This window comes from Manacus vitellinus, unplaced genomic scaffold (genome assembly GCF_001715985.3).
Source record: "Manacus vitellinus isolate BGI_N305 unplaced genomic scaffold, ASM171598v3 scaffold_20_pilon, whole genome shotgun sequence".
Taxonomy (NCBI): domain Eukaryota; kingdom Metazoa; phylum Chordata; class Aves; order Passeriformes; family Pipridae; genus Manacus; species Manacus vitellinus.
Genome location: NW_021939471.1, coordinates 1,345,120 through 1,488,377, shown reverse-complemented (window position 1 = coordinate 1,488,377; position 143,258 = coordinate 1,345,120). Strand labels below are relative to the sequence as shown.

The 143,258-nt window shown below is 40.7% G+C and overlaps 3 protein-coding genes across 6 annotated transcripts in view; all 3 read right to left on the bottom strand.

Moving 5' to 3' along the window:
* Positions 1 to 1,054, bottom strand: part of MAP2 (microtubule associated protein 2) — a 220,986-nt gene extending 219,932 nt beyond the window's left edge. For both annotated transcript variants that reach the window (XM_018071768.2, XM_018071773.2), the window contains exons 1-3: positions 1,034 to 1,054; positions 256 to 416; positions 29 to 90 (exon numbers count right to left, since the gene is read on the bottom strand). The gene's annotated coding sequence lies outside the window, so the exon portion shown is untranslated. The remainder of the gene's footprint in view (positions 1 to 28; positions 91 to 255; positions 417 to 1,033) is intronic.
* A 31,630-nt stretch (positions 1,055 to 32,684) lies between these two features.
* On the bottom strand, positions 32,685 to 50,873 carry FRZB (frizzled related protein). Its single transcript, XM_029959572.1, is given in 8 exon segments — positions 32,685 to 33,769; positions 35,762 to 35,825; positions 36,055 to 36,259; positions 38,124 to 38,189; positions 41,871 to 41,918; positions 50,420 to 50,648; positions 50,650 to 50,804; positions 50,807 to 50,873. Coding segments are annotated over 8 exon segments (945 nt in total). The 3' UTR covers positions 32,685 to 33,658.
* Positions 50,874 to 63,239: 12,366 nt separating this feature from the next.
* NCKAP1 (NCK associated protein 1) lies at positions 63,240 to 121,919 on the bottom strand. 3 transcript variants are annotated; one of them, XM_029959614.1, is made up of 32 exons: positions 121,777 to 121,918; positions 110,941 to 110,958; positions 109,674 to 109,784; positions 100,235 to 100,321; positions 99,981 to 100,037; positions 98,755 to 98,897; positions 98,579 to 98,669; positions 95,141 to 95,278; positions 94,404 to 94,452; positions 93,767 to 93,923; positions 92,989 to 93,045; positions 92,368 to 92,464; positions 92,030 to 92,136; positions 90,894 to 91,026; positions 89,540 to 89,621; positions 89,014 to 89,072; positions 88,297 to 88,442; positions 87,642 to 87,774; positions 85,811 to 85,930; positions 85,405 to 85,544; positions 83,520 to 83,651; positions 81,012 to 81,230; positions 80,523 to 80,653; positions 80,011 to 80,108; positions 76,637 to 76,730; positions 75,999 to 76,081; positions 75,453 to 75,533; positions 72,303 to 72,396; positions 70,584 to 70,700; positions 67,144 to 67,253; positions 64,871 to 64,960; positions 63,240 to 64,316 (listed from the first exon to the last, which is right to left on the bottom strand). In XM_029959614.1, exons 1-32 carry the CDS (start codon positions 121,804 to 121,806, stop codon positions 64,200 to 64,202), a joined length of 3,321 nt encoding a protein of 1,106 aa, XP_029815474.1. In that variant the 5' UTR covers positions 121,807 to 121,918; the 3' UTR covers positions 63,240 to 64,199. The 3 variants fall into 3 exon arrangements, with proteins under 3 accessions (XP_029815474.1, XP_029815473.1, XP_029815475.1); XM_029959613.1 differs by having other exon boundaries at positions 64,200 to 64,316; positions 100,235 to 100,327; positions 121,777 to 121,919; XM_029959615.1 differs by lacking the exon at positions 110,941 to 110,958 and having other exon boundaries at positions 64,200 to 64,316; positions 100,235 to 100,327.
* Positions 121,920 to 143,258: the final 21,339 nt, after the last annotated feature.

Genomic DNA, 143,258 nt, shown 5'->3' with positions numbered 1-143,258 from the left:
GTAGAAAACCAGCCCGAAAGCCCCTTACCTGGTTTCGTTTGGGTCTTCCAACGCTGCAAGTCCCAGCTCAGTCTAATTCCTCCTTTTTCTCTGGAGAAAGGGAGCGAATAATGGTGAGATCGGGGAAAAAAAGGGGTTTATGGCACCTCAGACACTGCGCTGCTGCTTACTTACACGCTGGTCTTGTAAGGCTGGGCTATCCAGCCATTTCCTGGAATCTGGCAATGAAAGATATCCCATTACTTTGTCACTTACCAGATTCTCGAATGAACTTTCTTCCTCAGCCCCTCAGAACATCAATTACAGTTTCTGTATTCCAAAGTCATCCCTCCTGCAACGCCACTGATATGATGGGGCTACAGCATTGTCTCATCTCACCTCTTCTAGCCAGTACCACATCGTTTCAGTTCCCTGTGCTGGAGATGAAAGAGTAAAATGGTGCTTTCTTACTTCTTCTATTTCCTAAACAAATTAGTCTGTTGGGTTTGTTTAAAATGCATGTTCAAAAAAGCAGTCTATCAGAATCTTAACCAGCAATTCCAAGTATCTCATGCCTGTATTAACCAAAAAAATGTTTTGAAACAAAGGGGATCCAGTAAAGACAAATATTGCTATTTTTCTTTATATTTGGGCCATAAGTGTTTGACTGGTCAAAACAGATCCAGGATAGCCAAGATCTCACCCTTGCTTCTGTTTCTTCATACAGAGATGGCCATCCCTCAACAACTACTACATTGGATTATATTCCGCATTAATGGCATGTCGATGTTAATGAAGTGACCAGGGAATGCCAAATTATTTTAAGTATTTTTATGTATTTGTAAATCAGGAAACTTTTGTTATAAGGTCTGAAGCTGTGAGCCAAGGCTACAGACATTTCTTCCAGTCGCTTTCCTGAGACCTTCTCAAGCTCTTTGAGAGAACTTCCTACCACTGCTCTTTTCTTGCATTTCACCTGTAAATCAGTGGTGTGCAAAGGGAGCAGGATCTTGCCAAGAGGACAAAGCCATCATGTTCCCCTCTGGTTACTCACCACTGGTGATGTATATCCATCTGGAGGAGATGCTGTCAGAGGAAATGGATTTGCTGCAGCCAGTCTTTCTCTCGGGCTGTCAGGAGGAAAGACAGTGGTTCAGGGCATAAGGAACGTGCACCAGTGTCCCCAGCACCCTGAGGATCAGCAGTGCCTTCCCCTTGCTGTTTTCTGTTTGTGCCTCCCCTTGGAGGCCTATGTGTCCGTGGAAGGACCTTGATGGATCTCTCCCTGCAAGCCCTTCCTCTCACCATGTAGATAATGTGGATGCAGGCTTACATAAAGCCTAATCAGAAGGAGCCCTGAGAGGGAGTGAGCAGTTGAGTTGATCAAGAAGTTACACTTCATCCAAATGGAAGTTAGATTTATTCAAATCTTATGATATTAAGGAAAAAAAAAAAAGGAATGGGGGAAACGACAGACAGCTTATACTTTTGTTGGAAACAAATACTGTGATGGGTATCATGGAAGAGATGAAGAGTTGTCTTAATGGAAAGACACCTGTACAATAAATAGACTGTGCACTGTCCATGTAGATTCCTCGAGATCAGAGGGGTGATGTAACTGACTGGAGAAATGTTCAGAATATTCCATATGCCATGGAGGAATCAATGCCTCTGGCTCAGATGCAGTATGGCAGCAGCCTGTCTGTTCAGCAGCAGTCTGCAGAGAGAGAGAGAGAGAGAGAGAGAGAGAAGGCAAGTCTTGGAAGTTAGTCATTCAGTTCCATCTCTACTTTAAACAATCATCAAAGATGATGAAAAATAAACACAGGAAAAAACAATGTGGCAGTCACCATTTCCCCTGAGATAATTATCTAGTCAAATTACATTATACTTCACATTAAATATTCAACAACAGTGTTGACACTAGACGTTTTTAAGACAGGAAAAATTCTTTTAATTCATGTTAGAGATGTTAAAATGCATGCATGTATTTTTATTAGAAATATTCATGCAGAGATCAAAAAGCATCATCCCACTAAGAGATAGTGGGGAAAGATTTTTTTGTACCAAGGAAAAATAGATTTTTACATCACCTCATAAACCATGAGCTTTATAGTAAAGCTTTGACATGCTGAATTATGGATCTCTATATGGAGGTCGAGTAAGTCAAATGCAGAGGATTTTTTTGCCTGTCTGCTAAAAGAAAAAGGAATGACATTGCCTATAGCCCTCTTTAGAACAGATTCATTTGAAACTGTGTCTGGAAAATATTGTTTTAAAAGGGATTTGTGTCAATACATATTCTCTTTCTATATAGTTAGAGTAGCAATCTGCCACTTCTCTAACAGTTTATTGAGCTGCAGCAGTGGCAACTTAGGTATTTGGCATCACTTCAGGCTGGGGAAGGAAACATTTAATTTCTCAAAAACGCAGTGACTCAAGCCTTGGTGCCAATGTCACAACATTAGCTGAGCAAACAGAGCAGTCAAGGCAAAGTCAGCTCTTATTTATTGATGATGGGAAGAGCTGCAAGCACCAGTGTGCATGATGACACAAAGCAAAGTATGGCTACAGCCCCTTTGCACACTTTTCCCACTGCCATGTTAGCAGTCTGTGGGTATGTTCAACAACTGGTTGAGCAGATTTTCCCCACCTTTCCCCTTGGAAAAACCTAGGCTAAGGTGACCAGGAAAGGCAGCGCTCCTGCCTCGGCATCGCTGAGTTGTTTCCATGGTGTGGAAAACTTCAGGGTCCCTCTAGTGCCCAAAGGAGGCAATAGGGAAGAAAGGTGAACTGAAAAGTGCCTTCAAATGGTTATCAACCACTAAGCAAAGCAAAAGCTTCCACTGAAAATAATATGTACTTATCCCTGGCTTTGCATCACGAACTACGCTCAATTTTTTTTTCTCTTTAAGACAAGAAACTCAACTGTATCTCATCAGCTCATTTCCAGTAACATTTCCATGTAAAAGCCTTCTTTTTTCTGCCTCTCTCCCATTTGATTACATTTACCTGTCAAAGATTATTTGAAGATATTACCTATTTGTAAATGTAAATGCCTCAGGTTGCTACAGGAAAGCTTTAAGCAAAGCTAAGACCTGGCCCAGTGGAAGAACTTGTACCAGAGCTGCCTTTGTAGATTTAGTTATCTTTGGTCTTTTTGTCCAAGAGACTCTAGGTACCCATATGAATTATGATGGCAGAATTAGATTCAGGGAGCTACACTCTAATTTACTAAATGCTTTTGATGTCAAAAGCCAGTCTCTGCATGAGAAGTAGAATAATTTGAAAGCAGAGAGAGGGTACAAAATACTTGTGCCACCAGCTCTTGGGGATACAAGGAGACTAGAATTCCAATAGAGAATGTACTCCAGGGATTGTCTTCATTTTTCACTGCTGTACTTGAAAGTAAAGGACAATGTGCCAGTGTAAAAAATGGACGGTGGAATTCCCTTACATAGTTCATGGTTATGTGCAGAGCCTCTTCCCCTGGCGTTTACCTAACCCAGGTATGTTTTCCTCTCAGCTCTTGAGGCTCTGTGACACCTTGGTTGTGGGGATGATTCCTTTGCTGAAGAGGAGAAACCTGGATGTCAGGCTTGTCACCTAAGAGACATGTCACAGGAGGAATCGTAAATGTACTCAAAAGGAAGCAAGAGGAGCATTGATCCCTGCACAATTCAGCTGTAGAGAGTTCTTTACCTAAACCAGTTTTCACTGCTTTAACCCATTTTGTGGGACATAGAACAACATTTCAGCTGTTAAGTTTCCATCTCCCCAAGAAGGAAAAAAAACAAACAAACTCTAGGAAAATATGTTTTGTTGCTCTTGTTATTTTCTAATTATAACAGAGAATGATGATTCCCAGGAAGTAATAAATGCAAGTTTGAACTTGGGTCGTTTGTTTTGCCCTTTCTAGCATCTCACTACTACAAGCATTGCCTTCTTTATCTCTCTTGAAAATTGTGGGAATAAAACTACTGCACCAGTCAGTCTTATCATGTCTTCTAATGGAAATAAAAGAATGAAAAAAACCCAAACAAAAAAAAAAACCCCAACAATTATCTGCTGCCTACTTACAGGATCAAAGAGAAGATGAACGGAACACAAGTTAAGTTTTAAGTCGTGAAATCTCCTTAGACATTGCATCCGTAGCGAAACCATAGGAAAAAGCTGCTTTTCAAAATAAATATAATGTATGAGTTACTGAATAGTCAAACTGGACAGAATACAAGAGATGTATTATTTTTGAGATTTAATTTCCTGTTCTAGGGGAAAGTCTGAATTTTTTCAACAGTAGCTACTGAGGATTAAAGACCTTACAAAGAATCTATTACGATGCTTGCATGCTTGCAGAGGGAAGCTCATCAGTGCTCTGATGCACTGATAGCTTGTTTTATTAATGTGGAATTTTGATAAGGCTTTTTAATATGCTCCTCTTGTGTTCAAACATGTAAATGCTACTGCTTTTCCAAGCCTGAAGCTTAAACCATCAGCTAAAAACAGATTAGCTTAATCAAGTTAACATCACAATATGGGGCAACATAGTTCGTCTTGGGTTTGGGCTTTGTATTTCTTTCTGCCTTTCTATGAATAAAACACCAATATTACTTCTTAAGAGAGTGGAAACATTACAGACAGAACGAGGCTGTGGCTGGAGGTTAAGCATCAATGTACTTGGGCTCTTCCCCATTACCAAACCTCAAACTCAGCCTCACACTCAGCCTTTGTGTGAACAACACATGCAGTTGTCCAGTCTAGTTTTGAGAATGGCCTCAACCTGATTGATAAGCACACCCATCACATCTTAGTCAGGTTGAAATACTTCCCTGATTTGAGGAAGATGGCCCTGAATGCCTGAAGAGTTCCTGCTGTTTTGCTGTGTTATAAAACTGCTCCTAACCCATGGTCATCATCAGCCCAGGACTTAACAGTTTATCGGTGCTCTAGATGCAGTTACTTAGTCTGAATTACAGGTGGTGTTGCAGGTAAGCACCTGGTCTAATGAACTGATACATTTTCTGCCACCAGCTTCAGATATGCAGCCTGAGCACCTGAATGTTATCTCCTGAAAGCAGAGCTGAACAACCTTCAGGTTTGGTGAAGACCAGCGTCTGTAAACACAGTAGCACAGTCTCTGCTATGCCAACAGGTGGATAAACTTCAGTTAAAACATTCCTCAAAAATGGTTCACTGGATCTTATTAAATCTATCATCACTATAGGAAAGCAGTAGCTCATGCAATGTGATGTGGCAAATCACCACTCAGCCGAGCACTCACACAACCACCTCTGTTAGTTAGTTGACAGAAACCACTTCTTTTTCAATTACAGCTTTGGATTTTATCATTTGAAGAGCCTGTACTCCAACTCAGTTCAAAGAGGAAGGTTAACAGCAGAGCTTGGGGTGCTCATTCCCATGAGGTACCTCAGCCAGTCATCTAAATGAAAAAAAAAAGCCACAAGCAAATGAACATCAAAACAGGGATTAATTCTGCCTTGAATCATGGCTTCTGACAAAGGAGCTGCAAGAACAATATAAAGCATGTTATAATCAAGGAAGCTGATGGGTGGAGAGAGAGGTATTTCAGATGGTTGTGACACCCATAAACATCCATTGTCTGAAGCGACTCCTTGTCATCTCTTGGTATTTTGAAGTGTCTGCAGATGCTTGCGCAGGTTGGGGCGTTGCCATGGATACCGTGGTGTCAGTGCTGAGGCTTTTAGCAAATGGGCTGATCTGTTTGTGTACCTCTGGAGTGAAAAGAAAGAAAAATACCATCATTTGTGTGGCTGCTAGCAAAAAGAGCCTCGCAGTGAAATGCAATGACTCTGCTTAATGGTTTTAAGACTCTCCTCCTCTTGGAAATGATGAAGTGAGAAAGAGAGGGAAGGTAATGAAGCAAAGGAATGAGGAGAGCTGTCAAGTGTTTAGCAAAACCCCTTCTGCATAGCTCAAGGCAAGGTTCTTGCACGCTAACGTCAGCTATATGGTCAAGAAAAAATCAGTACAGAGGTTTAATAATTCAGTTTCCTAATGGTCTGGCACCACTTTCTGCAAGAGACAGGCAAAAGAACAACAACAACAACAAGGATAAAAGGCAAAAAGGAGTGATCAATAGACAACATACCACAGCAGAATAATTCGCTGTAAGTGATACCCTGGGACCAAAGAATGGATATGCATTATGAAACTAATATTTAACCAGTGTACAAGCAGTGCCTTTACCTGGGCACAACTCCACTGCTAAGTGAGAGGCAAAATGGGTTTAGAAGTGACAGGCACACACAGGAAACAAAGTAAAAAATCTGGGCAGTGTTCCAGGTTATTTTCAAATTTAGGCTCTTCTGTTGGTGTTAGAACAACCCCATATATGTGGCACAAGTTCCCATGAGCTGAATTCCCATACATTAATGCACTATCTTATTAAGTCCCACTTGACTATGAGTTTTGGGGGATTTGCCCTCTTTTTCTAGAGGCAGCTCTACAAAAATTAGGCACATCACCGAGTGTTTCACCAAGAGCTTCTCTTGCTTTTGAGTTTAGGGATCAAAAAGCACTAACACTTTCCCAGGAGAGGTTTGTTCCTCACTGCTTATAGAGATGTTAAAGTTAAATAGCTGTTAACAACAAGAAAAAACAACAATGTGGAGTCACCCTTGATGTGCATTTTCTCAGTAGGGCTGTGTCACCGTATATGGACCAGAAATCCAGTGTACAGTATTTTATAGTGAACTCCTCTCTTCTTAACTGATAGGTTTCATTCATATTGTTTTCCTGTCATAAAACACAGGGAAAAAAAGAGTTGACCCCTTGTATGGTCAGCTGTGGGTCCTCCATGAGCTCACATCTATAATGCAAACACCAACAGCAATCTTTGGAGAAAAAGAAGATAAAAAGAAGACCAAAACTGCAATCCTTGCCCTTGCCCTTGTTCTGGCATCACACCAGAGGTGTAGGCGGGAACTTGGTTGCTATGGACCAACATGACCATTTACTCCAAGGAAGCTCTTGAGCACGATGCCATTCCAGCCTTGCTCTGGGGACAGTCTAGCACTGCTCAGCTGTTTGCTCTTATCTTTGTTTCCCATTGCTGACTCACACTGAAGGCAGCTGAACCTCAGGAAAAGCTTTCTCCAGGCTTCCTCTCCACACAAGCCACAGCCATAGCCACCAGAGAGGTGAAGAGTGAGTCCCTACCAGATGCTGCTGGAGGTTTAGAGAAATTTTCTCCTGCATTCAGATGAACTGTTATTAAATTCAAGTGTCGAGCTGAGCACTCACCTCCAGACTATTAATTAATGTTGCTGGAAGCACAGTGCTGTGTCTTTCACACACAGCTGCTGTGGGAACCAAAGACGTGTCCTGGGCAATCGGTGGTATTCATTTGTATGAGGCTGCAGAAATGCAATCCCAGTTTCTGGATATAAAACAAGTCCCTTAGGTAAACTGTCAGGGAAGAGCTGAAAAGTGTCACTGCTGCAGAGACAGATCAATCCATCCATAGCAGCTCTGGCCAGTTCTGCTGTTTACATCGGTAGTGCATCACTTAACCTGACTCCAGTGACCAGGGCTTAACCCTGACAATCACAGCTTTTCCTCTCAGCAACAAGGAGCTCCTTTCCTATCCCACTTCCCTCTTTTGAGGGCCTTCCTTTAGCAATTTCCCCTGAAGGATGCACATTCCTTAAAACTGGTATCTCTGGCCACAGTCTGCAAACAAGCTGGTTCCAGCAAAAGCTGAGCTGGGAACAACCAGAGCTGTGTCAGCTCAAAGGTAACAGCCATGGTCACTAAAAACCTCAGATTTCGGGACCTATAATATACCTGCACGTACATTGACGAGCATCCTTTGGGTCTTGTATTTGAAATGCTTCAGTGCTCACTCTGCTGTGGCTTGGGCTCTTATGGAGTCTTGTAGCTAAGCAACAGCTGGGCAATCCAAATGATGTGGCAAGGGCAAGTTATCCTGTAGGAATGTGTGGTGGCAATTCGAGAGGGAAGTAATACTTTGAAATTGGGTAATATTAATCATGCTGGGAAAACCTCTATGGCCTTCAGTGGGGCTTCAGATCAGAGCCAAAAGAATTCAAAATCAGCCACTGGAGTTAGGACAGTGGGTCTACACTCCCTGTGACAGAGAAACAAACCTAGAAAAATGATCTGCATGGCTGGGGATTCATGGACTTCCACTTGCTGCAGAAAGAAAAGTGGAAGACCATCAGCAAGGTTAACAAAACAGAAATGAGAAAGGTTTTCTAACATTTGAAATAGGAGAAAAGCCTGATGCAACCATAGCTCGTCCTAGGACTGCCACACCTGACTTGTAGGCTAAAGAAGAATCATGACAAAGAGTTAAAAACATCCCTCTACTAACATAAACATTTAGGAGAAAGCTGCCCCTTCCTGGGGTCGTGAGCTGGGGATCAGACTGTAATTCTGTCATTTAGTCCTAGGGGACTTGGCTGGGGAACTTCTACCTTCACCCTTGTCTGAGCCACTCCATAAGCCCCAACTCATACAGACAACATCAGCCCCAATGGTGCTTTCTGGTCTGAGCCAGGCCTTGATCCCAGCCTGGTGAAGCTGTATAAAGACCTGCAAGTACTTTTGTGGCCAAGAAGCTCATGGAAATTCACTTTTTTTTCATCTGCATAGAGCTCTGACGTAGGAGTATGATGCCATTTGGCAGCTTTCCTGCAGCAAAGTACGTGCACCATCAAATATAACTGCAGTACTGAGGTATCCGAACTGCTGCTGCCCAACAGGCAAATATGCTTCTCTTCTAACACCAACTTCACTCTGCTCTTGAAATACACTTACAGGCAACTATCAGTTAAGGCTCATGCCACAGGAAATGGCTGGCTGGGGAGGCACAGCAGAACAGCTCAATCATTAAGATGCCAGGCTGGCATCAAAGGCACACCGAAGTCACCATTGTCCTCCAAAGCTGCTGTGAGGACAAAGACATCAAAGTGTGTCAGGCAGCCTGTGCCCACCTGCTGGGAGCTGTGTCATTTCTAGGTCAATAATAACCTTTCTATCTCCTTTCCAGATGGGCACACCAGGGTCACACAGACACTTGGGAGGAGATGCAGAACCTGCGTTTGCAACCTGACGCCATAGGATCACATATTTTACCACTTGCTAGAATTCTTTTTTGTTCCTTGCACCTTCTCAGCCATGAATTTCATTCCATCATTCTTGCTGTGGAAATCAGAAAAGCTTCCCATTAGAGGTGCCTAAAGCTCGAGTCTGAAGCCGAAATTTAGGCTGGGCAGCTCTCCCTGCTTTCAGTCAGGATTTACACAGGATCTACCAGGGACATGAGCCTCAGGCTATTCTCTGCCTAGCAGGAGGCATCTTTACAGGAACAGATGCAGTTGATATGCAGAACTCACTGGCAGAGGACTTTGTAAAGATGAAAAACCTACCTGGGCTCAGAGAAGGTGGAGATAAATTCAGGAGCACTGGCACCTGCTGAAGGCAGGGGTCAGACCGCTCACTGCCAGGCAGCTCTGAGCAGGGCTTGCCATGAGCAGGACCTCTATAAGTTGTCTCTCTTCTCATGCTCTTTCCCTAAGCATTCGGTACCTTCCATTGTGCTGTATATCTGCTGCTCCAAAAGAGCCACGGTAATTCCTTTGTTAGAAGGAAGACTGTAAAAGAAATTGTGATTTAAACAATGCATCAAGTTTAGCCATATCTCAGAAAGTCTTTTCAACTCATAACCCCCAAGCAGAAATAAAAGGGCATTTCTGCAGGGAATGTTCAAGGCTCTTGGTTCATCACACAAAGCGAACTGACAGCCATAAGGTGTGACATGATCGAATTTTAGAATTATCATATAAGACTCCAAATTTATTTTATTAAAGAGAGCTATAACTAAATTTTTATGCCATTAGATAATACAATTAAATTTTGGCTTGCTTGCAGGTCTTTGTATTTTGCCCCAGATAAAAAGGACTGTATCTACAAATGGATGCCTTCTGAGATTTTCTCCTGCAGGATGTTTAACAGCTACTGACATATGAAATAAATCCTTAAAATCTAAACCAAAAAATTTTAATCTACAGAAGTGAACTGAAGAAAGTTGCAGCTTGATATGGAGACCTACTAAATGTAGGAAAAAAATAATCAACTCCTAAACTTTAGAACCACAGATAAGATCTGGACTGATTTTCTTAGTTCACTGCAAGAACATCTTGTGGAAGCAAAGCACAGTAATATTGAAGATCCATTAGAGGTGAAGTTTTTTACCCAGAATGGCTCAATATTTGTGTCCATATTAACATGTGAACAAACATACAGACTCGACTACAAACACTGGGTTATAAAAATAAACAGTAACCCTGTACAGCTTGCTATTAATATATAATGGTAATAATAATAAAGGAATAAAATGAAGGCTATTTAATTTACTTTTGTAAGAGCCTATGTAAAAACATAGGATGTTTTCAGAGGGAAACATTAACAATTATTACTACTTAGTCACAAAAACCTAAAGACAGAAGCACAGTCACCCTGTAGTTTGCAAATATTAAAGATAAAATCATCAGCTTTGCCTGTATCCTGGAGGGAAAAGAGAGGAAAAAAGGACAAGAAAGGAAAAATAATGTAATGGAAATCAGTTAATTAGGCTTTCAGGTTATGCCTGGACTTCTTTTATGTTTTCCTCTGGATGATGATACTACTTGTAGCCACATTCTCCAGAGTGAAATTTTGGATATGTCCCGGAGAAGAAACACAAGGCTCAAAGCAGTCACAGGTGTTGTGATCTGATTTTTTTTCTACAAAAACAAGAAAATAAGGTGTGTGCTGATGTTTATATGGCAGATTCCTTCTAGACAGTACAGCTTCCTTAGTGCTACCACCAGGGCCAAATTAAATGACCAATTTAATGCAAGTGTTTTCTTGACAAGACTTACTGGTCCTTTCTGACCTCTCCATTAAAGACATAAATGTATCCCAACTGTTGTTTTGGAGAAGACCAAGCACATAGTTAAAACCTGCAGATTTGGGATAAGAAAAATGCCCAAAATGTAAACTGTCATGGTGCTTGAGCCAATTCCACAGCAGCATGGGCATCTGTGCAGGAAAACAGCTGGAAGTCCTAGTCTTCCAAGGTGGTTCAGGCTAAGCCATCTCTCAGCTGGCTCAGAGCCCCAAGTCTGCCGGTGAGATTTAAGTTTTTGTACTATAGAAGTGCTTTTGAGCATTTTGTCCTAAAAAAACCACTAACTTTTCCCATATCTTTCAGGACAGAAAAAAAAGTGCATTTCATTAGGTAAGAATGAGTTCCTGTTACTCACGTTCAACCTTCAGGGTGGCATGTGCTAGGCAATAGAGGAATGAGTTACTTAAGACAGCTTGCCTTGATTTCTCAGATTGCTACTGAAATCCATGATGATATAAGGTGATTCCAGGCTCAGACAAATTTCAATTTCTCAGTGAAGCTCTACCTTCAATTTCCTTCATTAAATGTATATATATATACACACACATATATTAAAAAATGAATCCTACTCCAAGTGCCTAGTAAAATTGATTAAATAGCTCCCACTGGCTTCCTTGGGCACTGGTTCAAAGTATTAGTCTGATTATTATTATGGCTCAAATTCAGCATGGTTGTTAAATACGTATCTAACTGAAAGCACCTGAACAGTCCCATTATGATGATTCGTGGATTTAAAAATAGAAGTATGTTTAAATGCTCTCTTGAACTCAGATCTAAATTAAATCAATACATGCCATGGCTCTTACTCATGAAATATTAAGGGAAGATACATAATTTATTGTGCTCTGTGTATGCATGTATACTTAGTACTGATTATTCTGTAATAGACCTATAAATAATTTAAACTATAAAGCATCCATTTTGGGGGGAGGGGGGAAGAAATCTTCATTAAACCCCACACAATACACTTTTTGGTGATGTGGGGATTAATTGTCTTCCTTTACACTGTAGACGCCTGCATAATAATTCTGTTCTCACAGAATAATTCTCTGTGTTCAAAAGCCCTTTTCCAGAGGGGAAAAGAGAAATCACAGCTTCTCCTACAGCCATGGGAGGAGATCCTGCGAGCCAGTGGCTGGGCAGGACAGAGGGCTGTGCTGACCTCTGCTGACGGACAAGGCTGCAGCGAGCACCTGAGCCAGGGTGCCTGAAGCACTGCCAGGACTCGGGACTACCCCTCACTAGCAAAGCCGAGCTCACTGCATTTAACGGGGCATTCAGCTGGGCAGGAAAACAGGGAGCCCATGGTTCTAAGCCCACCTTATTTATTAACTACCACGGATAACTCTCATTACTACTATTATTACTATTATTTTATAAGCCGCTTTTTTTTTTCAGTTCTGTTTTTTTGTTTACTGCTGGCATCATGCTCTCTGTGGCCTTTCAGTAATACATAAATGGCTCACAGACAGCAGCATTCAAGGGCACGTTTCACTATATTTATGCAAGGAAGTGCATTTCTACTTTGCCGTGCACATCAGGGAGTACGTAATCAACCTGCTTGAACTCAGCATGTGTTTAAAAGCATTGCTTGGCTGGGAGATGTGGGTGGCACATTTAGCACCACTGTCACGTGGATGGTTTTTAAAAGCTTTGCTGCCTTTTTTCACAATATGACCTTTCCCTACCCATTCCTGGGATGGGTGTTGCCTCCAATGGAGCAGGCTGGCCACAGCAATTCAGACACCTCTGTGCTCTGCCTGGGACTTCCCATGTCCCAGCCCCAGTGAAGTGGGAGATGGGGCGAGAAATGGGAGGAAAAACATCTTGGCTTTGTGCAGCAGAGCAACGCAGTGACAAACTGATCCCTTTGAGGCAGGCTCCCCACCTCTGGAGCCAAGTCAGGCAGCTCACACATCCTCTCACATGTCCCCAGACACTCTGTCAGAGGGAATTGGCTCTAAAGATGACACAAGGGACCATGTCCATTCAGTGCTGCCAGGTTTGCCAGTGGGGATGCCGCAACACAACAAGGAAACCCTGCTGCTTTCTCCATCTCATTCCAGGTTTCATTTGCTGCAGGGAATTGAGTGAGGTAACACAACCACCACCAGGTAACAGCAGGGAATACTCACTGCTTCCCAGACTGTGTGTACGCATAAGCCAGCTCTGGATAAGCAAGTATCAATGCCCTTTTCTTCACCTGGCCTTCCGCAATTACTGAAATAATCAAAATAAACTTCTTGAGGCCGGGCTTAACTTACCAGCTTTGTCACAGGCAAAGCTCACAGCATGGAAGTCTCCAGCAGGAGAACATATGCAGGATGCAGTTCTTCCAGCTGAGTTGAGCCCAGTGTCCATCTCACTGCAGAAGAGCAGAAAATGTCCTCAGTGATGTTAGGGATCTTACCAAGCTCTAAGCACCCACATGGGATTTAAGCTGTGACTTCACCCTTGAGCAGCTCCTGTGACCCACCTTTTACCTTTCTTGTGGTGAATGTGGTGTCTAGCCCAGTTTGCTTTATCTGTTTTCTTTATGCCTTTAAGTGTGAGGGCAACAAAACAAGATAAAAATCTTAATTGTGCCCTAGTTTTGAGTTCAAGCTAATACAACTGCAACTTCACGTGACTTCTGGCAGATCATGGTGAAGTAGGCAAAAATCACTTGAAGAGTTTTAATGAAAACCACAAAAAAATTTTTATGTTGCAGTGGATTTGATCGAAACATTCCAGTGGTAGCAGCACGGAATTTCAAATAAATATTTGAAACTGGTGGTTGTGTACACCAAACTATTCCCACCAGAGAGTTAATGCTTCACCCATGACTTCTCCATGCCAATCATTTACTAAGCATGCGACTATGAACACCTGGTAGAGAACAAGCCTCCCAGGGAGCTGCTTAGAAAACCCCTCTGGAAAGTCATTGGGAATGAGTCCGTGCCACCTGAAAGTCAGGAGGCACATACCCACAGGCAGGAGCTGTGCTGTGCTCCTGCATGAGGCCATGTCACCCACATGCTCAGAGCCCAGCAGTCAACTGGATAAAAACCTGGACAACTAGGAACCAACCTGAGGTTGCTCTGTATGCAGATGGATGTGCTATTACCGAACACCCTGCAAAATCAGAGCTGTGAAACCTTTGCCTTTTCAATTTTTCCCCTAAAGAAGTTATTTTTAAGCGCTGCCAGGAGTTATGTTAGTTCTCTAAAAATAAAATGCCCTTGTCCTGTGCAGCTGCAGAGGCTTAGAGACAGGTGGCGCTATGTGAACGCGAATTTGGCTTTTAAATAGCTACATGAAATATTTAACATGACATTTCCTTACATACGAAGTGCATCTGAGCAGCGTCAGTATTTTAATTACTTCTTACACATCATAAATAATAAATTAGAAATAAAAATCAGGAAGACAATTTATAGGGATGTTGCAAGACAGAAAAGCGGATATTCTCTGTGATTCAGCTCTCTGGGAAAAACTCCCTTGGAGTTGCAAGTGTCCCCCCATTAGCCAAAAGCTGCAGGACGAGAGCAAGAGGAGGCAGTTGCAGGTAACACATGGAAGTCAGTTAATTTCCAGTTTCCTGGGTCCCAAAACACCACCTGCAGAGTCTGGTTTCTAATAGCAAAGCTGCTTTAATAAATGTAGTAAATATTTAAACGGCACTGGCAAGCGCAGTAACAGCAAAGGTAAATTTCCATTTGACCCAAGCACTGCTCTGGTCCTGGCTGGGGGTGGTCAGCTGGCAAGGCAGCCTTTGGAGGAGAAGACATCCTCAAAGCATGGGGGAAAAGGGTAGAATCACATGAATACAGTGAAATGCATTGAGTGAAAAGGGCATCCAAAGCACATCTGTGAGCACACTGGGGCAGTGGAGCTTGCAGAGACCCACAAAAATGCAAAATTTATAGAGTAACAAAAAGCACAACATTTTCTTTGAACAAGGATCATCCTCTTCACTCCTAATTGAGAATGTCCAAGGTCAGACTGGATGGGGCTTTGAGCAACCTAGTCTGGTGGAAGGTGACCCTGCCCATGCCAGGGGTTGGAATGAGATGATACTTAAGGTCCCTTCCAACCTACACCTACACTCATAAACCAGATATTAAAAGAGCAGATGTGGTCATGTGAAGGTACCTTGTTTTTTTCATGTTAGTGCTAGTAACATCAGTGATTGCCTTCAAACTGCTGGACCAATTTGACATTTGGGACTCCTCCAGAAAGCGCGTTGTGGGGAGAATGCCCCCCAAAGAGAAAAGGGAAACAAGGGAGCACGAGGGCTGAGAGAACATCAAGAACTAAGCCACGAGATTTTGTAAAATGTGATTCTTCATACTGTGAGCATGAGATGTTTGTTTCATCCTCCACACGTGTGGATTAAATCAATACAAACATCTTTTGTCCACGGGTGATTTAGAGAAACTAATACACTTGAAGGGTGGGAAGCTCAGCTTTTAAGGCTAAGAAACCCAGAGGAGACAAAGTAGCAGTGTCAGAAGGTGTTCACAAGCAACCACCTCTCTTGCTCCAACTTTTGAAGCAAACCCTCTGACCATCCCCAACTCCTGCACTTTGATTCCCATGGCAGAGCAGCCTCAAAGCACAAAAACTGGGCTGCTCTGGGATCAAACTAAACTGGTGGTAAACGTGCATCTTCATCTCCTCACAGCATTCAACAGTGAAGTAAAGGAGCTCCTAGAGAGTTTTGCTTGCAGAACTGAACTGGGAGCCATCTTTATGACATTCATTGCATTATTAAATATGCTAGATCTGAGCCACATTTAATAACACACTTGTTCCAAGCAGAGGCAGGTAATCTCCCGCTATCGGCTCAACCCTCAAAATATTTGTACTCCAGCTGTGACGTTTATATGGGCTAAACAGTAATTAGAAAGTTTAATAAGCACCCAGTAAAGCTTCCTGAGCTGTTCTGCATTTCCTCACTCAGGTCAAATAAAATCTGTTGTCCTGTCTTCTAAAAGGGGTGTGACATTTCCAAAAACTCAGTAAGCTGTCAGGAAGACTACAGTGGGCAGAAATGCTAACTGCTTTGGGGAGGAAAAAACACTTTCCAAAGCTTACTCTTTTTTTAGTACTGAAGAGGCTTCGAGAAGCATTAAGGAGTTTTGAGAAGTCTTTTTACAAAAGACACCTTTAAAGGCATGGCAAAAAAGAAATCCTGTTGGAGATGGAGCTTGCAGCCGTGCATCCCTCGTGGGATGATCCTCACCTTGGGGTGATGCAGAGCTCTGAGCTGTATCTTCCTCACATTCCGTTCCTGACATCCTTCACAGCGCAGGAATTAAAGCAAGGGAGTCACATCAAGAAGAGATGTACATCCACCCCTTGGAGTCCTGTCGAACTTTACCAAAAAACAACCAAACGAACTCCACCAAACCCCAAGAAATAAATATTTCAACATTTCAATGAAAACAGAGCAAGTACCTGCTATTTCAAGTTAAGGAAACAATCTTGCACTAGAACAAACAAGAAAATTAGCATTTGTACACACAGACTTATGTATCTGTTGGCTGTAGATAAGCTGCAGTGGGGCTGGAAGTTTCCCTAAACCATCTTTCTGGGCAACAGGGAAGCATAAGCTTGCAGAGGAAAGCAGGGACATTTTCTGAGTTGTGAGAATGACATCAGGAAAAGGGATCCATAGCACATCACCAAGGCAGGGGGGAGGAGGGGGCATTCTTGGAAAGGGACAAAATAGCTGTAAAGCTGTAGTGCTCTGAATTTTATAGTAGGCAGGAACTGAAGGTCTGTTTTCCCACGTTTAGGAGATCCATAAACAAGGAAGACTGGAGCATTAGCACAGTGCAGACAGAGCACTTGAGAGAGAATTGGGTTTAGGTAGTTACAGGAAATACATTGAAAGCTACAACAAACTTATTACTCACGTATTGTAACATAATTGTACCTATATCTCTTCATTTAGATCCATCACTTTAAATTGTAGATGTAGCTACAGGTAAACAAGTAAATAAAATTTCACCCTAACATCAGATTTTTAGAAGCAAATATTTCAAGCAAAATTCTGAACACTTCTGCTCAGTATACTTCTTTTTTTGTGTTTATATCTGTTTTATGCTTTGAGGGTGAAGCTGTTCCAGCATCTCAATGCAGAATTCATCTGGAAAATGCTGGAGTGAAGTCATGTACTGTTTTTTCTCATCTTCTTTAGCTCCTGTTATTTACCTGCATCATTTCATCTTAAGTTATAAGTATTAATGAGCCCATTGTATCTTCTATCTCCACTTCAATAGCCAAAATTCCAAACAATGGTTCCATTAAAAAAAAAAAAAAAGGCACTGGATAAATAAGGAAAGCTGTAGATCTTCAGCTCAGTGTCAAGCTCCTCCTGCTGGGTGTCATTCCTCAGTACTGAGGGAAAAGTCCAATAAAGCTCAGTTGGCTCCTGCTGCTGCCCTTGAGCCATCACACTGTTGTCTCGGGCTGTATTTTAGGATAAAGCAGGAAGAGGAACACACGTGTTGCTTTTACAACTCCCCTGTGCTTTGAAGGAAATCACTGACATTGAATTATAGTGATGGACCCCATCACCCCACTGCTTTAGATAAACCCAGGTTTGTGTTTGCTGTAGGTTTTGGGTGAGGGGAGACTCAAGGTTTTAATGCAGTGTCAGAAGCTCAAGAAAAGCTCTCTTGTATGTGACTCTTAGCCTAGGAGAAAGTATTTCTTTCAGCTTCACTTGTAATACAAAGATATTGACAAATATATTGTACATTCATTCACTGTTTGTTTCAGATCCAGGTAAACTGCAGCATTTAGATGAGATATAGACTTTGGCAGGCCTCAGAAGATAATAATAACATATACAACAGATGTGAGGAAAACATTTTCATCACGAGGATGGTCAAGTACTGGATCAGAGTGCAGAATGTCCATCCTTGGAGATGTATAAAACTGCAGCAGACAAGCTCCTGAGGAGTCTGATCTAACCAGATTTAGATGACTTCCAGAAGTCCCTTCAAACCCAAATTATTCTAAATTTTTATTCACTTCAGACATTGGTAGAACTTCCCAAAAACCGTAACAGAAAGTTGTAGTCTGTCCAGCCAGTGATCCACAGGCTGCAGACCACCAGCACCTGCAGCTTCAGAGCAGCTGTTGCAGCCACACTGCCAGAGCTGTTCCACTTCTGATGGAAGTGTTACACAACAAACAAGGGCCCTCTTCTTCCAGAAAGTAACTCACAGAATCCCTGTTGTCCTGGTTAGCCAGAAGTTTGTCTCCAGTCAGGTTTCTGTACTGCAGTTCTGCATCTGGTAAGACTGCAGCAGCTCATGGAGCTATTAAGGTCCTGGGAATGAGGAAAGGCCAAAATCATGGAATCACAGTATGCTTTGGGTTGGAAGGGACCTTAAAGATCATCTCTTCCCAACCCCCCTGCCATGGGCAGGGACACTAGACCAGGTTGCTCAGAGCCCCATCCAACCTGGCCTTGGACACCTCCAAATACAGGCTGTAAACTGCGTGTACCTGGGTTTTGAAGCATTCTAAGACACCACCTACACAATCCAAGCCTTTCCTGTATTTTCTTTTAAAAACAATGGAGATGGAGGCATCCTATATATTTAGGTGTAGAGGAATGAAGAAAAGAGGGATGGATGGTTACGAGAAACAGATAGTTACTTAGACATTGCTTAATTCCTCTTATATTTCCTCCAACAAGTTTTTGCAATCTTAAGGGTTTCGCTACAAAATTAAATGACCCATACATAGAATACATAGAATTTCAGTAAGCATGACAAAAAGAACCAAAGGAGGAAAAAAATTGTCCAGGTGCTATTAGCAAGCAACCAGTTTGCTTTACCCTCCCTCTACACCACTGCCTAGAGCAAAGCAGATGTAGAGCCTTTGCTGCAGAGTGATAGATATCCAACACATCTGTAAATCTTGGTTTCTTGCAGGCTTCACTTCCTTAGAGGATGAACTAAGTGCTAGCACTTATTCCTTTACATACCCCAATTCCTGCAAGTAAACAAGCCAAAATCACCCTAGATCTTCTCATGCCCCTAGCAGGATAGTTCTTGCATCTCTATTTGGACATCATCACATAAACACTCTTACTAAACTAAGTAACAGGATAATTAAGCATAAAAGAGGTCAGAACTGCCATTTGAGATACCTCCCCAAGCCTACCTGGTAGAGCAGTTTGTAAAAGAAAATGTGCTTTGTGTCTACAAATTTATGAAGTCATCCTATTTTGATTCTCAAGAGTGGGGTTTCTGTACTGTGTACAAGCTGCCAGTGGGAACATATCTGCATTATTTTTGAAAGAATGAAGGGAATGAAGAAGGAGAAGCTTTTTGGGTTTGGAACTTCCCAATTCATGGAACTGCTTAAAAATCCTTGGCTTCCAGTCAACTCCTGCTCTTGTGGTCAAACCAAGAAAGTGAAATTCAAAGTGTTAACCCATTTCTTACACAAATGTAATGACAACAATAATAGAAATTTAAAAATGAACCTCAAGTTAAAAAAAAATGCCTAACTACATTTTTGTAGTGTTGGTCTTAAACACTGGTCAGCACTTCTGGACTCATAATTCCAATAAGAAAGAATATTTTGTGGTTTGCTCTGTCCCCAGCAGTAATCTGTTAGAAAGGTTACAATGCTAGAGCTTGGTAGGAAACATTTCTGTTAGCCAATAAATTTCTTCAAGACTACAAAATTCCCCCTCAATGCCGGGACAAACCCCTGTTGCAAACTTTTATTCCCATGACAAACAACAAGGCAGGGAAAATCCTCTCTGGAGCACTGCTCCTATAGCAGTGAAGAGCATTCAGCTTGGGTCTTTCTTCTCCCTTCCCTACCTCTTTCAAGCCCTGCATGTCGTGAGCCAGAGCTCTGCAGGCCTGATGAAATATTCCCGTCTGGATGACTCAAGCAGGATGATCTGGCCGTACTCCCACCGAGTTAGTCAAATAATACGGCTCTGACATCTTCTCTGGAGAATGAATCACACATGGAGGAACAGGCAGCCATTCAGATGTGGAAAAGGAAACACAAAGCTAGGCATTCTCCTTGAAAATCAGAAGAAAAGAGAAATTTGCCTCCTAACTAAGCCTTTAATTTGTAGCGTAACCCACAGTCTTTCCCTTGTATCTAAAGGGCAGAACTTTTAATGAGGTCACTTGGGAATGCATAGTTAGCATATTTTTAATCTCTATGCCTAAAAGATTTGTTTTCTTAACAAGTACTCTCTCATCAACCTGATGTGCTACAGCCACAAAGACCAACTTATTTTCAAAGCACTTTGAGTCAGGGAGAGCCTCCGCACAAGTTACGTCCAGGCCCTAGTCATCTTTCAAAATATAATTAAAAGAAGTGAGATAAACAGCGTCTCATAAGCCTTTGAAAAATGTGATATACTTCTGTTTTATATGTTTATTTCTCCTCTGAAGAGAATACAACACAGAAGGAATAGCTTAAATGCATTCTTCCAATATATTACTTAATTTGTTTAAAAAGTTGCATTTCTTTTATGTATCCTGTTGAAAAATTTCGAGTAGGCAGAATCCGTGAATGTTTCTGGTAGTTGTGAAGGGAGAAACCTGTGTCCTTTCTGTACATCTGAGAGTCAGAATAGTCTCAGTATGGCCAACTTCATTTAAAACCAACCAACCAAAAACCCACAAAAAAACCCCCCACAGAACACAAATGGGGGACGGCATTAAAAAAACTTGTGCTGGGAACAACGTATTGGAAAACTCAACCCCAATATTCCAAGAATATCAAGAATGTCAAAAAGTGACAATTGTAATCAAGAAGACAAAGGAAGAATGTATCTTAACAGAAAGGGGTTTTACTTGGCTCATGTGAAACTTCCCTTGTAGCTCATGATCCGTAGCACAGACATTTGGCATCCTGAGAAAAGCAAACAAAGTGGCTCTGGATAAAACTGGAAACCTTGTATTGTCCCCTCTCTTTCACTAAAAAATGAATGTTATTGATGCTTTGCATTAAGCAGATAAAACAAAATTCTCGGCTCTAGGCACCAAGGCTCACCCGAGAAATATCTAAGGCATTCTTAACTTCTTCACCTTATCCTTTCCTACTCTGCTCTGAATTTTAAAGAGCCTACAGACTAAAGATTTTTTTTTTTGGCCTTTAGGGGCATAAATGTGAACTTAAAGGTTTTCAATTTTACCAAAGATAGTCATTATCATCAGTTTTTGCTTGGCTCCTTACCCACTTTACCTTATCCGACAATATATTTTATCACAGCCCTGTCACATCCTACCTCTAGGATGTACCACTTCAAAATTTAACAGACAGCAATTATAAACTAATCTGTGGTTCTAATAAGAGCTCCTGGTGTTTATTTAGTTCCTTTAGACCCTCAACTGAAGCTCACCTGAGTAATGTGAGCCTTAAAGGGCCTCGACTGCATCCTCTGGAATGTGGTGGTGGTACCAATTGCAGTGGTACAATGACAACCATTTTAGAGAACTTAATGCCCATTAGTTCCCAAAATAAATCCTCACAGTAATTTACCAATTTCCATGCTACCTATCCCTACTGATTCACTTCCACTCAAGTTTTCCCCGGAGGGAGAAAAGAATTTTTTACTCTTTAACAGAAGCTATGGCCCAAGACCAAATTTTTTCATAACGATTTCAAATTGCCTTGAATTTTTTGAAATTCAAGTTTATAATCATCTGAGCTACTGCTAAACACACCAGGTAGAGATAGTCTTCCTTGGACCACTTGGCATTAATTTTCTGTACCAGTTTCACTGCACAGCCAATCTCAACTTTGCCCCCTATGGTGCACCTTACAAAACATCCAGTTTTCATCAGTTCATGCTGAATTAACATCCTTCTTTCCACTCTGCAGCTTAAGAGTCATCGTTCCTCTCACAATAAGACTTCCACAACCAACGAGCTACTAACAGCAAACTCCTACGTGAAAACCTCCCGCACAACTCTTCAGCATCCACACATTCCTATCAGAAAACCTGACGTTATTCCCAAGATTCCCACTCAAAAACCATCTGGAAACAAAGATCCACTGTCCCAACAGCAGCTAAAACACCCCGATGATCAGTGCAGAGCTAAAACCAGGAGTGCATTATGATTTTGTTGGCATATGGTAATGCAGAGCTGGGGTTGAAAGTTGCTAAGGGTACACTTCAACATTTCACGTGACATTTGCTGAAAAATCGGTATTTGCACCCAGAGTAGGGCAGATAGAGAGGCTTTTTTTAAAGAACCAGAAGGAAATTGCTCTTCAGTGCTCTGAAGTTGAGGGTAATTGGGGAGATCTGTATATACCCTAGGAAGTATCTTCTGCTACAAGCAGAACTTTTGCTTGCATTACCAACCTGCAGACCCCTACCCCAAGCAGAGTTTGTCCCTGAAAAGGCATGAGTACCGTTTCTCAAGTGCAAATACAACATATTTGATTCAGAACTTCATAGCCACTGTCACAAAAGTAAGCAGAACCCTCAAATGAGAGCAAAGCCTTCAATTCACCCTGTTATGGTGGCCTGGCTCTGGTGCTCACACACAGACCCTTTAACACTGAACACAGCTCTCACCACAGAAGGTGAGAATTGCAGAAGTAGATTGGGGGGGGGGAAAAATAGAACACCCCTCCCCAAAAAAAACAAACAAAAAGCCCACCCCACACCACGAGACATTACACAGCTGTAGCCAAACCTGCTGCTTTTTATGAGACTAGAACTGGCATTTATTTCTGTGTAACTTTCAAGAGTTACATTAGCAAGCTTGCTAAAACATTTACGATTCCTCTAGCAGAGGATTCTCATTCCTACAGCTCTTTACCCCTGGCTAAAGCAGATGACCCAAACACATCATCAAAAGGCAAACAAACAGAAACTAACCGGTATATTCCATCCCAAGGTAAGACAATACCTTTCATGTTGTTGCAGCAGGTAAAGCCCAGCCATGCCATACCATTACATTTTACCAAACTCCTCTAATTACTCCTTATCTTTCCTGACTACTGGGAGGGCCAGTAATGGGGCACAGCTGGTGGCATTTGATGTTACACTGCTCCCAGCAGCTGCAGCCCTGCCTTCACTTCGGGCACAGCTTTAATTAGCCATGATACTTTTGGGGTAATTACAGCTTGGAGTTGGTTTATTCTTTTTAAGAAATATTGACAGGCATATTCTTAGTGTGAAAAGGTTGTGAATATTACAGTTAACACGTTAAAAAAGAGTAGACAGGTAACCTAAAGGAAGCCCGTATTTCAGGAAGATTGAAAATTTTAATATCTATATTTGTGAGGAGTTTTACAGCCCAGGAGTTGATGTAAGGAGTTTGCAGGTTACTGATGAGGCAGCTCAACTCTTGCTGCTCATCATCCTACAATGCTACACAGGGAAATATCCTCAGTGAGGTCACCAGGGCTCATCCTTTTGTCTGAGAACAGTGCAGGCAGTGTGACATTGTGGACCACAAAAATGGACTTCCAGAATGTAAATCCAGAGTTAAGAGTTTTCCACACCCCTCTGTGTTACAGGCTTGCAAGGTGGGGAAAGGCACAGCACCGGCCGCCTAAACTCACACACAAAACATGGCTTTTTATAATATGTTGTAATTATTGGGACAGCCTGAAAATATTGAAAAATAGGCTCTGTTATCATTGCAGAGGCATGGAAAACACTTCCCACACTGAATAATCATCATCATTACCAACGATTTGCTATTTAACTGAGAATTTAAAGTATGGTCAAGATATTACAACCGAACCCCTTCCTTTGGGGCAGAGCTGACTGTGACTGCCTTCTCTAAGGACATACCCTTCTGTGACCACATATATCAGTGTACAGGAGAACCTCCCACCTTGCTATTGCTCCAGCTTTTGTGGAGAGAGCAGGAAACATCGCTGCCTGCACTGAAGGTACCAAGCCCCGTGTGGGGCACAGACAAGTGAAACTCTTTAGAATGAATTACCTGTGTTTTATGGGCAGGTGTAAGGAGTTACAGGTTAACAGCACAGTGTTTGCACAAGCTAGCACACACCTCATAAAATCCAAATTATAATCAAAAAGTAACGTAAATATTTTAGCAAACCAGTGTATATGTACTTTTAATACATTCAAGCTGAAAAAGCAAACTTTTTCCTTTATAACATACACTGTTAGTAAATAGCACTGAACACTGAGGAGTAACCCTAAACTGACACCTGGGAAGCCACTGTCTGTAACACCTTTCAGTCTGTCTGGGAAAACACGGGGTAATAATGGCAACCAGAAAGTAACCTTCACCCAGGAAAAGTATCCAATTTGCTGGCATCTCAGTAGAACTCTCTCGTTTCCCAGTTATGGCTCAGAGGAAGGGGTTTGGTTGTAATACCTTGACCATACTTTATATTCTGCTCTGCCCTGCCCAAATTTAGCCTCCAGCCTTCCACCCCTTTCCAGACTCCCATGGCTTTTCACCCTCCCACCCCTATTCAAACTCTCACCCCATTTCAGCCTCTGCTATTTTCTGGCCTCTCTCTACTTGCCCTCCAGCCTCCCACACCTCTTCAGCCTCCCACCATTTTTAGGGCTTCACATTTTATGGCCATATTTTGCTTTCCAGCCTCCCATCCCTTTTGAAACTTCCTCCTCTTTTTTACCTTTCCCTTCCCCTTCCCTCCAGACTTCCACCCTTTTTCACCCTCTCATTCCAATTTAGCCTTCTACTGAAATAGAAAATGAAATAAAATTTAGCTATTTAGCTATGCAAGTGTGACTTTGCAAAATGTAAAACTGCTTAAAAGCTTCTGCCCAAACTGTGGGCAAATAAGATAAAATAGTTTAAAGAATAAGGAAGGCTTTTTAGCAGGTAGAAAGGGGTGGGGAACCTGAAACTGTTTAAAATCTTAAAACTTTATGTAACTACTCTATAATGGTAAGAATAGGAGGTAAAACTAAGTGTCTATTTAGATAAGGCAGACTGCAAAAAAAGAGTGTGTGTATAGATAATTTTAAACTTGCTACTTTCAAACTGTATAAAAAGCTGTGGTATTTCTTTGGTCAGTGGAGTGCACTGGGGAAAAACACCTGCCCCTTTGCATTCCCCGGCCGTAATAAAGTGCTTTTCAGATTGTTCAAAGGTTTCTTTGAATCACTACCACTTTTCAGCCTCTGCCTTTTTTTCTGGCCTCTACCCTCTTTTCAGCCTCCCATCCCTTTTGGACCTTTACTTTTTTCTGGCCTCTACTTGATCTCCAGCCTCCCCTGCCTTTTCAGCTTCCCACCTCTTTTCACCCACCCCTGCAACCCCCCCTTCCTTTTCACCTTCCACATTTTTTGTCTCTATTTTTGGTGTAAGTTTTTTGTCTCCCCCATAATTGTGGCCTTCTGACCTTTTCAGCCTCTGCATTTCTTTCTCCCTCCCACCCTTTCTTGACCCTCTACTGTTTTGCAGCCTCTGTTTTTTTCTCTACTCATTTTTATTTCTCATTGACCTTTTTTTTTTTTGGTCTTGCACTCCTTTTCAGCCTCTATTGTTTTTCTCTCCTTCTTACTCTCCAGTTTTTCTTTCCTTCTTTGATACTGCACTTCCTTTTCAGCCTCCTTCTCATTTTTAGCCTCCATTTCTTTATCAGCCTTCCTTGTTTATTCCATTTCCACTCTTTTTTTGCCCTCTACCTTCTTTACTGAGCCTCCTGCTCTTTTTCAGCTCTTTTTTGGCTCTCTATCTCTTTTGGGCCTCACCTTTATATTAAGACTCCATTGTATTTAATGGTCTCCACTTATTCCTCAGATTCCTGCTGCTTTTCAGCCTCCCATCCTTCAGTGACCTTCACTCTCCATCAGACTCCAGTTCACAAAAAGATTTCATTGGCATCCCAAGGCAATTTAGCCTCCTGTTATAGGTTAGAAATTCAGGAGAATTTTTCTTCCCCTGCTCCACTCCAAGGAAAAACGGAGGCGGGGGGGAAGGGAGGTCATTAGCTTTACAAAGCTTCTGTTTTTTCCACACTTCCTCAGTTAAAGCCCCTTAATTTTGAATTTACAATTGCTGAGGGAGAGGAGTTCGGTCTACCTTATAACTCATCCTCTTTAGCAAACTTCCCAGTCTCCTCAGACTGAGACACCTCCCTACCCAGTTTCAGCCTCCACTGTTTTCTGGCCTCTATCTGCCCTCCAGCCTTCCACATCTCTTCGGCCTCCCATCCTCTTTTTCTGGCCTCTACTTCCCTTCCAGATGCCCACCCCTTTTCAGCCTTTCAAAAGAAGAAATGTGCTAAAACCGTGGACTGAGATGCAGCTGGCAAGCACTAACATATCTCTTCTTTTTTATTTTCCTGCTTTTCCTCAAGTAGTGTGTTAAGAACGTCCTGTGCTGTGTTTTGTGCTCAAGAACCTGTCCACGTTGGGCAACGGGTTACCCATACTTAGATGTCAGCCAAAGAGCTCCTCAAACTGTAAGATTTAAGGCTGCCCAATACTTCTCTTAATAACACTGAGCTCTCCATTGCCAATCCATAAGTCCTGAGATGAAATATTTAGGAACTGAATAGTTGCACCGCTTGAAGTATTAAATATCAGCCCTTTGGGGACTGCAGTTGTTTTGCTCTGCTCTGGTTTCAGACACGAGTTCTTTGCAGGGACAAAGCTAGGGAAGAATACTTTGTCCATCCACATAGGCAAGGAGAAGCCAGACCTTTCAGCATCTCCAGCACTTTCATTTCTTGGCACTCTGGGATGGTGGGAGAAATTTGATGTTAAATCAGGAGGGCTACCACAGGGTCAGCAATGTACCAAGAGCTCTTGCGCGTTTCAGTTTAAATTTTGCAAAGACTGGGCAAATTTCCCTGTAACTGATAATCCACAGACCCTCTTGAAAGGGGACGTGAGGCAATGGGAGGAAGCAGATGCCCCTGGTGCCCATTGGCCAGTGGCAGGAGGCTTGGCTCCAGCTGCAGGAACAATGAGCGGAAGAAAGGGAGATAAGCAGCCAGGAAACAGGGCACAGAGGAGCAGAAAGCCACAAGAAAGCAGAAAGGGAGAGCTGCAAGGGGAAAAGCAAGACCAGCATCCAGTGTCAAACAGCAGGGAAGCCCACAGCAGAAAGGAGGCCTTCAGGAAATTTCAGATGGTATGTCAGAGTGAGGGCACTGGGGTAAAGGCTCCATGAGGCCAGGGCAGAAGGAAAACACCACCAGCAGCAGGGAGCAGAGGGACTGTGAGCCTCTCTGTGAAGTCCCTGGGGCAATGGAGACTGGAGCATTTGCCATTTTGACAAACCTCCTAGAGGGAAACACTAGAACGACTGGGATTATGGATGTGAGACCTGGTGAACAATGTCCACTTCTGGATATTCAGTCTGATACCAAAAAAAAAAAAAAAAAGTGGTGTAGATTTCCCTATTTCAGCAATGCAAAGAGAGGGTCAGAAGGAGCCACACAACCTGGGACGGAAACAGGTCCATATGGAGGAAAAAGATATTCAATTTTCCCAATGGACCATATAGGATAAAGTGATCAAAATCTCTTCTTTCAAACCCTAGATAACCACACACAAATCTTTATTATGGGAAGGTCAGATTTGCTGTGTTAAACACTCAACATTTAGGGAGCCATGCTATTAGAGCTGTCGGTGACACGTGCATTCAGCACCACTATTCACCTGTGACAGTCAGATGCTGTTATCCAGTAACAGTTACACAGTAACACATGACTTCATCTGTGCTTTTCACAATTCCCCACCTGGCACAGGTGCACAGGGCAGAGCCACAAGTAGTTTCTTTTCACTGCTTTCATCTTGACACCCTTTTTCTCTCCCTCCTCTGTCTCCCTTCATCATCCCTCATTAAAGCCCCCGAGCCCTGCAGTGTGTGAGGGGCCCAGAGCACCCCGCCTGCCAGCGGGGGATTATTTCTGAGCCAATAATCTCTCCTGCATGACAAAGCTTAGCTGGGCTTCATGTAGGCATTTAGAGCTGCTCTGTGAAGGCAGTGGTGACCTGGTTTGCCACGCCCAACCTGGGATGGCAGCAGCGGGCTCAGTGGGTGCTGAGACAGGGTCTTTCCCCTGGGTTTCCCTGCATAACCAAGCCTTGTTTGTAGTGAATTCCCGAGAGAGCAATTAATCCTGAGGATTTCCTACATCTACCCTATTTTGTAACCAAAGAAAAGCTGCCCACCAAAACAGCTGCTGCTTCTAAGGTGGCTTCAGGTAATTCTGTATCTATACATGTTTCTCCTGAAAAATTGAGGGTGTACTGCATGTGTATGAAGCCTCATGTGAGGCAGCTCCAGGTTTAGGAACATGGGTTGATGCTCTCCAGAGGTCAGGAAGTGTGGGAAGAGCTAGGCACTAATTAACCCAGAGCTCAGGGGTGTGGGCAGCAATCTCCAGGGTGACAGGTCAGAGGGACGGGCAAATACATCTTGCCCCAGAACCCTACCGGGAACAAAACTTCTTTTTTTCCCCCTCTTCCCCCAAAATACACAGAACAAAACCAGTTTGACAAAGAGGGTCAAGCCCAAGAACTTTTGCTGCTCATCTCGGTGTTAGTGGTGCTGTCAGTGACACTGCAGATGATGGAATCGCAGACAACTTTTTGGGCACACTGTGTTTTGGTGTCACCCTCCCTAATGCCATGGTGTGGGACCAGTCAGGAATGCATCTTATGCATAGGGCTCTGCTGTTTCTCCTCAGGAAATGGCTCATCTGCATCAAGAGAGCAATCAGCACCTGAGCCTGCTCCAGTGCTCCAATACCACTGATCAAAGTGAATAATTATCAAATATCCTGTACCATGTTATGGAGGGAATGAAAATCCCTTTCCATGGATGACAGAAGGACTTATTAAGCTCTCTCCTGAAGGACAAGGAGTTACTGGACTGTCTGACAGATGAAGCAAAGGACAATTTTTTTTTCATTTTAAGTCCAGTGTGCCAGGGAGTGGGGAGGCAAGTCAGGGGTCCCAATTCCAAATGTTCTGTAGACTATCGGGACTACACTATGAGCAGACACAACCAGCTGGTATAGGATTGGGGTTATTTCATGTGAGGGAACACGAGCAATAGCAGCCAGTAAATCTCTCCTGCACAGCTGGATTTAAGCCTTGCCAACTGCATTACTTCCCTAGCACATAATGTTCATTTGTTCATTCATTCTTACTATCCCACTGACTTTACTGCCTAATTTATAGTACACAAACCCTTCAAGGTATGGATTTTGGCATCTCATGGAATAGCAGCAGAGTGCAGCAGAAGCAGACAAGGGCACTGCCACTCCCCCAAAGCTGGGGATCCTCACAGCACTTCCCAGCAGCACTGGATTTGCCCATACTAGACATAGTTCATCCCATCTTTGATATTAAGCTTGACTGATACTTCTCTCAGATTTGATACATTAGAAAAAAGGCAAACCCTGATTCCAGTTGAGTCCTATTATATAGTCTGTTTGATACCTTACTCTGTCTTTAAAATGCTGACACCCCACCCCCCACCGCCACACCCCCTGAGGATCTTGATTTTGCATTTTTCTCCAAACAAAGGCTTTCTGAAAGCAGGAGCCCCTCCAGTTGCCTACTGCTACTGGCACTGACCCCCGCCCCGAAACCCTGATCAACCAAACTGTGCTCTTCTCATTGGCATCAATGTGAAAGTTGTTCTCACCCTATAGATCCTGATAATTATTGGTTTCAACAGAAGGAAGCATACACACAAATGATAATTCCGAGGCTGAAATCAAGCTCTGTTATTTTCATGCCATTGCTAACATGTCCTGAGATTTATTAAAGCCATGAGTCAACCCCTGTCAGAAACCAGAGACATTGCTTGCGAATAAGCAACTTGGGTGTTTATTCCTCCTATCTCCTCATCTGCCAAGCTGCACCAGGGAAGGGTGCCTTCTGATAAGCAACATGTCAGGCTAATTATCCACAGAGATTTTAAGCTGCATATTTTCTCTCTGGATTAATCTAACCCAGCTGTGGGAAAGGCAAGGTTTTAATCAATCCTTCTATCCATCCCATGACACTAGGATACGTGTGCATACATAGGTATGTGCATCACCCAGTAAATAACCACGGTGTACACCATTAACAAGCTGCCTGTCACACGCTGTTCTGTTTGCCTTTCTTTTACAGGCTTTTAGTGCTGCCTCCAAACAAACTAGTTCTGAAATGAAACAAGTCCAAAGCCCAATAATTAAATAGGGTTGTCAATGGGTTTCACAGGACTTGCTGCTTTAGTGATGATGCTCACCTTTCTGTACTTACTGTGACCACCACAGGCAGAGACCTGTGCGCTGGCAGGGTAGCTGGAAAACATGGCAGGGTAGCATGAATGGGAAGTACCAAGCTCCAGTGTCCAAAATACACCACAGCAGTGTCTTCAAATGGGAACAGCTTTGTTGTTTAAATCATTCTTACTCTTCTAATTCAGCTTCCTCTCTGAAAGTCCTTGTGCAGCTCTAAGCCAGCCTGTGCAGTGAGTGCCCTCCACACAGCAGGCAATGGCAGCGGGGCCCTCTGTATCCCGGGTGTATCCCCTCAGGAGGGCTGAGGGGCTGCAGTCGAAACTCTGTCACATTGTGGCATTCCCCGAGGATGTGGGCAAGAGCTTTTCCTGCTCCCTAAGTGGGCGGGAGAGCCAGGAGCAGGACAGAGACAAGCCGGGACCGGCTCCGCCGTGCTGAGGTAAAACGAGGTAAAATGGCCGCCCTGTGCAGTAAAATGGCCGCCCTGTGCGGTAAAATGGCCGCCCTGAGGGCACAGGGAGCGGAACCAGTCCCGGGCCCACGGCTCAGCCAGGTGAGCAGCCTGGGTGCACGTCCCCTGCAGCAAACTGTCAAACTTCAGTTTTAAAATCCATTGGTTTGGGGTTTTTTGCCCCTCACACCGTGCTTTTTCCATTGCTGAACCCATATGATGGTTCCTGGGGGCTCTTGCATCAGACCAACCTCATGGCCGACACATTTCCCTTTGCAGCACGAATGATTTTGGACAAGGCAGACTTTAGGAGCACGAATGATTTTGGACAAGGCAGACTTTAGGAACGTACTTGACTTTGTGTCTATGTAAATTAATAAAAGTGGAGGAACAAAAAACATTACAAATGGAGACAACATCACATTCCAAGAGGATATGTTTGAGAATACTGTGCTGAGGGCTGCACACTCATGCAGAACATGCTATATAGTGCATTTGTGAAGGTTTAATCTAGGGTCACGTGAAAAATACACACAAAAGAGGGCAGAAAAGGACTTCCCGGGAAAAAGCAAGAAAGTAATATACAACTACGTTAAACTTATAGGATCATAATTTAAATAACATCATTTAAAACACCAGGAGTAGTCTAGCTTGTCACGAAGCCCTCATAGATGTGTTAAAGCAGTAAATGCAGCCTTAGAGGAACAAAGCATTTTGGTGTGCCCCAGGCCACAAGACAGAACAGATGAGGGGGACATAGTGCTAAAAATCATTGAAATAACTGATCTTGTGCAATCTGTCTTTCATTGATCATTTGTAGTTTGTATCGGCACAAGCTGCAGAAGTTCTGTCACTGAAACCACCGTAATGGGGTAAAAGCAGTGTTGGAACATGTAAAAAAGCCCTTTAGGCTCCTGAGCTAATTAAGGGATTGTGAAAAATGCCTCGTGCCTCTTCTGAGAAGCCCATCATACCGCCCTCATTTTTCATGTGTTAGTGAAAAATGCATATTCCTCTGGAAAAACAGCAATCCGGTGGCTTGCAATTACAGAAATATTTTCAGTGTAACATCATGACATGTGTGACTGTTACAAATGGTGCTCATTTTTCTATGAGGTTAAAGTGCAGTGATGTGCTGTGCTCCAGGGATTTTTAATGGGAGCAATGTCAGTGCTGGGTTTGCCAGTGGATTAAATAAAGGCGGAGAGATGCTATGAGAGATCTCATCTTCAGAAGTGGTGGTTGGAAAAGGATAAACTCCCAGCTGTCTGGGGATTTTCTACATCTTAAAGAGTTTTATGGTTTCGTCATTCTCTTTGTAACAGAACATGGTGGGGTCAGTGGTGGCTGCAGGGTTCCAGTGCTGATCTGTGTGACTTCAGTGGGTGCTTTAGGTTAAATAATGAGTTTTAAACATTATTAAACAAGCTATTCACAAGCTGTTCAGTTATTTGCCAGCTCAAGAGAAATGCTTGTTGGAATCACCATCCCTGGAGGTGTTCAAGAAAAGACTGGACATGATACTTAGTGCTCTAGTCTAGTTGACAAGATAGAGATCAGTCGAAGGTTGGACTTGATGATCTCGGAGGTCTTTTCCAACCTAGGATTAATATCCTGCTTCCAGTTTACAGAGCCAATCTTTCCCCTAAATTACTCCTTTATTTTTAATTAAAAATAAAAGCCTGAGTGTTGCAGTAAACTGTTCTATGTTGCAACTTGCTTGGTATCCAGTCCAATGGAAAACTTGTCCCGAGACCTCTGATCATTAAGTGAAATCTTAAACCAGCATTATTATAAATATTCCCCAATATTTCTGTGCTTACTTATCATCATCATATTTCAAATCACCTATTTTCAACACTGTTTTCTTACTGAAAGGCAGCCCTAATCCACTAAAGACAATACTGACAGCTAGAAAACAACAGCCATTTGCACTTTCAGCTCCCCTCTGCAGACTACAGCAAAGAAGACTGTTCTTTGATTTACCCCATTTTAGTTTCTTTTGATCATGGGAGAACAGGAAAACAGAAGATAATTTCAAATACGTTGGCACTATCTGCAAAGAATTCTATTAAAGCACAAAAAAGATTTTTTTTTTGCTTTTTATATTTTCAAGGGCAATACAAAAATTATGATGTTGGTTCCAAAGTCAGGTAAGATCTGTGTTGGCAACTACAATTCTTTTATAGGACATATGTTACTGAGTACTGAACACTTGTTTATGTAGGCATGGATTTAAGAATAACACCACAAAATCAAACTGATAAAGTGCAGACCTGTGCTGAGAAGCAGGCCTGGTAACTCTGTCTACTCCTACAGCTGAGAAAACAGAAGGGGGAAAAAACTGCCATTATAAGAGAAGAAGCATACTATAAATTATAGTTACAGAACTAGACCACCTTTCCTGCAAGGTCCAGAGCACTGGAAAACCCAGGTCCCCTGTGTACGTGCACACCGTGTTTGTTGCAGGAAATATTTTAAGTTAGACTTTGGCTTACACAGTGGTTTATTTATAAGAAAACTTAACAAAGCTGTACTGATCAAAACAGTTCTCTTAACACAGTTTGTTTATATATTTCAGAATTATGTTTCAGAATAAAAAATTATGCCCTTAAAACCAGATAACAACCTACCCCCAACACAGTAAGTTTCAGCAAATAGTGATCAAGAAAGAATCAATGGGGGAAGCCAGTGTGAGTCACGACTTGAGAGATGGTCTTTGCAAGATCTCATTCCTTGCATCAGAATTTTCTCCCTAAGAAGGATTTAGGAGATAAAAAGGTAATTGTAACATGTCCTTGTCTTTCTCCATCTCATAAGGGCAGTTTTCTACAGTCCTTAGTAACAGAAAAAAAAATATTTCCAGAGCTCTCACATATCCAAAAAAAAAAAAAAAAAAAAGGCAGAAAACAAGAGGGAGAATAAAAACTAATATAAGCTAAAACATTATTTTGTAGTAAACAATAGAATATAACGTGCAATAGTGCAATTTCTCCTTTGCTGCTCCAACAGTGAAGTCTTGGAAGATAGTCCCCTGCGTGTCACCGCACAGCACCCCACATCTAACTGCGTGTTTGCCGGGCACTGCTGGCTTTGCCGGGCTTTGGAGCAGAGTCGCTGTGTCCGGGCTCTGCTTTCCCCTTCCCAAGGTGGCGGAGTTTCTGATCCCAGCGCTGCAGGTTAAACAGCAAAGACATTACAAAAGAGATTTACAGAAGAAATGGGTCATATGTAAAAGAAACACGTGCTCACAAACAGCAGCAGAAGGAGAAAAGCTGCTGCTGTTTCCATCACGTCGCCCTGCGTTGGGGCTCAGGGGTGGAATGCGAGGTTATCGGGAAAAGTCACTTCAAACAGGGAAACCATTTCCTGGCTTTCTTGTAGCCTCTGTGAATGAAGGGGTTATACAAGGCATAATGGCTTCAGCACAAAGGAGACTTACCTTTGAAATAATAAAATTTAAATAAAGCTACTGGTGCACAGTCTTTGGAGGAAGCAGGATGACAAAGCAATCAAGTGGTTTTTGTTAATTATTAAAAATTGTTATTTATTTTTACTTTTGCAGGTAATAGCAACCACAGTAAAAAAAAAAAAAGTAAAAAGGCATAATAAATATAGTTGTTGCAACTGGTGATAGTCTTGGAAAAGGAGATGATCGTGAGAAATGAGTGGAGATGTGGCAGGGTCCTTAGCGGCCCCAGGCTGGGCATGAGAGCAGAGGCAGCAGGTCACAAACAACAAGGAAATAAATGAGAAAATAAGTGAGTTCCCAAAAAATTGTTCCAAAAAAATGATGCTCCCACCCAAGAACTGGAATTGAGGATAAGTCAGGCCACAGTGGTAACAAGGTATTTTCTCTGTGGCACTGGATTTCATAGGGTTCTGCCAAAGCAAACAACAACTTGGAATTAGACCCTCATATCTTTTCCCTCCTGTAATCTCCATGAATGTGACAAATGGCACAGAAAATCTTGCATTTATAATCACAACAGTATTTTCCTGCCAGTGACCATTACACTGTTGAAGAAAGTGCTGAGTGGAAGAGAAGACTGGTTTGCACAGACAACCATTATGGCAAATCAATGGCTGAGAAATTGCAGCAAAATAAGAAAATTCTCTGTAAAGTGACATTCCTATGACATCAAAATCACTGATACTTTGCAGCTCATCAAAACATAAACGGCAACCCTTCCAGAACTTGGAAGTCATTAGAAAACGTGTAAATCAGAAAACAACAGAATGTATTTGCATATAGAATTAGGGTTCTTCAGCCTGGAGAAGGCTCCATGGACACCTCAGAGCACCTTCCAGTACCTAAAGGGGCTACAAGAGAACTGGAAAGTGACTTTTGACAAGAGTTTGTAGTGACAGGACAAGAGGGAATGGCTTCACACTCATGGAGAACAGGTTTGGACTAGGTATGAGGAAGAAATTCTTCCCTGTGAGGGTGGTGAGGCCCTGGCACAGGTTGCCCAGAGACACTGTGGCTGTCCCATCCCTGGAAGTGTTCAAGGCCAGGTTGGATGGAGCTCTGAGCAACCTGGGCTAGTGGAAGGTGTCCCTGCCCATGACAGGGCAAGGAAACAAGATAATCTTTAGGGCCCCTTCCAACCCAACCCACTCTAGGATTTGATGATACTTCACTTGCACTTGAGCTCATTGCTTCCATGACTTCCCTGTCATCTACCTCCCTCAGCTAAGCCAGGAAGGTGAACTTAAATTAATTGCTAATCCACACAATTTGGTAAGGGAACTGTATTTAAAGAACATTAAATCTGGAAAGTATAATCCTGCCTTAGTCTGGAAAACATTTGTAAAGCCCTCTCATTTTTTCTTTAACTAGTATCACCCCAATTAAGCAGGCATGTGCTGTGGAACACACAGCTTGCCTTTGGAGTTAAAACACTCCTACTGTTCGCTTTTTTGAGACAGAGGTTTTGACTGCTGCTGAACTAGGGGGCTCTGGGGTAATTCAATGTATCCCTTTAGTTTATTCATCATGCATTTCTACGTAATACAGCAAATAACACAGCAAGTTGGTCTTTGACACATGGTATTAATTAACCGGAGGCAGCACCTGTATTTTCTTCCTTAATTTTGAAAAGATTAGGTAGGTGTTTCATGGCACCTGTGACATTCTGACTTTTGGTGAGGTGTTTTCTTACCTTCACTTTTTTACCGAGACGATCCTTCCACTTCTCAGCTATGGAGCCTTCCACTAAGAGTAACCTACACAACAGAGACCACCAGTTACTCCACCAACGGGCTGTACAACCCGACACAAGCAAGACTAAGAGCTCTGTGCCCGCAGAGAGCCTTCCTCCCCCCCCAAACACCACGAAGTAGATGTTCAGGCAGTCACTACAAGTTTTTCTTTCCTTGTGGCTCCGAAGTTCAGCTTTACAACAGGGGAACAAATAACAACCGACACGCTCCAAGGACAGCGCAGAAGAGTTACCTGGAACGCTCCTCGTCCTCGTAGCCCATAATGATGTACTCTTCGTTGGCACTGAGCGATGGGCACAGGCACCCAGAGTTCGTGTGAAGGTTTACAGTGTCCTTTGGGATGTTCACCAGGGAAGATTTCAGGATCTCCTTTACTTCCACCACCACAGTGACGTCATGACATTTAGTCTTCACCTCCTTCACTTTAGCCCGAATGACTGGGAAGAAGTCACAAAGTGTGTCATTAGGAGCAGCAGGAAATACAGGTCACTCCCAAACTGTTCCTGGTGACCTCTGGCATTAGTCTTTAGCATGGTCCATTATCAGAAGCTTAGCTGAACTCCAGCAGTGTCCCTGCCCCCATCTCTTCCCTTCATTACTTCACTCTCCACCAGAGGGGTCCAGGAGCTCAGTGTATCTCTTCATGGTATGGTCATGAACAGGAATTATGTACCAGTTGGACTTATGTCCTGTTTAAGCTGGGCTTTGACTTTAGCATCCTTTCTTCTTCTCCCTTGCCACGAAAAATATACTTAATCCATTCTTTGTACACTCTCCTTCTCCCTTGAGCTGTAACTGATCCCTCTTTGACTAACTGTAGTACAGATGACCAAACATAATCTGTCACTCTGAACCTTTTACAAAAGGTGAATGTGCATTAGAACTTCTCATATCACTACTCTGACTGGATGACAGGCCCTTATCTTTTTCATTCTCTCTTTAGTGACCCAGCACCAATCTGCTCTGCTCTTTATGAACTCCAAACGCTCCTGATCTTGACCTGATGACCTGACTAATTGTTTCCTCCTTCACCCTTTCTTTTTAAGCTGTACAGGATGAAAGGTTGCTTTTCAAAGGCAAAGCAGTTCATTTCTCTCACGGTGACCAGTGAACTGATACCACATGCAAGTGCAAAGCCAACCCAGAGGTCACGCTCCAGAGAATGCCACATCATTTACAGCACACAAACACTATTTTCCTCTACAAATGGCAGGTTCCTCAGATTCCAAACATCTTCTAACCTACGTGAAAAAGGTAACGCAGAAGAAAGGAACCCATGGATTTACACATCTCCTCTCTTCGCATGTATTGCCCATAACAACCACCAACCAGCAGGTATTGCTGGCACATTAAATACAGTTGCCAAAAAACACTGACTTGTACATTTAATATGCACAATTTACCCCAAATGATCCGCTCTTTTAAGATTTCAAAAACAAACCCTTGCTTTAGTTCGGAGTAATTTCAAATGCATTTTGAAACCTCTTCCATTTCAAAAGCTTGAGAAGATGGGCAGCCACGTGCTAGAGACTCTGCCATGTGCAGGCACCTCCAGAGAATAATCACTCTGCATTTTTTTTCCAAACAAATCCACCAGAACAACATAAAACCAACTAGTCACCTAAAAAATAACAACGATGTTTGAATACAGTTATAATTTTTTACCTTTTAACAGCAACTATTTTTAAAAGAAGTTTGCCTGACGTAGTTTTATAAATGTGTTATCTTAATAAATATTATGCAATTGATACCATTTAAATAAAGCCTTTAAGTTCGCTGACCCTAAGGCTCTTCACATGATTAATGAGAAAAAGGAAGGGCCCAACAGTTCAGTTCCTGTGATATGTATTCACTGGCTTCACCAGCTTAATTTGTTTGAAACACTTTGTATGAAGAAAAGTAACAGCCTGGACCTATGATATGCCTGAAGACTAGGACAGTCTGGACAAGGGAAGACATAATATGGACATGTGCAAAAGCTGAGTACATCTGAGCTGGAAATCACAGAGGCAGTTCAGACACAGCAGTCCATAATGTCACTTCTGTGACATCACTTTTCACACTAAAAAAGTGCCTGAACCCCAAATATCTGCGCTGACACCGAGATAACTCAACAAAGACCCTCTTGTGCTAACGTATTAAGCTAATCTCCTCCATCCTTCTAATTTGGAAATGTTGCAGGCCACATCTTCCTCCTGTAATAAGTAGATTATCCGTCGGTACTTAAAGTTTTTTTAATGAAAATTTTCCCTTGGCCAGAGCCTTAAAAAAGTTGAGTGCTGGCCATGCAGCTGCTCTTACCGTAGTTGTAGTTGTTGCGTAGGTAGGTCTTCTGGGTAGCTTTTACAGGCTTGCACTTGCAGCGGTCTGCTGAAACAGAAGGCTTGGTTTAGAAAGAAAAGAGTATGTGTTCAGTGACAATCTCTTCCCCCAAACCCCAAACTCACACCTAACAAAAATTTCACTGAATCGACGTGCTTATTACAGTGAAATGCTAAAAGCCACAGGGGCATTCCTGTTCTGTTCTGTTGGGAGAAGCAGAACTGTCCATGAAACCTTAAAGGTTTCTAGAAGAAAACCTGACATGCTGAAATTTTAAAAAAACCAAGCCCAAACAACACCACAACAACAAAGACACAAGGACTCAGAGGCTGAAGTGACAAAATCACCCATTTTAAGCCAATTCAAGGTTTTATCTAGGTCTCTCCTGTGCTCCCAGGTGCTGCAATTCCATATCTTTGTAATCCTGTTCTCTCTTCTGTACTAGACTTAGGGAATGCCCTCCTTTCTGCACCTTTTTTCACAGAGGCTGTAACAGAGACACAGCAAGAAAATACAATGACAGGGCATGATTTAGTATTTGATTGAAGACTACCTATCTCAGGTTAGTTTGGCAAACTGGGATACTCTGGCCAGCAGGCATTCAGAGAATCACAGAATAGTTTGTGTTGGAAGGGACCTTTAAAGGCCAACTCCTCCTGCAATGAGCAAGGACACCTTCAACTAGATCAGGTTGCTCAGAGCCCTGTCCAACTCACCATAAGGAATTTTGTAAACTGTACACAATTTTATTATGACCCAGAACCCCAGGTTTACTTGAAATGGAGAAATTCTCAGCCCCCGTGGCCCTACGGATGGCCTTCAAAAGACAACACAAACGAGCACTGTCAGAGCAGCGTTTCCAGCGGTGCAGCTGCCAGACAGCTGGGAACTATAAGGGAGGCAAAAACGTTTTCATTGGTGCCCAGGGAGTGCTAAGGCTGAAGCTGCAGACCCACACGTTCATTAACACCACCGATATTTCATGGCTGGTTGTTCTAAGGCAAATATTGACTTATTTCATGCTAGTGTTTAAGTGGGGTTCAGTGGAGTCATTTCAAACAGCAGGTCCCAGTGTTACACAGATGTGGTCATCTATTTTGACATTTGATTTGGCATTTAAATGGAAGTAGGCTTAATGCAGCTTATTTCTATATGCCATCATTCCAAATATCAATGCATATAAGCTAGTGATTCAGTTAAATCCAACGTGGAGAACCTGAAAAAGAACTTTTATTTGCTACATAAGATTCCTGCATATTAAAAAAAAAAAAATAGAGAGAGATGGAATCATACGGTTACAGACTTCTCAAATTATTATTTATTTACTATTGAAAGAATTTTTGTAGTTGAAAATACAAAAAAAAAATCCCACAGGAGAGAGGAAAACATTTCAAAAGAAGAGTATATTGTTTCCTTAAATTCCCAACACATCCTCAGGAATCTATATATGAGTCCTACAGACTTAAGCTTTTGTATGAGACTGTGTTAGAATAACAAAGGCAGAGAAGGGAAGTGATTTTTGGCTTCCTTTCTGCCTCTGAGAGCTCGTGCATACTGTAGGCCAAATTATGGTTCATTTTTAAGCTGCCTTGAAACACAAAATAAAAGATGTGCTCCTGTGGCCCACGCACACACAGGCACCTCAGCACTCAAGTCCAACACTTTAATGCTCTCCTGCTCTACAGTATTTTGCTCTGTGGCACAAGTAGAATAAAATAGACTAAACTACAAGAAAAGAACACACCCCCTCACATTTCCCTCAGTATTGGATTACTGCATTAATTTGAGAATATATTTTATTCGTCTTATTCTAGAAACAAATTATAGACCTGCCCATGTTCTTACTGAAAAATACCTCCTACTCACCCTAGTGGACTCTACAAAATGCTGCAGTATTCCTGATTAGTATTTAGAGATACAGAAACTAACCCAAAAGTAATTTGCTAAGGTCAGTTATAAAGTCAGTGGTACTGCCAGAAACAACTCCTTTCTCCCAATTCCTGGTGCAGTGACTTTCCAAGGAAGCCAAACGTGAGTATTAGAGAACATATATTTCAGACAACAATGTAGTTTACTGCCAAGAGAGGTAAAAAAAGCTCCCCCCCAAAAAACTCAAGGGGGTTCAGAGGGAAAGTTTTGCCAGAGATAAAAGGTGCCACCATGCACAGCAGCGTGTGCAATAAGCTCCAGAAACCACAGAGCTGAGAAAGGGATTTTTTGAAAACACATCGGTTTGCTACTTGCAAAGCAAACAAAAAAATCTCTATTTACAATGGCAAAATTACAAATTTACTTTAGTGAACATATAAATAAAGCTGTTACAAAGCACAGCCCTTTAGGTGGTCAAACTGTGTTTGTCAGTTCAAAGAGGTGCAGCACATTGAACCAGAAATTGTGTTTGTACAGTGAAAAGAAGTGATAAAAAATATTCCCCTTCCTCTTCAGCAGCAATTTTTCTGGGCATCTTCACTCTATTTCTGGATGGGATTTTTTGGGGTCTGGTTTTGCTTTAAGTAGTCGAAAAGCACCACAAACAGCACTAACATGACTGAAACATTTCCACTGCGGGAAATGTTTGTGCAGTCACTGTTGAGCATGACATCCACGCTTACTCAATGCCACACAACTGAAACCAGCTTAAAACTATGAAGATACTAACATTAGTAACAAATATCTTTAAGAAGTCTTTCAGACACGGTCCCAGGCTCAAGGCAATTTAAACCAAACTTGTTAAGGGACCTGCTTTTATCAGTTTTTCTAATTGTAGCTGGGTTTCTAAAGGACATGCAGTGTTATTTAAGGAACATTTTGCACCTACACAGCTTTTTCACTATGAAAGGAAATGTACTGTTAATGATCACCCACAGATCAAAGTTTAAAACTGTATTATAAACTGGGCATTATTAATACCTTTCTACATTTTGGCCACAGATTAATGCTGAAGTTATCCAGGTTTATGTAGATATCTAATTTCCTGTTCCACATCCACACTTAGGTGTTTATGTTAATGAACTGAACATCAGTCCACACTACAGCTCATCAACATCCTTCTCCTCTGGAGAAGGAAAGACATGATGGCCAACTCTAGGTTTCCAAGTGTCATCTTCTTGACAAAGGCCTAAGAGGAAAACTTCTGATAAAACTGTAATAAAATTCAAGGAAACCTACAGTCATCGGCTTGTTTGAGCAACAAATCCATATTTTTATAATTATTAGATACAAACCTGGGCTTTGCTTCTTTGCATTGCCTATGAGTGGTGGTAACACTCGGGGTTTTGCTCAGTTCCAGCAAAAACCAAACAGAAATAAAAAGCAACAGGGGACCTGCTGGAATAAAACCAGAAGGTCTCATACTCAACCTCCTCAGGCTAACGGGAGTTTTGCCATTATCTACAAAGAGTGCCAAATTTAATTTGCAAACTTTAAAGTCAGAACGAACTGTTATCTTACTGGTTTTGCCCAAGGGAAAATCAATTTAATGATTATTCTCACTGTTCAAGACAAAACTTGTAATAAAATCAGCACAGCCCTCTTGATTTGAAAGACATTTTGAGGCTGACCAGCCCCAAATGCCACCTGCCCGTGGGATGCAAAAGCACAATCTGCAGGGTTCTTAGTCAAGAAAGAGTATTTTAACATCACTCAGTGCTCCTCTTACTTATTAAAATATTGAAAGGATTTGAAAGAACTCCAGCTTATGATAAAGTTTTCTAAAAGTTTACTTACCGATGCCGGTGCCTCTACAGTTGCCGTTATTGGAATCCATAGGGAAATCTGGCATGGATTCATAGAATATGTAAAGAAACATTACTATTTTTAATATTGCATTATTTCATTATGCACATGTTACAATGCTTTCTCTTCCTCTAGTATTTAGCATATTAAAACTTAATAACTTCATTAATAAGCAGACTGCAATGTTCTAGAGGCCAGTCTTTGTAAAGTTGATACGATTTTTTGTCTGCATTTCACCTGAATCCAGCACATCGTGTTAAATGATAGAGCAGATTAAACATTCCATTTCCACTGGTGCACATACTGGCAGGTTTTAGACAAGGATTGAAATTTATGGCATAAACTTTGAGCATCTACAAAAAGTACCTGTACTGTTTGCATTTAATTAAATGATGAAGGAGAAATTACTTTTCATTTGTTTTTTTGGTCACTGAGGAAATCAAACCAACCAACCACAATCATATCGTTGAAGAAAATGCCAAAATAAATGTTTAAGACCTTCCCCTTCCCCCTCAGTTTAAAAACACACTGATTATTTTGAAGGGCAGATTAAGGAACAGAAGGAAAAAAAGGCACTATGCCCAAAGAACTGCTTTCAGACACATTTGTAAGTGGAATGTCTCCCATATTAGTAAAACACATAATTTCAAACCTATTGTTGATTAAATCACACAATTTAACGGGTTTATACATATACTTAATAATTAAAAACAAGTTAAAAATAAAAGCAAGAAGAACAAGGTTTGGGAGAGAGGCAGGATACTTTCTTACAATGGCACATGAAATGGAAAAACAAACAAGCTTTCAAAGAAAAGGCCTTCCTTTAATTTTGCATGCCCAATCACTTATGCTGTTTTTCCAAGTCTGGAAGCTGGTATCCTACAAACATCAGCTTTCTTATAATCTTACATTATCATGGATGCAATGCCACTGCTTTTACAATATAGGACAAATGAACACATGACCACGTAACAAAAGCTCCTCTCTTGCAGCCTGAGCTGGAAGGATTTGGCTGTAAGACAGCCCAGAATGCTGATGATACTCAGTATAGGTGAAGGCTTTAGATGTGTGGGTTAAATGTTAAGGGCTGGGACCATTATTTAATCACAAATTCTGTAAATACATTATTTAAAAGCCTGTTTACAGGAAAAATTATATTACTTAAATAACCTAATTTTGCCATCCTTCTTAAAAAATGTTAAAAATCTCCACCTTAATGCATATTTATACTATTTATAGAAACATGAAACTTGATTTACATAAATGAGCATATGGCTAAACCACAGTCAGGGCAAGAGTAAAACCAAAAACCAACTGATTTCCTCACAAAATAATTAACTTCGAAAAAATAAGACTTCAGGAATAGTTATTCTAACCAAAGTAAAGAGCAAAGGGTATAGAAAACAGCACAGAAGGATTGAGTAGATGCTCTTCTGTATGCAAAATCCTGTTGCTAATAAAAAATCACATCCATTTTCTTCTTTCCAAAGAAAGTTCCAAATTACCACAGGATCTTAGTTTATAGAATAAACCCAACATTTGCATGGAGCCAATTTGGTCTTTGCTTATCAGGTATTTCCATGGCTTCTCTGTGTTGCCTTGTAACGAGTCAAATTATACAAGCTGATTCTTACTTACATATTTTATTTTGATTATTCGCCTGGGTTACTCTCAAGTGTTAAGAATGCATTTCATGTTGTATCAAGTGCTTTCCTGCATTCCAGAACATGATGAAAGAGGAATTAAAATGAAAATGGCTTTCCTTTTGTAAATAGCCAGCAAAAGGATGACCACATTTCTTCTTTATCTCCTGGGCCAATCCTCTGTTGTCTTGTTCATTTAGTCAAGTTGTAGCTTTAAATCTACAGTTCCTTCTGATGTGGTAAAAGCACAGAGAGCAGGCAGGTCTCTGGTCTGATAATCCTCCCATCTGTTGCTGCTGCAGACAGAAGTCTGAAAAGCCTCCCAGCCACCATCCATGGTGCCTCTCCATCACAGAGAAGACAAGAGAAGTATCAGGTGAAATGCTTACCATCTTCCCTCCATGGAAGGAAAAAGGAGCCCTGAAGTATACTCCCCCCTCCTAAACCAAGGGCTGATCCAAGTAGCCGTGACTTCACGGTGCTTGAGCAAACCAAGTCCAACTCACACTCAAATTACAACTGAAAGTAAACCAGAGCCCAGTAAGGGGTTTGCAGCTTTCCCTGGCCCACAAGGGGTGTGATGCTCGTGGGTACTGGCTGAGGAACTGTCCTTTCGACTCACACCAAGTCAAGGAAGGCTGGCAAACACTCAATGTGCCCAATACAAACCCAGTCCTGCAAACAAGCATGGAGCTAAACTGCTTTACACCAGATGTTCCCGTCCAGTCCTAGGTACACCACTTATTTTTAACCAAATTACAATACACCACAGCCCCACCCCATTTCCTAATTCTGCACTGCCAGGTCACTCCTAACTGAAGCCAGTTGTTGTGGGTACCCTACAAAGCAGCTGGGTGGAGCAGCAGCAGTTTGGATGTTGTGTGCAGAGCAGCTGTTGATAGAAGATGCTCCCATTTCCATGCCTGTGCAAAGGCTGTGGTGCTCTGTACGTGTGGTCAGGGCACAGTGTCCATCAGCGAGCAAAGAGGGGGTAAACAGGCACTGATACCTCACTTCACAGTTCATTTCTACTTGGGAGGGCTTGGGCCAGACAAATATTGACCTTGCCTTGATGCTTATCTTCCCTGAGGCACTCCTGTTTATTTAGGGATAAGTGGTTTCTAGTGATGGAGAGCAGCGTGGGCTTGTGGAGGGGACTGGAGACCTCTGCCACTGTATGATGTGTCTCAGGAAAGGCTTCCCATCTCCCTGATCCTTTCCCCAGTCAAGCTCATAATGTTTGGTCCACTCTCACCTACCAGGGAAGTGATGGGAAGAGGGCCTGGGATAGCCCTGTCACCAGCCACTCACCAGATCTTAGGTGGGTGTGAGCAACCACGAAATCCCAGCCCCTGACCCCAGCAGCCTGCTAGGCAGAGACCTCCCTCCACCTGGAGATGCACACTGCTGAGACCTTCAGCTGTAATGCAAACAGAGGAAGGGAAAAAAAAAGCCATTTAAAACCCCTAAATCAACTGACTTCCTATTGTTCCACTTCTCTTCAGGGGCAACCTCTCTGCCAAGTTCCGTCTATGTAAAGCAATCTTTCTGAAAAGAGTATCTGTCAGCGATGATTAGCAGGATTGCCAAAGAGGGAATATTATGCAGAGGTCCAATCCAAAAGCTTCCTATTGAATTTTGTTTAAGAGCAGGGAAAAGAATCCAAACTGATCTTTCCAATAAGCCATTTTAATTACTCACTTTTCAGAGGGATGCTATATAAAAAAAACCAAACCAAAACACTAACAAGGAGAGCTAAACAAAAGTAACTTGCACAGTAAGTGTACAAAGTAACAATGCCCGGACCACAGATTTGGATGAGAAGTTTGGGAAAGGGAAACAAACTTGGTAATACCTGCTTTTGAGTGAACATCTTACCTACACCACAGTTTAAATAAAGTAAAAAAAAGCAGAGAAACGGCCAAAAGTAACACGATTCTGATTGTCACTGCAATTAAAGAGTATGGCCCAGCTTATTACTGAAGCCACTCCAGGCACCCTGCTCCAAAGAACAAAACCACAGCCAGAGTTGCTGCTTGGACACTTGCTTCAGATGGAGACATTAACTAATAGAACCCCATTTAGAAACCCTTCCAAAATGCATGAATTCAGACCCTGTCATCTGCTTCAGCTCTCAGTACAGAGGGGATCTTTGCTAAGTTGGTTGCAAAAGCATGCACAGTAAAGCAAAGTGATATGAAAACCAAACCTAGTTAAAATTTAATACAGAGAACTCAAGCTCCAAATCACAGAGCAGACTGCTCCACATAATAAATCATTCCTCATAACAAATCCCACCAGGTTTTGATGACATTTAAAGGCCCAGGTCTTGACTCAATGCTTAGACAACGGCTTTAGACAATGCAAAATCATTCCAGGGGACTCAGCCTACAAAGGCAGACTGTGGCAAGAGTCTAATGTCATTGGTGGTATCATCATTAATAAGGTTTAAGTTCCCTTATTTAAATCTCCCATCCTCTTTCAGGCTTGAAGGTTGTAATGATTTTCTTCCTTAAGTGAGAAATGAGGCTGCTCCCAAGTTTTGAGCAAATGCCTAAACAAATCTCAACTTTAAAACGACAACCTGGGCATGACTGTTCATCCTCAGCAAGGTCTGCAATGCTCCCCCGGCACTGCTGTGCACATCAACCTCTCTAGGTAGAGCTGTGCAAAGACTGGGTCAGAACAAACTCAATGTGGAGCTTGGAAAGCGCTGTTTTGGAAATTAAGTCAATAACATAGGAGAAACAAGCAGTGGGAAACGGCTCTTTTGCTTGTCTTTTAAGCCTCCAGTGCCAGATTCCCACACTGGGTTACTGTGAACTCATCTGGCAAGACATGGAGGGCTTGGGCTACATGGAGGAATCAGGGATTCACGTAAGATTTAAGAAAATAGGTGCACACCCCTTGAACAATCTATGGTTTTCTTTAATGTTCAAGAGATGATAGTTTTAAAGAATTCAACATTCTCCTCAGACATCTTATGACAGTCACTCAAACTGGTTTGGGTGTCAACTACATGTGGTTGATACCTTGTGATGCCACTTCCCTTTCTCCAACGTCTTACCAACAGGCCAACATGCCCCCAAGCTATTTTCTTATACAAATAAAATATGATGGGATGGACCCGACCGACAGATCTGTCCTTCAGTTCGCACAGTACCCGCCACATTGCTCTGGTTTTACAGCCAGTTCCCCCTTCAAAACAGGAATAAACATCACTTGAGACATAAACACTCTGCTAGGCAGCAGCAGCCAAGCACACGTGCCAAAGTGCTCCTCTGAGTCAGCATCCCAACGTCAATGACGACAGTGGTCAGGTTGCTCATTTATTACCTGAAAATTAAAGACAGGTCCTGCCTCTGAAATTTTGAGATACAAGACAGCTTTTGTCTATCAGCAGTTCCTGCTGTTTCACAGACCTAAGAAGTCTGACAGGTCCCTGCATAAGGGAAGCAGATAATCTAATAGATGGGAGGAAGAGTCAGCATATGCATGTGGAGACTGAAATGCATGGAGCAGGTGACCAGGACCTCCCACAGATGAAAGACACCTTGTATCAATGTCTGCGAGCAGAACCGTTTTCATCCCCCAAAAGTGCAGGACAGGGGTGTAGGATAAAGGCCATAGGAGACTTCAGACATTAGCATGCATTAATCTGACATCAGGGGTGTTAATATATTGTCCAGAGGCTTTTTCATCCTCCACCCTGGACGATGATTCCTCCACAAAAAGCCAAAATATTCAGCATCACATCTGCATCCAGAACAACTACACCCTGCCCACAGCATCCTTCTGCTTTCTGGCTGTAAAGGAACTCCAGTGTTTCCCAAAGAGAATGAAAAATCAAGAAACATATGCTTCCTATGTGATAATTGTTTGAAGGTGATCTCTGTAACTTGAGGAACCTCAGACCTCCAATTCAGCACTCCCACTCAGGTTTTGGGACCAGCACAAGCCCAGGGAGTGTGCACAGCTATTCCTCTGACCAAGCCCAAAACACGTCAGCTTTCTCAGCCCCTCCATCCAGCTGACCCACGCTGAAGGATGCACAGTCTAATATTGGAAAAAGGAATGAAAATTGGGCTTGTGAACCCTACCCCTGCTCTGACAACAACAAACACCTGACCACATCTTCCTTCAGGCTGCTGCCTTACAGAAGAAATGCCACAAATGTACCAATGTTCACCAGCAACAATGCAGAGACCTCAAGAGGAAAGGAGACAGTAGAATCCTATTACGTCGCAGGTAGCAAAAGAATAAAAGCAAAACCAAGATTTCACTTCTGAAGAATAAAAAATTGGCTTCATGGCTATTTCATGGGCTTCTACAACAAGAAGTCCATGAAACAATGGATTTATATTTCTGCCTGCTCTATTAGATGTAGTTTGCAGACAGCAGAAGGGGCTAGAATGCTTAGGAGATAAACTAAGAGCAGGTATTCTGCATGCTCCTCATCAGGCAGTTGCTTATTCATGTCTTCTACTTGGCTGCAATCCTTTATTTGGAGAATTGAATTTGGAAGTGTTCACCTTACCTCTTCCTAGAACAGGAATCCTTCGCTCTGCTTTCTAAAGGAGCAGTTTTATTCCCTCAAGAAGGATTCTTTCAGGCTGGTATATAATGCATCAGTTCAAAATTTTCAGCCCAGAAATGAGAATGTCATCAGGTTCTCATTCACTGAAAGAGAGTTTTCATGGATCTGGCCCTGGAATCCCTCAAAGAGGTTATTGTGCTGCTGAGGTCCTCAGAAATAGGTAACTCGGGGGCAATTTTAGCCAAGCTTCCTCCCTCCAGATTTGAATGTGACTGCTTTCAAATCGCTGCAGACCTGCCAAGCCTCGCTCATTTTGGAGCCATTTTTAAGGCAGTTTTGGAAGCACCTCAATGCCACAGAGAAAGGTGCTTGGTGTTCAAAACAGTATTTTCCCAAACCACCCCAGCAGGTCTCCGGCCCCCAAAAAGCAGAAGCTGAAGGCAAAAACTGATGGTTGGGTTCGTGGGCTGGGGACGACTGCAAGGGGAGAAAGGATGGAAAGGCAAGAGGGGAGCAATTAGACGGCTTAGAGAGAAACAGTGGTAATGACTGGAGATACCAGGGTATGGCCACTGAGTGGAGATTTCAAGAGGTGGAAAGGGCCAGAGGATGGAGTCAGAGAAGGAACAGGGTTTGTCTGGTCTGTAAATAAATGGAGCAATGGAGTGAGCAGCTTACCTGGGAAGGCTGAGCTGAGGAGCACAGTCAGGAAACCGAAGCACGATATTTTGTTAGGAGAAGAAAACAGGAATTACAGTGTTTGGCATTACTGGCAGTGGAATACATAAAGCATTTGGTAATGGGACAGAAGCACAGTCAAATACTGTGCTGAGCATAGCATGAAAAACCCCCCTTTCATTCCCAGGCCATTCATTACTGGGGGAGGATGGAGAGGTGGGATCCACTGCTCGTCAGTGAACTCCTACAACCCAGCACTACAGCTGCAGGCAGGGAAGGAGCTGCTGTGTGTGGGGGGGAAGGCAGCACAACGAGCCCTCGGGGTGCATGGGTGCTGCTCTGCCTCAGCCTCTGACCCTCCTGGCTGCTACCCCATCCCAGCACTGCTCTTGCACTCTGATGGAGAGCTCTGGCAGAGCCACCAACACTTTGCTGCAAAGGAAATGTAACCTTGTTCCACCAGCAGCAAATGCTTTCCTGAAGTAAGACAGGAACTGCAGTTACTTCTTAAAGGTCAAAGCTCACTCGTGATAACCACCCACTGCCTTGCTTTAATTTCCTATTCAATAGCTCCTTGGATTCAGTATTTCTGTGGTGCTTGGCTCACCATGCTGGAGCTGTGCCCTGTCAACTCCTCCCTCCCTAGGGCAGCTGTGACAGGAGCAGGGTCCTTGAGCCACAGCAGGTTTGCAGCACAACGTTGGCCTGAGCAGTCAGCAGTCCTCGCACAACCGTGCAGAGATGCTCCCACCTCCCCAGCACCACTGGATGGCAGCTGGACACTCAGCACCACCCATCCTGTGGGGCCAGAGAGCTCAGCTGCTGAAACGGAATGCAGTGACAAAGTCGAGGGGCTCCAACAGCCCCTCAGAAGCCACGGTGGTCAGGTACCACCAGGACTGCACTGGAGCTGCCTCCAGTGGCAGAGGCAGCCTTTGGCTCACTTCAGGGACGCAGGGAACAAAACACAGCGGAAGGCTGCACCTTTGCTGTGCTCCTCACCAGGCTGTAACTTTAGAGCCCAGGAACCTGCTGAGGAACCTGTAACCTGTACCTTCAGTGCCAGCCACAGAGACGAGCTTGTTTTCTCCCCTTCAGGTGTGAGTGTGCCACCACTGGCACAGGAAGAGGCCGGGGAGACCACGGCCCCCCAGCTTCTGCTTGGGGCTCCTCTTGGGCACAGCTCTTTTCCCCAAAATCTGTGGAGTGGTGGCCTTGTGTGGGAGGGGAGCACCCCACTTTGGGGAGTGAGTGGCTGGAGATAAACAGAGGCGCTGGAGGAGTCGGCAGGCTGGGGGCTGCACCTCTCGGGTGGCTCTGCCTTCTCAGCCAGCAAGCGCTGCCGATGGAACACCAAAGCGGGGTATGGAAACGTTTCCCATTTATGTGGAAGGAGGGCTGTCGTTCCCACACTCCTACGCGATCCCCAGAGCGGCGGCAGGGCTGTCACTTGTCACACACCCCCTGCGCCCAACAGCAAAACTTTTCCAGCAGTTGCTAAAGGCAGAGAAAAGGGAGGAAAAGAGCGGAGGGCAAGCAAAGAGGCTCGGGGAGCAGCCGGCACGGGCGCGGCGAAAGGAGGCAGGGCTCGCAGGGCTGGCGGGGGGCTGGGCTGCGCTCGCCCGCCCGCCCGCCGCATTGTCCCGTGCCGGTTGGCCGGATCCCCCCGGCGCCAAGCTCACACCGCGCCCTCGCGGTGACGATGGCCTCGGGGGAGATGCAGACGCCGCGGTCGTAGAGCGGCAGCTCGTCGCAGGCCAGGCTGTCGGGCCAGGTGTGGCTGTACCGCACCAGGACGGGCTCGCAGCCGGCGCGGGCGCGCTCGCAGACGGACTTGCAGGGCTTGATGGGCTCGTGCTGGAAGTCGATGGTGCAGATGGGCGCGTACATGGCGCAGAGGAAGAAGAGGAGGCTCGGGGCTGCAGTTGGTGCCCAGCAGCCCCTCGAACTGCTCCATGGCCAGCACGGCGTTGGCCTGCGTGCTGTGGTGCAGGTGGTTCGGCATCTTGGTCATGTTCCAGGGCAGCGGCTTACACAGCGGGATGCGCACGGGCTCGCAGGCGCCCCCCGCCCCGCCGGCGCCCGCCCAGCACCAGCAGCCGCGGCCAGGGCAACCACCGGCAGCCTCCGCCACATGCTGCCCGCCCCGACGGTGACCGAGGGGCCGAGCGGGCACAGCGAGCGCGGGGGCAGCTCCGCCCGCCCCGCCCGGCCCTCCGCGCTGCCCCCGCCGGGCGCGCACGGGGTCCCGCCTCTCCGCCCCGCAAGCCCGGCCCGAACAAAGGAGAGCCCCGGGCAGGGGAGGGACGGCTCTGCTGGCGGAGAGGAACGCGAGAGAAGTTCGCCCCGTCCTCTCGGGAGGGCGAGCGCTTGAATTCTCCCCGAAGGAGAAACCTCGCTGTGAACGCGGAGGCGATTCCGGACCAACGGCTCGGAGCTTCGTTCACGTGGTTTTTTTTTTTTTGAAATACCTGGTTTTTGCACACACTGTGCCGGGTGCGGCGCTTAAGCAGGAGGTGCACACAAAGAGCGCGTCACCTAGAAATAGTGATGGGTGCCCAGTTTTAGAGGAGAGCCTGTAATAATGTTGAGAGGCTTAAAAAAAAGAGGGAGATCGGGCTGGGCAGCTGGGGGGGGGCTTGCTTTTCAGAAGGTTAAAAAAAAAAAAGAAAGGCCAGATATAGTTTGAGCTTGAAGACCAGTGGCACAACAAAGGGGGTCCCGACTTGATCTGAAAGAAAGAGCCTTGATATAATCATAGAATGTTTTGAGTTGGAAGGGAGCTTAAAGATCACGTAGTTCCAAGCCCCTGCACTGGGCAGAGACACCGTCCACTAGACCAGGTTGCACAGAGAAAACGAGCTGACATTTATTAACTGAATAAATCCCTTCTAGTTACAAAGGTACTGAGAAACTGCTCGACTGTGCATTTGTTTTAGCTTAACTATGGTATTAGGGGGTTTAGTATTCCAGCCCCTGCCCTTAAATCGAACCTGTGACTAGAAACATACCTACCACAAGCCAGTGCTCAGAAACCAGACCAAAAATGTGGATGGGCTCTCAAAGCAACCATGGATACAGACTCAGAAACACAGGGTCCTAAGCCTGGAAGGACTTTTTGGCATTTTTTAACTTTATGACTGCAGATGAAACCTTGATCCCTTTAACTCTGCTGCCAAAGTCCTGTTGGCTCCAGCAAAGGCACATGCCAAGCAAACAAGGAGTTGTAATAGGGCCAGTGGAGTGGAGGTATTTTATTTGCCCACCTCCACAGGCAGGTGCTAATTTCAGGGACCAAAGTGTAGCTCCCCGCACTCTCAGAAGAAACTCTGGGCCTTGGAGACAGGCAGAAATGTCCACACAGTGTGTGACAGCCTCGGGAGCCATGGGTCAGGGTGCCTGTGCTCCTGAGCCTGCATCCAGGCTTGCAAAACAGCTGTGAGGGCAGGCAAAGGGGAGCTTGCTCCTCTGCAGGGGGAATCAAAGAGATCTGCTTTGACTTACCCTCTCAGCTCCTCAAATTTAGTCATAGCAGAATCTCAGGCTTGAATTTCTCCTTGCAGTGTAAAAAATATGTGGTTTAAAAAGTATGTGGTGTAATAAAAACCTTACCCACCTGGTTGGGAACTGAATATACTGGGACCCTACCTGGCAGATATTGGATGTGGAAGTGGTGCATCCCAGGGTACCTGAATCCAGTGAGATGGGCCAGAGCAATGCAAAGGAGCCAGTGCTGTGAACAAACAACATGACATTTTCTCATCTCTCTATTTTATTTCTGGAAATATTTTTTTCAGATTGCCTCCGATCTGTTTTAGAATTCATAACTACACAGGACAGCTTTTAAAGCATATCCTATGCTTTGCAGAAAATAGGATAATACTGAATATTCCTATGCCTGCTATAAGGCTATCAATTAAATAAGTTTAATTTTTTAACCCCAAGTCCACACGAGATGACACTGCACATCTTTTTTTAAAGGTGTGGAGGCTGGTAAAGCAGAAAAGAGACAGAGAAGAGGAGGGCTGTGGTTTCGTGCTGTGACAGTGCAGCTGCAGTGCTTTACCCTGCAGGTGGAGAGGTTCCATTAGCAGGGAAATAAAGCAGCTGGAGGAAAAGAGCAAACCAACAATCTGCTCTGTGTCCTCACGTACAGTTGCTGCACAACACCAAAACTGCCAACTGGAACTAAAATAGGTGGACGTACTTAAAATGGGGACTAGGGGGAGAAAGTGCGCCCTGTGCTATCTGGAATTTGAGACCAGTCTCAAAATAAGTAGTTTTTACTTTGGGTGCCACCACGCCACTGTTGGGAATTCTCTCCCACCACTTTCTGAAGATTCACGAAGAAAACAAAATCTCTTTCTACACTTTCCATCAATAAGGGCAATGCTAAACCTCTGGGGGTGGGTGGTGACAGCAACTGGATTCCTAAGCTCGGACAACTCCAAAAGGGTTTAGTCAAACCATGGTATCATCATTCTATCAGCTCGACGTCATGCATGACCAGCAAGAATTTCTTAATAAAAGTGTGCCCAGGCACAAGCTAGGATCAGCACTGCCTGCCTATGAGTTTCCTTTTGGGCTTTGGGAGGTTGGTACAGACCTATGAATTTAAAGAATAATAATACAGCCCATAGTATCACACAGAGTAATTTCCTAGAATAAACAACAGCTCGGTGGGGCTGAGGCCCAAGGCAGGGATTTGCCTCTGGAGTAGCTCATACAAAAATTACAGAAAAAGTTTATTATTATCATTGTGCTCCACAAGAGTCACAGTAACCCACAGCAGTGCATAGCACTGCCCAGGGCCCAACTTACTCATCCATAGCCCCATTTAAAAAAAAACAACTGGGTTGCCTTGGAGTGCCATAAGGATGGATTTCAGTGGGAGGTGGCTGGATAACCCTCACAGCTCTGGAATGGCTGACCAGCTTTATTTGAGGGTGCAGAAACAGAGCAGCACGAGGAAGGCTGCAAAGAAGATGAAAAGGGATTGTGGGGTTTGTTGTTGCACCCTTCCCCAGAAGGAAACCAAGTAAGGAACTGCTTCCAGATGCCTGGCATTAATTTATTGCTTTGCTGTTTTTTCCTTTACACAGTGTCTGTTTTTCCCCCTTCTCTCCTTGTTTTTGTCTTATGGGAGTCAGATAAACAGCAACAGATTTAAGAAGCAAGAGCTGGCTGATATGCTCTGATTTCCAGCTCCTCTGGTAGAACTGTACACTAGCAAAACTTCACGGCTTAAAATATAGAAATATATGTATTTCAAGTTTAAGCTGGAGCAACTACGTTACTAAATAGAAATATGACCCTATTAAAAAATAAAACTGAAATTTGAAGCCTTCTTTGCAACAGTAGGAAACGCAAAGGGTTTGGCAAAGATGAACACGCTGCAGCCCAGGCACTCCTGAGTGCATTCGTTAGCATCAGTCCTATCCTCAAGTGCAATAGTCTCCCTCCAGGGACATGACACATCCCCCTATACCCATCTCAGCAGCCTACCTCTGTGAGCAGGGTGTGCCAGAGGAGGCACAGGGAGGATGAAAGCCCAGCTCAAGCCATGCAGCATCTACTCCAGCCCGGGGCAGAATTCAGCAGATCAACAGATCTGTATTTACGTTTCTAGAAGGAAAGATACTAAGTAGATAATGTGGAGGCATTTAACTTCATGGTCTATGAGCTGCTGAGAAATCAATCTGTGTCTAAAACAAACAAGAGTACATAGTGACAGGAGGGAATGGCTTCAAACTGACAGAGAGTAGGTTTAGACTGGACATGGGGAAGAAATTCTCCCCTGTGAGGGTGGTGAGACTCTGGCACAGGTTGCCCAGAGAAGTTGTGGCTGTCCCAACCCTGGAAATGTTCAAGGCCAGATTCGATGGACTGAGCAGATCCGAGCAACCTGGTCTAGTGGAAGGTGTCCCTGTCCATGGCAGCAGGCTGGAATGAGATGATTTTTAAGGGTCCTTCCAACCCAAGCTGTTCTATGATTCCATGAAATTCAGAAAAGAAAAATCAGAGCAAAGATCAGGAAAAAATGCAGAACACGTGTCATTTTTCCTTGTGTAGCAACTCTGCCAAAGATGCAGGGCCCACGTGTGCAGGAACATTTGTATTTTAGATACCATAAACCCCACTGGCACAGTAGGGAACAGCCTATGTTAGGCTGTAAGCTTTAGGTGACATTATAATAAAAATCACCTTTCTCCTTTCAGTTTGCATGTTCTGCCAGACCCTTGAGATCACTGACCTGCAACAGTGTTCAGAGAAGGTGCAAGTTCACCCCATGCCTGGGGGACTTCCCATTGTCTTCCCAGTTCAGGTTGCCCAAGGGCCAGTGGGCTGCTCTTTATAAACCAGGGACTGCTGTTTATGGTCTGCTCCTGCCCATTCCAACTGAAAAAAGGTGCAAGTGTGACCATATCTACTCAGGCTGTTCCTAAGAATAAAAATAGCTGAGACAAAAATACTTCTTTAGAACAGGTTTTTGTTTTCCTGAACCTTTCTTTAGCAATCTCAGGATTACATATGACTTAATTTGCTCGTATACACTGCCTTAGAAAAACAAACACAAACCCACAAACCGAAAACAACCAAGCAACTCACCAAAAACAAAACCCTAAAATACTTCTTATATGGCTGTTACTAAAACCATAAAATCATTGACTTACAGAGTCATAAAAATGGGATTTATTGTACATTTCCTGTTCCAGCCAGGGTCTTGTTTCAGCTCCCTCAGGTACAAAAAACACAGGAGACTATTCTTTATTTTAATAATCTTTCAAGCTTCTCCATGGATGACTTGGAAGTAGCAAGGAAGAAGAAAAGGTTCTTTTAATTGCAGTCTTTCAGACTGCAATTTTTGGGGCTGTTTTTATTAGACAGCTCATTATTAACTGTCCCTTGCCCTCGGGGTCTGTATGCCTCCTAGAATAAATTTTTTCATATTAATATTTCCTCACATTACCTGTCTTCTTGAAGTCCTAGCAAAAAAAGAAAAACATATTTGCCCAGTGTTTTGCATCCATCTTATGGGTAAAATTAATAGTATGGCTAGGAAAATATGCTGCTTTATCTTTAAATATCAAGAAGCCTAACTAACATGCATTTCAAAGACAAAATTACGCCAATTCTGTTCAATATTGCATATTACAGGCTTTCAGTCTGTGCACACAGAAACATACCTCTCCTGTAGTACTCTCATTTTGCAGGCTGATTTTGTTTGCTGCTTGGGATTTTTCCCAGATTTTTGTGGCCATGTCAGGGTTTACAGCTCCTTGATACTGAAGTTTGCTACCTGCAACGCTGATTTTCCACCTGGACGTTGCAACATGGATCAGTGTTCCCGCATATTTACTGAAAGTGGTATGTGCTTCTCGGAGCACTTGGCCATTCTGAGGGCACCTAGAGCAGAAGACACAAAGCTGAACTTCCTGATGTGTCTTTGCCACCCTCCCTGAATCCTTCCAGCTCACTTTCAGTGCAATATATTGTGCAAACCTGAGCCGAGAGATTCCAGTGGAGGAGAAGCGCTGCTCTTCCTTGTTCAGCTGGAATTACAATGCCCACAGCTCTCCTGACTTGACAAGCATCAAGTACAGCAATGGACAGAACTCCCATCTTTTCCTTTGGGACAGCACATCTTAAATTTGGAGGCAGTAAAGGCACAGTTAGTTGGGCAGTACCCAGGGCCATGGACTTAGGACTGGGAAAGCATTTGCCCGTGTTTCAGAGCAAAGAAGCTCCATTTTCACTTAATTCCCCTGTTCCTCATAGTTCTGTGTTTATACACCAATTCCCCTGGGGCAAAGACAAAGAATGATTACAGTCACTTAACTGTACTGACTGAGATGTAATTAGTGTCCTGAAGGCAGTTCTTGCTCTTGCTTAGGTGGGGGGACCTGCTGCTGCATGGGAGGGGACACCGGGGAGGATGCTCAGCTGCTTTGCTTCCCAGCAGACAGTTTTTTCCTTTTTTTTTTGTTTAAACTCTTGTTCATGAGTTTATGACACCCGAGATAGCCTCTGTGGTAGCATTATGTATAGATATTATAGATATTCCATTTCAATGCATTCAGTTCATTATTCCAATGTGACAAACTGTTGTACCCTATTACGATGGCCATGCATGTAACAGAAAATACATCCTTCCCTCCCACCCTGGCCCTGCTAGAGACACAACAGCATCCACTGAGCCCTCTCCAAGCTACAATTACCTCCAGATGGAGTGTTTAAAAAAAAAAAACAAAACCAAACAACCCTGCAAAGTTCTATAATGCCCTATACATTATGCAGCACTTCTAGTCTGGCCACTGCAGAAATAATTTGAGAGGTATGGCTTAAAGGCCATAACCACTCAGAATTTAATTCTATTAAACCATAAATTTACTATTTCAGATTTACATCCTCTCTGGTTGCATGGCCAGAGCCTGCCTCTGCTGCTGCTTACCCAGATTTATTAGCAGTGTCCAGCAGCATTAAGCACTGAATCTCACCCGTGCCTAAAAATAAGCCCTGCACAGACAGCTGAGTTTTGCAGTCCCAGCCTAATATCACCAGGTGTTGAAACTCAGACTCACCGCTCCTTTCAGGGGGAGCTCATTGGGTTTGATGTGCCCCAGGATAAAGCATTACCTATAACTGGAAGCCAAACCAGTTTGTGTGTATTTTTATCGTGTTTTTAGCCGTTACTGGTAGGATCACAAAGGGCTCTGCATGGAAACCTCACACCAAATGTAGAAGGAACACTGCCTTTCCTGACAGCTCCTGCTGACACACCTGCAGAGACACACAAGCAGCAGACGCTCTAGAAAGTTCAAAACTATGAAACTGTAAGAACAATGTCACGCTAAGGAGTTAAGTGTGAAGCCATTAGACATTAATAACCCACAGCCTAAAGTAGATCTTGTTCTTCTTTCAGCCCTTTGCAGCAGTCCACAGCATTCAGTATGTCCAGTGATTTACAGGACCTTCAAAGTATGCACTAGGCCATACTAAAGCTCTTCCTTCCCCCCTAAAACATGATTTGGGGAATATTTTGGGAACTTGGGGACTTTCAGATCATAGTTCTTCATCCCACACACACTTCAGTTGTGGCAGAATAAAATTTATGCCCAGGACATTAACATGCTTATCTCTCTCCAGTTGTATTCTCATGATATTAAGTATTTACTTTTAACTAAGAATTTAAAAAAAAAAAAAATAGGGTGAGGGGGTTGAGAACTAAATGTTTAAAGTTGCTTTACCTCTCTACTCAACAACCTTCCACAGCTCAAGTGAAACAGGAAAAAGCTAGTGGCATTTTCCTGGGAAATATTTATAGGTTTTAAGTGTGGCCATTTCGCTGTCCCTCCCCTAGTATTGCTTTCACAAGATCCATAAAACTAACCTCCCAACAAGCTTTTCTCGGGCTAGGGCATGTTGTTTGGGTTTTTTTCCCCCACATTTATAGACTGTTCCTACAACGCTGCTTTTTTCCCCTCCCTGGCGCTACAGGCTTGCTTACTAAAATTGGAAACACATATCCTTTTTTAGCAATGTAGCTCACAAGCATACATACAAATATTTGCCAGTTTAACTGGGCAGGAATAAACCTGATCAAGGTTTTGTGACTTAGAAAAGCTAGTGTATTTTCCCTGCTCACCAAGGATTAATGAAATACTCGATGAGCCTGTCCTCTGTTCGCAGGGCTGTCAGTCACCACGCTGGAATCATTAGAATACAAGTTTAGAAAAAGTTATTTTCCAGTGCCATGGGATTTTTTACTGGCAGCTTTCCTTAGGGAGAAGGCATTGCCTGCATTGCATCCCAGCTCCAATGCTTTTGCAAACTACTCGTGCTCTCACGGCCCCGTCCTGCTTGACTCAGGGTTTTAAAATGGCCCTCAGTGGTTATCACTGCCTTTAATTTCACTCTCCCCTGCACTCTGGGGTCACTGAGTCCTTATAACAGCATGTACACCCAGCAGCTGGAGTCAAGGGACCTCAGTGTGACACCAGAGGCTATGCCCTTACTCGCAGTTCTCTGTCCCCATCTCCTACCTGCAAAATTACGACACCAATACACAACTTCTCTTCTTTACCACTTGGATCTTCTGCCAGCAACTGGGATTTTGAGAAGCTCTGAGGTGATGTTGGTTTAAAATGCTCCAAGATCCTCCTTGAGAGGCATCTGATACCTATGGCAAATGTGCCAAGTGTCAGCTCTGCCAACAAAATCCACTACCACCAGCTGAAGAGACATTTAAAACAAATGAACTCTGATTCCACACACTCCTCAGCAAAGGGCTGTGACCACTTTCAACCAGTGCCTGCCTCACCATGGATTAGCCAGCAAACTATTAGTATTATATGATAAAATTCAGATACATTTTAACTGTCTTTTTGTTGGTTTCCCTCTGAGTTTTGACTAGATAAAAGTTAAAATATTTTCTTAGCACTTAATCAAAAATTGGTACGGAAATAGCAGTCCAATTATTCCCTTAATAAAGTTACCTCTAAAGGAAGTACCACAGGCTCAGCCCTCTGATTTGTTATCCAAAATGAAAAACTGCTGAGATGAACATTTTCACTTAACTGATCACTCAGCATCATTCCTGACATCTTCCACTTTAGACATACATGGAACTAAATCTAAACATCACACACCAGTATCTCTAGTGTTTCATAACAGGCACGAGAGAGTTGGTCCTGTCCAGTTCTGCTGACTCGGTCTTGGCAAACATGCTCATGGTAAGACACCTCGAAGTTTGACACTTGCAAGGATCCTTTATTTACAAATGATCCAAAAGCCAGGTAAGTTTGCTTCACATGGAGTGTGGAATAAAGAAGACACTTCAGGTGAAATTTTTAGATGCAATTCTGAAGTCTCTGAGAGATAATACAGATTTAACCCACAAAGTATCAAATGACTTCAGAGTCATAAAATGTAATCAGAGTCACTGAGGAATGTCCTTCCAATATTCTCTGAGCACTCTGTCACAAGCACTTTCCTCTCTTACCTCCCTTTTCAGTCCTCTTCTGTATCACCATGATTAGTATAATCTTAATTTACAGTGCATTCGTTGTTTTACTTCTCTTTCTTTCATGTGACTATGCAAGGAATGGTTTCATTGTTGCTGAGTTCGTGTCCTTGCTGTTGTTAAAAAGACAATTGACTTTCTATTAGGAAATAATCCTGCTCTTGCCAAACACAAGACTTCTGTTTTCTGCACTGGCTGCCCACCGAGGTTCCCTCAAATTTAGCCAGGCTCAAAGGCAAGGGCAGGGAGCACAAGAAGAGTTTGCAGGTAACCTGAAATAAAGCCTTTCCCATATTCCAGTTGCAACCTGAAGTGAGTCCTGACAAGACATGACAGTATGTGGTTAGTGGACAATGAACTGGATTTATGACCATCAGTGTTTAAAACACTCAGCTGTAACAGCTTTGCAGCTCACACCTGGACTCACAGGTGCCAGTCTAGGTTTTTTATTATTTACCTTTGTTTCTGTGAGAAGGTATTTTGTAAGATTACTATGATCATGAGCAAGGCAATAGCCTGGAAGCCTACACAAGAGACTATTCAAACACCGTTGCTTCACGTGAGGCTCAACATACGCTTTTCATTCTGATTTTAATCCTCACAGTTTCTCTTCCTGAATTCCGTAAGACACACTGACACTATATCCAGTGAACAGGTCATTTTGACCCAGTAGTGCTAGAAAAAGCATGACTAATAGCAAATGAATATGTTTTTGGATACAGGTCAGGGGGACATTTTGATTTTGTTATCAGTTGGTAAAAATATTTACAGACTTTGTAACATGACAAATAGCAAAAAGTATACAAGGACTGGTCAATTCAAGCAAAAAAACTTCTGCCATTTCAGGGGAAGATTTACCTTCACCATAAAGATGATTCAAAAATTCTACTTAAAGAAAGATATAGGAAGAACTCTATTATTTTTGAAAATGGTTATTTGACAACACTGAAAGCAGTGGTTCTCATCCATGAAACCCAATCAAATGTGTGTAGCTGCCATTTAAATTACCTTGCTTAGCACTGCCAGCCATGTCCACGTTTCAGGGTTAGCCTCAGGCCTTGGAATAGCCACAAGGACTGAAATGGAAGGAGTTTTCCTGTATTCTTTCAGTCCTTAATTTATCAGCCCAATTTAGTAGAGAATACAACTGCATTAAATTACTTCTATAGTATCCAAAATGCATTACAGTATTAAAAGACAAACTGAATTAGAATGTGAGAACAATTTGAAGCCTGTGTCTAAAAAAAACCTTTTACTGATTCAACAGGTTAATTTGCTACACCTAAAAACCTAGCTTTGAGTTTGATTCAGCTCGAGGGAACAATTCACCAATAAAATGTTACAGCATCAGTTCAGACACACCCGAACTTACAGAATTTATAAGTTACTGGTAAATAATAGACGGTTCACTCTTCAGTATGAATCACAATGCTGAATCCCAGGACCAGGGAAACTTTTGGCAAAAATGCAGTTTGGACACAAGGCATATTTACTTATGGTCCAGAATTCTTGAATCTGGAATGAATAAGCTCTGAAGTCATACAAGCCCATGATGACCTGCTGGAGAAGGCTCATATCTGTCCTCAAATCACCAGCCTTGTTTCAAAATTTTCTGGGGAGAAAGAATGCCATTCTCCAGTGCATCAAAACTAGTATAGTCCAAGCATCAAGTTTGGTTACCAATTCCTTTTCCTATATAGAAAACAAATTGCTACAGCAAAAAAAAGGTTTAAAAGGAGCCCTTTTTTTCAATGGTAATCTTTTGTCTTGACAGACATCTTTTTTAACTGTAAAAATAGTTTTCTGGGCAGCAACAGGACATTCTTCTTCCACACTCTAACAGGGCAGAGAGCCCTCCCCCACAGATTAGACATTTGATCCAAACTGACTCCATATGGGACTAGCTCAGCCCAGCCGTCTGTGCTCCAGGCTCCAGGAATTACAAACACATCTGGAAATGTACAAAAGGCCACCTGAGATGACTTGACATACAATGGCAACAGCTGAACTTACTAAGCTGTGGACATGGTGTTGCAAGCTCCAGAGGGAGAATTCCTTCTCTACCTTCTTCCCCAACAAACTTGGCTTACCGGGTTTATGGCAGTTTGTGCAGTGCGTGAACACAGCTTGCCTTGAGGACTGTGCTTGATGTGCTCTGCCTTCCACAAACAGGCTGAACCCTAAATAGTGCTGCAGTACCTCAGCTGAAACCAGAAACAACAGAAATGCAGCAGGAACCAAGTAAGGACACCCTCCCACCCCAGCTCAAACACGGATGAGTCCACGATTCTCCCCCAACTCTCCTGTTCTTCCATTTGGTTCTGAGCTTGCCCAGCTTCCTGCAGGAAGGGCAGTTGAAAAGGCATCACCTCAGAGATCTGTGTGCCAGACACCACATATATGTAAAGGGTCCCACAGAAACTACCGAGTCTGAAAGGCTCATGACTAAATCTAATCCAGTTGTGTCAGAAGCAGCTTCTTGCAGAGACCCTGTCCTCATCACCTATTTGTCAGTGATTACCTCTGTTCTAGGCTTGGTTCTGTAACACCTCAAACAGTGGAAAGCCGACAGGGATCCAAGGCAAACAGACACATACAATCACTCTGCACTTAAAAAGATTAAAGACACAAAATAGGTTATTTCTTAAACTTGAGTTTTTCAAGAGTCCATCTTGAAAACAGGCATTGTTTTTCCACAAAAGGCTACATTACAATCAAAATCTTAATTGAAATCAGGACATTTGAATGTATTAGATTATAAATATTACAGAATAGAACTCCTAAGTCTTGCATTCAGCCTAATTTCTTTATGAACAAACTTATTCATTATGCTACTAAATTATCAATTTAAAAACAGTTCCATGGTTATAACATAAATTAGGAAAAATATAGATGTACTGTCTTACTTCCTTAGGACAATTTTATTCCAGTACTTTTTTCCTCTGGACAGAGGAAGCTATTGTAACTGAGCACACAACAGCTCTTTCATAATAGAAAAAGTTACCAGCATGCACAGAAGTTGCACCAAGAAGAGGGGCTCTGTACAATGTCCAGAGCCTGTTGAGGAACACACAGCTTTTATATGCTGGGGATTACAGAGCACAACCATCTGGTCAGCTTTCAGGCTAAATGAGCCCACACTATCCTGCAGGCCAATTTGCACGACTGATAAAAAAAAAAAAAGGCCTATTATACATCTGTCTCAGTCATGCCTGATGTTACGGTGTTAGCAACACTCGCCTGTTCCAGGATTATTTCAAGTTTTATACTTTAACAATACACATTATTCCTGTGGGGACAACCAGCATCGCTATGGACTGTATAAATGCTGCTCTCACTTCATTGTGTAAAAGTAAGATTTAAAGGATAATGGCACTAAACTGACACTTTTTACATTGTTTTTAATTCCTTCTTCCAACTTTTTACAAGATTCACTATCGCAGAAGCCAAAAGGTGAAGGATTAAAAGAAGTCTTCACATAAAAGCTCTAAGGATTGATATTTAATGAACTGTGAGATGTAAATCAATGCACAACAGCACAGCTTAAGCTTAAAATACTAGGATAACATTTATATTAAAAATAATTCACCTACGGATAATACAGTCTAGTGTTTATTGTATGTTATGGAAGGTACACTTGAATTTCAAAAATTTAAAACATATAAAAAGTGGTTAAGGACTAACATGTTATCAACATGTGATACATGTGTAAGAATGTTTATTATACAGCAGGGTACAATGGTAGTGTTAATGCCAACAGGGCACCCACAGAAGTTAGTTTAAAAAAAATTTCCACTATGCTTTATACAAACACCACCACTTGCTGTTGTTTAAGAGTATGGGGAGAGGATCTCTGTCTGTAGGATAAGCAGTCCTAGAATGTTTTTAATGTTAGATAGTGTCATAGTACGTAGATCGGTGAAGGTTTCAAAATAAAACTAGAAATGCTGTAATTACTTCACAGAAATGCACATCCAATATTTGTTTTCAATAAGAACAATAGGTACAAGATTATAACTCTCCCTATATGAAATAATTTACACACAGATGAAAGCTACACTATCTAAAATAATCACTAAATACATTTTTCTTCTGGGAAATAAACAAGCAATTTCTGTTTTGCATGATCAATATCAAAAAACATATAGCAGAAGTAGTATTTTTAAAACATAACTGATGCTATAAAGTTAAAAAAAAAAAAAAGGAAGAAACGAGAAAAAAGATTTTCCATGAATGTGCAACCTAAAATCAACCAAGCTTATATCGTAGTACAACCATATTAAGAAACCACTGATCAGGAATACAACTTTATGGAAAAAGTTTATAATTCACAAAAACTGTTCATCAGGCCATAAAGTAAAAGAGCTCCACAGTTTACAGATCAAACTGAGGCCACATAGATGCGTGCGTGCTATGTCTTATCTCCAGTGAGTAGATACTTAGGCAGAGGATGTGACACTTTGTTTGTAGACAGCATGGTATGCATTTCTCAGCAAGACGTAAGGGAAACAAGACTCCAAGAGATCCATTGTCAGGAATGGAGACTCCTGCACAATCTGAAAAATACCAGAAACACAAGGTTTTGCAGAACACCTTTTACTGCCTGCTGCTGATGATCTGTTCTGAAGTAGATACTTCTGGCCTGCAGTAACCACCCACATGTTTCAAGGCAGAACTAAATAGCACAAAGTTTAAAATGTAGGGGAGAAACACTGCTATAAAGGCACCACTTCTAAAAGCTTTCCTATATATGCAGTCATCTTCTGAAAGATACAGAATACTAAAAGGAACCCTCTGAACGCTGGTTCTTTAATGTGAAATTTCATTTTAGTGTTGTATGTACCAAGTGAACAGTGACAGTGATCTGAACAACACGATACAATGCTTTGGGCAACAAAGGACAATGGCAAAAACGTGTGTATGTGTTTGGAGGAACGAAAAAAAAAAAATCCTGAACCTTGAAATGCCAGGAAGGAGGACACTAAAAATGATTTCTACTGGTCTGGGAGCTGCAAGGCTCAAGGTGACACCCAAAAACCCCTGGCTGAATGATGCAACATGAAGCCTATTCCTTCAGTTAGTAGCACAAACAGAACACACAAATGCTCACCATGTCTAGTAGTAGGTAAACAGATTCTCTGTTTCTTGTGGTAGTTTTGTCCGTCTCCTGGCCAATCTTCAGCAGACTGGATGATGCAAGCTACGTAAAACGAGTATTTCAAAGCAATAAATAAAACAATGCATTGATGGGCTTCTGCTATTTTGTTACACACAGCCAAGGGACTCTGAGCTGTACTAATAGTGACCAAGGAGAGTAATCCTGAGCACAGGAACCACTGGGCTTTAGCCTCAGTGAGCCGTATTTGTCTATTCCTAGCAGTGATATGTGCTATTTCAACACAAAAGGCAAATTAATTTATTGCAGAGAATTTTTAATTGTAATCATTGGTTACCAATTATAAAGTCTACTGATATTAATGACAGAACTTCCAAGGGATCGAAGTCTGACTCCTCTGTCCTTTCCAATATACGTATTTCCCATTGCATATTTCCAATGTACATATCGACTCACTGCATTTTTGTAAGATATAAAGTGATCGAAGTTTTAACTGCTTGAAATTGTACCCATTTTGATACAGAAGGAAAAGCTAAATTTTACTGCCTAAGCTTTAAAGAAATGTCATCCTAACTGTAAATTAGTAATATCTCATCAAACCACGAGCAACCTATTTTTCCTAGTTTTAGAAGGCATCCTAGAAACTTCTAACATGCACTTAGGTATTTACAACCTCAGGATCACAGAAAACAGTAAAATACTTGATTTACAGATGCCTTGATACTTCATGATTTCATGCCTTAGAAATTTGAAAAAAAAAACCCTTCCCACTTTCAGATGTACAATCATCATTTATGCCCTCACACCACGAACTGGCAATGTGTCTAAACCACATGTTTACCAGAAATGGATTTAAATTAGAGCACTAAGTTTAAAAATCTAAATCAATATTCCTCTTGAACAAATTCTGTCATGAATCAATTTGTAATGTGAAGTCAGTATACACACTTCAAAAGACGCTTGGTACGTACTCATCAGCATCAAACAGCCTCCTAAGTTCCTTCCATATTTAATTAACTTGGACAGGAAAGCAGATCATCTCCAGCACTACATTTTTAACTCGAGAGAAATGTGAATTTCTTTCAGACTAACAGTAAGTGATACATAAAAGGTGCTAGAAAAGAAAGATTAACAAAATATCTAACTATCAAGTCATGGTCTGTGCAGTAAAAGCAGCGGTCTGAAAGCAGTCCATGAACAGTAAAAAAAATGCAAACCTCATACCAAAAGTGTTTTCATCTCACGAAACTATACTGGTTTCCTTCACTTGTCAAATGTATGCAACTTGATACAACTATTTCTCTTTAATCTTTCACAGCCAGTAGTTGCATTAGACAAGGTCAATGGCCATAAGGTTTCTTCCTGTTTTACAAAATGCAGTGAATTTCCAGAAGTGAAAAATTCTTTTAATTAAAAAAAAAAAAAAAAAGAAAAATTGTTTCTGTGAACTTCTGGTTACAGAAAGTTACCTAAAATAAGGAGGGAAGGGTTATTTTTTCCCCATTTCAGTGCCAAACAAACAAACAAAAAAAATCAAGAACCACTCAAAATCAGTTGCAATTTTTAAAAATTTAAGTGAGGCTGCTGTTTTAGCCTCTAGTTTCCTTCAAGTATTGCCTAATTAAGAGCCACTTTAAAAATTCAATTTCTGCTCAAGCAGCACACCAAAATGTATTTAAAACACATCACCATCACCTGAGGGCTTTTGATTTTTTTTCTAAGCATCACTAAGGATTTCAGCAGCTTTCATCTTCAACCTACACTGAAGCATAAAAAAATTGTTCTTCCCAACTAGCTCAGTTACGTGCTGCTACCTGGCAGTTCATGTTTAAGAAGGGCAGGCACGTCAAAAGGGACAGCACAAGAGCCATTCTGGAGTTTATTTTGCTTTTTCAAAGAAGGTAACTGAAGTGCCTAACTTCATGGGAAAAGTCTGCTAGACAGAATCTTGATTTCATATGCACTGCACATTTCTTTTTCCAGTCATGGGCCACGCAATGTGAGAGATGGTATGTGCTAAAATACTAAAGACTGTACTGAAAAAAAATTATGACACCTGTACTGATTTGCTCCTGTTGCTTTCCAACATCACACATATAGAACTACTATATAGACTATAAAGAACTACTGCTCAATTTAATCTGTGTATAGATCTGTATTAACATGCTTCTCTCTTGTGCAACAAAAGCAGATTTCTATGAAATCAGCTTGCATTGCAACCCAAATCAACAGCACATTTTAACAATTGGAAATAAAGTTATACGTACAGCCAAAAATTCTTTAAGACGGTCTTCAATGCTTCCCTTGTGGATGGTAAATAAAGCTGCAGCAATCTGGTTGATAGCTTTTGCCAAGCAGTGAATGTTGTTGCAATGCCCTGATCAAAAACACAGGCAAATTAACCTCAGCATCGTGTTTGAAAATGACAGTATTCCTTGGAAAACATCACCAAAGAGACTTGTCACAACGGAAGAAGAACACTTTGCATCTTACACAGAGGGAGCAAAGCACTCTTGCACGCTGAACTTGCCACCAGAAGCACTGATCTCCCTTCCAAATGGTCACAACAGCCTGACAAAGATCCCCCGGCTTTCAGAAATAAGGGAAAGGAATATATTGGAAGTTTATCTGGTTTCCTACAAAAGAGTATTAACACTTGACTGGGCTAAAAGATAGATGCAAGCAGGACTTTTTCAAGCTGATTGACCATTTCTTTCCCTCCTCTGTGTAAATGAAGAAGTCCTCATGCCCAGACAGTATTCTCTCAAGAGGTCTAAAGGCACTCGAGCCAAACTGTTGAATTGCTAATTGCCATACATAACATCTTGCCTAAAATTCACCCAGGCTTCAGAGCCCTGGAAGGTGATTATGTGACACCAGTTTTCAAAAAGAGCAGATGAACTGCTCCTCAGTAAGCCTGGAGTCTCTTCTAGAGGCAAATTAAGTCAAATCTACCACTTTACAACAAAATTAAGAGACATTTGGGCAAGTATCTTGGGGAAATGCTAGCATATGAGAAGGAGTGGTCTTTGAAGGGGTTAACAAGTACTCAAGCATGCAAACACTGCTGACTCTTACCAATTCTTTTTGACCATTGTTGAGCACTGAGCTAATTTTTTCATTCAGTCATTTATCATAACTCCAATTTTCATGCTTGAATAGCGAGGTCAGCTGGACCCCATCACTCCACATGAGAAAAATCCATTTTTCCCCATGCATATCACTATGAAATTACTTCAAATTAATTGTATCTGTCATTTCATTACCCAATTTACTCAGTATTGTAATAACTCTCTGCAGCTTTTCACTCCTCTAATACCCTCAATAACTTTACATGATACAAAAATTTTCTCATCCCACTCTTCAGCCCCCCATTGAGGTTGGTATATGGATATGCTGACTAGTAGGTCCCAGTGAAGATCCCTGTGGATCTCCGCCAGGAGGCCCCAAAAATTGATACTCCTACTCTTATTTTTATGTGAACATTAGTCAAGAACATCTGTTCTGCCTAATTCTGATTTAAATTCGTATTTGTTTTTGAAGAGACTTGTTTGGTTTCTTTTTTTTAAGTGACTTCATGTCTCTGGCTGTAGAAAAAGAATCAGCCAGGGAATTTAGAAGGGGAACTGTTGTCTTCCAACCTGCAACAGGTTTCAAGTATTTAGAAAAGGCTATGGCTCTTGCAGACTAGTGTTCTACTCCAGCCTCTAGTTGCCAAATTAGCCCTCTAGCCTGGCATTTGAGTAGCAGTTCAGATTCCTTACTGGGAACAAAAGTAAAAGTCTGTTAGTGTTTGAGCCTTTATCTGGAACTAGTGGAAGAAACAGACTTGATCTTGAAGAAGGCAGAGGGAATGCAGACAATGCTACAGCTGTCCAAGCACTGTCTGTATTTGGGAGATATCTCTTGCCAGATTAGAAACCTGAAACTCCTTCAAATCTGTGACTTGTTGATGGATAAATTCAGGATTTGTCCCAGGAATTTACTTCATAAAAAGCAGTATTTATTAAGTTCACATTCTGGAAATAGCATTTATACTGTTTCAAGCCAGATGTTTTACAATAAGAGTAGAACACAAGAAAAAAAGTAGTATTATGCAAGGAAGGCAGGAATGACAAGGTCTATTCTGTTTGTTCAGTTATTTTTGTAGAGTGAACATTTTTTATATGTATTCCTTTTGCCAGACTCTTTTCCTCTCAATAAAAGAACCCACTCAGTAAAGAATTATGCAACACAGAGGTCACGTCTCACAAAATCAGTACCAACTCCTAATACAGGCTTATTTGAGTTCTAGGTGGAACTTCTCCCCAGTCAACACTTTCTTTCATGCCATCTTATTAACTGGACTTACTTTAAGGACTCACAAGGCTTCGCCTGACTTCACGTTAAGAGTTATTTAATGTAAATGAGACCACGTAAACCAGAATATTTAAGCTACGTGGTACAAAACAAGCAGAAGATAAGAATGATCTGTTGTTTCAGCCTGCTAAGAACCTGAGGAAAAAGAATGCAAAGGCCAGTAGAAATACTATGGGAGTGCAGATAACATGAAACAACTCTGCAGGTTACAGATTGTTCTTCCCACTCATAGGGAAAAGCTGTTAACTTGAAAACTTGTAACTTTTCAAATCAATGTTCAAGTTCTGCTCATTTCACCAGATTTATCCAATTTTTTCACAACTGGGAAAGGCCACACTGTCTTTTTAAAATGAAACTACAGTTAGCAGATCCCTAATCTCTCAAAACTGAACAGAAGGTTGATTAACCCCATTTAAAACAATCATCTTGGGTCTCTCAAAAAATGTGATTTGCATACCACACTAGGTGATACAGAAAACTTTCCGAATTTTTGGTATTTTCCTGCTACTTTAAACTTTCAGAAGTCAGTTTACACTTATTTTGTGAGTTACAATTTTGAGCAGATTAAAAATAATGCAACTTGGAAAAAATAATTGGAGAAAACATGTTGTACCCAGTAAATGATGCAGAATAAACATGGTCTTTTGTGTGAGTCAGGCTACACATCACAAAGGAAATAGCTTGGACAGCTGAAAGGTGATTTTTATATGTGTTGGAACAGTTTGTCAGTGTTCTTTAAACTTAATTTTGTCAGCGTGAGAACTTTCTTTGTGGATTATATGCAAAGAATTTCCTTGAGGCAAAGATTATTTTTTTAAATAAGAAAGTTGAACTACTGTGTAGGAAATCTGTTCACAGTTTACACCTTCCAGATTCTGTTTCCAAAACCTCATGCTTGGTCATACGAACAGCATATTAAATATAGAAAAGACACCTTGTATGACTGGCCCAAAGCCACTGTAAACATTATAGTCTAAGTATCATGTTTTAATAGAAACTATATTATTACATAATAAGTCTCACGCTAATTAATGCAGAATTTGTGCTCCAGCAATTCCACATGTTAGGACAAGATTGCCCCCTGCAGTATCTGAACTGTTCTGAAAATTTCAAGCACAAAACTGCTTTTTTATAGAAAGTTATGTCAAACAAGAGTTTAAGTAAACGCTATTTAAACTACTTCCAGAAGAACTTGACTAGATTAGGGCTAACTGATCTTTAAATTTTGGTTACTATGAAATGTAATTAAATATTCAAAGCAAATGTATTCAAGATACTACCAGGACTATTGTGAAGAGAGCATTCACAGCAAATACTGAGATGACTCTCAATACAGACTCCACATTACCTTCAATGGCAGGGCTGTACTGAGACATCACATTACTCGCCAAAGTCGGCAAGGAGACAGCCACGAAGACCATGAGAAGGCAAGCAATTTTATATTCTTCTTCTGGACTTATGTTTTCTAAAAACAAAAATAACGAAGTTCGTTCATTAAAAGAAGTAATCTTGAAATATTTCCTTTCGACTGCAGGAAGATTAGAATGGAAAATGTTCAACCGAACCGAAATTTGAACCCCAAACCAACAAAATGTTTGCACTGTGAAAGGATGAATATGATGTCAGTCTTGCCAAAAGACACAGGGTGGAGCTGCAAAATGTCCAGTCTGATATCTATGAGAACAAAGGGAAGCCAGTGCCACCCCCTCACTTTTAACCATTTAGTTACTAAGACTTTATCATGCCGAGCAGAATAGTCATCTTTTCATGCTGATGTAAACCCAGTTATTGCTCAGAGGTGAGGAGGGCTTTTCTTGCACTCTCCCTTTGGCAAATGAACAGAGAGTGACAGTGAACTCACCTCAAATCCCACAAAACCTTGTGCTTTCAAAAATAGCAGCATCGTCACACATTAGTGTAAGATTAATTTAAATAAAGTCAACCATTGGTGACACACAAGAACTTGTCTCTATGCAAGCTGAATTACTAAAAGTAAAATATTTCAAACTGCAAAGGTAAGCATCAAAATACAAGATCATAAACAGTCATGAGAACATACAGACATTCCTCTCTCTTGTTCACCCAGTTAAAACATTTCACCGCAATAAAAATAAACCATTTAAAATGCCCTTTTTGATACTAGGTATCTTACAAAGATATACTTCTGTATATACATTATATACTTTCTGTATACATATAACAACACCTTGGGTTGTGGGTTTTTTGAGGTGCACAACGAAATTGTGCTTGACACTGAAGTTCAAATACTGAAATGCCCCTCAGAATTATCTGTATTTTCCTCCTAAAATAACTACTATTAAAGCAAGAAAAAACAACTTAGCATTTAAAATAGTCATGATCTGATTATAACAGTAAATATCCATAACACACAGAGGAAAAAAAGCAATTAAATGCTCAGTAAGGAAGATACAGAAAAAAGCTGAAGACTGTCAAAAAGCACTTAGGAGTCTTAATTCATGTCTTTGAACATGCCAGAATAAACAAAACTGAAAAGCTTGGACAGCAGTGCCTTAAAGCAAATAAGAGGAAGCACTATACATGTTAGAGCATTAACATGATTATTTTCCCATGTTTTTCCCTTGCAAGCTCCATGTTAACACTTGTATAACACACTGGTAACAGTGTTGTGAGATTCATGCAGCACATTCAGCTGACATTTCAACTCCTAACACTTCCTTAGGTGACAGGTTTGTTACAGATCTGTGTCACAGAACTGATCTGTAGCTGTTCACAAGACATTGTCATTAAATGACAGGAGTTTTCACCATTAAACTCCTTCAGCATCTGCCCCTTATTCTTTTCTAGGCCAACAAGTCAATTCATGTGTCTTGGAAAAGCTTCTCAAGCTAATGATCAGCAGGCAGCAGGCACAAATAATTCATGTTCTTATGCCATTTATGAAGTTCATTGAAGGAATACAAAGGCCTCAAGATACACAAGTTTCCTCCTAGCACTGTAAACACTTCTATGCCTGGGTACATTTACTTTTCTGCTCCATCACTTTTTTTTTTTTAACATTTGTCCTTTTTTAATTGGAACTTCTTACCTGATTTTTGGGAAGACAGTGCTACAACCAAGGCAGGATCAATCTCACAGGGCAATCCAGCAGCTGATGACAGTTCATATACATTCATTGCCACCTGAGGCAAGAACAAAGACAACACTGAATGCTTTTGTGTAAAGATGATGAAGCACAGTTTTGCTGTCATGTTTAAAATGTTCATGTTAAAGTTTAGGGCACTAAGGAATTTCAGAGATTTGGCAAAAATAAGATAGAGACTCTAGATTTTGTTTGTTTCTAACCTACACTGAGCAGCTGGGTCAGTACTTTGTGCACCAGATTGTAATTTCTGTGTGTCAAGACAAACAAAGCCTGTATACTTTCCTACATTACCTTTCCTACATTACCCTGACTTCCAATTAGCTCTTTCTACATTTTTCTTTAATGTTCAAAAGAAACTAACATATTTTCTCTACCAGATCTAAAGCATCAGTTCACATCTGCAAACAAAGCATTTTTAAACAAAAGCAAAAAGTCACAACTTGGTGAAACAGAGAGAGGCAGAAATCTCACAGCATTCAAATTTCAGACAGATTCAGTGTTCAGAGATTTCAAGCACCAAGAATGAGACTCCACGTGCCCCTAACATTGGGAGGAACCAAGAACATCTTGACATGTATTCCATTTTCCAGCCTATCCCGGGATGTATCTTTTATTACCATTGACGAGCATTCAATACAGTTGTTGTCAAAATAGTAAATGGAAAGAGAAGAAAAAGTTTCTGAAACCATAGTTCAGATGAACCTCTGCAAAAACAGGTCTACACCACATAAAAAGGACTACAGGAAGCACTAGCAATGTGTCATACTGCCATTAATATCTGAGAATTTTACACTTTGCCCATAAATTGTCATGTACAGTTGAGCAGCTCCTCGTAGCAAACACTGTGCAGACTATCCTTATTTGCGTGCTCCAGGCTGGCATTTGGACAAGGTTCACAGCCAACAGGTTAAAAAGAATCATAGAATCATAAAACAGTTGGAAGAGACCTTAAAGATCATCTTGTTCCAAGCCCCTGCCGTGGGCAGGGACACCTTCCACCAGACCAGGTTGCTCCAAGCCCTGTCCAACCTGGCCTTGAACACTGACAGGGGTGGGGATCCACAGCTTCTCAGGGCAATCTGTGCCAGGGCCTCACCACTCTCACAGTAAAGAATTTTTTCTTAAAATCCAATCTAAATCTACTCTCAGTCTGAAGCCATTCTGCCTTGTCCTGTCACTACATGCACTGTGGAACAAATAACAACCTGTTTCTAAAAGCCTGTACAGACAGCCCAACAATTTAATATTAAAAATATTCAAGAAAAAGGAGAAGAAATCCTTATTTTGACAGTCATCCCAAATAATAAGTTTCAGGGATAGAAAAATAAAAATAACATTTCATAACAAGTATTCATTTCATCAACAGCTTTAAAGCTATTTATGTTTTGCTTGGTAAATTCAGTACATAGGAAATTATTGTTATTATGTCCTAAAATATGCCTAATAGGGAAATTCTCCCAATCCACTGTACAATGCCTTGTAAAGATCTGTCTGTTGACATGCTTTCATTTAAGGAAAAAAGGCAAGAGCCAGGCTGCAGTGCCCAGCAGGGCTTTATTTAGCAGTACATAGCTTTCTTTTTTGCCATCCAGTGATGGATTTTTTGTTTTCCCCATCCAATCATTCCAGTGACTGTAAATTACTCCACTGAATTCCAGAAAATCAGCAGCCAGCACTATGCTCTCTTGTATCTGCTGATGCAAATGAGTTCAGCAACATCTCTGGAGATCCACTGGAATGTTTACAATGATCATCAGCTTAAAAATATCAGTGGTAAAATACTGTCTTCGATGATTACTGTTGCAGCCTTTATCCCACCCTGTTTTTCACCACTCTTTTGATACCAAGAGGGTGTAAGATGCTTTCTGAGAAGAAAAGGAGTGAACTTTCCTTCTCATCTCCTCTGGATGCTGATTCCTCAAGTCCAATAATGGAACATGATGCTTTGGTGATCAATAACTTTTTCTTTAAGAAGGCTTTTATTAAGAAGTGCAAAGGCAACTTGCATCATTTTAATATGATGCCTTAAGCCCCTAATGTTTTTTTTTTATTTTTCTAATATTGGTAAGCCTTATAAGCTTTATAAGTAGATTTTAAAAGCAGCAACCTTCCCTCCTTTGTCCCTTGTCCCTTTCCCTTTCTCTCTAGCACCCTTGTTTACACATTCCTTAACCCTCTTACACCATTCTGTGCTCCCTATATCACTCATACCCCTGATAACAGACTCTGAACCTTTAAAAGGAGAAGGATGTTTCTTTTTTAGTGAATCTTCATTCACAAAGAACTTGGTTTCTTTCCTCAGGGTTAACAGCAAAATGTAAACTTCAAGTTGAGGAATAACAACATCTTCTGGCCATTAAAAACAATACTTTGCTCAAGAGCAGATTTCTAAAAGCTGTTTCTATAAAAGTTAGAGAGTTGTGCAATGTATATCCCACTACACATTTTCTGCAAATCAAACTGCTGCAATACCATTAAGAAGCAGGAATCCTTCACAGACTCCAACCTGCAATAAGAGATTAAAAACCAGCTAGTAGGTTGCAGCTACTGTGCATACATGTCCAGAAGCCATGTGATGTGCCAACAAGGGGTTTTGGATGGGACCATACTATCATTCAGAAGCAAAGTACCTTATTTAAGCTGCCTTTTTTTTTTTCTTTTTCAGATAGTGGTTTCACAAGAATTTTCAATTTAAGGTCAAAATCAGACTTGCAGCTTTTACATACACAGAGCTCCAACCACATAGAAGTTCAGGTTTACCACTTATACTGCTCACATTATGAAGCAGCTCTGCATTCTTCCCTTTATTGTTTAGTCATGTTTTAACACTTGATAAATTTTGCTCTTAATTCTTTCTATGAGAGTTCTCATATGTGATCACAGGCAGAAAGAGACTCGTGCCTATCCTTACAGTTGGTTGCAATTTTTTCCCCAGAACATTAGGAGGCTGCAGACCCACAACTACTAAGCTCTTGGACAAAAAAAGGGCATTTTTTGTGCCTGGATTTTTGACACTAAGCATGAAAGTCTTGCCCCTTGCATATTTTCAGCAAGCTCCAAAATGACTCCATCACCCTTTCAGCCAAACATTACCTTCATATCAGTTTCTCTTGGAATGTGATCTTTGAAGTCCTCAATAGAACTTACAAGGAAAGGAATGTGGTAGGATAAGACCTAAGAGACACAAACACATACAAAATGAGAAAGATGACTTTCCAATGTTAATGATCAGTTAGACACTACCATTATTTTACTGGACTTATTTCCTTTTTAATCAATTTTTTTAATGCATTTGAATTTGTTTGTGGATTTAAGACATTAAAGCCTAACAAATGCAAAAATCAAGCTGTTTCAGACAAAATGAAATAAAAGCTTTTAAAATGTACTAAGCACAGAGAACATTGAGAGGCAATGTTCTAAACTAAAACCTGTATGTTTTAATGTAACATTTCTCTGAACAGTACTCAAAAAGTAGATTCCCCCACCCCAACTTGCAGTTCAAAGTTATGGCTGAGTATTGCCATTTTACCCACATTTTTAAGAGGTAGCATCCCTAAACAGTGAAGCTTCAAACCTCCTGTCATTCCATTAAATTAAATACAACGAAAACAATTAAGAACATATTTTGTTCTTCCTTACATCTCTAAGTGCTTCCTGTGCCAATGATCGGAAAGACAAGATAACACCAATAATTGTCATTCTCTTCAAAACACTGTCGACAGCTGAAAGGATAACAGTGAACAAAGTGCTGATGATTAGAAACTCCATTCTTCAAATAAGAGAAAGGAAATATTTAACAAAGTACAGAAAACAGCAAAGTACTGAAATAATGGCATTCCTCAAAAGAGCCAAAATAAACAGTGCTAAAGCAGGCTTTTATAGCTGAATCCACAATGGGATTTTCAGTAGAAGACTACCACGTTAACCACGTCAGGAATGAAACCTGGTACACACAGGTGTCAGTGCTGGATGCCAACACTGGTTCAGTGCTTTCTTGAGGCCAAAAATGTCTCTTTATAATAATTTATATTTTTTTTGCTATAGCTATGAGATGCTCAAAGCTCATCACTGCTATAATGCCCATGCACTAATTAACAATGAAATCTCACTTTATCTGTACGTGAGAAGACTAGAAAAGTTTGAAAAGATCCACCAGTTTACACAATCTCACGTGCATTTTGCTGCTTCTGTATGCTTAACACAGAGAAATTAATTGTTCTCATTTTCTTTACCAAGACAACTATAAAAACCAACTCAGTGTGTTTAGAAGGACCCACAGGATAATCTTTTAAAGAGCGCTGCCATCTGGTCTGGCTTGTCGAAGCTGGTCCTCATCTGTGTTAGAACTTCAACATTCTCCACCACGAGTTTCTATAAAGAAGCAAGGATTCAAGTCAGCTACAGATTTCAGCATGTTAACTGGGTAAATGCCTGATTCAGGATATTTTGGCCCAGCAGAAAGGCAACTAACCCCATGGGGTACAGATATACCCCCTGTGTTCACAATGGGATAAAATATCAATATTATCTTCAGGCAATACTCTACACAAAAGCAAGCTCTGAATCAAACCCCAGAGCATTAGATATCCCTTGATTTTTTACATTGAGCAATGTGTACTACTTCTTAAAGCAAAGGAATGAAACTCAGTAAAACCAGACAATAGTTCCTTATGGCATTCAGCTTTTCATAAGAAAAGTATACAGGTATCAATAAAAATGCAAATTCACAAACTAATCCATTCTTTTGGGGTGTTCCTTTCACTAGTTATGCTGAAATTTAATGTTGGTAAAATTGAAAAATAGAATCAAGAATGTAAGAGTCAGACTGTTCAATCTTGATGCAGTCTACTTGAAAACTTTTTCCATTATAATATAAAATAAAACCAAAGATATTCATTCAAGTTCCAGCACCTTAGCCTGAAACAGTTAAACTCAAATGCAGTAGTTTTCATGTCAGTTTGACCAAATGAAAAGAAAATATGTCTCTATTTCTGATTTTTAACAGCTCTCATACATGCAACCTGTAGCATTAGGGTAAATGTAAAAACTTTCCTGAAATCATTCTCTAAACACGTATCAGATTTAGTTTTACATTACAGAGATTGCATAATCACACCTACAAAATGTCGGATCCAAAAAGGATTCTTGTTTAGAGAGGAACCTATGTTGTGCCAAGCAGTATTTTTAAACTCTCTTCAAGCAAGAATAGGGTAGTTTATTCTTACCAAAAATATTTTTGCAGTCTGAATGCATAGTACCTTATTTCAGAAATGGAAAATATGATTATCTCTCTTTAGACAGAGGGCAACCAATGGCTAAGGAAATTTAGATCTTTTGTGTTCTTCTTAAAATTGAAGAAAGTTTTTCCTTTTGCTTGAAGATTTCCATTAGTTCTTTAAATACTAAGCAATATCAAGGTAAAAAAGATGGAAGGAGAAACCAAGATATGCTGGGTTGGGGGTGGTATTCCAAAGGGATTATTATAACAGTTTTCTTTTTCAAGTGGATGCATTCCAATCCATCTTAATTACCAGAGGAGGCAGCAGGAAAAATTAACATTCATTAAATATGTAGACCTATAAGCTATTCCCATAAGCTCAAGTCCACCCATAATCCACCCAGTGGACCTAATTTTTTTCTTGTCACCTTCACTCAGAAGCAAGGAAAGAAGGAAGCTACACAAAATGCAGCAAACTTCTGCATTATAGTTCAAACTTCTGCAATTCTTCTAACCAACTAGAAGAATTTTCAAGGTTCCTTCCAACCCAAACCATTTGATGGTGATCAATGTGTGCACATGTGCACACACACGAGACACACAGGGTGTGCTTCTGTGCTGAAAGCCAAAGCAAGACTGGTTTGCACTGACATCAAGATAGGCAATTTTAAACCAGGAGATGTATCAGAACTTGGTAGATGTGTGGCATTTTAATTTAAATCCCTCAAAACTCACCAGAAGGCAATATTGAGGGCAATAGCCCATGCACATTATTACTGAGTCAAGCTTTCAGCTTCACAAAGAATAACCAGTATATTAGTTAAGATTTAAAAGGAACAGGCTGGCATACAGTTCAGTCACTTCAATGAGGCAATTTTCCCTTTCCTTGCCCCAGTCTTGAACTTCAGATATAAAACCAACACCTGGTCCCACTGTGGGAAGCAAAGCAAGAATGTTGAACCCTACTCTTAATGAAGTCCCCATCCTATTCTCTTCTTGCTTTCTTCCCCCAAACACAGATGCTTCTCAGTACTCTCTTGCTAAGCCAACTGCATCTCAGCCAAAGAGATGAACATTTTATTACTTCATTTTTTCCCTCCAAACACGTGGATCTACATTATGCTCTGGTTACCCTCAGCAGCATCAGAAAACAAGAGATTTCAGACACAATTTCAAGTTCCTTTTAAAAAAATACAGAGCTCCAGTGTAAATTGTGTTGATTTTGAGGAAGTATGACAACTCCTCAGTAAATGCACAATTAGAGCAGCAACAAACATCTGCCCTGTGCTTTACTTGAAATGTGGCACCTTGGAAAGCATGAGCAGCCCCTCTCCTTAAGCTTAAGTGAATAAAAGGCTTCAAACCTTTTGGGGCATCACACATCCCAGCCACTCAGCAGCACTGCAATTCAGGTGTTTACAGAGGGAACAAGATCTTTGAAACTGTAACATGGGATGTATCAAAAACACACACTTTTAAAAGGCCTGGTCTGCTAATAATAATAAATTATTGAAGGAAAAAAAAATGAAAGTTTCTTAGATCTCTGAAGTATTCATACACATTTTTAAAAACATAGAATGCAGGAATAGTTACAAAAAACTCCTTACTGTAATTAGTGGTTAGATATACTGAAAATTAAGAGATGTAATAACAACGTGGAATTAAATTTGGAAACGACACTAAAAGAAAAAGTCATATGAAAAGCAAATCTATGCCAATTAGTGACATTTTAATAGTATGACTATCCTGGGAAAGTAGTACATATTATTAAATTCATTAAAAACTCTTTCCAGGAAGAGTTAATTACATAGGCAGCAAGTAGGTCCCCTGTCATTGTCTGCTGTTTTGAATATACATTAATTAACTTCCTTGATATGCCTGTATGTCCAATTTTTTTTCATGGCACCAACTTTATTATTTACCTGTGTTGCTGTAGATATGAGGTTTATTTATCAGAACACAGACATTTATAATAAATGGTTACTGCTGAGGCAGAGGGAAAGATACACCTAAAACTGAGGAAAGCTAACAAAGAAAAAATGACCTCAAGTCTCCCATCCATGTAGACTAAACAATAGAGGCTAACACACATGGTAAAGAAAGTAAGTCCTTAGAGATAAGCAAGATAAATTTGAGATTTTCATGTCAAGTTTGAAGAGTCTTGGGCAAGGCTTCACAAGCACCTGGAGATCTTAAAAATCATTGCTCTTTTCACTGATGATACAAAGAGACTTGACTCCTGACTTAGGGTATCCAACACAGAAATCTAATGTAGTCTGCACTGTGGGATACACAGGTACTACATGTGCAAAAAAACTACCAAAAAAAAAAAGGAGTAAAATTCACAGCTTTATCAGTTTGATGCAGTCATTTCAAACAAATGGCATGCAGAAGCATAGCTAAGAAAACCACCCACCAGTTTCCCAAGGTTACCTTAAGCTCAGCAACCTGTGACGAGATGTGCCACATCAGGCTTTCACTGAGAAACTTCATGCCATAGGGTCCCAGAAGCTCAGACAGGGCTCTCATTTCTGAGAAATAAAAGAAAAATGTTCTACTTCAAACATTCCTCCTTCACTTCATTTGCAGCCCATGGTGTATCTGGCGATGGTGTTTTAAGTGCAAAAATGCTTTCCCCTGAAGTAGAGTTTTAGATACAAGAACTTGTATGGTAATGGAACTGAAGCAGTAGTCACCCATACATCAAACACTCACCTGTGTAGCTTACATGCAACAACTCCAATATGACCAAAAATTGGAAAAGCAAAACAAGAGGCAGCATGAATAAAAAGTACTTAAAATACTACTGAAAGCTAACAAATGTTAACTTCAAGACTTAACTGTTATTCCAATAACAGTTGCTCTAAGAGCTGCTGTTATTCCAATTACTGAAGCAATACAGTAGCTATCCCTCACAAACATTCAGGAGAAATATCAAAGTTTACCTGATATGTCAGAATATTCCTCAGCATTGAATGTCAACTCATTTTCTGTGGGTAAATTCACAAAGGCCTTCATGGCTGGGAAATACGCTATGTGACCATTGCTGACTTGCCGTAGCAAAGTTTCCAAATACCTTATCAAAAAGGGAAAAAGTTTTAGATGAAAAGACATGTGTTCATGGATACCTTATACAGATAAAGCATAGCTGTGTGACAAGGGACAGCAAAGCCCACAAACCAAAGTTTTATTTTTATAGTTCAACCGATGCCTGTATCTTACTCTACCATCTCGTCCCTATAAAAAGTGAATTTCACAACAGGCAAACCTTAAACTGCTTTTAACAGGTATTGAGAGAAATAAACTTGTGATGTTGGAAACTTAAGAAAATTTAAATAACTCCACTTCTCCAATTCCAGATTTTTCATTAACAAAAAAAACCTCCACAAAAACCTCCACAAAAACTTGTAACGAGCACTCATGTAATGACTTACCAATTTGTGTACAGACTGGTAATGGTTGGCTCACCATGACTGTCTAAATGCTGGGTTTGCTGAAGCAGGACGTTGTTAAACACTCGGGTAATGTCGATCTGTACATAATTTTCTATTGACTGCAGGACTGTCATATAGGCTCTCACACTGGTCAACAGCTCTGAAGGCTTTGCAATCTCTTGTGTTGCTTGGTTATACATAGTCATTCCAACAATTGACCTTTTAGAAGCAAAAGAATTTGAAACAAATGAATTCATTTATTAGTAAAATTTGACAAAGATGCAGCTTTCAATAGAATACACAGAATGGTTTGGGTTTGAAGGAATCTTAAAGACCATCAAGTTCCAACTGCCCTGCCATGGGCAGAGACACCTTTCACTAGACCAGGTCACTCAGAGCTCCATCCAGCCCTGCCTGGAACACATCCGAGGATGGAAAATTTTCATTTTACTTGAATACTTCTCCAATCTGCAAGTATAAAACTCCAATCAATGCAAATACTACACCAGCACTTTTAAAAACAGTTCTGGATGCCAAAGACAACGATTTCTGTGGTTCCAGCAAAAATTTCGTGACACTAAGAATACTCACTGAGCCTTTTTTCAGTAAAGCTTTTTCCCCCTTGAATATATACACAGGAGCAATCCACACTGCACAAGACTTAGACAACAACTATTTTGGTAAACAGATTACTGTTAAAAGTCTCTTAAAATGCAAAACTTCTGGGAAATGCAATCATGTATTGAAGTGTTCAAAGCATATTAACTAAGGCAAAAATTATTTGACCAAAGCTGCTGTCACAGTTTTAGTTTGAAATATCCGTAGAAAACCCACATACCTATAGTAAAGTATGAATTAAAAATGTATCTGTTAAGTAAATAAATAGGAATCCTATTAATGAAAAACAAATCTCTCTTTAGCTAACACAGTGATTTTTATCTTTAACCAAAAAGTCCAGACATACTTTAATTGGTTGAAATTCTCACTATAAATAAAACTAGGCTTCTAGTAATAGATGTTCTATACATTAGGAAAGCTTTCAAGCTAGAGCAGAACTGCACGAAGGACTGTGTACTGCTTTTTACAGGGGGCATGGGCTTGACTCAGTATGTCCCTGAAACCAGGCCCTCAAGCAAACAGTATCATGGGGTCATTAAAAGCAAAGTCTTCTTAGTAAACAGATACTTGTTGTAGTGTTCATTTTAAGCTTATAATGGTCTCAGACTTTCAGAGCTAAGCAAGTGGTACGTGCTTTTCAAAGGCAAGAACAGCAACAACAACAAAAAAATCAGTAGATTCCTCCCTTCATCAGAGGTCAACAGGAGTTATTCTGGAGGAGAACATCAGATTATTTAAAGTAATGCTTTTGTTGCTACTTCGATATGTGTAAATAAGTACTTCCAACAGTTTGCTTCTGAGGTAGTCTCTTATTTCAAAATCAATTCAAAATTGGTATAATAACAAGATTAAGTGGCATCACTCTAGTCCAATCACACATGAGCAGGTTAAAAGAGTAAACAAATCCTAACAGTGAAACACTATGTTAAAAGGGAAACTGTAAGCCTTTGAAAGAAATGCCACTTAAAGATCTGACAAATAACTATAAATGGAACATTTAATTTGTTTGGCTGACAAGTCTTATTTCTTTCATGAGGCAAGTAAAAGGAAAGCAGCCTCTGACAGTCATCTGCCTGTCACTTCAGCCCCAGTTCACAAGTCAAAAATTAAAATAAGCACAAGTGATCAACACTGGTTTAAGTTCATAAACCTGAAGATAAGAGCTTACTTTCATGAAGTTATCTTCACTTTTATGCTACCTGGTCTTACTTGAAAGACTGGAATGCTCCAGTGCCCTAATACTGTGTCTTGATGATTAAAGCTTATTAACTCTTATACCCTGCTTGAAATATATAAGTAGTGATTTTTGGCATAAAATACATCTGGGATAGCTGGGTGGTTTAAAATGAAGTCCTCTCCAGCAGTTGCCATTTGCCTATTTCTGTAAAAAATGATGTAAAGATCAAAGTAAAAACAGGCAGGAATACTAACTGGCAACATTTTTTATTAAAAGAAGTAACCAAAATATCTTCTCAGTTGGCTTTGTCAGGTCTTGAGTTCTGATTTTTAGGTTTCCTTTCAGCAAGGCAGTGGAAGTGAACTCAAACACTTGAAACAATCCAGCACTGTGCAAAAGAATGGTAGGAAGATAAGTCTTTTTAAATGCCTATAGACAGGTGTCACCAACTCCCACAAAATACATAGGACTAGGAATGCAGGATCTGGCTCTTAAATAGATGATTTGCATTTCAACACATTTTAAGACAGGAACTGACAATTGTCTATGTCTGCACATGTAACTTAATAATCATTTAGTTGGAATTTTACTCATCACTTTCTTAATCCACTTTTAAACCCTTGTTTAATGTACTAAGTATACAGTATTTCCAACATAAATCAGCAAGGGATTATCTGGTGCATCAATGCTTGTAACTCCACAGTATTTCTTACTTGGTAAAGCGGATTTCCAGGTGAGACGTTAAATATTCCCTCGGGGTAAACGTGTGTTCCCAAACCACCATGTTCGGCACATAATTGATTGAGAAGCAGAGCTCAGAAAGTGCAGTGTGCAGTTTGTCCAGGCTTTATGAACAGACAACAAGAAATAAAGGAAAACATTTAATGCAACATAAGCACACGTTATTGTGGAAAGCACACGCTGAACGGACAAGGCCTCAAAAGCAGGTACAAGTCTAACTCTTCATTATCGTCTTCTGCTTTGAGGCACTTCTCTAGCATATTTAAAACCAGTATTTTGGCTAAGAACACATTCTGCATATTGATCTGCATCACGTAGAGCGATATGAGATTTTTTTAATTTATATACACGTCTTTTTTTTCCCCCTCAAAAGAACAGATTGGTGTTTATTCCCTAACTGAACTAAGCAATACAAGTAATATTTGCCATGAGCTAGTACTAAAAACCAAAAAAAACATTGGGGGAGGGAATCTTAAGCTACAAGTAAGCTCTTTTCTCTCAACTTCTCTAATCTTTACAGTGATGCCTTTGAATTTTTAGGATTTTTAGCTTTTTGTAGATTTTAAAGTAGCTGTGTAGCAAATGTAGATTTTTAGCATAATTATATAGTCTGTCACACTTTAGGGGTGGGTAAGTGTAAACTACAATTCTATTACCCTATTTCATATCACATTTTCTAAATTCTTTGAGTTTGTTTAGACTCCTTCCAAGGCAGGAAGGAGTTCTGTTTAAGAACATTTGCACCCTGGGCCCGAACAACAAAATGCCATCACAGTCAAAGAAACCTTCAAGCTCAGAACCTTGGAGAAGCTCCAAAGGACAGTAATGTGCTGGGAAGAACAGGAAGATGAGGTCAAAAGGGGTCTTAGGACCCCCAAATCAAATTCTGAAGAGGCATGGCAGGGGGAGGACCTGGGGAGCAGACAGTTCTGGGATTGGATGGATAACACCATAAACTGTGGAACCCCTGGACATGGTGTCTCCTTGCATGGTGTACTCCTTGCACCATGAAGGCCTTCATTAAAGGACTGCTCTCTGTCTTATCTCTACTAAGTTAAATTTGCCTGGAGATTTTTTTTGGCTCCCAGTCTATAAGGCAACAACAGTTCTCTGATGTTTGGTTGTTGCAACTGTAGCAAAACTACTTCCCCTTCATCAGTGTGTGTGTGTGTGTTTAGGCACTCCCAGTCACAACACTAAACATTTCTTGTTTCCTTCTTTTAGCTTCCTTCCTCTTCACACTTCTGTCACTCTACCATCCTGTCCCCTGAGCTCTCCTAACACCTACCTTATACCCATTCCTACCCTCTCATCTCTTACACCCCAAACTGTATTTATTAACCTTTCCTCTTCTCTCTTTCAGGTGTTTTTTTTTTTTGCTTTTGCTATTGATTTATTGCTATTCTCAATTTTTCTCCAGCCACTAGAGTCACAACTCCAACTCAGGAGCCAAAGGTAGCCAACAGTTTTGGAGCAGCAACAACTGTCTGCCCAGCCTGCACTTAACAGTGCTAAGCAGGGCAGAATCAAAGATGCCATCCACTCCTTGTACTCACATTCCCACAGCAATTAATATGACTATTGAGGAAGCCTAGTTACAACAGCACAGGGATCCTTTCTGTTCAGGAAAGAAAACAGCCAAGGGGATAAATTCAAGAGACACACATTCCTATTGCTCTGTGTAACAGAACTCAGCTGCTATACAAGGTACAGAAGCATCACATGCTCACAAACTACTAAGCTGCCATATTTACAGTCAATTAAACTTGAAAAAATAAAGCAAAAAGCATTCAGTATGTAAAACACATACGTTTTGACTTGGGATTCAAGGTGCAAGGAAGAGAAGAGGTGGCTTACTTTGTCACAACCAATCTGTTTTTCCTCATGCTTTCTACTCCTGGTTTCTCCCTTTCAGGTTCTCCTTTCTTGCCAGTCTGTTTTTTTGACTTCTTGTTCACTGCTTGACTGATAGTTTTGGCACAATGCTTTGGCAGCAACTAGTAAACAAAAAGAAATAGGCCCTCCAAATTAAAATCCCATTTTTAGCAGACTTCATAACAGAAGTAACACATGCTTCCTTTGACTAAGAACTACACAATTCTAGTATTAAAAATTCTTCTTCAAACTACCTTGAATTTCATAAAAAAAACCTGCCCCAAAACACAGAGAAAAAAAGTGAACAGGAAGCAGAACCATAAAAATTCAGAAAGTTGAACTGAGAAAAATCTCAAAGGAGAATTAAAGTAGACACAACCACACTCACCTGGTCACTCAATGTACATTGTTCTGTGCAAATGTCTGTGATAAGATTTCTAGCTTGTTTAGCCATTTCATCCAAGAACATGTTACACAAGGAAAGGCTACGATCTCCAATATGATGTCTCTGTTAAAAGGGAAAAATGGAAGCAGGATTTTCAGTTTCCCATCAGTCCCACAACTAACACACAAACCACACAGTACACAAGAGAACAGTTCACTGAGTCATATAACCAGGTTATGAGGAATAATAAATTAATTAGCCCTCAATAATATTGACACTGGGATATTATTTCTCTTTGGAAGCAATTTGAACCATGACATTGTCAAAGTCACTGACATGACATACTATCATTAAAAATATTTTCTGTAAAAGGAGGCAAAAAAAGATTTTTAACAAGTAGGTTTTCATGCTTAATTTTGGAGCAAACCTACTTTAACATGTCCAATTAACAAGGTCTCTCTGAATGTCCTCTTCATTAATTTGTGCCAGCACTAAATCTATGGGCAAAAGAGCATGCAACTCAAGCTATAAGAGAAAGCAGTGTCTTTCAGACCACTGAAAAAGTCAATAGTGAAGCCCTGTTGCATTAATTTCTGGATTCAGTTCCTTTGTCACTGGATCTGCACAAGCACAGCCTCTGTCTCACTGAAATCTTCCTTTCACCACTGATGTTTCCTTTACAGCTACACTACCACACACTGTACACAGCCCAGCCAAGGTTATTTTTCCAAAATGATAATAGTTGCTAAGTCATACAATTCAGACATTGAATTCTGAGTTCTGCTGGCTGTGACAAAATGTGCTTGCTGCAGCTGAATGAACAGTAACTGGTGTCCAGTGGACTTTGCCTACTGATGCTTTACTGTTACTATAATTGTTCTCAAAGACATCTCTTGTCCTGAAGGGAAGCTTTCCTGGAAACCTTTTAGTGGTTGTCTACTATAAATAGCATTTGCAGCTGTTTAAAGCAAAGCATACAAGGGAAATAATGATATAGACATACTACTGCAATGAAGTTTAGCAGAAAAGAATTTAATGTTTAAATAAGAAAAATCCATATTGTGCGTATTACAACAAATCTCATTAATCTCATTGTTGCAGATGAGCACTGTTAAGAATGAAAACACACTTTCATGAGCACTACATAAAAATGGCCAAGTTAATCCCAGAGCAATTCCAAAGTCAACGCACATACAGGAAATGTACAGAAGGATCTATTTGGTTACAGCAGAAATAGAAAGAATTTCCTCAGACTCAAACTGCTTCCTTTAACAAAGGATCAAGTTCTTCAAGCAACACCGTATTTTTTTCATTTTTAACTCTAACCAGCAAGGGCTTGCATCGCCCAGTTCTTACCAAAGCAAATGCTTGCATTATATTGTGTATCATTTAGGATTATTTTTTTTCTTACTGAAGAAACCCTATTTATAATAAGCCATACAGAGCCCCCCTCCACCTCCTATTTCCTTTTCCTAACTATGAAATTATAAACCATTTGACAGGAAAAACTGTTGCTTCTAAGTTTTAACAGGCATATGGAATTTATTAGCATCTAAACCTGAATGACACCAGCAAAGTCATCTAACATTTGTACCTTAGCTAATCTCTCTTCAAAGCAAAGATGATAATACCTTCTAACTTCACAAAAGGATTTTGAGATCTGTGGGTGAAGAATCACATAACAAGGTATCTATTTGTTTTACTTCCATTTTTACCACTCTCCTCCCTTGAATTTTATTTTGCCATAACAAACACCTTCTTGCAGTGTTCAGCTCTAGTTCACTCGACTTTGAATGACAGATGAAAATAACAAGGAAATGTATTTAAAAATTACCTCTTCAGGGCACAGTTCATGGGTACAGCTCATAAAGTGAGTACAAAGCAGTGGGAATGCAATTGAGTATCTTGATTGAGAGGGAAGCTCCAAACACTGCTGAAACATCTTCTCAAAAGCACGACTATAAAAACTGATCAGAAAAAGTCAGTTATTAATCAGACATTTAAATGCAATAAATATATAATTTTGCTGCAAATTAAGTTTACTTCACAGAAATCAAATATGCTACTAGTGCCAATTTGTAGTTATATCAAGAACTGCCCCGTGCTTTACTAATTTTTTTCAACATTTGTTTTCTACATTCACTTCTTACGCATTTTATTTGCACATCCCTATTATTATTATCATCATTATCATATTTTTATTCTGACTTTTGCCACACAGGGACTGCAAAAACTTGCAGGTTTTGCAAAAAAGTATTAACAAAGAATCTGCAAATGAGCCCAGATGACTTATGCTACTGCTTGAAGACTCTCTCTAACAGATGTTCAGAAATACCTTTTTCAAACTACTTTTGCTGGAAACCAGAAATCCCAGTTTATTCTCCCACTGGCCTATCTTCCTATGAATTTTGCCATTTAAAAGTTACACTTGCAAGGACAAATCAATCAAGAAACAATAAAAATCTTGTAGGGTCAATTTAGTAGCATACCAAAATATAGAAAGATCTGAGGTTTCCACCAACATCTCCACCAAAGAATCTACCATTTTCGTGTGGAAAATGATTGTGTTCATCATTTTTCCTAGTTCTCTGTGGTCTGCAAGACCAAGTGAAGCTTTAGAAACACTGGTGTAGGCCTGGAAAGACACACAAAAAAAATCTGCTGTTACATATGCAGCTGCTTTTTTTCAAATTCCATTGCTATTGCCCATTTCTGTTTGTGCTGTGCACAAGACACCTGTGTACTGGAAGACTGTGCACGGACTTAAAACTTTTATGTTTCCACTAGAGATTGAAAAAAACCAGCAAATTGACTTTCAGTGAAGTCTCCAAATATCATTTGACTGTGACAGCAATTCACAGATAAACTGTAAACCAAATGTATTGACAAAACACAAATGTGCACTTGTAAGCCCTCCCTTGACAACGTGGGCAGACTGAATCACACCCCACACAGCTGCCAAACTGCTCAGCCTCAACACCTTCTATTTCTGAACGGCTATAAACACCCCAAAGGATGATTTGCAAAAATTATGCAAAGTTATATAAAAATGTAGCAAATTATCTATTTCAATATTTCATTGATTTTTAAGAGTAGGTTATTTTTAGGTAGCCTGTCACTTGCAGTCTGAAAGCAATCCAGAAGAGCAGTAATTTACATTTAGGCTTTAAGTTAGTGACGTGGCATATATATTTACCAAGTCTTACCTGCAATCTAAACCAATCTAATCTCATTCCTCTGAAGTCAAATACCTCTCCATCTTCAACTGCATCAGGGAAAAATACAGAACAGAAAACCTTTAGGAAAACAACTACAAATTCAGATATACTATATCAGATCTTCTAAAAAACCCCAAAGGACTAAAGAATTATTTGGGTAATAAACCTCATGCTTTTACTCAAAAATTTTCATCCAGCACAATCATGCTAATAGAAATTAAAATATTTATGTGGAAATATGTGTAATAACTTTTCTATATTAAATATATAAAATATATTAGAATACATGAATTTTTAAAATATATTACTACCCAACAGCATTCTTCAAAAGCTCTATCTGCAGGGAACTGCCCTGGAAAAGGGACACACTACAAGAAGCAGATACAGTAACAAAAGAGAAACGAGAGAACAAAAGCAGTTTATACAAATTATCTGCTTCTACTGATTGGATGAAACAAAAAGTGATGGAATCTGCCAGTCTGTTATCATTTTTCCAAGTTCAGTTTAAACTTACCTTGTTTCACACTTAGTGAAGTCATTGTGTTTACAAAAGAGGACATGATGATTGATTCATCCTCTGGGCACACTGAAAGATTCTAAAATAAATGTTGTTGCTATTATTATTATTATATGGTTTATGAAACAATGTCAGCACCCATGCCCCATTTATCAGCTACAGTGTGACAAAAACCTTAACTTAATCGATGGAATTGACAGAATATTTCAAATAGTGCCATTTAAAGCTCCTAAATTAAAAGCTTTCACTTTTTAATTCATTGGTTGATGACAAATACCTAGGAAAGTTTGCTTTCAAACCAACAGCTGCTCAAAATAGGAAAATCTGTCAGTAAATGCAGCTATGTATTTTCTGTCCTGTAGGCAAAGAAAACCTGGCCATGGCAGGATACAATGGAGCCCATTTCAGTATCACTTTGCTTCCAAAAAAACCCTTTCAAAACTTTTTTCCACTAACACTGACTTCACCTGAAAAATGGCCTATCAGGTTGTCAAATTTTACAAAATACAACATAAATCTTTTCAGTTTCAGCAACTAATAGGATCATATTTATATCAAATAATACAATATAGAAGTTTCCCTTAATTCCAGCAATGACTGACATTTTAACCTAAAGGCTGAAAAAAACCCAAATTACCACTCAATCACTTGTCTAGTCTCATGCCTGATACCTGTTACGAATTAATGACAAATAAAATTCAAGCCCATTTTTTATTCTTGTTTCAGTTTGGGCTCCATCTAGTGGGGTCACTAGGGAATGAAACCAAAGCAGTTCAGAAAGTTTATAATTTCTTGGCTGGGCTAAATGTGAAAAAGTTTCTACAACCTCCTTCAGTGACAGTACCTGTTGCACTGTTTCTAAACATAACAGTGCTTGATAGTAATAATGAAGTATTCTTATATGAATACCTATACATATGAATTCACACCATTCATAATAGTTATGAAGCTGGGTCAGGGGACATTTAGACTGTGCATTAGGAAAAGGTTTTTCACCCAAAGGGTGGTTGGGCACTGGAACAGGCTCCCCAGGGAAGAGGACTCAGCCCCAAGCCTGGCAGAGTTCAAGAAGCATTTGGATGATGCTCTCAGGCACATGGTGTTACCCTTGGGGATGGCCCTGTGCAGGACCAAGGACTTGGACGATCTTTGTGGGTCCCTTCCAACTCAGGATATTCTATGATTCTATACAGAAACTAAAAGCACAACTCCATATCCTAGAATTAAACAGCAACTTGCTTTATTCCGTAACGTTCATCAAAAACCAGGAGGCTTTTCGTGAAGTCACTTTGGACAAAGAGCCCTTTTTAAAATTTGCATTTGAGAACCCAGAACCCCAGTGCTGCCATACCTGCACAAGCTCATTTAAGACCACAGCATCAAAGCCAGAGAGATACTGCACGTAGTATCTCTGCATCACTGGGCCGTATTTCCGCACGTGTGCTCGGAGCTCCTCCATGTAGAATATTAGCTCGGCTATGTGCCTAGTCAAGAAGGCAAAAAAACCCAATTTCTATCAGTGCAATGCTTCTCAAGGGTATTTCCTCCTATACCTTGCTTTTAAAACAATTATCAACAGGTAATTTCTGTATGCAAATATTTGTGCACATCGTAAAAGGAGCTTACAAGGGTCATTTTCTCTGCAAGGTCAAATCCACCCAACAGGAGGTAAGTTAGCAGGATACCACCACAGTAACCCTTAAAGGTTTGTATAACTATTCATAACTTTTTTTGATTAAGAAGCCCTTTTGTAATGCTCAGTTTGAAAAAACGTTTTTCTCAAAAAGTGGTTACACTTGAAAAATACAACTGTAATAACTGCTTTTCTGTATTTTTTTTTCAAGAAATGAATAGTTGCACAGGTTGTTTCAGAGAGGCTCTGGAATCTTCATCATTCCTTAGGTTCTAAATCCAGTGAAGCTAGAAATGGCCTTGTGATTGTCACTCGTTTAAAGTCCTGCAGTCCTTCAGTTCAACCTTGTGTTCAATAATCTTGAGAACAAATCAAAGTTTCCTGCCTGTCCACATTTGTAAGATCATGTAATCACCTTTCTCATTTTTATCATCTATTTATGGTGACATTCAAAAACTGTTTGAAAGACAGTTTTGCTACAAGAGACCTTCTACAAATCCACAAATTAAGCTTTTCGACAGTTTTCTTACCTCCTCCACTGATTTATCAATGCAAAAATCAGTAACACCAAAGACACGATAAAGCTTTGCTTTTGCTTATTCCAAATAAAAAGGCACAAGACTTACATAAAATACTTTTATTTTATAAGTTAATTTTTACTGATCTGCTCCACTTTCTAAAGCAGTACTTTTAGTTTTCTATTCTGATGGGAAGCTTAATATTCCCAGGTAAAAGTTTTCTGCGCAGTCTCAACTCTTCTATATAGCCATCCTTTTCTGAGGTTCCCTTGCCTTGAAATGTATTTTGTCTGTGAAATTCTAATATTTGGGGTATAACACTGAAAATGCACATACTTATCTATGAAGTCATCTGCGCTCTTCTTTGGCATATTATCTGCATGACGTAGGAGCCAAATAATTTCATCACGAGCAAAGGACAGTGCCATAAATACAAAAAGTGCCTGAAAAAGAAAAATTGTTCACAAGCTCATAGATACACACAATAGTTGGGACAGCTTGTGCACGTTAAGAGGCAACCAGTCTCTAAAACCAAAGTATTTAGAAAACTAAGTAGGTTTTCTCAGAGTGAAGTGTGAGATTTTTCCCCCCCCCCAAACAAACTCACCGTGGTATTACCACTGAGAAACACACTGTGAGACTGTACCAATGCAAAGCATAAGAGGCATCATTACCTTGGGGCCCAGCAGGCCTGGCTGATCAGACAGGACAGTAGCCAGCTCTTTGAGTGCAGAACGTAAAAACTTGCGTCTCTCTCTGTGCATTGAACCGCTGCATCAAGAGAACAATCCCAGACATCATCCACTGTGCTAGCCACAGAACATCTGATTTTCTACAACATTTAAGCCCAAGCATAGGCAGATTACACTATATCAACTTCACAAGTTCAGAATTTTGAAGAACGCGGTTCAACTTAAATTGGCATCCCCATCACCAACACTGTATATTCCCAAAGTATCAATAAATTTGACCCCCAAGTTCTCTGCCCCCCTCTGTGATGTGCATTTGACTCCATTACAACATTTCTATTTAATTTGCATTCTCATTAAGCAGTCAGACAAAAAGAAACTAAAGAATAAACTAAATGCTGCCATCCAGATAATTTGAAAACTAATCTAAAACTTGGGAGGTTAAATTGGTAATGGTATTAAGCAAATCCAGATTTAAAAGAGGATCTCATTTGAAAATGCACAAGTAATTCAGCATTCAACGAATCCCTTTTATATATTCTTTATAACTTTGTTTTAAGAAAACCAACACTGAAGTCAGTCAGGAAAACTCTGTAAGACACTCACGCATGTGAAACAGCGGCTTCTTTGCACTCTCTGATGTCATTAATTCGTTTGTTGTAGCTGCAAGAGAAAAACAACCCAACAGGGCAATAAGAATCAGCAGCACAGTTCAGCGAGACCCGAGTGCAACTCAGGAGGAGCTGCAATGCTGTAGCAAGCAGGACACAGCAAAAAGCTCATGAGACTTATTTCCCTGATCAGAGCTAAATGCCAAAACTGGACGCTCAAACGAAAAAAAAACTCTACTGAAGTGCTCCTAATGCTGCTGGTAGAACTCACAACTTTGTTTCTGAGTTTTTACATCATATACTGCAGAAAGTGGCAGCCAGATGCAATTTTTCAAGCAAGCTCTACATTTGTAACATCATTTCCCTTCACAAGATCAAGATTATAGAATTACAGAATCATAGAATGGTTTGGGTTGGAAGAGACCTTAAAGACCATCTAGTTCCAACCTCTCTGCTGTGGGCAGGGACACCATTTTTTTTTTTTTTTTTTTACACAAGATTTGTGGGAGAGATCATTAATTTTAACTTTTGTCATTTCAGAGACTGATTCACGAGACTTTTTCAGAACTGAGACAAAGAAAAGGTGTGGTGGTTATGGAATCAGGCCCTTAAAAGTTATGCATTTAAAGAAATAGTCAAGATATCAAGCAAAAATGTTTGCGTAATAAGCAGAACTTAAGTGAAGCAGAAGTAACATTTTTGAAACAGTTCTTCAAGAAATATGGTATTTTTAACAGAGGTTCTGAAAGAATAAAAGTTGAATTAAAACTTACCCTCTTATGTTTACAAACAAGTCTTCTGCAGCTTTGTGAATATGGAATACTTCATCTCGAAACAGAGCCAAGCAAGAGCTGCTTTGAAGTGCAAGTTTCCAAAGGTTCAAAGCTGTAGCATCACTATTTAGGATTCCATGGCACAAAATAAATCCAACTTCAGAAGTTCACATTGATGTATGTCACAAACCAGATGCACAAAGACAGTAAGAGAACAGTGAGATGATTATGCATTTTCTCTTAAATAGTTCACACAGATCATTAATAAACTCTTTAATGGATAACAATAAAAAAATACCCCTCATGCTTCTAGGAGGTATTTTCGTAATATTTTTGCAACATTTTTGTAACATGAACTACTTCGTGTTGACAGTACTTGGCTATTTTCATCACAAATACTAAAGCCCTCACTTTCAGTCAAAGTGTGGAATAAACTAATGACAAACTCCATTCCAGCAGCACATGCTGAATTCTCACTTCACTGCATGTAAAAGTGATACATACAAATCAGATTTAATCAAGTTCTCCAGAATCTTATTTGAATACAACAGATTTTGCACAGTATACAAAAGTAAGTAGTCTTTAAAATGTTATTTTTTAAACACAACCACGAGCTGTTTCAGAATATTTTACTCACAAATTATCCATTTCTCCATTGCATCCAGAGAGAGGTACTCGCATGGCATCTGTTAAAAAACCCGTAATTTGTAGCACACCAATTATATAAAAGACAATACATTTCATGAGAAGTAGTTTTTAGCAAAAAGGGACATACAAAGCCTTAAATGCTGATGATCAGACTGCTGCTGATCACTAACAAGGCACTGTTTCAATGCTTTAGAAACAGGGTTTGAACATTAAATGAACTTCCATACGCTCCAACACCTCAAACGAATTTTGTCAAGTGTCTGATTTCAACAAACATTGTATTTAAAAAGGTATTTGATGTATACTAATCAGTACTTGACAGCTGTTAATGCTTTGGTTTTTTTCAGAACAATAACCATTCACATCACAACTGAGGTGGCAAGTGTAAACACAAATTTCAAAGGACATACCAGTTGTGATTTCCAGCCTCTTGGCTCACAAACACCTGAGACAGTACACAGGATTCCCTCCCTCTACACTGCAGAAGTTAGCATTGCTTCCCTTCATTTTCTGATTTTTAAATACTGGAAATGAAGGCACGAGCTAATGTAACAGAAGCTTTACTTAATGTAAGGAAACTTTTCCCTAGTACTGAATTATTCAGTTCTCCCAGTGAGCCTACTTACTTCTCTGATCAATAGTCACATAAGAGATAATCCAGCAGAAAACTACTTTACAGAAAACGTTGCTTAACTGTATCATATAATGCAAATTAAAAGGTCATACTGTGTCAGACTGTGCAGGATTAAGCATTGTACTGGGGGCACTGATGAGGCTCAGTAGTTGTGCGTTCCTCCACTGGTCAGCTGAGAGATTTCGTCGAGGATAGACCATCTGGAGTGAAATCAGAGCATCTGAAAGGGACTAAAAAAGGAGGGTAATGATTAGTTTGAATGGTTAGTACTATTTTATCAGTATGGGTGTTTTCTCAGCATTATAACTCACAATTATCAAAACATTCTACTGAGCTAGTTCTGAAACTAAACTTGAGGTTAAAACCCATTGCATCTAGTTTAACATATAAAAGACTACTCCAGGCTAAAGGAAGGATGCAGAGCTCAGAATTACAGGACATGGGGGAAAAAAAAAATCAATAGGGGACAACAACCCTGTCACTTACAACTGGAATTATTCATTATTTATTCAAGCATCCCAATTATTGTGTTATTCCCTTCTCTGCCACATTATTTACTATGTCCTTCCCCCTTTGGTAGCAAATTATAATTATTTGAGCAGATACTGTCTACAGGAGCATCTTCATAACAAATTAAGCTTATCCAGGTAAGTGTATCCTACATCTTTTCCATTACTTTTGTACCAATAGTGGTGCTTGCATGAATCCTCAGAGAGCCAGGGCTGAGCAGAGACTCTGTTGTGACAGCAGAGAAGGTCACTCAGGCAAAAAAACCAAAGTCACGTGCGGAAGCTAAAGCAAAGGACCAAACAACTGTCAGGTTTGCTGCAAAGCAGTGAGATGATAAAGGGACAACCTAAGTGTGCAATTCCATGAGAGTGCTACCCAAGAATGTGTTTCTATAGCACAGTGCCTGGAGGGATCCCTGACCCCAATTTATACCTCTAGCACAAGAGCAAAAAATCAGAGCGAAAGGCAGCTTTTACAAAACATTTCAAGGGAAAGGATTGGTTTGCTATTAAATACAAGAGATAATACTGAAAAGTGAAGCATCTTTGCTGAAATGTGCACCAGAAAAGATTATTTTCCAATGAGATCCTTAGCTAAATAAGAGTTCTTAACAAGACAGGAATCACTCGAAAGGAAGTGTAACAAAAATAACATCGCAGATTATTTAGACAAATTAGAAGTATGCAAAACTATTTCACTCCAGAACACTTAGGGACATAGAATCACAGAATCAATTAGGTTGGAAAAGACCTCTGAGATCATCAAGTTCAACCTTCCACCCAACACCACTTTGTCAACTAGACCATGGGACTGAGTGCCACATCCAGTCTCTTCTTAAATACCACTGGATTCAGCCCATCTATCCATCCTGTCCAGGTCCCTCTGCAGAGCCCTCCTAGACTCCAGCAGACTGACACTCCCCTCAACTTGGTGTCATCTGCAAATGTGCTGATGGTACACTCCATCCCTTCATCCAGATCATCAATAGAGGTGTTAAACAGGACTGGGCCCAACACTGATCCCTGGGGACACCACTGGTGATCAGACACCAACTGGATGCAGCACCATTCATCACCACCCTCTGGGCCCAGCCCTCCAGCCAGTTCCTAAGCCAGCACAGAGTGCCCCTGTCCAAGCCGTGGGCTGCAGCTTTTCCAGGAGTTTGCTGTGGGAGACGGTGTCAAAGGCTTTGCTGATGTGCTGAAGTCCAGACAGACCACACCCACAGCCTTCCCCTCATCCACCAGGTGGGTCACCTGGTCATAAAAGGAGATCAGGTTGGTCAGGCAGGACCTGCCCCTCCTAAACCCGTGCTCTTTGGGTCTGATCCCTTGTCCATCCTGCAGGTGCTGTGTGATTGCACTCAGGATGATCTGCTCCATAACCTTGCCAGGCACTGAGGTCAGGCTGATGGGTCTGTAGTTCCCTGGGTCCTCATTCCAGCCCTTCTTATGGATGGGTGTCACGCTGGCCAACTTCTCATTGGAAATGGATCTGGGACCTCCCCAGTGATCCAGGACTGTTGGTAGATGATGGAGAGCGGCTTGGCGAGCTCTTCCACCACCTCCCTCATCACCCTTGGATGGATCCCATCTGGTCCCATAGACTTGTGAGGATCCAAGTGGCTCAGCAGGTCACTAAATGTTCCCTCCTGGGTTACAGGGGGCTATTCAGCTCCCTGTCTCTGTCTACCAGCTCCAGAGGCCACTTGTCCTGAGGACAACCTGTCTTCTTGTTGAAAACTGAGGCAAAGAAGGTGTTAAGTACCTCAGCCTTTACCTCATCTTTGGTGACTATGTTCCCCCCTGTGTCCAATAAAGAATGGAGGCTTTCCTTGCCTTTCCTTTTGCTATTGATGTATTTATAAAAACACTTTTTATTATTCTTTACTCAAGTGGTCAGATTAAGTTCAAATTGTGCTTTCACCTCTCTAATTTTCTTTCTGCATGCCCTAACAACATCCTTAAACACTTCATGAGTTGCCTGCCCTTTCTTCTAAAGGTGATAAACCCTCCTTTTTACCCTAAAACTCTGTGAACTTCTAGTGACAATCCTAAAATGTTTAAGGAAATCAAGAAAAATCTCAAGAGGGTCGGAGAAGGAAAACATAAACAGCACCTGGACACCAAAACAGAGGAAAAAAAAAAACCCAAACCTTGAAAAGTTCAGGTAGTAACTTAGTATTTAACTTCAGCTCCTGTCAAAGATTCAAAAATAAATTGCTATGCAATCAATTTGGAAGCACATAGTAAATAACACCTGTATAAATAACAATTGGTCAGTCATGTTCACACAAAACTAGCTTCCTCTGACAGAACAGCAAGTCTAGTGGACAAATGGGAAGTGATAAACAGGATATACATTGACATTGGCAGAGCTTCTGTCACTTTTCCAAGGTATCCTTACATGAAAATGCAGCCTAGATGAAACATCACACAACTGCAACACAACTGTGTAAGAATGCAAACTTAAAAACATTTGTAAAGAAAAGGGTAAAGGAATTGGGTTCATTTAACTCAGTGAAGGCAACTGAGCAGGGTAAACAGTGTCAGCTTTTGAGTTAAAGAGGCAGTGGTGATCTCCAGGATTCCCACTTTAAGGACAGTCCAAAGCAAAAACCCTCAGGATACAAAACAGAAAATCGCATTCATCTCAAATGGCAAACCAGCATAACAACCAACTTCACAGAAACATGGGGATCTCTTGAATTTCAAGCTACAAACCTACACAAAACACAGGTGCAGCTGTTCTCAGATGATCTGCAACTGATTTTTAATTAATTTCTACTCCTTAGTAAATAAAATGGCACCTTACTAGTGGGTCTCACCATTACTGTACTTCTATAGGTTCTGCTTTTTAATATGTTATCAATCCCCAGCTCCAGACATTCATTATAACTAACATCTCGTGTAAAATTAATACCCAACAGCCTTTGACAAAACAAACCCTTGCATATTGACTTTTCAATCTCTGTTTCTCCCAATTAATGGAGTGTGTGCCTGTAAAAAGTAGTTACATACTTTACTGTGAGGTACAAATTCCTCCATCATTTTCTTTAAAGGATTTTCATAATCCACAATCATCTGGCCAAGGCGTGGATATTCTCTGTCACTAAAAGCAACAACAAACAATTCACTTAGGTGCAGCTGTTACTGTTATCATTACACAAATTTCTTACACAACAGATTTTCTTTACCTTGCTCCATGTGTCATTTCATGGGCATAGTTATACAATCCAATGATAGCCTTCCTTTCCTCAATTCGAGACAGCAGGATCATTAGAGTCGTGTAGGTTATAATCAAATCTAGGTAGTTCTTTGTTAAATCAAAGTTTACAGTCTAGAAATAGAAAAACCCTGTAAATTATCATTCTACAATTTTTTACAAAACAAGCATAAAACATTTTCCTTGCCTTTCCACCAATTTCCAGCATTTTTTAAATACAATGGACTCTCTCTTTTGAACAAAGTTCTCGTTCTGGTTGCATATGACTTTGTATGATCTTGGTTTATTCACTCAAATTCCCAGAACTGTTTGCACTCATGAAAGCAAGCAAGCAAATAAATCTTTTCAGGCTTAAAAGTCACATGTTACCTGACAGATAGGAAAATTTTTCTTGGATGTTACTAAGCAGTCTGCAGTGCCTTGCTTATGAAATCTATTTTAACAAGACTCTGTAATGTGAAAAGGTAACATCATTCCATAGGATATATACCTGCTCCTTTTTTATATTATGAAACTAAGCCAAATTTAGAATAATGATTAAAACTAGCAAGGTGACATTATGAACATTAAGAAGGTTGACACAAAGAGGAAAAGGCATTTGAGGTTTTCTTTTGGGGTTCTACAGTGTTTGGCTGTGGAGTTTTGAGGTTAAGGGGATTTTTTTTTTGTTTGGTTTTTTTGTTGTTTTGTTTTTTTTTTTCTTTTCCCCCTGTGGGTTTTTTTTTGCATATTGAGTTGGGGTTTTTTTGTTTGTGTGTTTTTTTTTTTTTTTAAATATAACTCTTTTAGGTGCTTTTGTACTTGCTTTAGTCAACCCCAGAAGTAACCTCCTCACATAGCTTATGTGGACACCAGTAATATTCCTGTCCTGTGAATCTCATAAGGCTTAAGCATACAAGTAACAGTAGAACCTAAGAATTAATTTGTAGATGCAATAAAGCAAAAATTACAGGAAGATTTGAATGTCTGATAACAGATAACGTTGTTACTACTGTTCATAAGAAGCCCATTGAAAACAGTCTGTCTGTCTCTGATTCCAAGCTATTATAAAAATTAGAAATCCTGAAGATAAGCATTTTTATTTCTCTTGCATTTATAACCAGATATGTCATGTTTCTTGGGCTAACATAAGCAAATCCTTCTCCCCACAGGAGTCTGATTAGAAACATTTTTGAAAGCGTAAACCCAGAAACTTACAATATCAAAGAAGACTTGGCAAACATCAATAGTGTTCAGCAGCTCACAGACATGGTCCTTGAAAAACAAAGGAGTAACTTTAGTCTAAAAAGAGCTAATTAAATAATTTTACAACGACTAGTGATGGATTTCGATTCTTCCTTTATTTGAAGAACAGAGCTACAAGTCCAGCTATTCCATTACACAGTTTTATTTCATAAATGGAGTGACAAAACCCTGATGTGACGGGACAGCTGACACGTGTAATACCTTACCTTAAATTCCATTACATCAACAAAGGTGAAGTAGTACAATGCCAGGTTCTTCAGAATCTCTGACTTTTCTTTCTGGAGCTGAGCAAGCTGTTGCTACAAGAGAAACATAAACAGGCACACTGTTCTTAGAAGATCTTGAGAAAACTGCTGCAAAGTAATCCCTGTGAAGCGCTGAGTAATCACCAGGCTATGCAAAGAAGCTGCAACATGGTTTTCTAAGATTGAGGTTCTGTGTGTCTCAAACACACACAGAGTCCTCAGCACAGATCATTTTAACAGCTGCCAACTATACTTTGAAGATAAAAGTCACATTAGTACACATTAGTACCAGAGTCATATTGTTTAGCTCAGCTAGAGATGAAAATGGGTAGTTAGGGAAACAGTGTTATCATATGTATAATTAGCCAAAGCAGAACAGTACATGAGCACAAATCAGTATGCCAAAAAAAATAAAAATAAATAAAATAATGACGTTACTTGAGGTAGGAGAAAAGAAGGCGGCAGGTTACAAACTTTACTACAGAAAAACATTATGCTTTTAAATTCTGAACTTACCAAAAAGAATATCCAGGCAAAGCCACGTTAAGCATGCAAAATAAAATGTAGATACAAACATAAAATACAGTAACGGTTCTTGGACCAGTTCCATATAAACACAATAATACATTCAAACAAAAGCAAAGAAATAAAGAAACAAACAAAAAAAAGAAGCAAAACACTAGCACTAGAAACTGGTGGATAAAATGGAAAAGGCAAATGTGAATACAAAGGCATAAAATAGTTCACATGGATTTTTTTTTATTATTATTTTAAACAGACAACGAAATATCATTTATTTTTCAAAATTTTCTAGGGGAACCAGACACTTGGACAATTAAGAACACAAAAAACTAGCTGCTACTGAACAGCTATTCTGTTTATCTATGTATTACAGTCTCACAGCACTGAAGAACCCAATTATTTAACTTGCAATATCCAGCTATGAATTAAGTCTCCTTCCCGATACATGAATTGAGTTAAAGCAGTTGTAACACTGAACAGGAAAAAGTGCCCTCCAAAAAGCTGCAAGATTTTAAATGAAAGACTGATCAAGTTAAATAGGATTTTCTTCTCAAAAAGAGTAATCAATTATATGAAAGAGTTAATAAATTGTTAGCTTATTGTCATTTGAGAGATTAGAACTGAGTATGCTACTTCAGCTCCCTCTCTTTACAAAGCTGTGCCTTGTGTTCTCAGTTTTATGTAAAGCATTAAAATTCCTCTAAATGCATAGAGCAGACTGGCTGGACCACTACTGTGATAAAATCATCCTTGCTTCTCTCCTCTGAATTTTTAGAGGTGATGATGATTTTTTAGCAGCCTTGATCCATGAGGCTTCCACTACAGCCAAGGAAGACAGCAATATAGAGAGTAAATTGGAATGGCTCCATTATAAAATACTCCTGCCTACTTTTACACCACTGCAAAGGATCGGACTTTGAATGCCTCTCCTATATATTTTTTAAGTCTCTCTCATGTAGCCATCAGCTGAGACTTAAACAAAAAAGAGTTGCAAGTACACGTGTTCATTTTCTAACTTGTCCTGATAAATCTCATGCACTAGGAAATATGTTATTTCCACTTAATTGATTTTTGGTATAACAAATAGCAACTGAGTGTCCACTCTTGCAGGACACCACAATTTCAGAGGCACGACACATGAAGCGGGGAGATAGAGCAAAAAGAGAGATGGTGCTGGGAACCACAGCTGCAAAAAAACCAATAAATTTTCATAAATTCTGTGAAGCTGTATGGAGTATAGGGAATTATACACTCAACTAAGAATTATGGAACCACTGCTGTGCATTCTTAACTAGTTACCTGTATTCCCAGAAACATTTATACTTCAACGATGCTACTGCTTTCCTACAGATGATCATTCTTTCCATAAGATGATCATTCTTGCAATTCTGAGTGTTCAAAGGGTCAAAAAGATTTTATTTAAAATAGTAGCATCGAAATAAAACAACACCTAGGCTGTGACCACTGTCTGATCAGTATGGGGCAAAGAGTCCCATTCATAGAGCACAGTCTGATGAGTGATGTTTAGAACAGCTGACAGCATGTAGTGTCTTGGATATTTATCTGCATTTTTATCACTCAGGAATGTGGGTGTAGCTCTTTCCACACCCACTGCATCAAAACTTTCCATTACTAATTTCCTAACAGCTGTTGAGAAATTGCTAGTGCTGTATCATTTTGTATTAGGTTTCAGGCTTTTTAACCTTGCCTGCAATTTATTATCAAACAGTTTTCAGTATCCAACAAAAGTTTTAAAATAGGATAAACTGAAGAAATAACTCTTAAAAACATTACTAGCATTAAAAGATTGTTTTCACTATAGCTAACCATGCCTTGCTGTTTGGTTACATGTAAGTGGCTTACTTATTCTCTATGAATTTAAAGTACAAATTATACCAACAGTATTTTTGTTTAATGAGGTAAATTAGATTTAAGACCTATGAAAAGCTGCAGGAATTTCAGCATAATATAGCAAGATAAAAAAACCTCTGAAATAATTAATCTGAAATTATTTCTTTTGTCTATTAATAACGTATCACATGTCCGATCGTATCAGAATATTATTTACAAATGAGGATTTTAAATACCAGAGAGTGAAGCTAACACTTTGTGAAGTATATTATCCACAAGATATTCATATTAAGTCCCCAAAATCTTTGCACAGTTGATTATGTACGCAGAGAAAGCACATTAAAAGAAGCAGAAAACAAATGAGAAAGTGTAAGACAGCCTCACTCAGAGCCTACAGGAATGATGGTTCAGAGACAAGAGAGTAATGATGCAGCCATTGGGATATTAACCATGTGAATAAATACCAGTTTAATATCAAGGCTCAGGAGAAACACAAGACAACTAGAAAAGGTTGTTCAGAAAGTATTGAGTGTGAAAAACCAGAGGATAACTGTACTCCTGCCATTTTTTATTGTGTTTGACTGGTAGCAGTAGCATGTGAATAAATGACTTATTTCATGCTCCAGGAACAGACACTAGGGGAATTTTCTGCTTCTTGCATCAGTGTGATGGAATATAAGCCCCAAAAAGCAGTATTATTAATTCTGACTTAAAATTCTGAGGATAGGGGTAAATTATCACTGTCAGTGTTCTTGCTGTCATTTGTTGCAGTCACTACACTTGCCACCTGTAGAGTGATTAGACAAAGATTTGAAAAACTCAATTCATTTGAACAAAGTTCCATGCCTACAAAATCCACAGCAGAACAGCAGGGAAAGATAGAAGGATCTGATCAAATGAAGAAAATCAGTTTTAAATTCTGTAAACTAACTGCAGATTGACAAATGTGTCCTTGGTTTTCTTACTTCCAGTTAAAAGCAGTCTCCAAAGTGCTGTGCTGCATATAAAAAGATGCAACAGAATATTTAACATGTTTACTAACTTATGTTTGTCGGCTGCAAAATCTATTTTTGGTTTGTTTTCATGTTCTTAGCACTAAGTGAACTGTTTTAAAAAGAAAATAGCCACCCATGACCCTCTACAAATGTTATGGCCTCTGGGGTTGACCATATTATTAGTAACGATGGCCAACTGGAGCAGGGAGGCTCCTCTTTATAAACTGATTTATCTGTCAGCCACAAAGAACAGTTTCCCCACTCTCTCATCTTCATTTACAATTTTAGCAAGCTTTTTACGATTCATTTACAGACCATACAATTTTTAGAATGCCATCTCACTAACACTGCTTAGCTGAAATACTGTCTAGGTATTAATAAGGGGGGGGTTTGTTGTTTCTTTGTTTTTTAAAGGCCAAGTTGTTCAGCGTCAATCATGAAATCAAAAGAGAGTTTTAATGGATGAGGATCTTAAGTACTACACACATTTACTCCTCTGCAGGTATTGCAGACACTATGAAGCAACAAGAGCAAGCACATGAGTAGTTTGATTTGCCTTGGTAAGTGATTCATATGGACACTTACAGCAGTGTGCTACAGTGATTTATTACAAATAATGATAAAAAATTAAACTGTATTTGGATGCTACTCCATCTCAAATTCATGCCCAGTCAAAGGTTAAGCCATGAACATAAACATGATGTAAACACTGCTGACAGCGCTCACAATTTCAAAAAAATCTAGAGTTACATCACGAGAATTCTGTTCAGTGAAACATTTTAAAGGGATTTCAGGATTTTACATTACTTTTTGAAACTACTAAGAAAAAATGCCATTTGCAAACGACTGTCAGGCTGAAAGGCTTTACATGCTATACTCCTGATTACATTATGGGATGAGTCATTTTAAGTCAGTCTTATGTAGGTAACAGCTGAAGACTTCAGACACATGAAATCAGAACAGCAGGTATGGTTGTGTCAGAGCAAGCCACTAGAGGAGCAATTTCAATTCTGAATGATTTTTTAGGAAAAACGTAGATAAAGCTTTATTTGTTGCACACAGTTTATTTCAGAAGAAACTGCAAAATATCATTAATTTATCCTTTTCTCAAGCATAAGAAATCTTCACTGTTTGTACAAAGCTGAAAAGAGAATGGTTACTCATCATCTGACTTGACTCATGCAAGGGGTACTCCCATAAAATAAACTGCTGCCTCAGCAGGCTGTGGAAAATCCATCTCATTTGTGGTCCCTTCAGCACTAGAAACTCCCTGAGCAGGAGCAGAGCTGAACAGGCAGCTGTGCAGGGCATCCCCTTACCTGGAAAGGGTTTTAGTTTTTCATGGTCAGGGGGTCAGTTACTTTTATGGTGGAGTACAGGGAGTTGGAGTTTTGTTGCTTAAGCAAACTGGAAGTTATTTGAAAAATCAAGTCTCCCCTAGAAGAGATCTATCATCCCAGAAAGCTGGAGAAAAATATTAAAATTTACTGAATCTGAGGATAATTTAAGGAAACAGCTGTCACATCTGTAATGACCATATAATTTCCTCAAAAATAAATGACTGTTTCCTAGTGAAAAAGGATTACCAATAGATGAGGCAGCACAGCTGAGATCCTTAAGTTATGTTTCCACAGAAGACAGTTTCTAAATTATCTTCATTAGTGCTGTGCAAATTACGATATTAAGAGCTTCAGTAGAAACAAGCAAATAAATGAGATTTTCCTTGAGGCACTGTACCCCTTGCAGGGGCTGAAAGACATACTTGGAAAAAACAAATGATTATTTGTATTAAGTGTTTTGAAAAAGACTAATTACTGGAAGCACCTATCACAAATTAAAAATCAAGACTGGTTATAAAGTCTGTATTTCAATTTCTTGTTATAGAAGAAAGCATTTAATAAAAGCATGCATAAATTATTTCTAATAAGCTTTAGCCAAGGAGGTCCAGCCACTCTGTGCCACAACACTTCTCCCACATTCAGGTAATTTGCTATGCAAACAGCTCACAATTAAGTGAAACTGTGAGACACAGCAGACCAAGCACATACACTGGAATCTAAAAGGCAAAAAGGCAACACAGTTGTGAAGAAAAATTAAATAATATCTCGAGTGAAATAATTCCAAACTAAAGATCCTAACTGAGGCAGGCTGGAAATGCTCACACAGCATGTGCTCTGCTCCCATGGGATCTTATTTCCAGTCCCCACTGACACAATACAGCAGAAAATTAGCACAGTTAAACCAGGTAAATAAACCCTCAGAATACTATTTCCTAAGAAATTCAATGTGTAGTCAATGCAAAACATGAATGGAATTGATATGAATAATACTGAGAACAGAGCTACTAGATGATGATGATCAGCAGTATCTGGAAAACAGACATTTCTCCCACTAACTATCTCCTAAGAAACTTCCAAGAGATGCTTCACTGGTCTGCTGACTGCTAAGCAATGACGGAGCCTCAACTTTTCCAACAGACATTCAAAAATTTAAGAAGTTTTTCTAAAAGAATTGCTGAGGAGCAATCTGAGTAAAAGAAAAACATATGCACAAGAAAGAAGGCAGATACTCTCACTACTTGCCATATGTGGTGTTTGGGAAAGCAAAAAGGAGACTACAGCTTCATCATACAAAGGCACAGAGCTTTACCTGAGCAGGCAGCAGATTTAACAGACTCTATCCACAATCTATAAAAAATGTATGTCCTTTCTCCCTGCATCTCCAGCTCCCCATTGTGAAGTATTTTATTTTGGTTTTAAAAGGCATTAAGTATTTTATTCTGGTTTTAAAAGACATTAAGTATTAGCACTGACTGAGAATAGAGTAACTTTCAGGTCCTAAGACATTTTTTTTTTTTGAGTCAAGTAGGTTCTCTTTCAATTTATCTATGGCAAGAGCCTTGCCTGTACATATTATAAGAGGGTGAGACCTAAAAAGCCCTCAGAAAAATCAGGCTGCTTCTGCATCCCTTACTTTGGAACTTTTCTTCTGATGCTAGTCCAGGAAATTCAATAAAAATAAATGCTACTCTGAGTCGATATTAGCACAATCAGATCAGCGACCTGACCAAGAATGATGGTGTTAGAAAGCTTTTTGGAAGGCTTATGTAGCTTGGAAGGCTTATTCAAAACAAAGCTTAAGTCAATTTAAAATAAACAGTACAGTTTCCCCAAAATCAGAATATACTTTTGTTTTCCAAGAGGACTCCAAAAGGTTTGTTTCTTACTTTCTCAGTCCTTCAAGTTTTTGCTTACATACATCCTTCCTTTGCAGATATTCCATACACTATGCAGCAACACTCCATTGCTGGCCAATTTCCTTAACAGTTAATTTAAGAGCCTGGTCTTCAAACTGCACATTTTCAAGGTTATGTGGTTCACAATGGTTATTGGAAAAGAAATGGCAAGTGTAAGAGATCACAGGGACTGCACTCAGGCAACGAGAGAGAGAGAGAGAGAGAGTTATGAACTGATGAGGTGCAGAGTTATCTATAATTGACCCTCTGGAAGATGAGCTACTCCACTTCCCAGCCTGGTCAGCAAGGATTCATCAGGCACTTCACTGTTTCAACAGTCCACAAACTTTCATTCTTGGAACAATACTGAAAATCAGTGACTGTCAGACATTGCTCTAGTCTGACTCAGTGTCAAAATGGAGAAGGAACAAAATCAGGAGCTGTGTTTTTCATGGATAAAGAAGTAACAGTTATCAATAGCAAATATAACAGAATCTCTTGTTTCAACAGAATGAAAATTTAGGCTTTTCAAGCTCATCTGATTACAGCAGACACTGTTCATAGTCTTCAGTGTGTTGCTCATTTCTGAGACACAGAACACTGCAGAAGATGGTACCTGAGAGAAAACAAACCAACAGCTACAAATAGGGTGGAAAAAAAAAAAGCTGGCACTACCTATTCTCCAACTGAATGCAAACCTGTTTGGCAACATGACCTACTGACATGTGAAAAGGTACTACTAACAGTGCTAAGCAGTGTTTGTTGAACATATAAAATCCAAAAGCCCTTCCTGAAAGGCTGCCCCGGAATTTTCACGGCAAGGAGGAAACGCAGCTCATGATTTCTCAGCTATTTCCACTGCAGGAATCCTTTGTGATATTTCTTTAATTGATGTGTTCCTGTTCCAATAAGTTTCTTGCCCTTTTAAAGCTCTGATGACCCATTTCCCTACTGAAGGAACTCCCTGGTGTGCCCTCCTGATACATGGTGAGGTGGTAGTTGGCCGGGGCAGGAGGGAAACATCTTCCTGACCAGGAAGCTGATGCTTACACCTTTTCGAAGCTAAGGTTTATAAACAAAAATTGATTTTACCTCAAACTAGAACTTTCTCTGCACATGACATGGCTTTTGTTTCATGAGGTATCTGTAATGGGTAAAGGTTTCTTTTTTGGGAGATACAACACTCTACAGGAAACATCTATAAATAACTAAGACGAGTAAACTGCCATCAGCTCTGACCACAGGAAGGAAACCCCAGCTGCCTATTGCAAGAGCTCAAAATCCTACTTTAAATTGTGCTCATACATAAGGAGGGTAGGCTTTTGTCAACTGGCTGGCTCATGGTAAGTAAACACAAGGCAATGACAAAACATTATGAGCATGTCCTATTTTAGAAACTATGACTGTCAAAACACAGCAAGTTAGCTTCAACCTCTTTCCACAAACTATACAGGACCAAATCCTTAAATATCTATCATTAGTTAAGCTCCAAATTCACAGTCAACAACTGCAAGACATTTAGAGCACACATGCAACTGCATTAAACAAATTATATATATATATATCACTTTCACTTTTAATAGTAGATCTGCCACTCAAATTTAGAGAATACAGAAGCATTTACCAAACATGGTTAAAAGGGCTTTTTATTTTTACATAAACTTGATAAAGAATTTCAATATTTGTTACTCACACAATCAAATTCAACACAAAAATGAGCAATATTAAGGAGTACAAAGTATGTACAAGTTTTAAAGTGAGAAAGCACATGGTTACTGAAATTGTTTCCTCCATAAGGGAAAGTTTTTCTCTGTTGTTTTTTTTTCTTTTTTTCCCCATTGGTATTACTGGAGAGATTACATAAAATTTTGAGATGGCAATGTAAAAGAAACTAATTATTCCCATTGTTCTTACCACTACCATTCTGCAGAAACCTGAATGCTTAAAGCAAGCCTAAACCTCCCAAGCACACATGCACGTAGTTGCATGCAGGGAACATGCAAACCCAACACCTACCTCCACTTTTTGCCTTTAGAAAGAAATATGAGCAAGTAAAAAAAAAAAAATCTTTCCCTTGTCTTTCAAACTGAAACAGGAAAACAAGTGCACATCACCTGCCAAAATGTCTGCCTGTAATCCAATAATGCTAATTACCTCCAAAAGGCTACAAAGTCTAATTCAGCAATACTGGCTCGCTCAGAAAGGTGAAATTTAATTTACTACTAGAACTGAACTCACTATCTCAAGAGGAAATAATTATATTTCCCTGGTTTTGTACTTCATGAGGTTTCTCCTTATTCATTAAGGCATTCTTTTTTCCCCACAGGGACTCACCCCATAGGCAAGAACACCTGTAAAATACAAACATTTTTTTCCCACTTTGCAACCAGGTATCTTTTACTGATCTGCTGGTCAGGACACATCATAAATAAAGTTATGCAACTTCTATCTTCTGCAATCAGTTCGGTCACCAGGATTTTCTCCTATTAAAGTAAGGCATGATTTTTTTTCAGGGATTTCTTCTCATTGATGGTTCTTTGAAATGGAACAGAAGAGAGCAGGCAAAAAGAAAACTAGAAAGTGTCCTACTCTGACAAAACCCACCCAGAGTTACAGTGTAATGTTCTCTCCTTAGAGGCAGTTCCTTCTCAAGTTTTCTCTCAGGCATTTGAATCAACAACTATTTTCCAACTGCAACTGTCAGCCTCAGGTGCTTCATAAGAACACATAAAACCTCTCAGATTTGAGTGGTGAAAGGGTATTGAGAAAAATACTTATACAGTCATTGGTTACTTACATTGTTGTTGCGTGTTTCTACTGCTGGAAACTTCCTGACTATGAATTTGACAGCAGATTCCAGGTTTTTGTCAATAAGATAGGATGGTTTGGCTTTGGGGTCACCACATGCCTATAAAAAAATACAATAAAAAGTGAAGTAGAAACACAATCATCCACCTAAAGCTAAGTGATAGTTGCAAATCTGAAGACAAACTAGAAAGATTCTTTTTCTGTTTGATTTTTTTTTTTTTTTTTTTTTTAGTGAGCAGGTGATAAAATGAAAGGCAAAGTGCAGGGACTGTCACAGCTGAAATATGCAATGGGAAACAGTACAGAGATGCTCTTCTACTGAAAAAGATGCATGGAAGTATCAAAGCAGTTAGTGCAGAACAGCAGTGAGGGAAAAACTCAATCCTAAAAAAAGGAGAAAAAAAATGGTTTCCTTTTAATCCTATTCCTGGTTTGAGGTAGTGTTGTATTCATCTGGAGTTAACAAACTGTTAGAAAATTCAGTCATGTCATCATCTGTGGAGGACAGTGCTGGGCACATTAAATGATTCAACTATCCTTTGTGCAACAGAACTTAACATCCCCCCACCAATCTGCATTGAATTTTTCTTCCAACTGTCAAGTGCAAGACAATTTTCCACCCCACAGTCAAACCGCCAGTACTTGCCTAAAGCAGCCTATTTCCTTAGGTTAAGAACTGAAGTTTTGCTCGTGTTCTTTACTCCTAGAGCAGCATAGGCTGTGCTTTAAAAGCAGGAATCGAGAAATCTCATTAAATTTTGCTGTGAAGTCGCAGCTAAGTGTTAGGTCTCTCAAATAACTTACGGAGGCAGATCAGAGCAGCTTCTGTGGACAAAGGACTGAGGAAGCACCGACTGTTGCCAGCTCCAGTGCATGCTGTCAGACACACTACTACTTCTCTACTACTCTGAGTAGCCAGCCATGCCACACCGCTTCATTTGGAGGAACAGATTAAAAGCAGCATTACTTACATGACAAAATTTGCGCTCAAACCGCATTTGTCTCAAATATGGCCTCAGTTTTGTTTTCCTCACGGGGGTTTGCAAAGGAGTTTCGTGTCTCATGCAAAACTAAATTACATGCTAGGCGTTCCTGTGCAACAGAGTGAACTCGAATGGCAGCTCCCTTAAAAAAAAAACTCTCCCCCATTGATTTCTATGACCGAGTTGTGGACTGTAGAGACAGAAGTCATGGAGTATGAGACCGATTCTGAAAGCGGGCAAGCGGGCAAAGGGAAGGTGAAAAGCTTTGCAAACCTTCCAAACTTGTCCTTGCTGGGAAAGCAGTGTAATAAAAAGAGAGAAAAATTACATATAAACAAATTGCTCTTAAATTCTAAAGTATTACATTTAAGTGATCTAATACACTATTACCTACATCCAAGAGAACATTATGACCACCTGTTACTCTAGGCAGCACACTTTCTATTGGATGCTGGTTATTCTAACACTCACAAACAACTTTACACGTACTTATTAGAATGCTACTATTGCACAAATCACTGCAAATATACCGAGACATGTAACTACTAATAGTATTTCCAAACTAAGTTCAGGTAGGGAGAGAAAACAGGAGTTAACAGACATCACATGCAACTACAGGGGGAAAAAAGGAGAGAAACTCAGTGAAGTTTTACATACCTGAAAAAGAAACGGTAGCCAAGAAAAAAAATAAAAGAGTCATTATTTTACGTTTCTAAAATGTCTACCAGCAGTACATGACCATCATGAGGTTTACTAACGTACTACTCTAATATCAAAACTCTCATATTTGCTAATAATCCCAAAGATACGATATTTTAATAAAATTTAGTATCTATAATACAAGAAGAATTTATAATGAAAATAAATTCAGCAACATTCACAGCATCAGCTAGATATTAAACAGTTGCTTTGATATCCTTAGAGCAGCAAACAACACGTGCCACAAGAGATCTATTCTGTGCACACTTTAAAGTCTTTACACAATTTCAAAAGTAAAAATTATACTGTAAATAGGTATTAAAAAATCAGACAATGCACTTCAAATTTATGAAGTTCTAATTAACTCCATGTCATGGGTTTGTCAGAACCTTTGTCAGATTATTTCAATTTGTTGTTCTTGCCACACATTCTGTAAGTTTCTCTAGTAAAAGAGGGATTACTGAAACAACTTAACAGACATGTATTTGTGCCCTGTTAAATTCCAATATGGTTGCTGTTACACAGAAGACAACAAATCTGCCACTGTTGACTTCAAAAATTTTTCAGTCTGAATTAAAACACTCCTTCCACATACACTCCTTATTTTTCCTAGCAACAGGTGTTTTTCTTCCTATAAATCAGTTCCCTGAAATGTTTACTAAAACTTATGTTCTATCCAGGCCCTTACACACAGATCATTCACACATAACAGACCTCTGAAAACACTAACATGCACATCCTCCCGTGGCTTCAGGAATTCAGCTGTTACCCTCAATTTAACTGGCATTCTTCTCAACATATATGACATGCTCCTTCTTTACTCCTTCCCACTGTTTGTTAGCTGACATCACATTTGAAGCAACTGTAATTCTTCCTACTAGTAAACGACCCTAGATTGATTCATAAATGAGAAAATTCCTGCAAGATGTTAAAAATGTATCCTTCACATGCATCAAAATTCCAGCTTCTGGAGAGCTGTACAAGTTGTATGTGGACTGAACGGAAAGAGGACAGGAGACATCACTGAATGAGGAGGTCAATGCCTTTTTCTTCGCTCTTCCATGTTCCACAGCAGCTCAGCTCCTCTCTAAGAACTGGTATTAACTGGTTACTAGCTGTTGTTGCATCAGTGACATTTTTGTCCATACTATTGCCTGCGTTCAGCATCACACATAAACCAGTCTGTGCTACATCTCTCCTAAAATGGTGAACAGACCTATGAAGCTCCAACTCACTGTCGTTTACTCTAGAAAGCAGAACAGAATGAAAGCACAAACCCCAATCCTAGCACTTTTGCACAAGTGTCAAAGTGTGGTAAGGCACATAACCACAGTCCTGCGCTGCAGAGAGAACAAAGCCACTGAGGGCAGCAGTCTCAGAATGCAGCTTTCGCTTTCAGCAGTTGTATTAGTCAAGACAAAATCCCTTGTCAGTAGTGTAATGGGCAGGAACATTGTGGTAGAACATACAAAGATCACTTGGCCATATACAGCTCTCTGGCATTCACACAGAATTCTGAGCATTAGCCAGAAGCAGTAGCCTTTTCTCCATCAACCTCAGATATCGCTTTTCCCCTTAAGTGGGATACAATAACCTTCCTTCATTTCTTATTAAAAGAAAAACCTCAACAAAACAAAATACAAAAAAAACCCCCAAAAGCTCCCACCAAACCAACCCAGAATGGCTGCGTTTTTCTGAGAACAGTCACATTTTTTGAGCATCAAAAAGAAACTCACAAATTAAAAATGTTCTTACTAATGCAGCATTCCTAGAATATAGCTCTGAAGCTACGGGATTCCAGCTGCTTCAGTCCCGAAATATTATACTGAAAGAACCTCCCAGCAGTCAACTCTGACTTCTTTTGTATATTACTAAACAGCTGTCAAGCAGTTATGCTGAAAAGGATGATGCCAAGTTACGGTTAGAGACTAATCTAAGCAATTAAAAAAAATTTTTCAATGGACTCAAGCACTACAGCATTTCTTTCCACAGCACTTAAGAATGGTACCCTGCTATAAGCTCCCAACTTAGTGAACAGTGATTCTGTGCATCCAACCCCTAATAAGAATGATATGATTTTTATAGATAATAGCTTCATTAAGAATACTCACTTGCTATCATCATTGGCACAGTCATCGAGCTTCCGAGAGATCGCACTACATCCCACTTTAGAGATGTTTCATTATGCCCTATGTTTTGAATTAAAACAGCATTTTCCTACCTGTCCAAACAAGGTACATAACTATATTATTATTACTATTAAAAAAATTCAGGCTCTCTTCTTCGCTATTAGGTTCTTCTACACTAATTTCACTTCAAAAATGAAGAATACTACATATATTTACTTTCAGAAGCAGCCATCAAGAACACATTCAGCAACAAAAACCTTCTTAAGGCCTACATTTAAGTAGCCTCTAAAGAGGAAAACAGAATCCAATTCATGTGCCTTTGGCCTAGAATGCACTGACTTTATGATGCAGCAAAGAGATCTTTTGCCCAAATACCCTTAACAGCTATCACTGCAAAATCTAAGTTTAACATTTTACCTCCTAGTTGAGGGCAGCAGATATATGGATACTACATATATCCAGCTGAAGTGATATGAATAAAGGGAAGTTTATGCTGAGGTACAATCAAGGTTAGTAGTCAGTGCCCCAAACTTGCCTTTAGAACCCTCAAACTTCACTCAAGCCTCAACATAAACCTCTCACTTGCCCTTGGATAAGAACATTGGGAATCATGACCTGAGTTATATGGTGTAGGATGATAAAAAAGCCTAAATATTTTACTGCATTATTAGCAGGGTTATGTCCCAACAGAAGAGAAACAGGGCCATTTGAATCCATAATTTCCTATTTTCGTCCCCCAAACCTCCCACATCAGCAGATTATCATAAATCATACTTTGCAGCAATTTAACGCAGGTTTCTTACTTCAAGAGATCTTGATTTACTGTCACTGCAGATTTGAGATAAAACACTACTGAGCACAGTTTCACTGGACTGTGACAACATTTACGGAAATAATCATAATCAACAAATCACCTCACCTTCAGATTTCATTTACAAACGATTCTGCACTAAAAAACTATGTGAATTTAACCAGGAAATGGAATTTCAATGATAGTAAAAACTATGCCATCCCCTGAGTTAGTAACTGCATTAATAAATGGAAATACTCTTAAGATTTCCTGTATGGGAAACGGGAAAATCTCCTGTACGTCCCATTTACAGTTTACTGTAGCACACTCTTCTGACACACCTGAAAGGCAGGCACATTAAAACTCTTCTTCCCTTGGAAGAGCTGCTGGCATTAAAGACTTCACCCTAAATTGTATCTAAGTTTGTGTGCCTGGTTTGCAGCTACGCATCCTCTAAATTACACTAAATAACAAAAGGCAAAGGATCGTTCAAAGAGACATTTTCACCATTAACTCCACACTACCTATCACACCTTCTTTGTTTCTGCCATGCATTTAAAGCTGAGATTGTTTCTGCCATGCATTTAAAGCTGAGATTATCAACTGACAACATCCAGTTTGGAAAAAGCAAAACCACTGAGAAGGAGAGAGAGAGATGAATAATCAATAAAGAGGTGCTTTGAATAGTGGTTCACAATACATTTGCTTTAATACCTCTGATCAAGCCTACCACAACTGCTTGGCTGTATTTTAGGTTTTGTGGAAGCCTAAATTCACTATTAAACAGGCTGGTCCCAGATAAGTTTTGTGAATGATATTTGTACAGAAGAGAAACCTGGACCTTGATACAAAGTATGTTCATAGTTTCAACCACAATCTGGAAGCAGAAGAAATCATATCATTTTTGGACAGTCTCTAAAGGCCGTGGACATACCCAAAATGTGTCTCAAAATTATTGAAAATTTAACAGCTATTGCACTTCTCATTCATCAAGGTTCAAAAGTTTGAAAGATAACGTACTTTCATATTAATTTAAAATTACAATTAGAGGTGTTAAAAGTCAGTCCAGTGTTTCCTAGAGCTAAGCAAGACATCTTCCCTGCTATTATTCATTATTTGGTGTGTGTTCAACCCCAAAGTATATACTTTACTTTAAGTCCTAGTATATCTCTACTCAGAGATTCAAACCATTAAAATGCAAATTCATGTGAAATCAGAAGGAAAGGTTAGAAAGGACCTTGATAAATTGCCTACTTCCTCTCCTATTCCAAAGCAGGATCAACTGTATCTGTGTTGCTCCCAGGAGATGTCTGCCAAATATTTACTTGCAGGTCTCTAACAGGCTAAATTAAAAAATATTCTCAGTCTTTTCCAAGATTTAAAACTTCATTTTCCAAGATTTAAAACTTCATTTTCCAAGATTTAAAACTTCATTTTCCAAGATTTAAAACTTCATTTTCCAAGATTTAAAACTTCATTTTCCAAGATTTAAAACTTCATTTTCCAAGATTTAAAACTTCATTTTCCAAGATTTAAAACTTCATTTTCCAAGATTTAAAACTTCATTTTCCAAGATTTAAAACTTCATTTTCCAAGATTTAAAACTTCATTTTCCAAGATTTAAAACTTCATTTTCCAAGATTTAAAACTTCATTTTCCAAGATTTAAAACTTCATTTTCCAAGATTTAAAACTTCATTTTCCAAGATTTAAAACTTCATTTTCCAAGATTTAAAACTTCATTTTCCAAGATTTAAAACTTCATTTTCCAAGATTTAAAACTTCATTTTCCAAGATTTAAAACTTCATTTTCCAAGATTTAAAACTTCATTTTCCAAGATTTAAAACTTCATTTTCCAAGATTTAATTTCATTTAATCCATCATTTCTTGATCTCTGGTCATATTGAATTGCACAAACCATTCCACTTCTCTCTAAAGCAGTCCTAAATACTTAAAGAATTATATCACTTATTAATTTACTTTAAAAATAAAAATCCCATTTTCTGAATGGGTGACATTTTCTGCACCACCACTCCCTTTCATTATTCTCCTCTGGACTTTCTCCATTTTGTCTACACCTACCTTGAAAAGTGTGTTTGAGCAGGTATGTTCTGGATGAATCTCAATGTATGCCACGTAGAACAAAAAGATTGCTTACTTTTTTTTCATAATTATCTTGCTCACCTGTTTATAAAACCTCATGTCATCCCTGAATTTTTTCAGCAAAACTTACTTGGCTCCCATTTGCCCTGGCACGTCCCTAACCTTTCCCAGCTATTTTCTGCAGGCTTGCTATCTCAGTACTTTTCATTTTAAATGTTGCTAAGCACGTAATAGCTTACAATCATACTTGATCAACCACCTCCAAATTTATTGGGCCATATCTACAATTTGTTAAGCTCAAGCTGAACTTCAGTTCAGGTTCTGTAACTTCTCCCAGTTTCCTACCCATAAATTTATTAAGTACACTGAAGCCATCTAGGTTGTTAATGCCAGAGTGACTGGAACCAGAGGCAAGACACGCCTCAGTGAGACCCTGCTGATGAAATCTGACTATGAAATCTTCACAACTGTTCCCTAACATGGTTATCCAGCTGTTTGCAGCATTAGGACTTCACCCAGATTTGTACTTCCTTAGATTGTTGGTGAGAACAATCAAATGAGGTCATGTCAGCAGCCTTGATAAGGTCAATGTGTAAAGTATCTCCTAAGCTGCCCATCCTAGAGTGACCTGTGCCTCAGTGATGAAAGAAATATGTGGGTTTAACACTGTTCATAAAGTGATTAACTCACATTGTCCTCTGTTTAAGTACTTGGTTCCATTAATCAAATAGGGGGCAGGTGAAATGCAAAGGATAAAAAATTAAGAGAAGTTTCACTACCACAAAACTTTTCCCGAATGTAATTTATAAAATAAAGTCTTAATAAAAGAAAGCAAGGCAATGGGAGTGTCTTGTCTATTCTCAATCTAAAATAAGAACTGTTACAACTTTTCAGGACTATCTCCTCTGCACACAACCTTAAAAATCTCCTGCAACTAAAATGGGATTTGTTCTTGTGTCAGCACACGACGAGACAAATGAACAGTGATGGAGGCAGAGAATTTGTACTGGTAAGCCAAAAAACAAGGCAAGATAATTATGGGCATCTACTGTTGATGTGAAAAAAATATAATGTGATATGGTATCCCCAGACTGCATTTGCTTCCTGAGCAAAGGAATTTTTTTTTTTCAATTGCCAGCACTGTGAGTTTGTTTTGGGCTTCCTCCTATGCTTAGCAGTGGGACAGTACTCCGAGCCATCCCTCCAAGATCACAGACACAAACATCTTAACCTTTGGAGAACTGCTGATGTCTGTAACGAAACACTGCCCCACCCCAAGACACTTCCCAGTGACCTGAAGACATCACCTCTCTGTTCCAATCAACCTTACTATTCAAATCTAGATTACTGGTAAGCGTTTCCTCTCAGCTCAAAGCTCTGTACTCCAGCACAGAGCTCAGCATGAAAACAGTAATCTAATCCTACACTCTTCCAAACTTCAGAGCTCTACAGATTGGAAACTTCTCCCTGCTCTTCCAGTCACCTAAAATCTCTCCTATTTTTTTCCTGAAGAACCACTCTAGTGCCTTAGCAAAACAGTACATTTTATTGATTGGTTCTATTAACCAAACAATCAACTGGCTGTTATAACTTCTAAGTTTAAGTAGTAATATCCTCAATATGGGTAAAAACCCAATATTCCCACTATTACATCTTTAAAGAACTAACTGGCAATCACCTGCTAAATTATTTTAAATCTGGCTTCACACCAAGCTATGTGTTGCTCACATAAGAGGACTGGGACCACATTTTTAGTTTGGAATGGTAAATATGAAGTCAGCTAAAACCTCTGCAAATATTTATTAAGTTCCTTATCTATGATTTCAGTTCGGTTATGCAGTTCACATCTAAGAAATCATTTCAGATTCTCATTTCTGGGTTACTATGTAATCATCAGAGTTGGGAAAGTCAATTTACTTTCTTAATGACATTTTCAGAAAAAAATCTTGCAAACAAATATAAAGTCTATACTGCGAAAAACAACAGAACACTGGTAGTGAAGCAATTCATGCTAAATAACAGACTCATCAAGTTTGATTAACATATACTCTAAATAATTCAAAACTTTAACTTTCATCCCTAGCAGGTCTGTTGATAGTAGCACTGCTGAGACATTCTTCAAAAATCACACTCCTTAGGTTTCCTCTGGCTAAATCTGTACTTCAGGTATTTCAAGACGAAATCTTTCATTGTAAATACATCCCGGTATCCAAGGGCTTCATAAACAAACAAAAGACAGAAAAAACAAGATTACTTCTCCTCCACCACCACTCTCCAGCAATGCTCTGAGCTGACAGTACTGGCAGCACTACAGAGAGCTCACCAACACAAGCCATGATCTGCTCTGAAAGTTAACCATGAAATCCAAGCTACACCTGAGACACAGTGATATGAAAAACCCCTGCTGTCTTTGATTTATAGAGATGCAGTTGTAGTGAAGTACTGACAAAAGAATTACAGGGTAAACAATAATACAACTGCTAGCCTACCTGACTGAGGAGAAATTCTTAAAAAGCAGAAGGAACAAACCAGGAGAGAAACCACAACGGTAAGAATTCCAAGTTCAGGATTAATATTGGTCACAGTGCCAAAGGGACAGCTGAAAGCAGCAAGCAAAGGGTCATCCTTCAAAATAACAACAAACTACAAAAAGTCCACCTCGGTACAGATCTAATATGAGTTTTGTCTCATCATCTGCTATTACTTTACTAACTCCACTTTTCATATTTTCCATGTCACTCTCAGAGGTAAAAAAAAAAAAACATACACTCAGATACTCTGTCTTAAAAGCAACAAACTTTTAACTGTTTCAAAAGACAGAAGGTCAGTAAACAGGAAACTATGGACAATTAACAAGTATAAGCACAACGACATCAAAACTGGAATTTGAATAGGAAGATGAAGTATAAAGTATGTAAGTTTCTAACTGCTTCTAGCAACTGCTGTGATTCCCTGGGAAGTAAAATTTTCCTGCTTTGTTTCTAAGAGTCAAGAAAATTCTTAATCCTTGAAAATCCCTCTTCTCTAGACAGTATCTACAGCAATCTGTAAGGCAGCCACGAATACTTCAACCTCTCACTTCCTCTTATTAAAAATAAGTCTTAACCATTTCCTTTAACCACAAAACCACATATTGTGTGGTTATCTCTAGTAACTTGAGTTTCAATATCATACTCAACGGAGGAATCTATGAGAGAATCTCAAACAGCAGCTTTGGAATTGACTGCTTTCAGAAAGGGAAAAAAAAAAAAAAGAAATAAAGAAAAATAAAGTGCTCCAAGCATCCAGCTATGCTGCAGCTGGGCTGAGAGAGCTACAATAAAATACAGTAGTCAGTCCGGAGACTTCTGGGCTCATTAGAGCTAACCAGTTCCCCCTGTCAAGCAGTACTGACTGCAGCTGAAGAAAACAACTATTTAAATCATAAATCACTACATGAATACACAGTGCTCTGCCTGGGACACCTCAAGATTTGCAAAAATACATGTCACACAATAGTCAAGACACTTGGTCACACCTCCTCTCTCTCTGTATGCAAGACCTACGCAATTTTGGACTCAGTTCTTGGAACTTGCAGGAAAAAATGGTGTCACCTCCAGTGCTGCTGCTCCCCTGTGGAGAGCCTGTCCACCTGCATCACTTCACTGACACGAGTAACAGCAGAAGCTACCACCATATGGGCCAACATGCTCAGGATTGTGCCATCCTAACATGCCAAGCAGAAATGTGTCTGTAGGCACTGGACCGCTTAATAGCAGTAAGTGTCCCTGGGAATGAAAACAGAGCCTGGACTCACAATGGCTTAGGCACTCTAAGCTGTATATGCTGATATAATAGCTGTATATGAAGATGAGTTTTCATTTTTCCTGTCCTGTTTTCCTGCCCCCCGAAGCAGGGCTGTGCTCAGGCAAAATTCCCCTCGCTTGGTTTTCACCTGGTATATTCCTCGCAAAGTTTAACAAGCGCACACACAAACGGCTCCCCCATTTTGATGGTTTTCCCCACAAATAGGGAATTTCCGTTGTTAAAAAGTGTAACTATATTGTTACTACTACTAAGCTGAAATGATTTTCCAATGTACAAAACTGCAAACTAAAAGCAACCTTTTGGAGAGTCAGGAACTTGCAATAATTTAGTCAGAATGCTTCATTTATGTCAGTGAAGATTTGCAGAAAACATTCAAGCGCACATCAAACACTGACATGGCTTTGGATGACTTCTGAATACTTCAATCACTTGGGTTGGGTTTTTTTGCTGGAAAAATACCTTACTTAAAATCAACGATGCACGTGGTAGCCCTTACTAATTCTGGAGTACAGGTCTCCCACATCAACAAAACTCTTGGACAAAACACATCCTTGAGCTCAGATCGCTCAGGCAGGGTCATTCCTGACAGAAACCTGGGTCCATAAGTCAGAGCGATCAAATAAGCACCTAAAACACTCAAACTCCCTCTGCCATTGCAGTTGAACCCAGCATGGAAACAGGGCTGAGATTTTATCGGGAAAGGTGCATGTGCTCGCTGCTTTAAGGTAATAGCTAACATTTTCTTTGAAACACGAAAAACCTCACAGAAATATCTGTGCAAAAGGCAAAGCAATAAAATCTAACTAGTATTCGTTACTGGAAGGGGATTAAGCGGCCGTACACTTTCAGATAATGTATCACACGTTAGGAAAACGAAGCTGGGAAGGATACATGAAGCACCTGGCACAGGGGGTGGCCATGAACTACGTTCTTCCCCTACAGGAAAGCACAACGATTACGTCCAGAGCAGAAATTAACCGAGCGCGGAGGCGTGACCGACCCATCCTTGTCTCAGCACCGAGACCTGCAGCCTCCTGCGCGGCCGAGCCACCTCACCGAGGCCAACACCGATCCACTCCCTCCGGGAGCAGCCCCGGCACCCACGGCCGCTCCGAACACCCGCTCCATCTCACGCCGGGAGCTGCTAAGCAACCGCGCGCCTCGAACTTATCGAAATTAAACTTACTAATTTTACCCCAAACCCCCTTTTTTTTTTCCCCTTCGGTAGCGACAGGTTTCGGCGTGGGAAAAGCCCGGGCGGCGCTGCCCACTCGCGGCTCCCGTGAGTCATGCACGGCAGCGGGGCGGGAGCGGCTCCGGGGCCGCGCCGGACCCAGGCCCCGCTCCCGCGGCCGCCGCGAGCACCGGCCCGGCCTCCTCCATCCCCTCCTTCCGCCCTCTCCCGGGAGAGCGATGCGGCGGCCGCAGGGCAGCCCGGCCCCCTCCCCGGCCGGGCGGCGGCTCCCGCCAGCCTCCCGGGCCCCGCCGCTAGGCCGCGGCGCGGCCGAGCCCTGCGCAGCGCCGGCCCGAGCGGCGGCGGGCATCGCGCCGGGGCGGCTCCCGTCCCCCGGCTCCCCGCACCTTCTTGATGTTGTAGAGCCGGGTGAGCATGCCGACGCCGCGGTACGTTCAGGATGGTGAGCTTCTCCGCAGCTTCTGCTGGCTCGGCTGCAGCACGGCCCCGCGACACATCGTGGCGCTCCGCGGCCGCCCCCCGGCGCTCGCAGCCCGCGGCCGCCGGCCTGGGCCCGGCGCTGCTCCCGTCCCCTCCTCCCTTCCTTCCCTTCCCCTTCCCTCCTCCCCGCCCGGCCGCACTGGAGCCTCCCGGGGCGTGGGCACGGTCACGTGGGGCGGCCCTCGCGCGCCCCTGCGGGCGGCGGTGGGCGGCGGCGGCGGCGCGGGGCTCCCGCTGTGCGGGGGCTCTGAGGGGGCCGCGGGTCCGGCCTCGGGGGTGCTGCACAACCGCGGTTTATAGCGAATAAAGCTGTGGGGGTCCCATCCCAGGAGCCCACTGAATCATAGGATCATAGTATCATAGCATGGTTCGTGTTGGAAGGGACCTTAAAGATCATGTACTTCCACACCCCTGCCATGGGCAGGGACACCTTCCACTATCCCAGGTTGCTCCCAGCCCCGTCCAGCCTGGCCTTGAACACTTCCAGGGATGGGGCAGCCACAGCTTCCCCGGGCAACCTGTGCCAGGGCCTCGCCACCCTCACAGTAAAGAATTTTTTTCTAGTATCTAATCTAAACCTAAATTCTTTCAATTTGAACCCGTTCCCCCTTGTCCTGTCACAACATGCTCTTGTAAATAGTCTTGCCCCACCTTTTCTGTAAGTTCCCTTCAGGTGCTGGAAGGGTGTTCAAGGCCAGGTTGGATGGAGCTCTGAGCAACTTGGTCTAGTGGAAGTTGTCCCTGCCCATGGCAGGGGGTTCGAATAAGATGATCTTTAAGTTTGCTTCCAACCTAAACCTTACTGTGATTCTACTAAAGCCCCATTTTGTACTTAATGAACTCCGTTTTTTTACTTAATAAACTCCATTTTTTACTTAGTGAACTCCACTTTTTCACTTAATCAACGCCATTTTTTTACTTCAACAGCGTGTAAGTCCTACACTTTAGCCACAATAACCCCCTGCAGTGCTACAGGTCTTGGGCAGAGCGGCTGAAAAGCTGCGCAGTGGAAGAAGACCTGGGAGCGCTGGTCACAGCGACGGAACATGAGCCAGAGTGTGCCCAGGCAGCCAAGAAGGCCAATGGCATCCTGGCCTGGATCAGGAACAGTGTGGCCAGCAGGACCAGGGAAGTGATTCTGACCCTGTACTTGGCACTGGTGAGGCCACGCCTTGAAGTGCTTTGTTCTGTTTAGTGTCCACTTTAAAAAGGACACTGAGGTGCTGGAGTGTGTCCAGCGAAGGGCAATGGAGTTGAGGAAGTGTCTGGAGCACATGTCCTATGAGGGGCAGCTGAGAGAGCTGGGTTTATGAAGTCTCAAGAAGAAGAAGGTTGGGGGGACCTCATCACTCTCTACAGCTCCCTGAAAGGAGGTTGTGGTGAGGTAGGGGCTGGTCTCTTCTGCTGTGCCTACAGCGAGAAGACCAGAGGAAATGGCCTAAAGCTGAGATTCAGATTAGATATTAGAAAAAATTTCTCACTGTTAGGGAGGTCAGGCACTGGAATAAGTTGCCCAGGCAGGTAGTGGAGTCACCATTCCTGGAAGTGTTTAAGGAACGTCTGGATCTGGCACTGGGTGATATGGTTAGTGGTTTAAGGGTTACAGTGGTGGTGCTGGGTTGACAGTTGGACTGAATCATCTTAAAGTTGTCTTCTAATCTTGATAATTCTATGACATTCAGCAACTGCCTGCCACTCACGAGACTCTCGCCATTCCCCTGGGCTGTCGCTCTAGAGCAATGTATGGCAAATTCAGAGAAACACCATTTCGCCAATTAGATGAGTCACATTACTGCTATTTTTTCCTCTGGAAGCCACAGGAATTAAAATTCAAAATATATTTTGAAGAAATGGTGAGCTCTCCATGACGTGAATGTCAATAAGAGGCTGCCAGGAGAGCCATCCCTTACTGCAACCTGTTAGTGAGGTGGTTGCAGCACTGAGCAGCGAGCACAACCAGCTGGGATGCAGGGCTCCCCAGTCCAGGGAATGAGAGACAGGCTTAAGAATTAACCTTCTAATCTCATTTTTTTTAATAATAGAACCACCATCTATGCCTTTTTTTTGCATATTAATACTTCTATTTAATTTTCGGTTTGCATGTCTGCATCAGAAATCAGAATCAGACTGTTTCCGTCTTTCAGATATTTTTAACTAGTAGATTTTAGAAAGCAGAAAAATGAATGTGAGAAGCCTAAATTAAATTAAATTGTTACTGACCTCCCTCTTCGCTTTAGCACTTACAAGTTAATTTATGATTCAGAATGAAACCAGGAAGCAAGAACTTAGAGTTCTAATCTCAAGTCTGCTATTGACTCATTCTTTGGCCTTTATCAGATGATTTTCTGCCTCAGCTTTGTGTCCAAGAGTCAGGAATACCTAGCAACAACACTGTAATGATTAATTAGGTTAGACCTGACCTTTCACTACTGGAGTCTATGGAAAACATCAGAAACATTCAAATTGGCATTTACATTTATAAAGCATAAAATGCTAAGTGATTTCAAATTATTTAATGAGTAATATCTACAATAGTATTTTATACAAAACATCTTCCTCCTGTGATAAATTATTTTTAAAATGTAAAATATAATATTTCTGATTGAAATAAAGATGTTTCTCGTGTACTTGTACTGCAAAATAGAATCATGGAATCGTTTGGGTTGGAAAGGGACCTTAAAGATCATCTTGTTCCAACCCCCTGCTGTGGGCAATGACACCCTCCAGTAGACCAGGCTGCTCAGAGCCCCATCCAATCTGCCAGGGATGGGGTACCCACAGCTTCTCTGGGCAACCTGTTCCAGTGCCTCATTACTCTCACAGTAAAGAATTTCTTCCTAATATCTAATCTAAATTTACCCTCCTTCAGCTTAAAGCCATTTAAGAACAAATACTATTGCTGAAAGCAATTATTTTGTTCCTCGCCTACAGCTAACAAAACAGCAGCTGATTTTTAATTCCATATTGAATTATTTTCCAGTCCTATTGAATGTTCTGGAAGTTTCAAACAGTAACAGTGAAAGAATACGTAATTTATATATAGCCAAGCAAGTGGAATGATTTAACATTGTGACAATTTGTTGGGAGTTTTTGTGCATCATGATGAAACATCTATGATCTAACGTCCTAATCTTTCTTTCTCTGAAAGTAGTAGAAAAACTACAGATTGCACTGAGTCAAAGCTGATTGGTTTGGTAAGGCTTGTGCTTATGGAGTTCACTGGAGAACTCTCAAGCTCTCTGTAACTACTGATGTAGCTTTCACCATAAAAGCTCCCCAACACTGCACAGAAAACAGGCTGAGTGAGGCACAGAAGGAAAAAATGACTGACTCTCCCCTTTGTAGTAGCATCCTGTTTTTAAACTCCCACACTATCCATCAACCTGTTCACAAGATCCTATTATAAGGAGCACCTCTGGTTGCTATAATTTTTTTTAATGCTAATAGTGCCGGGTTTGCTGCATTTCTTGGAAACATACTGAATACTGGAATAGGGAAAGGATCAATATCAGTAAATAAGAATTTCTGACACAAGGAATTTTTACTGCCACGCAGCCATACAAACCCAATACTAAACAGATTATCTGAATTATCACTGCAGTGTGGCTACACACAGATTTCTAACAATATTCTTGGTCAAACTGAATGTGTGTACTTAAGCACTCAGTGGCTTTGTCATCACTTTTAATAGCAGCAAGGTAAAGCCCATGCTGTCATACTACTTTTGCTGCAACTTTACTTAGAAACTTCAGGAACACATGTAGATTTTCCAGCAGGAAGATTTATTGCATATTAGATTATAGAAATTTCTGCACTGTACCATCTGGGTTCATCAGTCTGGCAGCAAGCATAACAATAAAGTGGAAATACAAGCTTTGTCAGTAACAGCATAGCTCTTACAGGTGTGGCAAAATTAAAACAAGGGCAGAGTAAGGCTAACAGTTCTTTTTAAAACACACAACTAGTATTTGACTGATGATTTATTAATTGTTAACATTTAAACAGCTTTCTATATTTAGTCCAAAAGTATGAGTTTAGGGCAAGTTTCAAATAGCACTTCAGATTTAGCTCGAACTCAGCTCTGCTCCTTTTAAAGTCAATTTTCTGTTCAGTTCAGGGTTTAATTGTGTTATTCACTATGTGGCTTTCAGAAAGTAATAAAAATCACAGTGTCATAGAATGGCCTAGGTTGAGAGGGACCTTAATGATCATCTCAATCCAGCCCTCTTGCCATACAGGGGAACACCTTCCACTAGACCAGGTTGCTCAGGGCTCCATGCAGCTGGGCCTGGAACACTTCCAGGGATGGGGCATCCACAACTTTTCTGGGCAACCTGTTACTTGTTCCAGTGCCTCACCACCCTCAAAGAATTTTTTCCATATATTTAACCTAAATTTCCCCTCTTTCAGTTTGAACCCATAACCTCTTGTCCTATCACTACAGTTCCTGATGAAAAGTCCCTCTCTGGCTTCCTTCAGATACTGGAAGGCTGCTATGAGGTCTCCATGCAGCTTTCTCTTCTGCAGGCTGAACGGTAAACAGGGATGTAGACTTTTCTAGCACTGCTATTTTGAAACCTCTAATGGGCAATTTACTGCTGCAGAATAGGCTGTGTTGCCACCTAAGTCGGCTACACTTATACTTTACATCTCTGTAGAAGTGTTTACAAATATATATTTTTTTTTTCCTTTCCTGTCAGTTCCTCCTTGGTTTAACTTCTGGCCTGGGAGCTATTCAAGACTCCCTGGCCAGGATTTTCAGTGCAATGACAGACAGCAGCTGCACTCTCCATGAGCCATCTAGCACAGCGCACTGCACGACCTCTGCCCCTTTGTCCAATGCAAGTAAAGAAGCAATTTGTACAGACTCATTTTGTTCAATGTTTCCTTTTCAGGTAGAAATAGTTCAAAACAGGAAGACAAACTGCTATTTGAACAGATCAGAACTTTTAAATGGTCCTCATAATCCCAATTATTTGGTCATGGCACGGTATTTATTTGTTAATAATGCATAAGTATTTATTACATTTTTGAACTTGTATGGAAAGACATACAAGCTGAAAAATTTACTACAAAAAGGCTATAATGCTGTTGAGAGACCCTAAAAACATAATAAATAGCATTGAACAAACACAGTTGCCTTTGTCAGACAGACTTTTAACCTTAACTTACGCTTAGAGGAGCAACGGGTTCAAAAGACCTATCATTCTCACTAAACCAAGCTGACAGATTCATTACATTTCAATCTATTATTTTCTTCCAAAATTCAAACCCTTTTCATTATTTAATCCATCATAAAGCCGACATGTGTGCAAGTTCCCATGTTCTCCTTTTACCTCTCATTGAAGGTATCTGGGCATTATCTTAATCAGTTTTCCCACTAACATGCAAGCTCCCATGTGTGCCAATTCTCTGTTGAATTTTATGCATGTCTAGCTGAGGTTGTTTATGACATACAGCACCTGCTCAGAGATACCAAGCCTTTGAACATAAAAGAACATGAACGTAGGAGAGGGAGGACACGAAAGAGGTGTGCAAAGCCAGTTTGAGACAGATGATGAATCCCATGGCAGCCATTCTCTCATGAAGTGCAGACACTTGCCAGTTTGAGAAAACATGAGCACTCCTGCTCATACTGGAGGGACAAGTATGACGAGCCTGCTCCAGGACTTCCAGCCTGACATTATGGGAATGAGGCTTAATCACATGAGAAGCTGGTTCTTATCAGCATTTGAGAGCAGCTTTCTTGATGTGTCCCAGATCCATGACTAACCAGTGATGTTTAACTGGCAAATCAAACATCAGCCTGCTGGCTATGGAAGTCTGGAAGCAAGAAGGAATTTGTTTCCATGTGAGTTATCAGCATGGCTAAACAGAATGAGCTTAGAGAGCACTGGTGGGCTAAGATTTGGCTTGTTCCAGCCTGAGGCAATGCTTACTTTTAGAGGAAGAATCAAGAGGGTAAGTTAGATCCAATTGCTTGGTTTCAGGTTTAGGATTACAGTTAACTCCTGCAGAAACCATTGAACAAATGGATTAGAGTTTTCTCACTGGCTATGAAACAAAGTTTAGGAGGGCTGTCAGAATGGGTCATCCAGCTAAATCAAGTTCTTAAATTAATACAAGTATAGACCTTAACTTAGGTTTCTAGGCAGGGGTTACAACACCAGCTTTAAAAAACCTGGTAAATACTGAAATCAGAAAGGGCACTGGACTAGGAGTCCACCTAGATTAGAAAGGGCATTTTATTTGCAGTTTCCTTACAGGCTGAAGAGTCAAAAAGAAGCAGCAGTGATCTCCAAGATGTCTGTGAGGCCAGTAAGTAGAGACAGAATGCTTAATCACCTTCAAATCTTTATCACAGGATGAGTTAGCCTATGCTAACTGCCCACTGTCAATTTATCCAAAAGGATAAACCACGACTAATCCGTTTGCAAAGAACAACCTCTGATCTTTTTGAAACTGGGGTGTGGTCAGATGGTTGTACATTGGTGCTGGCATAAAGATCCCAGCTAGGCAAATGAGCCCCATCCCAGTGGTCCTGCACACAATAAAGCTGAGGGGCTTCTGTTGGGCCCACATTTTTCAATATCTTCATCTACCTACAGAGCCTTTTTTGGCAGGCACATACAAGCTCATGTGCTCTGACCTACTTTCTTTAGCCTCTGTTACACTTCTGTCCTAGATAAATGGGGTAGCACCAGTGGCTACAGTTATAAATGTGCAAAAATAACCTATTAGAGGTTGCTTTGTCTCCTCCTTTCTTCTCCCTTTCTTTCACGAGAACCTAGTGAAAGAGCATGTACCTCTTTAAATACAACAGCTTTTACCATCCAGCCACCAAAGGCTAGGAAAGAAAACCTCTGCCTTAAACTTACGCTACATCTAAGGGAGGAAAATTTCACTCAAGGAACACCCAAAGAATGAAAAATTTCCCCCCACTCTTTCTAGGACTCACATTTACCAGTCAGTCGAGTTCTTGAACAATGATCGTAGTAAAAATCCAGATAAAATGTTCCCTTTCAAAGTTAGGGGTTTACATATGACAGAACAGTGCAATCGTCGATTTTTGTGGATGAAATGTGTGCCAAAAGGAGAGCTAGTGGAGAAGGGTGACATGAGCACTACCCAAATTGTCACATCTATGATCAAACTGAGGAAAAAAGTTGAAAAAAATGCTACAGTTATCTTCTACGTTTCCATCTGAAATGTACAGATGTTCCATTTACAAAGAAATCTGAATTCTTTGAAGGTATAAAAAACCCCAGCTGTTTCACACAGCCCAGAAATATACAGCTTAAGCCAGAAATGGAATGTGACACAACAAAAGTTTCTCCCAACGTGCAGTGTGAAACTCTGTGTGTGGAGAAGGGTAGAGGGACAGGATAAGACAGTGAACACTGAGGAGCACTCACACTTTGAATTGTTGTAGGTAAGAACAACAGTTCAGTGGTTGGTAAGATTGCTGCAATAAAAATTATGTGCAGTCTTCACTTCAAACTTTCATCACTCTATAAAAATCGATGGGCTGACTCTGCATCTTAACTTTAGCTGTTGAAATAAGATGCAGAAAAATTTGCTTATGGGAAAACCAGCTCCAGTAATTTTAATATGGAGACCATGAGTACCTCTGAGGTACTAATTTTCTAGTGATCTGCTCTCTAGGAAAACATTCCCTGACTTCCTTCACTGAAGTAGAGGACTAGATATCAAAGAATTTGCTTGTATAGATGAGTTGAACAACTAATTTTTTGTGTATTTTAAATTTTTTTTTCAATTTAAGGAATACTTTTAATAGTTATAAAGCAGAACGTGAAGTAACACAAACAGAATTTGAAGGATGTTTAAAAGGTGGTACAATCACTAATTAGGAGAATCTGTACCAATTATTACTAGTGGATCTCCTGATAGATTAGTTCTACTGCATCTAGAGCTTTTCACATGCATTTCCTTGGTGGTAAACTTTTCAGGTTTTTTGTTGCTGTAGTGCTTCTAGGTTTTTGATTTTTATTTTTTTAAAGGTTATTAATATCCTAAATACCTTTTAACATGATTGAAAAAAGTTTGGCTTCTAGGTATAACTCTATATTTTCCAAGGTTGTGCTTTGGTTTTGTTTACCCTGCAATATTTTTTGTTGTTGATAATGAAACTGTTAATGATCTAGCATGTGTTACTCACAAAAAATAAACACATCTAATCCAGAAAAATATTTTCCCTTCATAGTGTTCATGTCAAAAATAGTCTCTTGTTCATCTTGCTGAATTATATTCCAGTAACAAGGAATGCCATTAGCAAAGGAGCATCAGAGATTTCATCTGCTTCAATTAAAGAAGCTCATTGTTTAGAGTTGGACAGAAAACAGCTATTCCATCTTATGAAAAATTGTGAAGTTTTAAAATTAAGGTGAAGCCAAGAACACTCAGTGCTGCTCACAAAGAGTCATTGACTGGTAATCCAAATACTAAAAAGCCCTTTTGGTAGGATGTTTGTCCTGTCAATCAAACCTGAATGGAAATCTTTCACATTCAAGGACTGTTACTCAGTCAGCTTTTGGTGATTTTGAAAGTGTGGTTAAAAAACGTGAAGGGAAAAGAAAGAAAAGGAAATCCTGGTCATGACTTGTTTTCATAAGATAGTCCCAAAGAAATCTTCCTAATTAAGATGTTATCAAAATAGTAAATTAATTACAAAATTGTAAATGAATTACCTCAAATGCATTCATATTGATATTTTTCTACCATTAGTTTGAGTCTAAATGATTTATATGTTTTTCTAAAGCAAATCAGAAAAGATGGCTTCATGATCTTGAACTTTGTTTATGGTCTACAAGTAAGAATGAAATCTGTATAAAAACAAGCAAATAATGAATCAATTATTTTAATAAGCAACCAGAATGGAAGCTTTTGGCTACTTTAAAAGTAATTAAGTAAGGTAAAGTAAGGAGCTACTTTTGAGTTGAAGCAAAATGATTCTGTATTTTCTTTACTGAAATACTCAAAGAGAACACATAGTTAAAAAGACTCTGACCTTTCAGTCCTCTTGTTATTGAAGGAAAAAGGAAAAATATTAAACACTAAGGGACAGTTTAGGTCAATCTGGGTCATTCTTTGATTCTACAGTATACCAAAAAAATATTAGTTTTTTTCTGAGTGTGCCTTTATGTGTACATTCCAGGATGTCACCTCTTGTTCCAGAAGTGTTTTTCCCTTAAGTTAACAGCTTTCTTCTTGTTTTTAAGCCCGGGTTTTGAGATACCATCACCTATCTCCCACATATTGATAGATGCATCTATCTCAGTCCTCGCAGCAAGAATAAATCACCCCCATTGCTGACATTACAACATTACAAACTTGGTTACTATGGTGGCTTTTACCTCATCAACAGTATTGACTAGTAAGGTGTAGCCTCTGCAGTCATGGATTTATGGAAATAAAATACGAGGTGATTTTATGGAATTTTCAAAGTTTATAATGCTAGGCTTATTAATTTTTATTTCCAGAAGGAAAACAAAAACATAAGAACTTGGGCAGATCAAAAGCCCACCCAGTTCAGTGCCCTGTCTCTATCCCATGACCAAAGAACAGAGCACTGAGGAAGAGCATGAGCACAAACACATACCACTGCTCCTGAAGAGTGTGCTCCCAAAGTCCAGCAGGTTGTGGCTCAGGGACTTTGTGAGCTGGAGACCATCACCTTCTGAACCCATGCAAACTTCTAGGACACTGCAGCAAAGGCTCACTTATAACTGTGTCTTGGATATAGGAATTGGAAGAAATAACAGCTCCTGTCTGAATATATTGAGAGGGAAAGGAAAATTAGATCTCTTCTTGTTAATGGGACTGAAGTTATTAGGAAGCTCTGAGCTGGCTGGATCAAGTCATAGACATAGAATAAAATACGGCTCAGATAGCTTAATTTTCCTTCCCTGCCTACAGGGAACTGCTTCCCACACACATGCATCAAGCCCAGTGCAATATTATCTATATGCCAGGAAAGAGAACAGCATGCAGAGCAACAGTATTCTCCTGTGGTTTGTCTTTTTCAGAGTGTGAGATGCTGTGTTTTGCATGTTCCCCTTCACCTTAACCCAGCTTATAGAAGGCATCTCCTCATGGTAAACAGTAAGAGTGGGGACTACTTACGTGTCTGACTACACTAATCTACAAAATAATTCTCCTACTGCATTTGTTTTATGATCCTGACTAGAAGCTATTATGGTCTCCTTCTTGAACCCTGTGAAACTAGAAAAACTTGCTATGCTTCCTGGTACAAATTGTAACATTAATATTTTATTATGCCTGGGAAAGCTACACATTAGCAGAAGCTACACATAAGATGATGCTACAAGAACTCTGAAATAAACTTTGATTTTTACCTTCTTCATTTTTAACTTTCCAGGCTGTAGGCTTGGCCTTTACAGCAAGAGAAACTTTTGTGGACTTTTGTTCTGAAGTAGCTCTTCTATCTTTGAACAACCACTAAAACAAACCTTTAGAGAAACAGGAAGGTTGGGAGACAGATTAATTGCGTTTTTGCAGAATTAGGCTGCTAGAAGCTGAGGTACAGAATGGAAAGTGCTCTTTTGAGTATTCTCACAAAAAACAAGTCATGAGTAGTCCTAAGAGTCAGCCACTGAAAAATTGTGATTTTACCTTTTACTTTACCTCTGCCCCCTAAAATGGAGAAAGAAAACCGTGTTTCAGGTTTCAAAGGACTTGAAAATGTTACAGAAACTCACGTTAACATAATTTCTCTTTAAGGGCTCACATTTTCTCATTTCTTTTTGAAGGCCCTGACCCTTACATGTTCTTTTCAGGCTTAACTGCAAGGTTAACTTCTCTTAGGTTGGTTTTTCTGAAGTGAAGTTGTTCTTGAAATTAAATAACACACAAACGGTTGAGAACAATCGCCTCGGTGACTGATGCTCTGTGCTAAGGGCATAGTTGGCCATCACTCCTCTGCAGAGCAGCCAGCCTGCATGGAAGGTACTTCATACATGTGCATTTTTGTTGAAATGGGTCAGTTCTTGTGGTCTCTTGATATTGCTCCTTTCCCTGATTAACTTTGCCTGTGTTGCTACTACTGAGCTGACATACCTGATTTTACATCAAGCTTCATGAACACATGAACAATTTATATATGTGTGTGTGCATATATATCTAAATCTATCTTCACTCATACATGAATGCACTGAAGCAAGTTTAGCACTCCCAGAGAAGAGAAACCTGAGCACAAATGGGAGTGGAATTCAGATCCTCCTTATGTAAAGCAGGCATAAACACTGCCAGATCTTCCTCACACCAACAGGTCCCCAGGAACAATCTCTTCGGCTATTAAACAATTCAGCTTTGCATTGGACCCTATTCCTCAGTGCCCATAATTCAGCATAATCCCTGACACACTATAAAAATATACACCTTTATATCAGCCTGTTCATTTGCATGGATTACTCACAAAGTGTGGTGAGAGCAGAGACCAATGCCCTGATAAGTGTTTGTAGGGTCATGCCTTTTGGTTATGGGCCAGGCTTTGCTTCTGGAGAAATTTCCCTGCAGCAATATGAGGAGATATGCCAGTGGAAACACCACTGGCTCAGGATAGCTTTATAGAAACCAACCAACAATGCTGCTTGAAATAAATAAATAAACTGAAGACAAGGAGCCTACCCTTCAGGCCAGGGATGAAAGGTAGCATTTGCAGGTTCACAGACTTATTAATATTATTAGGTGCAGCCACTGGGCCTCTGTTCACAGTCTTTTGCAGTATGGACTGGGCTTTTCATCAGGGCAGTCTCCCGGGCTGCAGACTCAAAGAGTTGAAGAACTGGCTCTATTTCTGGGCTTGACCAAGATGTATCCCCTGCTCTCACCTGAAAACACTACCCCAAGCATCTTCCTTGATGTGTTTTCAGGTAAAACTGGTCAAGAACGAGGCAGCATAGCTTTAATGGATGCTTTCATTTGTAGGTTAAAGGAGTATAGGAAGAGAGGATATGTAGGTGTGTGCTTAGGATATATCCTACCCTTGGAATCGGAAACTCTCTGCAGCAGCAAATGAGTACCACGATCATGTAGAAACAAAGCACAAAACAATATAAAGACTAGACTCAACACCACTGCTCCACACAAGTAACTGCACTTTGTTTAGCCAGTAGGGTCTAGTGCTTACAATGTGTTACAAACTGGCAAAGCCAGCAATGCAGAACAAACTAACACCTGGCAGCAAAGCTTGTCTCACTAACAACCAGGTCACAGGATGTGTATTTGCAGCACTATGTGCAGGGATGCCCTATGAACTTTCTATTACGATAGCTTTCTTTACATAGCCTTCAGCAGGGTCCTACTTCTCATAATATTCCAGTTTGGACCAACTGCAGCAACACATTTAGAATGTCATATACTTAATTTGCTCCTGCCTTCACCCCTTCTTCCTGCCATCTTAGGAAAAAAACCCAAAACCTAAAATAATTGGAAAACTTACAGTTAGGCCTTTACATAGCTCACAGCAGCAATGTAGTGATTTCAGTACAGAAAACAGAATCACCGTGGACATTTCACTATATTTAGTTCCAGAAAAGGCTTTGCTACAAATTCTTTCTTCCTCATAAAACGGCATTTCAAGATTTTGTCTACACTTCCTTAGCTTTTTAAAGTCATATATTTCATTTCACAGTCAGGGTTCCACTTAAGACAGATTTTCCAGGCATATTACTGAATACCAGGACAAAGGAGTTAATATCTGCATCCTCATTCAGGACATGGGACAAAAGCACACAACTGAGCTGGAAAGGAGGACAAGTCAAGTTTCTGAGGCTCTAGTTTTCTCCCAGAATATTCTTTCCATGCCTACCAGATACAGGCAATAGATGAGAACAAATAAGTGGTTATCTCTGAGGGAAACATGGCATGGAGCACAGATGTGTGCCACATGTCATCCCATGTACCATCTTGCCCTGTTGCTCAGTAATTCTGTGTATAAACCTGTGCAGAGTGTTTGGATTTCAGAGAGATAAGAGTAGTACCGATTTTATGTTCAGTAAGGACCCCTGGTGTTTAAGGTAGTCATAACAAGGAGCAACATTCCCAGCAGAGAATGAACCCTTTACTTGAGAATCAGCTGCCTTTTTGTGTCCACACCTATTGAAGATTCCTCCTCAGCAGTTAAGGAACAACATGCAGTTGTAGTATTAAGTTCAATTATAATTGTCTTACGGGTATGCCTTAGTCTTTTAAACGTTAACACAGCAAGCCCCATACTTGTGCAGGGCTGAAGTTGGTTACAAAGCACATTTCACAGCCTGGGCAGGCTGCTGGGGCTCGACTGCAAGAAAATTTTGCTCAGGCCTTGCCAATCTCTTGGCACATAAGGCTCTCTGCATTCTTGCAGGATACCCTAATGTTCTTGTCTTCCACAGGGGAAGCTGTTGAGAGCCAGTACAGCTCGAAAAACAGCCATGAAATACATGTAACTGCTGGTTTAACCCACAGACCTAAAGCTCTCCATTGCTTCCTTCTGATCAACTTCATAAAAATTACTGATAAGGCTTTCACAAAAGATGAATTAATCAACTTCTACATCAAATTGTTTTAAATTAACTGCTATGAACCACAGTCCACTTCCAGAGAGGCCCCACATCTACAGTGCTGAATGTTACAAAACTTCCCACGTGTACTTAAAATATAAGTTTTGTTGCAGAAAGTGATTAGGAATCATGTTTTGTCCTGGAGTCTTCTGTTTGGCACCTTTGTCACCCCGACCTGGAAAGGTGCACAATGTTCTAAAGATTTTCTAAAACATATAACCTTGTCATCAAAAAACCTCTCAATTTTTCAGATAGAACAAGGCTCTTAAGTTTCTGCAAGCTTGATCACTTCAAGGGACCTCAGTTCAGGAAACCATCTGATGACAACCAAGTATAAAGTACATTAATTATGAGAACCAGACACAAAAATTGAATGGATATATATATGTGTATATATATAATTCAAGTGCCTTAATTTCACTTTAAAAGTCAAAACTGCTTTTAAAGAAACTTACATTTAGAAAACAACTACTGGACAATACTCCTTCCCTCCCTTAAATATCATTCTTTGACCCTTGGAGAAAGGCTTTAAGGCAGCAAAGAGCTTGTTAAGCAGCAACTTTATCAAGAGTTCAAATCAATAGCACAGGCAGAGACTGATTTCAAAAACTATTTTAAAACTAAATTAAAAAGCAGTTGCATTGCCAACTGACAAGTTTAGAAAGGTTTCCTTAGCAATTGTTGAGATTACAAAGTAATGAACTGTGGAGAGAGCAGACAGAGCACAGGGTTCAGGGGAGGAAACCTGTGTGAATTTGCACTTGAAATTTGTTGGTTTTTAACAAATAGGGTCACATCTCAAGGACCTGCAGAAACCATTCTAGCCTTAGAAAAGGAAAAGTTTCCTGGATATTTTTCATTACAGCAAGTGCCTAAGAAGCCCTCAGCAATGCCAAAGTCCAAAACAACAGCAGCAGAGGGAGATTAAAAGAACTGCAGGGATGGTTTCTTGAGCACAAGGTGGGCTCCCCAAAGCCAGACCTTCATCCACAGCACTCAGAAGGTAGAAAAACAAGGATATGACAAAGCCTTAACTGGGGAACTGGTTACCAAGTGTTTATAGGGAAAGAACAGGATCTGGAAAACAGGACCTGGAAGGTGAGAGAAGGAAATAGAGTGGCAGCAGAGGCATCTTGAAATTCCTCTCATGAAGAAACAGCTTTCCATGTCAGCTGGGGGGATATTTAGAAGTAATGGGGGGAAATTGCAGCAAGAGGAGACTTCTTTACAGCACTAAAGTGCTGGGACAAATTCACTACAGAAACTGAGAAATCTCTACCAGCAGCTCCTTGCAAAGAGGTCAGGCATCCACCCATCACAGCAAAGCCAGGCCCAGGGAACTGGGCCAGGCAACTTCTCCAAGTCGATCCCAGTCATATTTTCCAACACTTGCCCAAAATGTCATTGTGCATTAACACAGAAAAGGCTTTCCCTCAGTTTATCAGGCCTTGGGACACCTCAGATTGAGATGTAAACCCAGTTTGTAGCACTTTGCTGTGCTCAGACTCTCCCCCCTACCATTGAGCCCCCTGAGATGTAGCTATGCTGAGCAACCAACAACTTGTCCAAGCCATGGGGTTATTTCACAGCCTGTTTTAAGCAGCAGGAAGGAGAAAAAAAAGGAAGACAAAAAGGAGGCTGGCTTTGCTGCTCTCCTGGAAAATGCAGCCTGGCAACCTCCACGCAAAAAAACATAAAGGGCACAGACAGCATCTTGCAAATGGGGGGCTCATGAGCCTCTCGGAAGGGCTGGTGGGGAGTAGCTCTTTTTACATATCTCATCCCTGCTGTGCACTGTTTTCCTCCACACAGATAGCACAATCTCTGTGTTCTCAAATTCCTAAGAAATTGCCCAAAAAACAGGCTGGGAAGAGAGCATTTCTGGCTGCCAAACCCAGCTTAGGTGAGCTATCTTTAAAAGGGCTGGTCCAAGACCAGACCTGTGTATAAAAAAATAAGACTCACAAATAAAATAGCTCCAAACCTTTCAAAGGCCAATATTCACTGAGCATGTTCAGCCTTTTTCTTAATATTGTTTGTTTTTTAAACAGGTAACAGCAGCACTGTATACTTCCCTGGTGATAGGCTGCTTTGCAGGAATATGTGTTGTCTCCTAAGCTGTTTTCTTTACAGAAAAAAAAAAGAATATTTGCACAGTATTACACCTGTTATCTCATGACATTTGTATGATGAGCTCCAGGGGCAAAGTCAAAGCTCAGGTGCTCAAGATACCTCCCCAACAAAAACTATTGCACAGCAAATTATCACAGAATACATCCCACCTACCTCATAGACACGTGCCACAGGGAAGCAGGGGGAAGAGGCACATGTTTTGGGAATGATAAGAGCTCCTTGGATGATCCATGATCCCACACAGTGCAGGGGGACAAGTCAGGGTGAGCCAGTACAGGCAGTGCCCTCACAACCATGGTCTCTCCAGAAGCATTTGAGGCTTCCCTGCTCCATACTGTTCCTACCCATCTGACAGAGACTGGAGGGAAGGCTCCCTCTGCACAAAAGCATGGATTTTAGCAGGAAGAGAGCCTGCACACATCTGAAAGCACACAAATTAGAATAGCACTGAGGAAGGACCCATCAAGCACACCTGAACAAAGAAAAAAACTCTTTCGTGGTTGTATTCACCTGTAATTTCTCTAATAAAGCTTGAAATAAAATTTGGAGGACAGCAAAGGCAGAAGGTTAAAAAACAAGGGTGAATCTCTCCATTCAGGGATTTGGGAGACTCTTAAGTGCCACCAGTACAATTTTGTGGGAACTGCTTACGTCCCTTCAGTTTTTCTCTTGGAGAGAAGGATTGATGCAGCTTGTTGGCAGAGTCAGTTCTTCCCCTACCACTGCAATGGCAAAAAGGGAGGTGGCAAAGATGCTGGGGGGGGGGGCATGATAGGTAGGCTTTGCAGTTGAAGGTCACTTAGAGGGGAAGAAAGTAATAGAGGAGAAAAAACCTTAATTAAATTCAGTCAGATGATGCATCCCTTTATCATGTACAGACTCGTACGCTCCGGAGCCTGCAAACCCCTTCTCCGTGGCCCTGGAAACCTTCCTTCACCACTCAAAGCCAAGCCCTCCAGCAGCAAAAACCAAGGGGCTGGGGCCAAACCAAGAACTGGTTTGATGGAGCTGTTTTCCCCTTCTTGGATCACAAGCCCAGTCCTGCCTCAGCTCACAGCTGAGCTGACACGGTCAGTTCTCTGAAGGACAGAGAGTAAAGCAAGGGAACAAGAAGGGCTCGACAAAGAAAAGAGCGATGAGTGTTCCGAGGGAACGCTTTATGGAGCAGAGGGAGGGACGGACAGGAGGATAGTTTGGAGGCAGAGCTCTGAGAAGAACCTGCCAGGCAGGATGGCAGCCTCGAGGGACACACACGGCTACCCCAGCTGGGCTTCGAGCTGGCAGTTGGGAGGCAAGTCTGAAAAGAGGAAACAACAGCACATCTCCCCATGAAAGAAAGCCTGGAAGCCTTGGTTTTGTGGTGCAGTTGGTGGGCCAGGCCGGGCACTCCGTGAACAGCAAGAGCTTTCTTTGCTGTCACCTTTATCCTGGGAGGAATCATCATCCATATGCAATTTTTGGAGTCGGGCTGGCAGTTGGGAGGCAGATCTGAAAAAAGAAAACAATTGGCCTTTCCCCAGTGAAGAAACACTGGAAGCTTCGGCTTTCTGGTGTACTTGGTGAGTCAGTCTGGGCTCTCTATCAGTAGCAAGAGCTTTCCGTTCTGTTATCTTTGGTATGGGAGGAATCTTCACCTGTTTGCAATTTTGGGAGTTGGGCTGGCAGTTGGGAGGCAGGTCTGAAAACAGGAAAGAACAGCCCTCACTCTGGTAAGGAAAGCCTGGCAGGTTTGACTTTGTGGTGCAGTTGGTGGGCCACGCTGGGTAGTCCATGAACAGCAAGAACTTTCTATTCAGGTAACTTTGTTCTGGTAGGAGTCTTTGTCTGTTTGCAGTTTTGGGATTTGGGCTGGCAATTGGGAGGCAGGTGTGAAAACAGGAAACTGTCGCTGGGTATCTGTTGAAGGTCTTGGTCCTAGGGGGGGGAGAAGGACAGATGACACACATGAGGATGGTGAGACAAAGAGATGTCTGCCTGCTCAGCGCAGCAGGCAGCCTTTTATTAGGTTCTCCCACTTCTACTTTCCCACACACACAGCACAAACACATTTCCACAAAAACACTGAGGAATGCCACACCTGCACTTCAGCCACACAGCTCAAGGCTGTGTCCATGGGCACTATCTAATTAGCTCCACTGCTCCCATGGAAAACGGCCCAACACTTTGTAACATTCCAAACCCCTCAAACTTCAGTTGTGGGGCTGTGTCTTCACCCCACAGCTCGAGAAGTTGTCAAGGTACTACTTAATGACACTATCCCCAAGTTTGGATTACCTGACATCATCTCCTCGGACAGAGGGACCACATTTTGTAACTAGCATAATACAAAGAATTAACAGCATTCTGCAAATCAAGTGGCAATTACACACTCCATATCGACCACGTGCGAGTGGTCAGGTGGAGAAAATGAATCATTTGATAAAACAGCAATTGGCAAAAAATCTGTCAAGAAGTAAACCTACATTGGTACCAAGCTTTACCTCTGGCCTTATTGTGAATAAGGGTCAAACCTAAGACTAAAGAAAGGCTGTGCCCTTTTGAAATGTTATATGGAAGACCCTATGAGAATTATTATCAAGGAGAAGAATCTCATACAAGTTGGAGAAGGATATGTACAGGAATACCTGATCTCATTAAGTGAACAATTGTCAAAAATTAACAAACAAGTAATGAGTACTCGCTCAAGGGGAATAGACCAGCCCTTACATAACATTTCCCCTGGGGAGTGGGTGTATGTTAAAACTTTTTCAGACCAACCACTAGAAGAGAAGTGGAAAGGACCATACCAGGTGCTTCTGACAACCTACACAGCAATCAAAATTAAAGAACAGCCCACCTGGATTCATTATTCATGAGTGAAGAAGGCACCTCGAGAAACATGGACGTCAGAACCTATAGGACCAACCACCCTCAGGTTTACTCAACACTAGCCGCTGGAACTCTGATAAGTATAGTAACTCTGGCTCAAGCCATTACCTTAGACTGGCCATGGTCTAGAGCTTATATTAGATATTCTGGTATGTCTGGAAAAAAACATTTCTAATTTAAACCTGGCCACTGTAGTCATGCACAAAAATAGACCATATTTTGATTGGGAAAAAAAAAATGGGCTTAGTACCTTAACTAGAATAAGTGGGAAAACACGGATAAGATGTAGAAGAATTAACATGCCTGACAATGAGAAACAAATATCCCAGACACAAATCACTGTAAGAGAATCTATAAAAGGAAACCTGATTGGTAAGTCCATCTGTATGTCTGATCAATGCTGACACAACTTTACCATAGATACACCAGTTTCTGTAATATGTCTTGAGCTACTCTGAAAGGAGACAAAGCAGTATCAAAGAAATTTATAATAGACACCACAACAACAGCAACAACACAGACTCCCACTCCTTCATCACATACACCCTCAGAATGTACAAAAAGAAATCATAATCTTTCCCTTGTAGGACCTTATGTAATTAAACAATCTAATGAGCAGAAGTTACTCTTGGACCCTACATATTCTCCGAAAAAGGTCCAAGTAAAAATACAAACAAATATATCCTCTATAAAAGAGGATTACCAACCCTTCATTCTCCAAAGTCTTAAAAGATGGAGTGCTTAGTTAAAAACTAGATCCCATCATGAAAGAGCCCAGAGAGATCTAATGGGATGGTTTGGATCAGGGCTAAGAGTATTAAATTCAATAGATCAAGAAATGTTAATTAATAAACTCAGCACTGTAACCTCTGATTTGGGAAAACTGGAGGTACCACTAAGATCATCATTAATGACTATAGCTGAAACACAATCTCTTACTACAAATTTAATGATCTTGTTAACTGAACACACATCTAAAAATTTTCAGGTTGTGACTAATGTCTTTAAAAAATTACAAAAAATGTTTCAGTAGCAATACAGTGTATCCAAACTCAGCAATGGATACAATCTGTATCTGCAGGAATTATAAGAGAAGGAACATCAAGAATTTTACCTCAAGAGATAGGAGAGATCATATCCAGACAAGACACCACAAGCAAATTTGAAAAAGAACATCAGGCATGGTGGCAGTTAGTAAACTTCACATGTAACAAAGGGCAGGAGCAGATAGAGGCATATGTTCTTACCATCCGTGAGGCAAAAGAACAGACCATATTTCCTGTCTTAGCATTAGGAGCAATACACTGGGACATTGTAATTAGACCTATAGAGCATAATGTCTGGGCAAGCTATGACAAGGACATGGGGAGGTGGCAAACTGTCAACACGAAGGCCTGTATACCTAAAAAAGAACTAGGATATATGTGTGAAAATGCTATAATAGAGAAGGAGGATTTATGTTCAGATACAGAAGACAGTGTATGTACATTTGAAATGTTCCCAAATACACAGACAGAATCCCAAGTGTATTATATGAGTAAGAGATGTGCCTGCATCAGGACACCTTGCATAAGTATAACAACTGATAATTGTAAAGAATTAACTAATGGTACTAACTTCTGTGTTTGCAATTTTACTAAAATAATAGGATGTGACTTTAGTAGTTTAGGTACACTACTCCTGTGACCACCATGCAATTGATCTCGGATAAATATATGTTATATCATGAGGTGCCTAAACTACAAATAGGCATGGACATTAATATCCTCCAGAAAATGCTCTATCATCCTGACATTGAACAAATGATGGAAAAAGTAAATGCTACTTAAATGCTATTTAACTTCCTGATTCATCCGATCTTGATTTTGATGCTGGCAACTCTCCTCCTTACCATGGTCAAACTATAGATGTGGTGGGAAATAAAGACTATAGCACAACAAGTACATGTGCTCTAGACCGTACAGAAGTGATGCAAAAGAATTTGCATTAGTTAAAAGAAAAGGGGGGAATTGAAATAGAAATTAAAATGAAATAAAATTTTGCTATGTTAATTTAGCTATGTAAGTGTGACTTTGCAAAATGTAAAACTGCTTAAAAAGTTTCTGCCCAAACTGTGGGCAATTAAGATAAAAATAGCTTAGGGAACAGGGAAGGCTTTTTAGCATGTAGAGAGGGGTGGAGAACCTAAAACTGTTTGAAATGATAAAACTTTATGTAACTACTCTATAATACTAAGAATAGGAGGTAAAACTAAGTGTCTATTTAGATAAGACAGACTGCAAAAAGAATGTGTGTATAGATAATTTTAAAACTTGCTATGTTCAAACTGTACAAAAACCTAAGGTATTCCTTTGCTCAGTGGAGTGCACTGGGGAAAACACCTGCCCCTTTGCATTTCCCAGCTGTAATAAAAGTGCTTTTCAGATTGTTCAAAGGTTTCTTTGAATCAGCAGCGCTGTCATGAGTCATGCTTTCAATAACTGGAACAGAAAAGAATGGAGCCAAGGTCAGAGACTAAACCTCTGGTGACCCAAGAAGCCCCTCCTGCCAGGGCCATCCCACCCAACTCTTGCCATGGACAGGAGGGAGCAGGGCCCAACAGGATCAGTTGGGAGGTGCTGGCCACCAAAACCCCCCCGTGCCCCTGAAATCCCTCTCTGCTCTGCCCAAGCCATTCCTCATCCGTGCAGGGAGCAGAGCCCTCCACAGCCGGGACAGGATTGCAGCTCCCTGCCCAGGGTCTGTGCTCCCCTCACCAGCCCCACTGCCCTCACTCACCGTCAATGACGATCTGCAGCTCTTCC

Coding starts and splice junctions, on each gene's coding strand:
- NCKAP1 (XM_029959613.1), bottom strand. CDS start 121,806: ATGCTCACCCGGCTCTACAACATCAAGAAG. Junction 98,898..99,980: donor GCCAAGTCTTCTTTGATATT/GTAAGTTTCTGG, acceptor TTCTATTTCTAG/ACTGTAAACTTTGATTTAAC. Junction 70,701..72,302: donor ACTGTCTTCCCAAAAATCAG/GTAAGAAGTTCC, acceptor TTTTGTTTTTAG/AAAACATAAGTCCAGAAGAA.